The 144,179-nt window shown below is 36.0% G+C and overlaps 1 pseudogene; it reads right to left on the bottom strand.

The window, feature by feature from the left end:
- Positions 1-60,709: 60,709 nt before the first annotated feature.
- LOC112310361 (Golgi-associated plant pathogenesis-related protein 1 pseudogene) lies at positions 60,710-123,731 on the bottom strand (annotated as a pseudogene).
- Between the last annotated feature and the right edge of the window lie 20,448 nt (positions 123,732-144,179).

The following is a 144,179-nucleotide window of genomic DNA, read 5'->3' as shown; positions in this document are numbered from 1 at the left end:
CCTACCACCATTTCGTCTTTAGCATCTTCTTTTTTTTTTAATGAAAATCAGCGTAGGTATGCATCAAATGTTTTTTATCAGAAGTGATAAACACTTTTAAGTTAAGGGAGAAATATTTTCAATTTTGTAGCCAAACAGATCATAAAATGAAAGACTTCTGGCTTGTGATTTAATAGCTCTTAAATAAAAATCACTAATAATGTGTGTTTGAGTTTAAAATCTTCTTTTGAAAGCTGTTATGTTGTATATTTAAAAGCTCACATGATTCAATAAATGCAAAATAAATTGCCAAATAGTTGAGACCTAATGTATGATTTTATAAATATTTCTATTAAGTATATAAAACCAGTGAAAATAAAAGATGCAGCATGTCTTAATATAGGGGGTCATTTTAATTTTGTTCTTTTTAAAATGGGATTTAAATAAGCTTTCATTGAAGATGTTATCATTTTTATTAATCCTTCCATATGAAACATAGGCATTCTTTATTTCTCCAATAGCTATATAAAGTATTTATATTTATTTCTCCTCCATTCTTTTTTTATATTGCCAAGTAAAAAATTAATTCATTTTATTTTGACTTTTCTTTTTTTACTATAAATATCTTTAAGGCTGTACATTTATATCAAGCCCCACTTTACCTTCAAAACACAATATTGTAAATTTCATTAAGAATACAATTTTTGATCAATTTTATAAATTCCCTTAAGAATATATCTTTTCACAAAGGTGATATTTAGATAGATTTGTTTTTTTCTCTTTCCTCTTTTAAAAAAAATTTTATTGAACTTATGGGAGTGAAATTGGTTAATGAAATTGTATATGTTTCAGGTGTGCATTTCTCTGACACATCATCTGTGTAATGTAGTGTGTGTTCACAACCTAAAGCTGTCTCCTTCCATCCCCATCCATCTACCCTTTACCCTCTTCTACTTCCCCTCTTCCTTCTCTTTGGTTATCACCATGATATTGTCTGTGTCTATGAGTTTTTAAATTGAATTTATCGAGGTAACACTGGTTAACAAAATTATACAGGTTTCAGGTGCAAAAGTCTACAACACGTCATCTGTACACTGTATTGTATGTTCACTGTATGTGGGATATGAGCTGAAATTCATAGACACAGACGACAATATGGTGGTTATCAGAGGGAACAGAGGTACGGGGAGGTAGTAAAGGGGCAAGCGGGTCAAATATTTGGTGATGGAAGATTTGACAATGCAGTATACAGACATATATCATAGAAATGTACCATTGAAAACTGTGTAGTCACCCTGGCTGGTGTGGCTCAGTGGACTAGGCACCAGCCTGTGAACCAAAGGGTTGCAGGTTCGATTCCTGGTCAGGGCACATGCCTGGCTTGTGGGCCAGGTTCCCAGTTTGAAGTGCATGAAAGGCAACCACACATTGATGTTTCTCTCCCTTTCTCTAAAAATAAACACATAAAATATTTTTTTAAAAAGACAACTACATAATCTAGTTAACTAATGCTGCCCAAACAAATACAATTTTTTTTAAAAAAATCTAAGTATTTAATCCACTTGGAGTTTACCATGAATATAATGTAATGCTTTTCAAATATATTGCAAAAACAAAACAAAACAAAACAACACACACACAAATTTCAAGATTTCATGATCACAGTTTCTGGGGAACAGTTGTAGATTCTGCACTTTACCAAACCTCAGAAAATAAAGATTATTTAGGTGCCGATATCTACAGACAGCACTTTAAAGACATGTGAATCACGAATTTATTTTGTATAAATTCCAATATACCAGCATTTGAATCATTTCAATAATGCGGAATACACTAACTCCTCCGTGAGACCAGCAAAAGAGCAGAAGAGTAAGACTGGGTAATACACACACACACACACACACACACACACTACTTAATTGTAGAACCAGATTACTTCATTATTTGAATTTCTAGAACTGTATCATCCTGGCTTCGTCAATGAACAAAATTACTAACTATATAAACTAAGGGGTTTGTAGTAAGGATTTAGCTTTATGCAACTATGACAGCTGGTTAAACTGCTGTCTTGTGCTAGGCTGTAGAATTAGAACAGGAATTTGATAGAAAGGGTGGGATAATTTGCATGTGAAGTATAAAGTGTGGAGGTATTTAAGCAAACTGGAACTTGAGAGGGAAAGCTGGAACCTGTGCTGCTCTCTGACTCTGTGAACCTTGAAAATAACAACCCGCAATATAATCTGGTTACTTTTTTTTTGACCTGGACTATGAGATGAAGTTGAAGGGACTATGGGCCCAACAGCTCTTCATGGTTGGAAAATGCTGGCTCAAGACTCAGAAATATGAGATGGAGATACCACCTCACACCGGTCAGAATGGCCATCATAACCAAATCAACAAACACGTGCTGGCAGGTTGCGGAGAAAAGGGAACCCTAGTGCACTGTTGGTGGGAATGCAGACTGGTGCAGCCACTGTGGAATTTCCTCAGAAAACTAAAAAGGAACTGTCTTTTGACCCAGCAATTCCACTGCTGAGATTATGCCCTAAGAATCCTGAAGCACCAATTCAAAAGAACCTGTGCACTCCAAAGTTCAGAGCAGCACAATTTACAGTAGCCAAGTGTTGGAAGCAACCTAAGTTCCCATCATTAAATGAGTGGATCAAAAAACTATGGTACATTTATACAATGGAATACTATGCAGCAGAAAGAAAGAAGAAGCTCCTACCCTTTGCACCAACATGGATGGAACTGGAGAGCATTATTCTGAGTGAAACAAACCAGGTGGTTAAGAGACAAATACATACAAGTGGAACTTATAAGTGGAACCTAATCAACAAAACAAACAAGGAAGCAAAATATAACCAACAACATTGAAATAAAGAACAAACTGAAAGTAACCAGAGGGGAGATGTGAGGGGATAATGGGGGGAAAAGGGGAAGGGTTGTTAAGGAACATGTATGAAGGACACGTGGGCAAAGACAAAGGGGGGTAGGATCAAGGGTGGGAGGTGGGTATTGTGGCAGGGGGCCAGTAGTGAGGGAAGGGAGAAAACTGGGCCCAAACAAAACGAAAAAGAAAAGAGGGAAAAAAGAAATGTGACTTGGAGTTGCTGAGAACTGATGAGGCCACAGGTCAGTGACAGCATGAATGAACTTTAAGAGCAGATGGTGTTTCTCGCTCAGCTTCTGAGCCTAAAAAGGACATGGCTTCTGCCTTTTAAATGCAAAATGTGTGTAAAATATGTCTTGTGGCTGAAACTGACCTGCAACTCTTTGTCCTTTTAAAATTGGCAGACCACAATCCAGTAAGTTGTACCAGCTGCCAATTTGGCATCAATATGTACCACTCACCCTGTTTAAATTCAAATTAAGGCAATACCAAAATGTTGCTGACAGCTTTTAGTCCCTTTGTAGGTTGGGTATGACAAAGTAACCATGATTTCTAAGATAGCTTGCAAAAACGCATCAACTTTAAAGGCCACTAATTGATACTGAGCTTGGCTATCTCACAGCCGAGCAGTTTGAGGAGTGGGTGAAGCCTAAGAACACGCTGGGTCCAAAGTGACTTAAATACGTTTATAATAAAATAATTATAAAATTAAAAAATTGAAACAGAGATTTCTATTTCTTAAACAAAAAAATGGATAAATGTGAAAGGAAGGCTCCTGACTATCGAACTGGACTGTATGGAGCAGAGCGGTTTTGTCAGTATATCAAATCCCAGGACGTGCTAGGTCCAAAATGAATTTTAAAAGTGTAAAATAAAATAATTAAATTGTAAAAAAAGAAAACATAACGCAAAATTTCTTGCTTAATTGTATACACACGAGTTGTGCCCTGAAAAGGAGATACACCATTTATCTATCTTTGTAGAAGTTCATTCATCTTACTGACTCACATTCCCCTTTCTCCTTTAATATTCCCAGTACTCACTGAGATATACAATTAACAGCTATTAATATATATTATGTCAGATGGCATGGGATTGAGAGAGGAGAAAAAAACTGCAAGATATATTTTCAAATATATTCATATACAATAAGAAATACCTTCCTTTTAACCATTAAAGTCCTTATTTCTGCAACTAGTATGACCAGAGCTGGTATTTATGACTACTTTCTGCTACTGCCCATTTCGTATTATCTTTGGTATTAAAAACAAAGCAAAACAAATTTCTCAGATCCTCATGGTTCTTTGCCAGGTAGAGTGACTCAGGTTTGGGATGTGCAAATGTTTCAACTGCAAGTATGTTAAAGACTTTTTATTTTGAGAGTATCTGATTCATGAATTTTCTCCAACATATTCCAAAACCAGGGAGTGCAATCCTCCTGAGAGATCCCAGCAAATTATCAAAACGACAACAAAAAAGTGTGCATATATATCTATCTATATCTATATCTATATATCTATGTATATAGACATATATATCAAATATTATTTTCACATTAATAACTATACTATTGCCTAATTTATATATATAATCCTATATAATCTCATATATGTAATTATCTCAAATGTTATTTTCATGTAAAATAATTAAACTATTACCTAATTCAAATAATATGTTTATCTGTATGTGCTGTGACATGGAGAAAGGATAGCACAATCTTGGCACTTGTTTTATATCCCTGCTGATGTGGGAATTAAATTCCCATGTGAATTGTCATCTACCATTAGAACATAAGCAAGGGCAAAGCAAGAATGGTCAAGTCGTCCCTGGCTGGTGTGGCTCAGTGGGTTGAGTGCTGGCCTGCTAATCAAAGGGTTGCCAGTTTGATTCCCAGTGCAGGGCACATGCCTGGGTTGCAGGCCCAATCCCCAGTGGGGGGTGCGTGAGAGACAACCACACACTGATGTTTCTCTCCCTCTTTTTCTCCCTCCCTTCCCCTCTCCAGAAATAAATAAATAAAATCTTAAAAGATAAAATAAAATAAAATAAATCTGTTAAAAAGAAGAATGGCTAGGTCATACTGATAGACCAATGCCACTAGATATCTTAAAGTTTCACTTCTGAATACCATTCTCCTTTCGACAGTCAGATTTATGCCTCCCCAAATTATAAATACAATGTCATGGTTGTTTACAAATAGTTGAAACTGAATTTTGCATACAGTACTCACCAAAGAAACCAATGAATCTTAAGTGCTACATGCTAAAGAGGTTAAAGGAGGAAGAAAGTCACGTCAGCTGTCAGGACGGGCATTTTCCACCAAGAAATACCTGGTGCAGCTTTTATTCCTGGCATGTGCTCTTAGTATAAAGAAGACTGCTCACTGTCAAAAACTGTTATTAGTAATCTGTTTTTTTTTTCTGTTCTGGTAATTCTAAGATTTTCTCTTTATCCTGATGTGTCATAGTTATTATCATGTGCTTCGTATAAATATATTTTTATTTATTGTTCTTGGTATTTGGGCTGTGCTCTTTTAGCTCAGGAGCCCTTGGGAAATCTAAGTAATTTCACCCTCTCTCAGGTGAAATCACCTTAGGTGAAGAAGTGACTTCTTTAACTTCACCAGCATTTCTATTCTTTTCTTTCAAACGTATTAATTTATATTGGGATCTCTCAATCTAATCTAAATGTCAGTGCACAGAGTTATTATTTTTATTCTTTTTTTAAAAAAAGTATTGATTTGAGAGACAGAGAGAGAGATCAATTTTTGTTGTTCCACTTATTTATGGATTCATTGGCTGATTCTTGCATGTGCCCTGACCCAGGGATCAAACCCACTACCTTGGTGTATAGGGACAGTGCTCTCATTAGAGAGCACTGAGCATCCTGGTCAGGGCCTTTTTCATCCTCTTTTGTTCTTGGGACTTGTCCATTGAGGTGGAACATTTTTAGTGCCCTGTAACTTGTCAGCCTCAAAAGCCAAAGCAACAATAATCTGCTGGCCTTTCTCTAAGTATTATATTATTTTTAGTTTCTTTTTAATTTGCTTCCCAAAGCAGATAATTACAGATAATCTATGACTGCTTCTTTGTACTGTGATGTACTCTTTATCATTGTTATGTGTTGGGAATAAAGAAAATGCACCAGATTGTGATGTTACTCTACCATTTAAGCCAGAAGCCCTTTAAATTATCTTTTAACCCTTTATTTATTAGCTTTTTTCTTTTAAAACACATTTCACATATATTAAGTTTTTCTCACTTTCCATTTTTCTTTCTATAAAAATCTCTCATTACAGTATACAATTTCAATGGCATATTTCGAATTTACATTTATAAGCATATTTCCCATTTTGATGCATTTCCTGTAAATTCATACACTACATCTCTATACGTTTAATTGTTGGGATTAATATATATTATGTTTGATGAAAGTTGCTCAGCTACGTATGTGTAGAATATAAGTGAGGCTGGAGAATCCTGGGGATAAACACCGAAGTTGGAAATGTTTAGAGTAGGCAGCATACTCCATGAGAGGAAGCAGAGAGAATGGTGTAAATTGTCAATATTAAAAATAGCACAGCATCCCGTGGTCACACATTAACCATAGCTTTTCTGAGGGGTCAAACCCAAAATAAAAAATAAATAAAATAAAAAATCATCATCTTTTTGAACATCTGCTACCTAATGACAAAATTATATAAACACAAAATTTAAAAGAATCAAAAATAGATTGAACAAGTGGAGCAAACAAACAAAATCTTTGAAAAATTAATTCCCAGGACTAGAATGTTCAAACATGATAAGAGTATTAGCAGGCAAAGAGAAAAGTGTGTCATCCTGGACAAGAAAAGAAATATGCAAATGTAATCTTCACTCAAGAGTTTGCATGTTAACAAGCACAACCTAGCAACTAATCAGTCTCCCACATCCCAATGCATTGTCCCTGCTGTAGTAGCAATGACCTACATTGAGATGTTTTACTGAGATATAAATATCTAAAAACATTTCAGGGAATTGAATTAGGACACTGGATTTTTTAAAAGGTAGAAAAGCAGTAACAAATGACTAAGAAGGAGACTGTGTTTTAATATTTTTTGTTTGCTCTTAGAAATTAACAATTCCACTTTTTATCTTTCTTTTCTATACATAAACAATAAAAAATACAAGGCTGAAAAGTTTTTTTTTTTTTACCTCTCTGGAAAAAGAAGTAAAAACAAACAAACAAGAGTATGTGTAACCGTAGATCATACCAGCCCAGATGGAAGATAGAAATTACCACTTTTTCCCATATAAAGTAGTAAAAATATTAGTCAACATTTTCATAGAAATAAAATAAATGAAGTGAAAAGGAAGTTACCTAAGTTAAAAATATGTATTGAAAACCCAATTTGTGCCAGATATTTGGGATAAATGAACATACAAAACAAACTTAGATGATGCTTTTCAAGGATTTCACATTTTGGTAGAAGACAACGATTTATCAATAAGCAAAATTACTATATGTTAAGTACATAGTATGTGTTAGTTAAGGGCTATGAGAAAACAGAGAAGTAGACCAGGGGAGGCAGGTAGGCTTTGCTAAGGAGGTAGCACTTGACCAAAGATTCGAAAAAGATGAATTTGATGTGTGGGTATCTGAGTGACCAGGGTTCCTTTATGTAATTTTATTTATATTAATTTTTGTATTTTAACTTTTCATATTAAATAAGTTTATTATTAAAAGTAGTATTTCTTTTAAACCTAACAGTAACTGTTGAGTAAACCGGATATATGTAGAAAATCTGCCTGACAAACATCCTAATGGAAACTGAAAATCCTCTATAGAATCCTCAACAAAAGCTCTTTAACCAAACATTTCCATTTACTGGGCTTGACTCCTTGTGAAGTCTACATTACTTGCTTTCTCTTTCTAGTAAAGCTTTCTCTCTCAAATGCCAACTTTATTATTCAAATATTGAGACACAATATTTCAAGGCAAATTTCATATGGTTCTGCTCCCCCAGAGGTTCTCAAAGCCTTGTATGTGCTGAAGCATGTCGGGAAACACTAAGTAAGGTAAATAAATCATACATTTTCTCACACCATTTTGAAAATGGATATATTTTTTCTTTTTAATATATGTGTGATACCTAAATATGAATGTCTAATAGTCTAAGGAATACACTTTGAGAAAGACTACTTTAATACTCCAAACAAACCCATTATAACTTCTATCTTAGGAATTATGTTTATTTTTTGTGCACAATTTTTAAAATTTATTTTTATGATAGTTTTTTGTTACCATTTATCCCCCTTATACCCTCTTCTGCCTCACTCCACAATTACCACGCTGTTGTTTATGTCTATGAGACCGTTTTCTTTTTTGCTGGATCTCTCCCTCCCCTAACCTTCCCACCTCCAGAGCTGTCAGCCATTTAGCTCATCACGTCTTCTTATTTGTCCTTTGAGGAAAAAATGCTCTGCTTGAATTCTTCATTCTTTTCTTCTGAGGACTTAACTTGTGCTCTTCCTTATTTAATCATGTTTTCCTAAATCAGTCTCCTGCCTACTGGACCCTTAAATATGGGAATTTCATAAAATTCCGTTTTTGGCACATTTAAAAAATGCTCTACAGTGTGTACATTTTCCACCTCACCACCATAATTAGCTGCTCTACATGCATGGCTGCTGAGTCTACGGCTTTATTCTGACCCCCTAATCAATTGACTTGAAGGAATTGTGACCTGTTTGTGTAATATCCCATCTTTATAAGCAAATTGCAATGTCTCAAGTTGTATTTTTTCCGCCTCTTCTCCAAATGTTTCATTCTGCTGTCTCTACTAGCATCAAAATAATTTCGGTCTATCATTCTGAAACTGGCATGATGCCAAGTTCTCTGCATCACCCACTGTTATGGGTTGCGATGTGCACATGCTTTTCTCTAAACCTTGCTTGTTAAGAACGATCTAATAATTTCAAAAGCACCACTTCCCGTCATGAATTCCTTTTTATCTTTCCACTCAAAATACATCACTCTCTTTTCCAGCTATCCAAAGTAGTCTGCATTTCTACTGATATGCTCATCATTCTACTCATTTTAGGAAAAATAGTTGTCCCTATTTCTGCTTGTCCTTTAGATTGTAAGCAACGTGGTGCTATGTAAAATGGCACTTGGATTTGGGATAACACACACACTCTGTGTTTGACTGTGTCAATAACATAACCACAAACACGAGCCTTCGTTTCTTTATTTTTAAAGTGATAAATGTTCCCCTGAATTTAGATAACATAGCATGCATGAGAACTAATAGCACAGTACTTGTAAATTCAACTAAATTTAAACTCCAGAAACATCTTGTTTCCTTCGTATGTACGCCTCAGAATCCTTATAAATACCAGCCACATACTAAAGACTTAGTAAGTACCATTGAACAAAAGACTGCCGTTGTTTTCTTCCTGTTCTTTTTCAATGATAATGAAAACCAATATTCATTCCATGTGATTTTTTTTTAGTAAATATCCTATGAAGAATGGACACATTGTCTGTTGGGTCATAAATAAAGCATTTTCATAACAAAGCTAACAAATTCAGTTTACTTTTCCAATCATTCTATAATAACTTTAATTTTAAAATAATTTTTAAGAGTTTTGTTCATAGCTGTAAGGCCAGATAACAATCATTAGCATTTATTGACCTTTTGCAGTAGTAAATTAATCTTATGGGGGAACAAAGTTGATTAATCACAGCTTGACATATTGAAATTTAGCATAATTCTTTCCTAAAAGTGCTTATAGGGCAGCAAGTTCTAGGGCATTCAGTGCAATAACTAAGGCGCATATTAAAAATAAAATGTGCTCAGAAAAGTCTTGCAGAAATTTAAGGTTTGATCTTTGTACTACTGTTTTATAAAATATAAACTATGAGCAGCAGTATCACTCACTTGAAAGAAGGAATCACAAGTGGTGATTTAAGATTTAACAACAGATCTTAGGTTAACACCTTAACTGCGTACTGTAAACTTTTCTCTTATTCTTCCATCCAAAAAGAGACTTGGCCATTTACCAGTGTAAATATTCATTCAAGGCATAAACGTTTCCAGTTATTTGATGGATTTACTGAAGTATTAGTAATCCCTTGTGATCCAGAATTTGTTTAGTAGTGGTTTTCTCATCAAAACGGTTTTTGGAACTGACCCCACATCATTGTGAGTTTTTCCGTATTCGTTAATCCAACGTATGAGTAACTTCCATGATTCTGAATATATTAAAACCGACATAGTCAGAAGTTAACAGATATCCCACACTGGTTTCCTTACTTTTTAATAAGAGTAATTATTATACCATAGGATAAGTGTAACTTCTTAAGCCGAACTTCCTTGACAATATAGCTAAGACATAGGAGTACTACATTATACTACATTACTAAGTGAACTGCATTAATAAGTGCTACTATTAACTACTTGAAAGGTGTAGATAGTGTATCTACATTTAACTCATCTGATTGGTTAGTATAGGAGACAGATAGGTCTTTAAAAATGATAGTGGAGAAAATTATTGCATTCCCTGTTATGGAAACTATTCGCCTGCTAAAGTCTGTTCTCCATTCTCTAAGATCCAATGTGACTCAATATATCAGAAAATAGCAGTATACCCTCATTTTCCTGTTTGTGTTAAAGGCTCTAATTAACACACAGGGGCCTTCTTCATTTTACTACCCTGTAACAGCATATCTATCTTTGACATTTATAGTGCCAAGACCTGGTGGGAAGAAGGAAGCAGATTCTCTGAATGAGTTGGTAAGATGTATTCATTCTGGAGGCCTAGAGATCAGCCTCATGAAAATTCGAGAGTCTTCCTCCTGAGTGAAGTTTCCAGGATTCATGGCATGTGAGGGGGAGTGATGTCAGGATATTTCTTACAGAGTGAAATGCAGATTGCAGCTCCATTCATTCACCACCACTAAAAGAGAAGCACAGTGTTGTTTGGATTTTGTTCAACTTTGGAAAGAATGTACTCTAGATAAGTGTACTATTCTGAGCTGTTCTACTGAGTAAATTGAAAGTCTACCCGTTTTCATAAGAATGCAAAGCAAGAAGATGTTTTTTTAGTTTGTTCAGGGTGCACGTCAATGAGCACAGTCAGTCACTACCAGGCCTCAGGCCCCAGTGGACAAAGTTAGAAGACAGGCAGTAAAATCACAAGTATTGGTTAGGCTGCAAGGCAAACACACAGAAGTCAATGCAACTCAAAATACAATTGTATTTATTTATTTGTTTATTTATTTATTTATTGCTCAAGTACAATTGTCTCCATTTAAATACTCTCATTTTGTTTTAGGAAATAGTTGAAAATGAGTTGTAATATTAGAAATGTGTATATAGGAAATAAAATCAAAAAGTGACACAGTGTATCAATATAAAGTTCATGGATTTAAAATTAATAAATATTGGTAATGATTGAAAAATAAAAGGTATTAGATAAAGGAGGGATATAGAATATCAAAAATACTGTAGAGACTATCCACACAATTTTAAAACCCTTGTATGGAGATTAAAACTTATTCCTACTGTGGATTGATTTGGAATGCTGATTGGCGCTTGTATTTGTCAACATCATTTTGAAGTTTTACTTGCTAAAAGAGATTTCTCCTTCTCACTTCTGTGTTTTGCTCAGTCCAATTCCATGTGCAGAATATTCTCACAATTGTGCTGATGGGGGAGCAGAAGGTTTTCTCTGTTGTCCTGGAGAGACAATTCAAAGGCAGATTTTCATATTATAAGAAGATAGTGATAGACCACAAATTATGTCATACTAGACAATTTCACATGAAGGTGGGAAATTTACTAATACAGTTCTTATGTAGAGGTGATATATATATTTATATATGTATATATTTATATAGACATTTAAATATCTACATAAATATTTATATGTTTAACTCAGGCAAAGTCTGGCCATTTGTCTCTGTGGACTCTGAGCCACCACGACTCTTGTGCCCTGAATCTTGACCTTTGACATGGATTCTCCCACAGTCAAATTACTCAACATATCTTTTGAAGAGGGCTTATTGTAGATCATTCTCTCATCTTGGGGTTTTATCATAATTCAATCACACCCATTCTTATCCTGCCACATAAATATTTTTTTAGAGATTTTATTTATTTTTACACAGAGGGGAAGGGAGGGAGAAAGAGAGGGAGAGAAACATCAATGTGTGGTTGCCTCTCACGTGTCCCCTACTGGGGACCTGGCCCACAACCCAGCCGTGTGCCCTGACTAGGAATTGAACCAGTGACCCTTTGATTCTCAGGCTGGCACTCAATCCCCTGACCCACACCAGCCAGGGCATAATTTTAAAAAATTTTATTTACAATAATCTGTGATCCAAACGTAGTTCAAAAGGAGTGAATAGCTCAGTTTAACTAGAAGCCATATCAATAAGAAAAGACACTTCTGCCTTACCCAAAAGTAAGAAAGTTTTATTCTTCTTAAAGAAAATTATCCAGGCAACAAATCTTAGAGATAAAGTAAGGGAGATATTTCCTGCACCCAGGGAATTCAGTTCTTTCTGTGAGAAACACCCAATATATCCCTTCCAAAGTACCAAAGCAAAGATAAAAATCACTTCCTTCGCAAAATAATTTAAACATTCACATTCTGCTACAAAGTTTAGATATTTTGTTTTTTGCTTAATAGATATTTTAGAAAATCTGGGTGAAATTTTCCTAATCTTTTTTTCTTTTTATTAAATGTATTAGAGTGACATTGGTTAATAAGATTACATAGGTTTTAAGTATACATGAAAGCCACATGCAAAATAATGACATTAGACTATAGTTTGTCCCCATATAAAAATATAACTAAAAATTAATCAAATATCTAAATATAAGATCTGGAACAGTAAATTACATAGAAAAAACATAGGTATAAACTTATGAAACTTGGTCTTAGAGAAGATTTTATGAATTGACCCCAAAGGCAAGGGAAGTAAAATAAAATTAAATGAATGGAACTATTTGAAACTAAAAGGCACAGCAAAAGAAATTACCAACAAAACAAAAGGCAACCAACCAAATGGGAAAAGCTATTTGCCAACAAAAGATTCAACAAAGGATTAATATTCAAAATACATAAAGAACTCATACAGCTCAACACCAAACAAACAAAAGCAATCCAATTCAAAAATGAGCAGAAGATTATTTGTAATCTTAAGGAACATCTTTCTTGCTCTGGCTGGTATCGCTCAGTGGATTGAGTGTGGGCTGCAAACCAAAAGAAACATCTTTCTTTAGTAATGAAAATAATATAGATTTTTCATATACCTGTAGAATTTGAAAATCGAATTTTGATTATTAAAAATGAATTTTTACATAAATAATACATTATTTACATGACCTAAAGTCTTGTTTTAAGCCAGGGCATACATGAGTGTTATAAGAATTGTGTTGGATTTTTTCTCAGATAAATTTAAGTGGAAAAAGAGCAAAAGTTTCTTTAGAGAGTTCCTGTGAGAGTCACTAAGTGGTTTTATTAATAAACAAAGTCCAAGTGGTTATGGTTATGTATGAGTGCAGTATAAGACAATTTGAAACACTAGTACTTAACACTCAACGCACTGTTGGAATAGACTATTATAAGAAAATTGATTATAAATCACAAATAGTATTGTTAAAATTCAAAATTGTGGGAAAAATGAGCATGTTAATGAGGTAAAACTTATTTTATAATAAATACATAAGCACATAGTTCACATTTTAAAACAGAAGCATGAAAACTGAAATATGCTTTTAAATTTTTGATATAAAACAAGACAAAACTAAGCAAAAAAACCATGAAGGAATCATACTTTGAGTCAGCTAAACACCTCAACTGATCAAAAAAGTATGTACACATACGTATGAACAGATACACGTATATATTTATACACAGATATACACACACATGTCGTGCTCTGGCCAGAAAGTATACAGCCATGTACTATTAAAAAATAGAGATATTTATTGAAGAATATAAAAGAAACATTGTACATGGGACAATGACTCCTTGGTTCCTTCAAAGTAAGCACCTTAGGAACTCACACAGTTCTCCAAATTGCTATCAGCTGTCCCATTGTCTTTTCCTGAATCTCATCAACAGTCTGAAAACTCTTCCCTTTCAAAGGTGATTTTAGTTTCAGGAAAAGCCAGAAGTCTTAAAGCATCAATTCTGGGCTGTAGCAGGGCTGAGTCACCTGGGTGATTTGGTTTCACCAAAAACTCTGCACGAGACAGGATGCATGAACAGGCGTGCTGTCCTTATGAAGCTGCCAGTCACCAGTTGCCCATAGCTGTGGCCTTCTGAATCATTTGAAGAGTTTCCATGGAGAAATGTTCAAGGTTAACAGAAAATTTGTTGCAGATTCATTGCCGTACTCGTTCAGTCATTTTGAATGCAACATCCACACAGTTCACATGCTCACTCAACGGCGTCTACTGCACCCCCTGATTAGTGCAGCAAAGGTGTCATTGTTCATGTATGCACATTTCAATCCACTCTCCTTGGCTGCCAGGTTACATCTATGTTTCACAAAATGTTCTCATTATATTAACAAGGGCTGGACTTATTCCAGACAGACCTTGCATATATAGATTGAACAGACAGGCACACACATGTACCCAGTCAATTGTTTTATTTTAATGTATTGACTGATGTGGGTGCTTACACATTACAATTGTGTTAAATCAATTGATCATGCAGTTTCCTTGGCATGGTTTCTAGGTATTATTTTGAGGCAAATTTTTATTTTACCATGAGAACAATCATTGTATCTTGATTTTAAATAACATTAACTTGTGTGGTTGTATTTCAAGTAATGCAGTAATCAAATCCTGTTGGAGGCCAGGTGCTAATTAGTCATTGACTTTGAATAAAGCATGTATGAAATACCCATGAAGAGATAATTAACAGATCTTGAGACATATAATTTGTGCAGTACTATGCAGATTTGCTGATATTTTTATTTTCTTTTTGATTATTGTGAAACCCCTTTACAATTTCTTAACTTTAGCCGTTTCTAATTTGCTTTTAATATTTTTCTGAATACCTCCTTCTTGACATTTGTATTTAAACACGAATTAAAAGTATTTCTTTTGTTATTTTATGTGTTTAATGAAGTATATATATAATTTTATTTTACGCATATTTATCAGTTCTTTTTTATCAGTTCTCTTTTTTATCATCATATACTATTTTGTCATCATGTGATACAATGAAACTTCGTTTTGATTATTTTTGCCAGGAATTCAGTTTTCTGAATGTTAAAAATGTGGAATAATATTATTTCAGTACTTGAAATATTTGTTGTGTGTGTGTCTATGTTATTGGTTGTAGTGGTAGCTCTATTGCCATCATCTATGATAACATAAAGCAGAGTATCAAGTAACACTGTATATTCTAAAGACTCACCACACCTTTCCATTACTTGCTCTTAATTATAGTTGCAAATGCTTACTCCATCATTTCCATCCAGGGAAACCTTGTTTTAAACAAATGAATACTTTTTAATGAAGTGTTAATTTATACTAACATGAAAGTGAAAATAAGCTGTTAGAGAAATTCATTAAGACTACTTCCAGGGGTGGATTAAGAAACTGAAGAAACTAGCATGGTTATATTTTACATTTAAAATGCATTCAATTTAGAAAGAGTTTAGAAAATTACTTTCAATAGCAAGTTTCCCAAAATAAAGTGTTCCAATTTACAATTTTCTTTTGTTATGATAGCAACTATGGAAAAGTGCCATGGTAATAAAATGCATGAGCTTCAGATAAAGATCGCTGTTTTGCCATTTAACCTTTTCTTCCATCTCCAAGGTGATGTACAATGGCTTGTTTTACTTAGGAAATTGTAGGTAAAGATATCTTTTTGGCATGGAAATTATATGATTATTATGATTTTTACTCCTTTGGCCTGAAAAGAATTTAAGTATCATGTTACATGTGTTTTTATTTCCAAAATAAATTATCCACCTTTTTGAAGTGTCTTCCAAAATAGGAAGTGAGTGCAGAGCTAGGTACATGTTTAACAGTGACTTAGACGAGATAATTTGTTATTCAGAAGAAAACATCAGGAGTTCTGTCAATTTTCTTGAATCTTTATCATATGAAAATATTCTGAAAGCATTCTACTTTATCATATGGAGAATTAAAAGAAAAATGTATGTAAATTTTTGTAAAAAGTATGTAAAATCCTCTATTTTTTACTTGAAGAACACGATATTACATATAATCATCTATGAAAACTTCCTATTGTTCACTTACTTAAAAATGAATATAGTTTATTTGAATTTAAGTAAATGTTAGCTCCAAGAAGGAAATTCCTCAGGACAAGAGACAGGAATAATTCTGTAATGCAACAATCAATTTGAATGTGGAAACTTGGGAGAAGCTGTAGGGGACACCGGGGTGTGTCACTGGATTGTGCAGTCACCAAACTCTAGACCAGTACTTTACACAACAGACAGTTCAACAGTAACACGCATTTGCATCTTTCAACATCATTCCTAGTCTACATTTTATGATTTCTATCTTGTTTACTCCTCAAGCAATGAAAGGAAAAGCATAATATCCTCACATTTTACTTTATTGAAATTTTAATAACCATTTCTGCCATCAAATGAAATAATCCATTAATTTAAAAAATGTTATTATCATATATAAACAATAAATTTATTTAACACAATTACATTATAAAACATTATTATGTTACTATAACCATAGAATATTTCAATCCTACAAGCATATATAAATAAAAAATGTTAAGCATTTATAGGCAAAATTATCTCAGTTAATATTTTTATAAAGTTATAATTGTTCAAGAATTGCTTATTAAGTAAAGATAATATTCATACAGAATTACAATTAGAGAAACAATATATTTGTTAGTAATTCTTTAGCTTAGTAATATATGATATAACCTTAAAAGACCCAAGATATTAAATGAAATATTATTGTAAATGAAATAAATACTTTATCAATTTGGAAGGCTATTTGTCATATTTATGAGTTCAAAGATGATATGTGCTCAACATTTCTAAAATAGAAAATAAAAGATCTTAAATCAGAGATTGTAAAGCTTCAAGTAGTTCTATAATCCATAATGAACAAACTAAACATAAAACAATAAAAACAAAGTTTTAGTATTGCTTTTTAAATCATTATATGATTACTTGTGGAAATGTTGGGTAGATAAAAGTGATCATTACACAAATTATAAAATAAATATTATGTGAAAATTATTTGATATTTGTTTCATTATATAATATAGAAAGCACTATACTATCATTCTAAAACTAAGGAATTGGACAAAAAAGAACAAAATATGTCTTAATTTTAGTAAACATACAGGCAAAAATCAAAGTCATATATCTAGAAATATAGTAAAAATGTGAAATCTTATTCATGTATGTAATAGTAAACAACCAATACATATTTGACTCAGTGGATAGAATACCTTACAAGTGCTTCAGGAGGTCAGAAGACTGTATGCTGAAATGAGCTGCATGGAACATAAGTCCTGAGCTTATGAGTTGCTGGGAATTGTGCAAGTTTCTCTGCTTATTGTCTCAAAGAACAAACACATTGAATGAATGGGGAGTCAATATCAATTGATATGTGTGTTGACAACAGGTTTAAATGGAACATCGGAACTGAACAGTACAACTGGAAAACTTTGCTAGGGCTGACTCTAGAGGGCTCTGGGTATTCGAAGAGATATATCTACAATAGCAATACGTTTTTAAGTAATTACTATATGTTTTAGCATTTATTTCTACAAAAACTGTATAGAGTAATCACTAGTATTTTCCCCAGATTGTGCACAATAAAATTAATATTTAATTAAACTAATTAAATTGCTCCAGGTCACACAGACACTAATTGTTGTAAATAAAATTTCTGCTCAAGGAAGTTGATGACAGAGCTTCTTTTTCTTTGCTTTAGATTTTATTTATTTATTTTTAGAGAGGAGGGGAGGGAGAAAGAGAGGGATAGAGACAATGATGTGTGAGAGAAACATCAATAGGTTGCCTCTCCCATGCCCTCAGCTGAGGTCCTGGCCCACAACCCAGGTATGTGACCTAACTGGGAATCAAACCAGTGAGCTTTCGGTTGGCAGGCCAGTTTTCAATCCGCTGGACCACACCGGCCAGTGTAAGCTTCTATTCTTAATCACACAGTATATGGACATTGCAATGAATTAATGTATCTTAACTCTTGTTTTATTATTAATTTTAGGTAGAATTGTTAACTAACAACATTGGGGTTTGGCTATCTGCTGCTGAACACAGGCATATTTCCAAAACAAAGGCTGGCGGAGAAGGAAAGAGGTCTTCATTAAAATATCCCACAGTTTGGGGGAATGGAGCACTCCCCGACTCCAGGCCAATCAATCTCTTCCACAAGACACAGGTAAAACCCATCGTTCCCAAAAAGAATGAAACCCAAAACCATGCCCCAATATCCAGCTCCATCCTTATCTGTCTCTTGGAGTGCCAGGCTGCTAGGGGGAGGGCTCTCTGGCTTCAGGTTCCTGGGAGTGTGTTGGGAGGGGCCAGTGCCACCATCACCACTGCTTCTCACTAATCCACTGCCACAGATCCCAGAGGAAAAGAGGAGGCAAGTCACTGCCTTCCCACCATTTAAATCGCTGGCACAAACTTCCTTGTTTGTGGAGGGATCCAGCTCCCGTAGCCAATCCTATCCTTTTCCCAGGCTGGACTGGCAGGTCTGCACCTCCTCCCGTTGCCATGTTACCTTTACAGTGCATCTGCCACTGTGACCTCTGGTTTCCCCTTCACCCTGGGACTGAAACGGAGTGGGAGGGCTTTTCCCTTTGTGCATCACTCCTGCTGGCCTCATGCAGACTTCATGCAAGGCTTCCTCCTGCCAGGCCTCTGCCCAGGGTCTGGGAAATTGTCATCATGTGCTGTGCCTGGCTTTTTTACCACTGCCTTGGGCAGCCTTCTCTTATGGCCCCTCCCTTCTTCCCAGTAACCTGAACAGACTTACTTGTATCAGATTGTATCTAGCTACTCTATAAGCCAAGCATCCTGGATATTGAATTTAAATACATATCATCTATAGTTTTTTAAAATGTATCTATTTTCAGATCACGGTATGGTTCACAAGTAATATTAAAATTATAATAATAGTCTAGTTACATTTTTTCAAATTAGTCAAGTTCCATTAATTTTCTCATAAAATGTATATAATAATCTGTTTCATTTAAGTAACATTTATTACATAAATGGTATTTATTATTTTAAAAAATCAAACAATTCACACATATTTTGCAATATTCAGTTTTCATATAGAAGTTAGTCAAATTAAACCATACTGTATTCATGCATATTCTCATTTTTCGTTTATTTATGGATTAGTGATATATTCTAGTTGTAAAAATTCCAGTCATTATAGAAATACTAGAGTGAAAGCAAAATGTTTATTCTTAACATAACCCAGTAACCAAAGAGCTAGTTATCCTTCCCAGACACAATTTGGTCACCAGTTTTGGTATGTGTCATTCTAGAAATATTTGTGTGCATCTATATGTATTTATGCATGTATGTAATAGACATGAGGAGGTTTCTTTTTGTGTAGAGGGGGGATATTCTATATATTGCTTTTTATTTCTATTTCTTTCAATTTAATTTTATCATCATTAGATTTATGTCAAGATGTACAGTTAAACAGAAATTTTATAAAGAATGAATTGTATTTCATGTTGTACATGTAAATTTTTTAATTCTAAAAATATCAACTTTATTGGAAATAATTTATTCATCTTATAGTTCATTCTTATACAGTGTACAATTCAGTGTTTTTAAAATAGACTCAGAATTGTGCAACCATTGTCCCTATATAATTTTAGAATATTTTCTTTCTTCTTTTTATTGTTCAAGTACAGTTGTCTCCATTTTCACCATGCCATGCCCCCCCACCCCCCCATCCCCACCTCCCACCCTTGAACCTACTCCCTTTGGCTTTGTTCATGTGTGATTTATACATGCTCCTTGATGGCCCTTCCCCTTTTATCCCCTGTTATCCCCCTCCCTCCTCCTCTCTGGTTACTGTAAGTTTGTTCTTTATTTCAATGTCTCTGGTTGTATTTTGCTTACTTTTTTGTTTTTGATTAGGCTCCATTTATAGGTGAGATCGTATGGTATTTGTCTTTTACCACCTGGCTTATTTCACTTAGCATAATGCTCTCCAGTTCCATCCATGCTGTTGCGAAGGGTAGGAGCTCCTTCTGTCTTTCTGCTGTGCAGTATTCCATTGTGTAAATGTACCACAGGTTTTTGATCCACTCATTTTAATTAATTTATCTATAGATGATTTATATTACAAGCATATGTATAATGTAAATGCATATGTAACAAAAATACAAAAGTTTTTGGGAAATATATACATACAATTTAACTTCTAATAGCTACTGTAGTCAGACATTTTCCTGATGTTGGATGTATACGCTCCCATGAATCAGCTTGTCATTGATATGGTGTATTCTCTTATCGTTTGACACTTTGATAATCAGCCTTACAGATAAAAAAAAGTACTGATTAAAACACACAAGAAATAGTCTACAAATTCTGCAAGAATTCCAAGGAAAATATAAAAATGGGCTATTACAAGTTTTAGTGTTATCTTGATTATCCTTTAAATAAATGATTCAGGAGAATAAAAATTGGGATGCATACATGTTTCAGAAGAATTTTAACCAATGATTTCATAATTACAGCTAAGAATAAAGTGTGACTACACAATGTGTCAGTCAGAAGATGTAAAGAGATTTGAATAGTGACACCAATAAAAATACACCTCAGAAAATTATGAACAATTTTTGTTGAATCACCTTAAAAGTATTTCTCAGTTATGTTTTTGTTGGAAATAAAAATGTTTATCCTATTGTATAATCTACTTAATAAGTGGTGAATATGAAAATTAATTTATTTTAATATTAACTTTATAAATTTTAATGATATCTAATGATTTTTCAACTGATAACTTTGAAAATTCAGTTACATAATACCAGATAAAAATGATTTTTGCCTCCTTGCCAAGTTTAGCCTGTTAACCATTTTTTCACATTAATTTCTCATATCATCGTTAAATTACTACAAACATAGGCCTAGGGTGGTTATATTTATACAGTATTGCATTTTTAAGCTCAATTATGATTTTTATTTGACATATTTTATATCTATAATTTATATATATATATGTATCCATGTATTTATTTATCTACCAACTATCTAACAAAAGACATTCTGTCATCTGTGAAGATTTTATTTTTCTATTGGTATTAATAGAAAAACAGACTCTTTGAAAAACAGACTTTTTGTGATTGAAGCATGAAATAAAGCCCTACTTGCCATGCTTCATGATCCTCTGAAATTTCTTCTGCCTTCTACTCTGTAATATTTTATTTAAGATATTTTCTCCAGTATTCACAAGTGAGATTGTTCTGCACTTTTAGATTTTTGCATCAATATCATATTGACTCTGTTAAAGGAGTTTCAAAGCTCATTTTTTTTCTTTCTGGACTCTGAAAAATTTTAAATAATGTTTGGCATGATCTATTTCTTGAAGTTTTCAAAAAATTGTCTCTGGAGTCCAACACTTTTTTCGGAAAAGTAATTTTTTGACAACATTCTCACTTGTCTCCAAAGTAGTTGGTCTGTCTGGATTTTCCATCTCTTTTACTGCTTCTCAATACTAATCATTGGAATTAATTAATTCAGTAATTTGTACTTATTCTCTAATACCCTACTGATATAAAAAGCTTTTCTGAGAACAAGCATTAACTATTTAGAAAAAAGAAATAATAATTCCAATTTACAAACAAAAATAAATCATATGTAGGAATAACCATAAGAAGAACTGTGTGTATAGTATCAATACCGATATTGAAAACTGCAGACTGACAGCTGTTGGAGGGGAGAAATGGGGGACTGGATGGAAGAAGGAGGAGATTAGTCAAAGAACATGTATGGATGACCCATGGACAATGATATGGGGATCGCCTGAGTGGGGGGGGGGTGTTGAGGGGTTGAGGGCTGGGTGGATGTGGGCAAAGTGAGAAAAAGCTGAGACTACTGTAATAGCATAAACAATAAAATACAATAAAAAATTAAAGACTATATAATATTAACACGAAACAGTGAAATATATACATAAGTGGGAAGACATAGTGTTTATTTTTGGGTAGGAAATACTAAAAGCTGTTAATTATTCCAAAAATAATGTCGGAATCAGATTCAACTGTAAAGGAATTTAAAATATCACAAGATTTTGTTAAAGTGTATCAGAAAGATAACATGTGCAGGGATAGCCCATACAGTATGAAAAAAAGGTGAAAAAACAATAAAAATCTTGTTCTATAGAGTATAAAAAACATCATATGGCAATATGAATTAAAAATACTGTGAACTTAGAAGTGATACCGAAACCAGAAAAGTTGGCATTCATGCTGCCTGTCACTACGAGAACCAGTAAGTAGAGACAAAGATTTAAACTTTATGTGCACTTATTCAGATGCCAGCAATCTGAGAAGACAGCGGGTTATGTACCCTCAAAAAATATCTTAACATACCATCTCAAGGCAACATTTTTATAAGGAGAAGAAGGGTAGGTGAGGGTTGGAGAAAATGGTAGTTGGATAAGACTTGCAGTCCAGTGGCCATCTTCCTAGTACTTCTTTCTCTGTTGGTCAACAATTCTTCATCTGCCTCACTGAAATTCCTCCCTGGGGCACCAGGGCTCAGAAAAACCATCATCACCCCTCGCAGACACCCCTGGGCACAAAGGTTGAACCTCTTGGAGTAAGTAAACTAGGTAATGTATTCCAGTTCCTGGGATAACAGCTTTCCACATGCATTAATCACTTAAGCCTATCAACTGTGCCTGAAGCTAAACTCTGAAACTCTTGAGTTCCCCTGTCAAAATCATCTCATAGGGCAGTGACACACAATGCTTTTTAGAAACAGTTATATTTTATGATTAAGGTAATATTTTTAACCAGGGATACTGGATATTTTGCTTATTAAATAATATCTATTAATCCAGGTGGTAAAAGACAAATACCATACAATCTCTACTCTAAGTGGAACCTAATCGACAAAACAAACAAGCAAGCAAAATACAACTGGAGACATTGATATAAAGAACAAACAGGCAGTGACCAGAGGGGAGGGGAGAGAAGTATAACAGGGGATAACAGGGGAAGGGCCATCAAGGAACATGTATAAAGGACACATGGACAAAGCCAAAGGGGGCAGGTTCCAGAGTGGGAGGCAGGGATGGGTGGGTGGAGGGCATGGTGAGGTGAAAATGGAGACAACTGTACTTGAACAACAATAAAAATTTTTTAAAAGAATATTTAAAATACGAACACAGATATCTCTGACTTACAACGGTTCAATTTACAATTTTTTGACTTTATGACTGTGCAAAACCATACTGTAAAATTTGAAGTTTGATCTCTTCCCGAGTTAGGGAGATGCTGGAAGATGCTTGTTCATGATGCAGGAGCAAGCTGCAGCTCCCAGTCAGCCCTGTGATCCCGAGGGTAAACAATGGGTACTCTCCAGTGTATTTATGGTGTTACAGGATTTCGCCAACTGTAGGCTCATGTAAGTAGTTTAAACATGTTTAAGGTAGGCTAAGCTAAGCTATGACATTCAGGAGGTTAGGTGTATTAAATGCATTGTTGACCTACAGTACTTTTAACTTATGATGGGTTTGTTGGAACGTAGCTCCATCTTAAGTAGAGGTGCATCTATATATTAGAAAACTAGATGAATAACAATATTGTAAAACAAAGGGTGAAAATAATCACATAAATGTAACACATTATTAAAAATTAATTAGTTCTTACTCTAAAATAGGCACCAGGCACCAAGCTCTGACATGTGCCAGTCAGACAGAGGAACAGAGAATTAGATGCAGCCACACCACTACAGAAAACACACAGTCAGTTAGTAACCATTCTGGTTTCTGTGTTGTTCACTGGCTAAATGCAGGCCCCACCTCTGATCGCCGCGAGCTGGTGTGATGGTTTACATTTCCTGGACTATCTGGATTCCATTTTGTGTCAGACTTACTGCTGCATAACAATGAATTGAGCCTTTTAAATTGTGTTCTGGAGTTTGGAAAGGTTTGAATAACAAGAAATTCTATTCCATGGTTTAGTAAAACTCACCTATAAACTATGCAATTTGTTTTTATAATGTACCCAGTATTTCTTACATCTATGTGAGTGAATCTTTCAATTTATTTCCCAGTGAAATACCTATTTCATTTAGTTTTGCAATAAATAGTTATGGTTTTGTTCAGGTCAGGGTGGTCAAATTTACAGGAGATTTTCATTTCTGTATTAACATTGTGAAAACATTAGCTAAGCTACAAAATAATAGCTTCTCAGAAATATGAATTCTTTTGGTGATAGGCCTCTCCCTATTTTTTAATTTCAATAACATATGTAAACTAAAACAAAGTTTCTTCACAGTACAATGTTCATGTATTTCTGAAAATATTTATATTAATTAAATAGAATATGCCACAAGATAGAATTCTAATTTCTAATCATTTTCCTTAAGGCAAATTATTATACCTTTTTTTCTTAAGACATTCTCTATTTTAATTAAAAATCTGAACCTACTTAGAAATTTCCTTTTTTTTTGCATGACCATTTCTTTTTCTGTGGAATAATTAAACTTTTTATTATTATTCATATTTTGAAATTATATTTTAATATGTATAGAGCAGGTTTTTACTTATTTTTCATTTGGAACTTTATACATAAATAAGAACATTCCTATTTTTTATTCTTAATTTACTTTCAAATTTTTATGTTCCTCCATTAAAAAAAATGAAACTTTCAGTGCTTTGACATTGACATTTTTCCTTTTGTTTTGCTTTCAAAAGTCGCACAGAATATGATTCATTATTTTTTTATTCTTCTTTATATAACTAGCTCTTCCCACTCAGCAATTCATTACTTATCTGCATCCATGGCATTATTTATCATACCTATTTCTTTCTTCATTTTATGTAATACTTTCCACAATTGGTATTTTCTCTACGTGTACTGTTGATTATTTTTGTACTCTTATTTGAAGACATTTATTATTTTGGTCTGGAGTGCATATTCTAGAGGAGCATTAGCTGTTCTTTTGCTGAAGGGTTTTGGAGAAGGGCAGACAGGCAGGCCCCACTCCGATTCACTTCAAGTGATTTTCAAGAGAGTGAAGGGATGAGCCTGTGGGAAGAGAGACCGAGTATCAAACACCCACAGAATCTTGTTTATTCCTACATCAAAGCTAACTATGTTTCTCCAAGTTTACCTTTTATTTCTTTAGGAGAAGCAGAATTTGAAAAAGATATTGCTCTTGGTGGTCAACAATCTTCCCCGGACATTTTGACAGATAAATATCAAAGGACTGAAATCTAAAGCTAACCTTGCTGACTGTTTCGTATTTTCACTGGTCCTCAACACTAGCTAGGTTTTCCGTGACCCTAACGTTACCTTTGAAGTTTGGCGTGTTGCACGCCAACATGTGGGAGAAAGGCACGGAAAAGGATGAAACGTTTTACACCAAAAATTCTTTTATTGTTCTATCCCCAAAACATCTCCTTTAAAACCCAAATCAATCACCGACCCCCAGGGTAATGACATCATGGTGATCAGAACAGAATTTAAATGGCCCGTGCAGTTTTTCACGTGCGGTGTTGTTTTCATGTTACTGTCATTTCCTTATTGTTGTGGTTAAGCCTAGCTCTTACCAATTTTAATCAAAACTCATTCTGTTCATGGTTTTTTTTAAAGATATATATTTCCTCTTCATCTCGTAAACTGTACCCAAATTTTTTTTCCTATTTTAATATGTGGACCTAGAAATAAAAGCCAGATGGAAAATGACAATGCTGGAGAAAATAGGTTAAATAATAATAGAACCCAATTCCCAATTTCAGATTTCCATCATCATCTGACAATCCCTTAATAATTTAAGACACTGATAACTTTATCACTTCCTTTGTAAGTAGACTCTTGTGTTATTTCATGAAATTAAGCCTCAGTGGTACATGATTACTGACTCACAGAATTTACACTTGCGAATTAAATGAAAAATGAATTAATTTCTAACTGCATTTCTAAGTGTATTTTGTAATTCCTAGTGTAAATACAATAGTTGCCAAATGCGAAATCATCCATTAAGTCACAGTTAAATTGGTCACGCTGAGAAGGGAAGAAAATACCATACCATTCATATAAAAGTACTCATAATGTATAAGACAAGTAAGTATACTGTATATATAGTTATGGAGTGTAAATAATATATTGCACAATATGTAACATCAGCTAGGTAAAGTTTTCTGGGTTGACAGCTATTTCACCTTAGGCTTTGACATTGTCACCCCCTGCTACAGGCTGGAAACCACTTGTCAGTCTTATTTTCTATTATTTCATGGAAAAGTCAGCTTTATGATTTCTCCCATGAATAGATATGTTTTTATTTTACCTTATTAACACTTAGCATTTTAACTATCCCTTTTTGGTCTTGTTTGACATTATTTTTTAATCTGAAAGCTTCTTCACTTCTAGAATATTCCTCACCATTTTCTTTTAAAATAATAAATCTCATATTTCCTATTTATTTCTTTCACAGCAGCTAGGGACCATATGGATTATTTTATGTTCTGTCTCTATATCCGAGTGACAGTTTTCTTCCAAGAGTATTCCTCTTGATCATTGGATTATGGCCGATTCTCTAAAAGCGTGTTACCTGTGCCACTGGTAATTTCTGTTAGTTTATAGGTCCTGGAACAACTGCCTTTTGCTAGAGCATAACTGCATTTTTTTCATTCCCTCATCAATGAGAAAACATTAATGAGGCTATAGGGGACCAGATAAGATAAGATAATAGCTTCTTTAAAGCTTATATATGTCATAAATTTAAATTTATTTTGAAATTCAGTTCCTAGGGGATTTTTTTTTTCTTTTCTTTCTTCTTCTTCTCCTTCTCCTTATTCTTCTTCTTTAAAGATTTTATGTATTTATTTTCAGAGAGGGGAAGGGAGGGAGAAAGAGAGGGGGAGATATCAGTGTGTGGTTACATCTCGAGTGCCCTCTGCTGGGGACCTGGCCTGCAACCCAAGCATATGTTCTGACTGGGAATTGAACTGGTGATCTTTTGGCTCACAGTCAGTGCTTAATTCACTGAGCCACACCATTCAGGGCTCTTTTCTTTTTTCTTTTCTCTTTTCTTTTCTTCCCTTTCCTTTCCTTTTCTCCTTCTTTTCTTTGAAATGGAGAAATTAAAAATATATAATGTATACAATCATCATCAGTAATTTTTGCCTTATTCATTACTAAATTTATTCTAAGGCCATTATGAGGGAACTATATATGCATATCTAAGTTACAATAAATATTAAAATTTTCTATATTCTTTTAGAAGCTAAATAAAAGCATTCAGGTCAAAAAAGTATTCTCTTAATTGTTTTAACATTATCCTCAAGGCATATTTTAGAAAAAATAAAGAGTTGTATATAACTTAAAAGGAAATTTCCAAAGCATAATTACTATTCATTGGTCTAGATGGAAAAATGCTAGCAAGTAAAATATACATGTCTTTTATATTAAACCTAAATTGATAGGGATACTATGGAGCCTTACATCAAGATTTTCAGATTGAATTGTTTTCATGACAGTAGGATAGAAATTTCTAATGTCTTATTCTCCTAATCAACAAGCCCTTTATTTACTTAATAATATAAAAGACATAAAATCTAATAAACTGGTTTTAGTTTAGTTGGAATGAATTAATAATGTATCATAAAAATAAATATCTACAAGAATATTTGTATCCCACTATTCAGTATCTTCTTTATTTTCCCCAAATAATTTTCTATTAAAAATATTAACAGAGAAAACAGCAACACACATCCCTACCTGTGTTAGAGAATTTCTGGAAAGCAGGAGAGGAGGAAGAGGGGTGAAGTTAAAGAAACAAGAAAGAATGTCTATGATTTATTATCAAATTTGAGTTGTCTTGAAAATTTTAGAACTGTATGGGTGTGCTTACCATTAAAATTGTTGATATTTTTCACTTCTGTTTAGAAGATCTAAATAGTAACCTTTAAAAATGTTTGAGTGCAATTATAAACACATAGTGTACTCAGTAAAGGAAACTTTTTCTGGTTATCACAGCTCTGGAGAGAAAGGTGACAGGCAGAAGCAGCAGGCGGGCAGCCGGAAAGCCATCTGCTTTACTGACAGCTATTTATAATTCTTCGTGATTGTTGATTAAACATGTTGATTAACTTTTTTTTAGAATGATCTTCTGAGATCATAAATTCAGTTAACAGGTCATTCGTCATTAAGAAAAGGATACCACAATTTTGATTACACCTTTCCTCCCATGTTATATTGCTGTCGATGGCACTCTCCAGTATTCCTGGATTCATAGACTGTGCTGTCTTATTTTCATATAAACTATGCAATCAGTTATGGACAATCCACACCATAGTTTCATTCATCTTAGAGATGTAATTTGTGTAATGCTATTAAACCTATAAAATAATCATATAAATACCTGAAGTTATCAATAATTTACCTTAGTTAACTTCTGTTTCCTTTCTGATTATATCATCACTTCATGGAGTAGAGAAGTGATGAAAAAATAGTTAAAGTCACACTCATCAACTTGGACAAAAGCAGATTAAAGCTCTAACTAAAATATTTGTGAAGGTTTTTCCTAAAGTTCTTCCTCATTACCAGTAAAAATGACATAATTTAGCCCTTTACTACCCACCCTTTAAAAACTATTTAAATTTGATCATTAATAAAAATGGAGTAAAGAATGGCATGAGTAATCAAAACATAATTTCAAACTGAATGTAGCCAAAGGATTCATTTTCTTCTCCCAAATATATTTTACAAAAGTAACAAGCAAGTATCTTGACTAGAATTTGATCAATTCTTCTTCTACTCATTTCAGTTCTCTTTATTTTGCTCAAAGCAGAGGTAATTAATTAAGATAAAAATAATAGGAAAAGTAATTAAATTGGTATTAATTTTTCTTAATTAAGTCTCTCTACTTGGCAATTTATCATTTTACTACTTTTTTCAGATATAACTGAACCAATTGTCAATATTCTAGGGAAAATGGCATATCTAATATATTTATGTATACACTATGACAATGAACCTTTCGATAGTACAGAATAGCGTTATTTCTTTTAAAAACAGTTACTAATTTAACTAATTATAAAAAAATAAGTGCAAACCAAATCCTTTTATTTTTCACAAAGAGAACAAATGTGAACCCAGTTTTGCGTGGAGTGTTAAAAGCTCTAATGTGTGTGACTATTTGCATCCTCATCCGAACAGATGGCATACTTGAATTCTCCAAGTTCTGTTATGTCTTTGACTTTCCCTGTTTTCTGTCAAAGCAAACACTAGCTCTTCTTAGGGGAAAAATACACACTCAATAGTACAAAGTAAATGGTAAATTTAACTTATTAGGTTTGTGTCAAAAACATTCTTCAGCAAATGAAACTATTAAAGCATTCAGTTAACTATTTTATCAAACTAACCTATTTAACAACCTAAGCCATTAAAGACACAGTAAGTCAGTAACATGAAAATAATAGGTTAACTGAAATAAGCCAAAGGTTTGATCAGTTTTTTGTTTCTCATATCATTTTGGAAAATATTAGTTGGACATATTTTATTATGACAGTTCTTAAACTGAGTTGGGTCTTGAATCTTATGACACTTCGATGAAAACGAGGACAGAAACACCACGATGTCAGTTTATGCGCACGGGAGTCTCTGATGTGCGCTCTCCTGTTTCTTCCTTCCTTTCCTCCCTTCCTCCCTCAGTCTCCTTGTCCGTCTCTAGGCTTCTCCCTCACTCCCATCTCATAGCCTCTCTCTCTCTCTCTCGCTCTCGCTCTCGCTCTTGCTCTCGCTCTTGCTCTCTCTTTCTCTCTCTCCCTCTTCCTCTCTTACAAAAGTTACTGTTAGTAAAATTTAGTCCTTAGAGTGTGTTCTCATTTGATATTACATGTGGCAGATAACTTGGTTGCTTAATATGCAGAGAGTGTTGCATTTTTGTTAGAGTTCTATATAGGTTAAATTATTCAAAGAAGTGTTATTGTATAATTTACAGGGTTTAACTTATTTAATCTTCAGAAAAATTACAAAAATATTTCTATGGGACACATTTTTCCTCAATACTAAGAATCATGAATGTTAAGTCATAAGATTTTAAATAAAGTTTTATATACTGCTTTTGTATACTGCTTTTAAAAAAAATAAAGCTTTATATACTGCTTTTTTACATACTGCTTTTGTATGTACTGAAATTGTTTTTAACATAAAGAAACATATTATGTAGAAAATTTAACCTGAATTAAAAATAAGACAACTGATTTTGTCTTATGGGGGTTGCTTAAAATATTTAGATACAGTCCTTGAAGTTACAACACGGCACATTTTGGAGGTCAAAAATTAAAACTGCGTCTCCTCAGATGCCATTCATGGCAAGTATGAAATGTCACCGTCTAATAATCTGCCTTTCTGAACTAACAGAGAGCGATCCGTACACTAAAAACTATTTTCATAAATGCGAATAAGAGTATTTTTATTTAAAACTTGTAAAACAGTGTGGGTGTCTGATTTAATATAAAATAAGAAGAATTTCATAATTATATCTAAGAGAAATATTTGATACTGATGTGACCAAGCAAAAACTGAAAAGAACCAAAAACAATTATTATACCTACTCTACCACCACCACCACCACCAGCACCTCCACCACGATTATTAATAATCAAAATACCAATAACAAATCACACTTACTGGACAATTTCTGTGCGCCAGAAATTGTTCTGTCTCATTCAACCCTAACTGTAAACATATAAGCTAAAATATTTTACACCTGTTTTTTTGATGAGGAAACCTAGTTTGGAGAAATAAAGTAAGTCAATGCCATAAGTTAGGGTGCTAAAATGCCAATACAGGAATTCCGGTATAGCAAGTGCATGTCAGTCTACAAAAATAAATATCTCACTTAACACGAATACATTAATGTAATTCTCAAAATACAATTATTAATTTTGGTAACTTTTGCTTTTATTGGTATATGTGTTTTAAATTTTTAGGACTTTCCAGGTGCCCAGCCTTGGGCTAGAAGCCCTCCAGGACGCCGTTCGCACGGTTCACACCGGCGCACCACGAGTCTGCAGGCGCGGCTGCTCTGGGGACTGACTGTCTGGTAAAGAAAGCCACGCGGCAGTAAGGTGTTCTCTCTCGTACTCTTGTTAGAATACGTTTGGGTCCCTTATTTTGTATAGAAGATACATTGGTGTTTGCCTGGGCAAGAGGAAGGAATCTACGCTTAAACAGGTAGACAAATACACCTTTCTGGATTTGTGGGTTAATGGTCATAAGTCACCCCAGGAAGGCACAAAATCTCCATTAAAACCTGGCTACGAATTTGTACTGACAAGCTTATTTATTCTGCTTCTCTTCATTATATGATTATTGTTTTTACTTTTTCAGTCTTCCCTGTCATATATTGTAGATGATTTTGTTATGCTAAATGGGAAGACAAATTAAAAAACATGAAAAATATTATTTTAGAGGAAGGGTGTTTTATGAATGACTTAAGCCAGAAAAGGGGGGCAGGCTTAGGCACTACCAATATTCTGTAAGCATATTCACTGTATGAGGATAAAATGTAGGTTGGTTATGGTGCTATTTTTAAGTTCTTGCGGTCACCAATCAACTTAAAAAAATGCAACAAAGTGTTGTCAAATGTTGCAGTTGTATAATTGACTATCTTAAATTATAAGTTTTATCCAGGTAATCCATAAGAAATATAAATATAAAATTATACATTGAAGGTCAGTATTGCCTAACATTACATGGATATAATGCATTAATTTAAGGTTGTGGTATTTGCTATAAAAAATTAACACCTGCATTTCTGTGGCTTAATACGAAGAGTCTTATTCTAAAGATTGTAATAAACCAGTGATGTTTTCCTCCCAAGGGCTGAGAAAGTTTGGTTTAGTAAGCCATTAATGCACCACAGCTGCCCTGGGAAGAGCCATGTAACCATCAGAAGGTGACATTTCGTAGAAGAGAGATTTTGAGTCCAGTCCGCAAAGCAAGATAGGGGTGGTACCCTGCATCTCTCTCTCTCCTTTTAAATCCTCATCTGAGGATATGTTTGATTTGAGAGAGAGAGAAAGAGAGAGAGAAACATCGACATGAGAGGGAAATATTGACGGAGGATGGAACCTGCAACTTTTTGGTGCCTAGGACAACACTCCAAACAACTGAGTCTCCCGGCCAGGACACCCTGCCCTCTCCTTACATGCTGTCGGCTATGAAGCTATTTCAGGGCCACAGCCAAACACAGCCTTGGAGGAGAGACAAGTGAGTTCAGGCAGAAAAAACTTCACATTTTGTTAAGCAGCCAGCATCTTCCCCCCAAATTTCCAGTTACATATATTTTATTTATTCCTATTTGTATGTAGTGAGTTGGAAAAAATATTTTTATGATTCAAACTTTTTTTTTTGTTAAAAATGAGAGTAATCAATATACCACTGCCTGTTTATGGGGCTAAAGGGCCCTAGACACATACTCATTTAATATATTGCCAACATATTGGCACAAAAACTGTATCTTTTCAGAAATCATTTATATTTATCAAAGATTATTATATTTATTATGTTGATTTTTATTTTGTTTTTGTTTATGAGGTGTGATTTGAGAAGACTTGCCTCTGAATCACTAATTTTAATTATTCAAGTTTTAACAAAATTGGGATATATCATGAATGCAATACACTACTCTATGTGTTATAATGAGAAAAACAAATCCAAGAACATTATGATTAATATGTGATAAATTCTAAATTTAATAAAAAGATAAAGGGAGATTTCATATGCAAGGACTCCAGAGAAGAATTTGGTTAACAGGATAGTGAGTAACAAAGCTTCTCACAACTCGGTTAAACAGGTGAAACTCTTTTCTGAAACTGTAGCAGAAATAGGAATTTGGATAATCTTCATGCATGTGCCAGAACAGGAGAAGAAGAATCAAAGAGAAGGAATACATTTTTGAAGCCTCTAAGATATTTCAACTTTTCTTAGGAACAGAATTGGACTAGAAAAGAAAAGATTTCTTACGTTGGGGACTGCTCTTTGTGGTTTCCGAGACTGTAGCCCTGCAAGAGCAAGCTCTGAACGGGGTTAGTAAGTCTCCCTGGAAAACCAGGTAAAAACGCAAGTGGCAGACAGGACCGACTCTAACACCAAGGGTTCCCATGGGAATCGGGCCTGATAAATACATTGTATCCTTTAAAGCTTGCTCTGCTTTGTTTCCTACAGCTCTGATGATATCAACCCAATGTTTAAGTTCCAGGCAGAAGGATTGAACTTCTTATCTCATGAAACAGGTCTTAAAGACCCTCTGGCGTCAGCATGACTAACAGACCCTGACCTATGATAGATCTCTGCATTCCTTCAATTGTTATCTATACATAATACCTGTTTTTGTGTGACTATAGCCTTTTGACATTGACTGATGAGCTATGCTGTATACACCTACACAAACCATTCCCTATGAAAGCCATTTGGGAGAAGAGCTCAGGGTGTTCCCCACTAGAGGCAATCACCACCCCCTTTCCCACCTGAACAAGAAGATTGTGTCGGGGATGATTTATTTCTCATCCGCGGAGGCCGGGAGGAGCATGCTGCTGGACGGAGTTCCTCCCATATTCTTAGACTGTTGTCTTGTTAAAATTCAAGTTAGAATTTGTCCAGAAATTATGACAACATAGCTACATGGAGCTAAGAAACCTTAAAGAATAGTTATTTCCTAATAGGGTCATATATTAAATCAATATAACAAGAAGTTCTACCCCAAGGGGAATATAAATGAGCTGATAATCAGAACAATGTCATTATCCCCTTTAAATAAGTATTATTAACTATGTCAAGTGTTATATACCTAATTTTACTCTAGGGAGGTATTCATTTTTCAAGCAATTTGCATCAATGTGCTTCTTAATTGATTTTAGCATATGTGTGGAACATCAATTTAAGTAAAACAAGAGCAAAAAAAAGATAGAGTACTATCAAACTTAGTAATAAAATACACATATGATAATTTAAAATAATAATTGTAAATTCTCAAGCAAATGACACCATTACCACCTCTAGGGGAGGAGTCCCATTACAAGGAGTAGAGCAAAGAGCATCCCAATGTCTGCCACGAGGGGGCAGTAGTCCCAGGATGACAAACTACTGCATAGTTAGCAGGCCTCAGACCAAGAAAGAGACAACAGACGCAGGGACTGGATGGAACTAGGCTTCGCTCGCAGAAAGAAGAGGCAGAGTGAGACCGGATTCAACAGTGAGCATTGGTTCCCCATGTCCCGAGGTCTCCCTCAGCAAAGCTGCTGCTGAGAGACTGGTATGCACGCAGCCCTGCTCAGACAGAGGATCCATTTCTTCTCCTTGCTGGAAGGAGCACACAGAACAAATACAGAGCATCACATACGGAACAGGAGGGGATTATCAAATAAGGCAATATGCTCAGCACAGGCTCCTCATCTTCATGTGAGGGAGGGTTCCAGACCCGAGACATGCTTTCTTGCAACCGAAAAGCTTCTTTTGCGAGGTTCAACCGTCTGCACACGGTACCAGTAATCCTGCCCCTCTGTCCCTTCTTCTGCCCCTGAAAATGTAAGTGCGTAGAACTTTTTCTTTAATATGACTGTTTTTCCCCTTCTTTCTCTTCGATTAAAACTAGTTTCATCCAGCACCCTGACTCACCTTACACAACTGCTTCCTTAACCAGTCCCTTAATGAATGATTAATTAAGCCCTCAGGACAATGAGGTTCCCATCAGCATCAGATAATCTTAGGAACAAAGCCTCGGGTCTGTGGACCCCAGAGACAGAGCTTCAGTCAAACCAGAGATAAAATCTAGTTGTAGTTTAGCTCCAGGCCCATCAGATTTGCAAAACCAGGTGAAGTGACACCCTGGCTGACCTCAAGATGGCAGGTGCTGATCAACTCCCTCCTACCCTAGATCAATCTATAGGGACTGATACAGAGAGATCTTATCAGATCACTGAGAAGGGAGGGGGCGTAGGAGGAGTTTGCCTGATGCTACATTAAACAGTGTAGGATGGGATTGGCTGAGAACCTGAATGCCTCCAGACTGCATGGAATTATGGGCCAGAATATTTAAAATAAAAGGAGGGAGGACTGGCTCTTGGGCCCTTGTTCATTGAGGACGTCTGGATGATCGTGCTGCAGCAGCCTGCATTTCCCAAAGGACAGTATTTTGGATGGATTTTGGATGGGAGAAGAAACCCCAGATGCAGCAGGACTGGGCTGGCCTGGCAGAGGGTGGCAGGGCTATTCTTTGGGTGTTCTAGGGGGGACAAGCTCTGAGGCAGAAGCCTGCCATTCTTTCACAATTGTGTAGCTTTTGTATTTTATGTTGTTTTAGTTTGTAAACTAATCCTATAAAAGATAATTAAAACCTAATAGGGGTAAATGATAGAACACAGGTGTTGAAGAGTTTAGCCTAAATTGGTAGGAATAAGTGACTAAAGAGGTAAGTTAAATAGTTAAAGAATTTAGCCTTAATTGAAAGGCTCAAGTGATGATAGCTGTAACTAAAGAGTTAAATAGTTTAGCCTTAAATGATAAGCTCAAGTGACTATTGCACTGGAAAGCTGTTATTCCAAAACTGTGTAGCTTTTGAATAAGGGCTCCTTCCCTTTATCACCAAAACTTTGCATCCAGAGTTTTCCCTAGGGGGTGTAGTGGGTAGCTGGACCCTTATTGCTGTTCAGTATCAGGATCATGACCCTGACCAGACCCTAACCCCCTCGGTCACCCTGGTTAATGATTTCCCATCCCCCGAGTAACCCATTCTGAAAGCCACAGGGAGCCAGGTCTTGGAGCACTAGTCACCTGTGTCTGGGCCCGGGCCACTTCCTGAAAATAAACTGTTACTTTCGTTCTGCAAACTCCTGTTTGTGTTACACTGGGATTTGATGCACACGGGCAAGTAAACCCTTTTAGTCTGGTAACAGAAATAGTAGATAAAGCACATCAAATCTGGCAAGAGTGATACATATGCTGGGTAGCTTTGATTAAAAGTGTTGTTTTACATTGAACCCATGAATTATTTTTTTGCACATTATTTCTATTAAATTGGAAAATACTAACTTAGGTTGGTAAAACTGGCAACACATATTTGGCAGTGTGCTCAAGTAATGCTCTATATTTTAAAGTATGTTGTGATTTTTCTTTAAATACCATTTTTGTCTCTCCACCAGTCAATGTATAATACACAAAAGCTGTAATTTTAAGAAATAGAAGAAAATGGACTCAAAACCAAATACCAAAGATAGCATGTAGTGTGCTAAAGTATTTCTTCAATTCCTGTTATACCACTTGTGTATGATTTTGTGATATTGTGGTTTATAATAAGCATAATATACAGTTGACACTGGAAACACGTGGGTACGAACTGCAAAGGTTTACTTATTCATGGATTTTTTTCAATAAATGTTGCAAGTGTATTTTGACTTCCTTATGAATTTCTTAATAACATTTTCTCTTTTCTAGCCTACTTTATAGAATACAGTGTATAGTACACACATTATGCAAAATATGGGTTAATTGACTATTTATTTTATTGGCGAGGCTCCAGCCAACAGTAGGCTATTAGCGATTAAGTTCTGGGGAGTCAAAAGTTATGGGGAAATTTTTGACTACACAGGGTTCAGGGGCTGTAACCCCTACTTTGTTCAAGAGTATTTGGTTTTTGTCTCATTTCTGGCACAGTAATCCTAAAACCCTTGGAATGTCCTAAATGATGGAAAAGTAAAGGTGTCTTTTGTTAGGTTAATGAAACCCCACTGACAGATCAGAGCTGGTTGTCAGAACACCCAAACACGATTAGAGGGTTAGAATTTTCAGTCTTACACCCTAGCCCTGATCTCTAGGAAGGGGAGGGCTAGTAGAGAATGAATAAATCACTCCTATGTAATGAAACCTCCATGAAAACCCAGAAGGACAGGGCTCAGGGAATGTCCAGGTTGGAGAGTGTGTGGAGGTTTAGGTAGAGTGGTGTGTTTAGATAGGACAGGAGCTCCACACCCTTTTCCCATACCTTGCCGTAAACAAAATTAATCTTAGACTGTAGAGAATAAAAAGGATGTATTTGAGTGAAAGATGCTGAAGACTGGGATACACAGATTCAGGGAGCAGCTTAAATTGTGTTCCACTGAGAGAAAGGGAAGGCCATCCTTTATAAAAAAAATAGTTCTTGCCAAAATTTCCAGTTTCATGCAAATGTGTTTTCAAAATTGTGCAGTCCCAACCACGCAGCTCTGATTGTTCAGTATAAATACAAATGAAGATACAATTAATGCAGTTCTGATTGGCTGGAGCAGGTCTCAGTTCATTGGTGGAAAGATGAAATCAGGGTTTCCCTGCAGGGGTTGACTCAGATGCCATAAACAAGCGGGGCATGGTGCAGGAAGCTGAGACTTTAGTCTGAGGTTCTTCCCGGGACACGGAGAGCATGAGGAGCCCCTGTCAGGAAATGACCAAGTGGCTTTTATTACTTTTAAAATGTGGGCCCTCGTTTGACCAAAGAGAGTCCACATCAGGGGATAAATTCCTTCTCAGGGTCCACATCAAGTGAATCTTTCTTCCTGGGGTCCACATTGCCCTGTGAATGTCTGTTATCTGGCTGTTCCTGAGTGCTATTCTTGTGTAATAACCAGTAATCTAGTAAGTAAAACGTTTCTCTGAGTTCTGTTAGCCACTCTAAAAATATATATAAAATCCTAGCAAGGGATTGTTGGAACCTGTAATCTACAGCATTTCGGTTAGAGGCACAGGTGACAAAACAGACTTGCGACTGGCTGTCTGAAGTAAGGGCGGGTCCAGTCTTGTGTGACCGAGCCCTGACCCTGTGGGATCTGATGCTACTTCCAGGTAGACAGTGTCAGAATTGAGCTGAATGGTAGAACACTCAATTGGTGTCCCCAGAATTGCTTATTGGTATGGGAAAAAACCCTTCACACATTGGAATTGATGAGCATAATCATAGTTTGTGATCAGACTTGAGATTGGTACCAAATTAGATTTTTAAATATAACTATTAAAAAGTGATGGTTACCATATGCAGCAGGTGAAAAAAACCCAAAACACTGCCATAGGCTGAATGTTTGTGTCCTTCTAAAATTCATGTTGAAAACCTAATGCCCGATGTAATGGTATTAGGACGTGAGGCCTCTAGGGGGCGATCAGGTCATGAGGGTGAAGCCCTCATGAATGGGATTGGTGCCCTTCTAAAAGAGGCCCCAGATTTATCCCTCACCCCTTTCACACTTGAGGACACAGCAAGAGGTAGGCAGTCTGACACAAGAGACAAGACATTATTTTTTATCTATAGTCATCCCTCCGTATCAGCATGGGTCTAGTTCTAGGACCCACACGCCTTGGATACCGAAGTCCATGAATGTTGAAGTCTCTTATATAAAATGGCCTCAGTATTTACATGTAATCCAGCCACCTCCTCTTATATGCTTTACATCACCTCTGGATTACCTAAAATACTGAATACAATGTAAAAGGTATGTAAATAGTTGTTGTACTGTACTGTATTGTTCAGGAAATAATGACAAGAAAACATCTGTGCGTGTTGAGTACGGACACAACCAGCATAGGTCTAACTCCCTCACACATGTCAGCAACAGGGTAACACTTTTTCCTACAGTGTAGGGTCCGATGAAGCTATGAATGCAGAGCCTTCCAGTGTGCCCCCAATGCTTCATATCCGGGGGAGGATGTTCTGAATGATCACTGATTTCATTCATAGAACAAAATGATTGTAATGGGGACACCATTTTAATACTACCTTAAGGATGGTGTGCGAGAGGGGGAAATTCCTCTTTACTCTTGTTGGTTCCTATGACTGGTCAAAAAATTAAAATGGCATGAAGCAGAGGAACAGGAGAAAATCAAGCTTAATATGTACTTATGGTGAATTCACACAAGCATGAAAAGATCCAAAGACAGTAATGCAAAATGAGGTATATGAGGTCTGTCCGGAAAAAGTCCAGCCATTGTTAATATGATAAGAATGGTTTGGACAACATCGATGTAACTGGCAGCCAAGGAGAGGGGACTGGAATGTGCATGAATGAACAATGATGACTTCACTGTACTAGTCAGTGGGGGCAGGAGATGCCAGTGAGTGAGCATGTGTACTGTGTGGCTGTCACATTCAAAATGACTGAGTGAAGAGAACAACAAATCTGCATCAAATTTTGCATTAAGCTCGAGCATTCCTCTGTGGAAAATATTCAGATGATTCAGAAGGCCACAGGTATGGGTGATCGGCAGCTTCATCGTGACATCGCTCCTGCTCATGGGTCACGTCCCATGCAGAGTTTTTAGGTGAAACATCAAATTACCCAGATGACTCAGCCCCACTACAGCCCAGATTTGGTGCCCCGTGGCTTCTGGCTTTTCCCAAAACTAAAATTGCCTTTGAAAGGGAAGAGATTTCAGACCATTGATGACATTCAGGGAAATAAGACGGAATAGCTGATGGCTATTGGGAGAACCATGTGAGGTCCCATGGTGCCTGTGTTGAAGGGGACTGAGGTGTCATTATCCTATGTACAATGTTTCTTGTATCTTGTATCTTCTTCAATAAATGTCTCTCTTTTTCATATGACATGGCTGGATACCTTCTGAACAGACCTCATATGTCTTTCCAGACTAAGGGAAAAGAAGTAAGGGACTGGAACTTCAAAGAAAAGTAAGACAGCAAGAAGATGAAAAGTTAATGTTTAGTAAACAATATTTGCTGGGCCGTCTAGGGACATAGGGTCCTAGTAGCTTCCTCCTTGTCCACTGTGCTTAGCTCAGATTATATTGTGGTTGGTAGCTCTTTCAGGAACAGGTCTTTATCTCAAATTATTTAAGAAAGTTTGGGAACAGTAACAAGAAAAACTTCCTGAATTATCTGTTTTTCTTTAAAATAATTAGCCTAGATTAATCCTCATGCCAGAGACACATTTTGTGGTAACGAATTTTACTTCCGTATAGTCGCAAACTCTGAAATTACACCAGGGACTTTCCAGGTAAGAGGTGGTCCATTTCAAGTCCCAGTTACAGGCAAATTCTCAATATTATCTCATGTATTTTGTTATGCCACTTGAGCAACTTACTTTGAATTATATAAATGGTCTTTACTGACTTTAATTGACTTGAATATTTTAAAATTTTTATTCTACATTTTATAGATACATGTGTATTTTCCCTATACATCCACTATATTGTGGAGAAAGTATATGTGATACAGTTTTGTAATTGAAAATGGCAAAGACTACAATTGATAATATGTGCTGTTTGCACTATATTTTACTATTTACTACTTCATTGCTTGAAATCACAGAAGAGAGGAGCCCAAGAAAGCTATAGCAGCACCTTGAAATCTTGCCAATCCACAGCTCTCACCTCTTCAAGGACCGTAAGAAATCAGATGTTCAGAAATCCATCACAGCGTGCCTGCTCCAAGATGGGACTCGCATTACCCTGTGATTCTGACACAACCGAACACCCCACAGAAACCATCACACCATGCACGCGGGTTACCACATTCCATACACTAATGATTAGGAGAAGCCAGGAACCACTAGCTAGCAAAGTCTTAGGACACAAGGAGCATGAGACTTCCACAAGAAAGAATGTTGTGTGAAAAGTTAGACCTTCTTCTGCTAAATAGTGTTACTTAAGCAGGAATTGCTTTCCTCTAAAAAGACTTTCAGGAGTAATTTCACAAACTTTACACATCTGTCCACCACACTCAACAACAGAACTGCCAGAGCCTGTTTCATACACTGTGGATTGATTTTCTCATACTGTGTTTTATATCTCCATATATAACAAAATACTCACTTTTTTCATTCATCTATGTTCTTCCACTGTGCACTTTAATATTGCTCTTTACTTTCCTACACTTATTAGATTCTGGCTTTCCTCTGAGATTACAACCTGTCTAGCATAGCAATCTCTCCCTTGCAATCTCTTCTGAAGGGAAGCCTGCTTTTGATCACCTGGTGGGATTACACTTCCTGCCTTTTCAAGAAGGGGATGGCTTTGAGTGGAGATGGTGCACCTGGAAAAATGGCTTTTAATTCAACATCCCAATCAACACTCAGGAAGCTAAGCATTTTGTTTGTTTGTTTTCATTTCTTATTTTTGTTTTGTTTTCTGATTACTTGCAACACAGTGGACAAGGAGACAAGAAGACAAGAAGTTTCAGTAAAGTATATTAAAACACGTTGAAAATGTAAAACAAAGGTCCCTAGAGGACAGAACAGGTTTCTCATCCCTATCGAGTGGTAACAAGTACTGGAGTCCAGTTTTGGGGACTTGAGGGAACTTGCTACTATAACCAGAAAAATTATATCTTAAAATCTTATAATGGTCTCTTCACAGTTAATTTCTTATATAATTTAGTTAATTTAAAAAAATATGTAACTTTTACATGTGTAAATCTCAGTGTCTGAAAGTAAAGTCTGTGATAAAGAGGTAGATTATTTGGAAGTGGCCCAAGGAAGCAGAAGTGGTGGGAATAAGGAGCACCAGACAGTGAATGTGGAACAGCCACAGAAAGATGTTTTGCTTATGAAGTTACTGCTGCAAGCTACTGGGACTGAACTCACCTGAGTCCTCTAAGCCAATATACAGCCCTGCCTGAAGGACCAGAGGCTCTGCCATTTGTTTCCCTAGCCCTTGCGTAGCACCTTCCGTCGTCCATTAGTTGAAGGCTATTGCTGCAAGCATTAATTGCCCCAAACATCAGGGAAAGTCCTAAGAAAGAAAATCAGACAGATTAGAGTCATGAAGGATATCTGAGGTTAGATTCTGGTTTCCTGCACAAAACAGTCCATCATAGTTATTGTTGGTGTCAGAGGGGAATTGAGGGAAGATGGCAGAGGGAACAAAAAATGACTGTCCACTACGTACTTGTCTGTTAATCATTGTCATCCCTTTGCACCTGCACACATGCCATGCATACTGAAAAGCATGGAGGTGTGTGATTTTTAGTCATTTACAGTTCTTTTTTAATGCTCGCCCGAGGACATTTTCTTCATTGCTTTTAGAGAGAAAGAGAAGCATGGATGCTAGAGGGAAGTATCATTGGTTGCCTCCCGTATGTGCGAGGACCAGGGATCATACGCTCCCAGACTGGGGACTGAACTCACAACCTAGGTTTGTGCCCTGACCAGAATCAAACCCACGACGTTCTGGTAATGGATGATGTGTCAACCAACTGAGCTTCACTGGCAAGAGCTATACTGCTTTTACTTTCAAAAAACAAAATCTATTTTAGTTCTTGCTAATAAATTATATCATTTACTCTCTCCCTTTATATTTAATATCTACCCAAGTCCAGAATACTATTTCCTATTCACAGATGAATTTAGTATGTAGCTCATCATCCTCTTTTATGTCTCGATTTTGGTCACTATTGTTACTGTTGTAATAGTTTTCCCTCTTCCGCAGATACTCATTTCCATGGCATACACTTTGTTTAGCCCCGATTCCAACATATTGCATTCAGAAATCCTCGCTCAGGTGCTACCACTTACATCACCAGTGCACATATTGTGATTTTATTCATTTCAATCATTCTTTGAGATATTGATTAATCCAATACATTAACCCTATAATTATTGCATCATACCTGTATATATTAAAAAATTTTAATGGTCTGTTTTTGATTTGCTCACTTCATTTCATTTTTAAATATCCCTATATTCACTTCTTATATACTCACCCAGTGATAACACATCCAGGTTAAACTAAAAACATCCACATCTTGTCTGAAACTAAGGAATTAAATGCTGATGTTGGGGGATAACACAGTGCTCCTGACACTTCTCTTTTTATAATCCTGATACTGAACCTTAACATATAGTTTTTCACTTTTATTTAGCTTTACCATTTTCTTGATGAACTATTTTATCTTTTTTCCTTTCACTGAAATTAAAAAAAAACCCTCTAACAGACTCTCCTCTTGACCATGACCTCAGCTGATATTTTTACCTTTTAATTTAGAGAAAATATGAAATCAATTAAATGGGCAATTGGCTTCTGAAGGTTGAGGTATAAACTGCCCTGTTTCTGTACTCCTATTTTCTAATTTATTTTTTATGAATGGGAGATATAGTTCTTCCCCTTTCAAATGAAAATGAATTGATTAGCATCTAGAATTCCAACTGCTCTTGTTTTATTTTTCCTGCATTATCAATTTTTCTCTCCCACATGAATCAATTCCAGCAACATTCAACATGCTCTACTATGCCCCATCTTAAAGAAAAATTATTAAATCCAATAGTTATCCCTGAAGCTATACCCAGTTGTAGCTCTTGTTTTCTTCTTTGCTATCATTGACAGAATTATAATTGAACATTTTTCTTTGCTTATTGACTCCTTTATTTAACCTCTATTGATTTTAACACTCAACAGGTATGCTTTTCTTCTTCAGTCAAACAGCTTCTTTCAAGATAACAAAAACTTAAATCTTGTAGATTCATTGGCTGAAACATTATTCACGAATTACAGTAAATATGATATAATATTTAAAGTTCAATTTGCATTTTTAAGAGCAATGTTGCTAGGACAGATGTTTATTTTGAGAAACAATTATATAAGTATTAAAATATATAAATGTATGTTTATAAAATATTACATCAAATGCATTTTAATATAAAATCATATTGAATTACTCCACTGACTCACCATGCAGTCGTGGGTAATTTATACTTTTAAAAATTCTGGTTTGATTATTAACAGGACATCACAATGTAAGTTATCAAAAGCAGTAATTTTAACTGTTATCTGAACATTAAAATGACAGCCACTTCTTGTTTGCTTTGTTTCGTTTTTAGTTTTTTACTTGCCATGTACTCTGCAAACACTAAACACACTCCTCAGTTATTTTGGAAATCTATCATAAATTAAAAAAAATCCTGTGTATCTCCTAAAGTGAGATATTAATGATGCATTTATATTATCCTTAAGATTTTAATTTGTTCTTCAATAGCTGCAAAAGCACTCACATTTTTCTGCTTCAGGTGAACTGATGTTAAGCTCTATATTACAAAGTGTTGTTTTACAAAGTCCATTGTTCTATATTCACATAGAGTGAAAATCTTAAAAATCCAATACAGTGTACTTTTCAAAAAGTATTATATAAGAAATTAGAAACACACAATATTAACACCGTAATGTCATTTATCATATATTTTTCTTAAGAGATTTAAATGTTTTCCTTTTAAAAAAGATATGGTAAAAATTGCTCAGAAATGGGATATTAGTAGAGAGATTTTTCTTCATGTTTGTAAAAATTATTAGACATGTATAATATACAAGGGTTACTAATGTATACCTGTCTTTGGAGCACCAAATATAAATTAACTTAATTGCTTCAAATATACATCATTACCAAATGAAATAGAAATCACAAAGATAATGTTACACACCTTTATAACCTGAACAGAGACTGTTCAATGTTGCATTTTAGAAAATTGGTTGTGGGGTGGTGAAGGGACATGTATTGGAGCTGTTTGTAAAGCCCCATATTTTAAAATTATCTTTACAGAATGCTCAGATATTTTGAATTTCATATGTTGATAATACTGACACAAACAATGTTTTTATACCTTTTGGCTGAGAGTGTTCGAATAACATGAATTTCAAATAATCTTTGACACAAGGATACGATGTTAAATGATGTAGCTGTCCTCAGAATGAGAAAAGAAGCAAACTCGTGAGCATGCTGATAGCGACTGTCCCGCATCTGATCCTTTTCAGACGAGCCAGTTCTTTTCCAGACTGATTACTCTGTCATTCACTGGAGCCTATCTTGTCTGGCGCTGTCACAGTTGGTCTTTGACATTAACAATAAGATTAGGGCCAACACTGGCTGTCACAACAGCAGCCAGAGCCTAGAAAAGATAGTAGGGAGCTTGCTCTGATACAATTACATTTAAAGGGAGACCAGTAAATCCATACATCCAATCATTCTCCGGCTATACCCGAGTGTGTGTGTGGAGGAGATAGTTAAATTTATACATATTGTAAATTCACAGTGTAAAATACATAAACAATGTAGCCGGATAATCATTAGATTGTTGATAGTTAATGCATGTTTATTTTGGTGATGAAAATCTTCCTTTTGTACTTGGCAACGCCTAATTTCTGAGCCTGAAGGGTGTACATTTTTATTCCTCTTCTTTGTTCTCTCCTCCAGTTGACTAGCGTCTACATCAGAGAGGCAATCACTTTCATAAAAGCAACAATATGAAAGACCTTCTGCTTTTAAGCAAATATATTTATCTCCATGGTCCTTAATGTTGAGATGTTCTGACAAAAGATAATGAATTGTAGCAGACGTGGCATGAAGGTAATGAGAGAATAGTGAGCATAGAAAACAAGCTGTGACATCATGTGGTATTTGTCTCTCGCAAAAAAAAAAGCTACATCTCTGGAAGAATAATATTACTAAAAATAATATTAGTTTTCTCATCTCTTTAACAAATTACTACATACCCATAGGCTTAAACCAGTCCATATTGATTATCCATCAGTAACTTTAAGTCAGAAGTCTAGGCACACAGCTCAGTGTGGTCTTCTGCTCAGGACTTCACCAAGCTTCTACCAAGATATTGGCTGGGCTGTGTTTCTATCTAGAGGCCTGAATGGCACAAATCTGCTTCTGATATTATTCAAGTAGTTGGGAGAATTTATCCTTGTGCAGCCATAGCAGGATTTTCTTGCTGGTTATAGGCCTGCACTTAACTCCTAGAGATGACTGTGGCTCCTTGTCATCTAGTCCTCTCGTAGGCCCTTTTGCAGTACAGCAGTATACTAGTACTTCAGAGCCAGCAAGGGAGTCTCCAGTCGGCAAATGCCGAGCCTTATCTAATGTAAACTGATCAAGGAAATAACATCCTATTCTATTCATTAGATGCAATTCATAGGGCTCATCCTAATTCATAGATGTGACCCACTGAGAATCACTTATGATTACGAAAAAGTTTTGTTTTGTTGAAAGTGACTATGCCTTTTAAATAGTAAGAAAGATAAACAAACAGGCTGATATGACAGTTCAATTATACTCAGGATCTGAATGAGTTTTTGACAAAAGAATGTCTAGTTCAGGGAATTTCAGAGGGTGAGATTCAGCCCTATTTTGTAGTTGGTGTGTTTAAAAAAGTTTGTGTGTTAAAAAGTGTTTTAAAAGTAAAACCTGCAATCCTTAAGGATAGCAAGTGTGATTTATTCCGTTTGCTCTTCTGATTGACTCTCTACCATATCCTGTGTCTCATTATGATGAAGCTGAACATCATAAGTTGCATCATTGGACTCGTTTATCATCTAGCTTCCTCTTGGATTTGGTCAAAGGGGGTATATGAGAAAGATCCGGGTGAAGAGAGGGAAGTACCATAGAAAGATTCATTGACTTTTTAAAATCCTGTCCTCCTTGTTAGCCTCTATTCTTCCTCTTTTGCAATGACCACTTCCTCTTTCTGCCTCTACAAACCAAGGGTGAGTTTCCTGTGGCTGCTAACCCTATCCTAAGTCCTTAATAATTTTCCACATCTTTAGGAATAGTCCTGACAGAAAACGTGAAATCTCTGAATTAGACTGTTTATTACTCACATATATTAGATTCAGTTTCCCATCCCCCAATTTACATCGATGACATAGTAAGACCCAAATACACACCTGTTCATGCAGTGGGATTATACCACAGGAAAGACACCCTGAACTTACGAGACTCAGATATTCCTTTGGTGGTGGGGATATCAGCCCGATCTCCCCACAGGAGAGAAACCTTCTCTGTGGAGTAAAGACAACAATCTGAGGGAGCAGTGAACGCCTCCCTATCATGGGCAGGAGGTTCCGTGGGAGATAAATATTTAAATACCTATGGAACAACACATAATCTCGAATTTCCCAGACATGTTTGCCATTTAATCATTCTTAACAGTATTTTTTAGTGCTCTTATAAAAAAAGAGTATTCATGAAGATATTTCTTCTAAGCCCCTTTTTTTCAATTTTTAGCATTTATCCCTTTTTTATTTCCTTCTGGGGCCTTGGGTCTGATATAGCTAGTAAGCAGTTGAATTGCTGCTTTGACCCATACATCCCGTCCCAAAGACTGAGTTATTAATCACTATGGTTTATATCCTGAATCCATGAGCATTATTCTGTCACCTGCAACAAATGAACTATTCACTTAAAAATCTCCTAGCAGCTACACTAGCAGGTTCTGTAATTGAATTATCATTTTCAACATCTTCCTAAAAAATAGTCCAAAAATATTGGGATAAAATGAGAGATATAAATAAATTAGAATCAGCATTATAGTTCTTAATTTAAAATGGTATTCAGTGAATTCAGCATTCCTTTATGGTTCCAAAAAATTGCATGTGAACCAGGCACAAACACATTTTGTTTTCTTGAATCCCCTACTGTGTTTGCTATGGGTGATTTTCTTTAGTTCCCTCTCCTGCTTTCACTTACTTAGACTGGCACAATAACATAGAAATTATTTTCAAATGAAATAACTTAGAATTTATCTGTTCACAAGTATTAGATGAAAGTTTAAATGAATGGTAATAAGAATATCAATAGCATTACTAAATTTTTTGCCCTTTGGACAATCCTGGCTAGATTACTTATCTCATTTCTTCTTTTTAGCACATGGAATACATATTTTCCTAGCCTCATGTGCATTTACTCTGGGGCCTAGTGACTAGGTTCTGTACATGCAATGTGGTTGTAATTGATGCACCCCACCTCCAGATTTGGTCCATAAGAACAATCTTCAAGTGTATCTTCGGCCAGCTCTCTGTTAGGGAAGTCTCAAAAGTTGGATGGGGAATGAATCCCTAAGTCAAAACTCGGAAGATATCTGCCAAACTGAATTTCTCAATAACACTGAAATATGACATGGGTAAGAAAAATATTATACTGTGAAGCCAATGAGATTTGGGAGTTGTTTATTACAGCAACACATACAATAAATTACTCCAGTTAAACACTTAACTTTGTTCCACTACCTTCCACTTAATAAAACAAATGTATTAGTAACAGCTGTGAATTAGTGGTAGCGAATGATAAATTAGATCAGGTATTCTTTCTATTTTAAAACACCCCTGAATCTGCTTCATTATCATCATCACCAACAACAACCTACTCAACCTCCCAGAGAGCCAAATGCTCCACCTAATGATATATATGCTCTCAGTCAACTGAAAAAACTGGAAGATCCTGAGGTACACCTTGTATCATTCTAGAAAATTTTATTGAGATCTCTTCAAAGAGACAAACAAACAACTCTAACCTTTTGTGACAGCATGGATGGGCCTGGAGACTATTATGCTAAGTGAAATGAGCCAGTCAGAGAAAGACAAATACCATACGATCTCACTTATATGTGGAATCTAATGAACAAAATAAACTAAAGAACAAAATAGAAATAGAGGCATAGGTACATGGAACAGAATGACGGCTGTTGTAGGGTTTGGGGAAGGAGGGACTAGATGAAAGAAGGTGAAGGAATTGGCCAAAAAACATATATTTATGACCCATGGACATGGTTAATGGGATGGGGATTGCTTGAGGGAGTGTGTGCGCTGGGGGGAGGTGGGCAAAGAGGGAAAAAGGAGAGACAACTGTAATAGCATAAACAATAAAATATAATTGAAAAAATGAATAGTCTAAGCTGAATATAAATGTTTCCACCTCAGCCACAGTTAAACAGGCATTTTCGAAATGAGCTACATTTAATTCTTCCTCACCAGCTGATTTCTTTCTCTTGACATTCCTTCACAAGTGTTTTTCATTTAAGGTTTCTCTTATTTCATAAGGGTAAAATTGAACCATCAGAAACATAGTCACAATAAATTCAAATTCCTTTTTTTTCATTTTAAGAAAAATAAAATATAAATCACTAATTCAAGCACTCTGAATTTTTCTAAACAAATGAAATAATTATATTTTTCTCTGAGGTGGTTAAATATTTGCCAATCCTCAAATATGTTAAACAGTAACATTTCAATCAGTAGCTATTATATATGAATGAAAGTATTTATTAAGAAAAATATGGTGTTGTATATGCATGTATTTGTATTTGTTCTTGCTTGTATACACAGGAAATTGGCCTCTGGGGACAAGAAAGTCCTAATTGCAAACAGCCAATTACAACAATTCAGTGAACTGCATGTTCTACTTTTAGGAAAAGGTGGTGGATGTGAAATTTTTAGCAGATATGCAAAACATCATCAAAATTAAAATACTGAGTGATTATTAATGGAAACAAAATCTGTTGACTGCATTAATGAGAAAGAATTACACATAAACTAGTGAAAACAGAGTGAAGGAAAATTTAAGAGGTCCTATTGGAAAACTATTCTATACCAGGATGCTTTATTAGGTGATGAAAGGGGTTTCCAAAAGATATGCAGAACCATCATTTAAATCCTTTGAAGATAAACAAGAAAAACACTTTCAAATAATTCTCTCTATATACAGCCCTGTTCAATTGCTTATTGACAACAGTATTATTCTGAGTAATGCTCTGAAAAAATGCCCTGAATATCTTTTTTCCCTTTCTTTAGTTAGTTATATTATTGGCATTTAACTCACTTTATAGACATAATCAATTATCCCTCCAAAATAAATGAAGTCAAGCATCATTTTGTTTTAATGAGGACTTCAAGTTTCTTTCCCAATGATTGTGGGAGGTTTGGGGAAAAGTTCTGAGGAAAATAAAATAACAGTCATTGAGGTTAACTAATAAGCTTGATAAAATCTTTTTGAAATTTATATGCAATTTTAAACTATATATCTTTTTGTCCAAAGATTGTGAAGCTCAGTCTATCATGCTACACTTGAAAATATTTTAGATATTGTTTATTATTTTTGATGAAGTAAAGTATCTATAAGCAGGTATCTGAGCGAGGGTATGTTCCAGGTAGATTTCTGGGGCAGGGGTATTCCATGAGAAGAAACAGCAATTTAAGGTCTCAGTGATAATTGAGGTAGGCACCTGATTGACTTTTCCTAGTAACTGTAAAAAAAAAAGTGGGCGAGTGGGTGAGTGAGTCAGAAGATAAAGTAGGCTTAGATCAGGTGTCAATATTTGAATCATGGCAAAGATACTACATCTTATTATTAAATGGCAATATTGGAAAGATTTGAGTAAATACACACTTAAAAGATTCCTCTGGCTTCTATATGAATGGGAGAGACTAGAAAGGCAAGACCGGATACAAGAAAGGCAGATAAAATTACATTATTCAAAAGGGAGTTGATCATTTTGGGAACTAAGGTGGATGTGGTGAAGATGGAATGAGAAATGGTCAGAATGTGGATATTATCAAAAGACGAGGCAATAGAATTCCCTAATGGATTAATGATGGGTGTGAAAGTAAAAGAATAATTTTATGGTTTGGGGCCTGAGAGGAGGATGAATACAATTGGAAATAATTGAGATGGAGCAATTGGAGAATAGGTTGGGAAAAGCAGATACGGGGAAAAACACAGAAGTTGTCTTTGAACATGTTGATTGTATCAGACATCCCAGGGGAAATGTTTAGTAGGCAGTTAGACATATGTATCTGGAAGTTCGGAAAATGGTCAAAGCTGCAGATATGAATTTTGTAGTCATCATGATACAGATGCTATTTAAAGATTTCAGTATACATAACATCAACTGGAAAGTAGGTATGGATAGATGAGAGACAAAATCTGAGGACTAATCCCACACTCAAGATGTCAAGATGAAAAAAAAACCAAAACGCAGTTGTTTGGGAGTACCTACAAGAGCAGTTATCTTCTGATTGCTTCTATTTCTTCAGGAAATTGAGAAACAAGCAACAACTGAAAGTGTGTACTAGAGAAGGTTTAGTAGAATGTGAGCTGGAGTGTAGGAGAGTGTAAAGACTAAGGAAATATAAAAGGATTGGCTATCAGCATCACACAAACTTAGATCATGTAATGAATTTACAGGGTTCTGTATTTTTCACTAGCATTATCTAACTATTTGGCAGTAGATAAAGAAAAAGTGGGAATTTGAATTTGAATTATTGTTGCTGTTTTGCCCAATAAGTTTGACAGAGAGCAAAGGATAAGATAGTTGCTTATCTACTTACATGAGTAATTAGAATGGTGATTGTAGAGGGAGAAAAGAAAAGGAGAGGGGTGCAGGGTGTGGAGGTGGAGAGTGGGGGGTGGTGGAGAGAAGGGAAGGACAGCAATTGTAAGGACAATGAATTTAAGTTTCTGGTAGAATTTAAAATTCTTAAATTGGGATCCTATAGTGAGTGAATTGGAAAGTTAATATGTGGTACTGGTAGGAGAGCTCAAGAGTTAAAGATTTTAGCTGTACTGACAGTCGATAGACTTAAGTGATTAATGCATGTGGAAAGCTGTTATTCCAAGACGTGGAATACATGACTCCAGGAGGTCGACAAGCCATTCAACCTTTGTGTCCCAGGGGGGTCTGCAAACTATGGCTTTAGATGCCATCTGAGGCATTGTCTTTCAGGGAAGGAATGCCCTGTGATGCAGATAAAGAACTGTTTATCAGCAGATAAATAAATACTAGAAAAATGGATGCCAGACTGCAACCCTTACCTAATTAACCCATTTTCCAAACCCCTTACTTACCTTTTCATTTTCCTTATAAAAAAGACAGACTTGAGATGAGATGCTAAGATGGATTTGAGGATACCTAACCCACCATCTCATCAGGTCACTGGCATCTGAATAAAGTGCACGCAAAGATTCAGTCCTTGTCTGTACCTGTTGGTTCTAGTAGTGACAGGCAGGATGAACACCAGCTTTTCTGGTTTCAGTACTCTCAATGTCAAACGCTTGAAACCGAAATTTTAAGACCTTGCAGATATCAAGGTCTTCTGGTGTTGGACCACAGGAGTGGATCACTGGATGGACTGAAAGTGAAGACGTTGATGAGAGAGGACATCTCAGACATAAAAAATCAGGATAGTAAAGGAAAACATCTATAGCAATTGATATTTTAATAATAAAGCAGGATAAATGGTTGGGAAGGAAGTGTGATCCTAGTCTTTGGTATTTGGCTGAAATAATAGGGGCTAGTGGGTAGAATAGACTGGGATTATCTACTTCAAAGTGCATAAAATGAGAAGGTGAGAAATCAGGAGAAACCAATATTGATATGTCAATAAGGAGTAAGGGGAATTTTTATTCTATCTCCATGCTCTATTATATGTACGCTATGGGAGAAAAAAAAAAAACACAGAACAGACCACTTATGGAGGTTGCACTGGACATGCTAATGTTAAGTGACTACCAGTTTTGGGTAGAGAAATAAAGTGACAAGAACATAAGAAAATGTGTAGAGGATATTTTAACAAATTGCTGCTGACAGAGATTAGAGGGTTATTGAATGACTTTTAAATTAATTAATTTTAAAAAATTGGGGTGACATTGGTTAATAAGATTATATAGATCTCAAGCATAAAATTCTGTGATACATTATCTGTGTACTGCACTGTGTAACTGAATGCCACACTGGGCCAAATTTAGAGGTGCACGAAAATGTGTAGAGATGAGAGTAGGTTAAATCTTGAATTTTATATGGGAACCGAGGTAAATGGAGATAAGGCTTGGCTGCTTTAACCTTGATGGTCTCTAGGAGGTATGTGAATAATGAGTTAACATTATCTCTTCTGTCTTCTTTGTTGGCACTAATCCCTTTTGCCAAAAAACGAAAGTAAATTGGGTTCTTTAACCTACCTTTGTTCAATTCTTTTCATCCCAGTTACAATTAATTTACATATGTTATTTTTATCTTTTCTAAACAGTAGCCAAATAACACTGAATAAATCAATGTAAGTGCCCTTTATTAATTTACAGTTCCATTTCTAATTTATTCTCTTTGCTAAATCATTTTTCTGCACAAAATATTAATGTTCAAATATTTTCTCAACTAACTCAAAGTTCTAAATTCATTCATCTGAGACGAAGAGAGCAGTGAGTCCTTGCCTTTAACAGTTATAGTATTTTCTCTGTAAAGAGCTAGTAAATATTAAAAACCAAGTGGAAGATAGTCTGTAGAGTATGGGGAAAAATGATACGCTACTGAAAACTTCATGCCTATAGTATGCATTTTAACAAGCTTTAGTCATGGAAATGGAAATTCTTTTCAATACTTCATAAGTAAGAAAAATGAATTAACCAGTTTTAATATGAAATTTGGAAATAAATAAGAAAATGGCACCAATCAAGTGTAACCAAAGATGCAATGGGGAAAAAAAAAAAAAGCCTGAAGAAATTTTGACTGTGTATGGAAGATTTTGGATTTCATTTTAATTTAATTTCCTTATTTTTGGATAATTTACAGTTTTTATTTTCTCCTGCTCTAATATTTCCACTTTAACTTTTTCATAAATATTCCATTTGTATTACTTTTCCAAAATCTTTTGGCATATGACTGTGAATATTTTATTTTAAAAAATATTGAATGTACTTCTAGTTGTTTTTTGCTTTTTTTTTAAGAAAGATTTTATTTATTTATTTGTAGAGATAGGGGAAGGGAAAGAGAAATAGAGGGAGAGAAACATCAAAGTGTGGTTGCCTCTTGCACATCCTCCTACTGAGGACCCAACCCACAACACAGGCTTGTGCCCTGCCTGGGAATCTAACCTGCGACCCTTTGATTTCATAGTCTGGCACTCAATCCATTGAGCCACACCAGCCAGGGCTGCTTTTTCCTTTTTATATATTTTCTTTTAAAATATTTTTTCTTAAGGATGTCAGAGGAATGACAGCATGAGAGATCCACTTGGCCTCTTCCCTGGAAGTTTCAATAATTTGAACAGTTCTAACTCAACAAACAATTCCTTCATCATCACAGCAACACACCTGAGAAATCCACACATTGAAACAGCTAAAGATGCACATGTGGGAGAGAGCCAGAGAGACAAAAAGGAAAAGATGCTGGGCCAAGTCAGGAATACAGCCCTGTAGCTGGAAGGAAGCTCACAGTGAGGCTCAAACTGGAGAGGAGAATAATCAGGTTGTGGCTGGCACTCCCTTCAGCCAGGAGGAGCAAAGAGATTTGTTAGGCATTCCTGCAGGACTTGGCAGGGTGAGCTGTGGCTGAGCCCAGAGACTTGGCAAGGACACTCCACAGGGGTGTGGCCAAAGTGTTGTGCAGTTAGCGTTTCAGACAGAGAAACACAGCCATTGAATCCTGCTGCCTGTAGCTTCCAAGACCGTGCCTGCCTTGCCCTTGGTGTCAGGTCGCACAGCACGTTATCTGCAAACCTGAGAACTGATACTACAGATATTACTTTTCTCCCAGAGAAAATGGCGTATTCTGTAACTGGTCTCAGAGTTGGGGCACAAGGGAGACACCATGGAGGTCCAAAATAGCCATAACTGGGAGGGCCAAACAATAAAGAATGGAAAGAAACCTACAAATATGTGGAGTTTTACAACACGCTGCGAAAAAATGACTGGATCAGAGAAAAAATAAAAGAGGAGATCAAAACATACAAAAAAGACAAATGAGAATGACAATATGACGTACAAAAGCTTTCTGGGATCCAGCAAAAGCAGTGATAAGAGGGAAATTTATATCATTACTATCTCAAGAAACAAGAGAAATCCCAAGTAACAACCTAACATTATATCTTAAAGAACTACAAAGAGAACAAAAGCAACCCAAAATCTGCAGAAGAAGGGAAATAATCAAAATTAGAGCAGAACTGAACGAAATAGAGAAAAAAATGACTACGGAAATTAATACAACAAAGATCTGGTTCGTTGTAGTGATTAGGAAAATCGACAAACCCCTGGCTACACACACTGAAGAAAAGGGAGGGAAGAGTCATGTTAACAACACCAGAAATGAAGGAGAAGTTGTCACAAGCATCACAGGTATATGAAAGATCACACTAGAATACTATGAAAAGTTATATGCCACAAAATTCAATCATCTAGAAGAAACGGATAAATTCCTATAAATATATAACTTCCTTGACTAAATCATGAAGAACTGGGAAATCTAAAAAGACCAATTAACAGTGAGGAAATCGAAGCAACCATCAAAACCCTCTCCAAAAACAAAAGTTAGAACCGGGTGACTTCACTAGTGAATTCTACCAAATATTCAAAAAAAGATTTGATACCTATCCTTCTCAAACAATTCTAAACAGCTGAAGTAGAGGCACGACTCCCTAACACATTTTATGAGGGCAACATATCCCTGATACCAAAACCTGGCAAGAATAACACAGAAAAAGAAAACTACAGACCAATATATCTGATAAATACAGATGCAAAAATTCTAAACAAAACACTAGCAAATCAAATACAACAACTTAATAAAAAAATACATCAAGATCAAGTGGGGTTTATTCCAGGAGCACAAGGTTGGTTCAACATAGACAAATCAATGTAATATACCACATTAACAAAAACAAATGATACAAATGATATGATATTGTCAGTAGATGCAAAAAAGTATTTGATAAGATACAACATCCACTTACGATTAAAACACAAAAGTAGGTGTCAGAGGAAATCAACATGATAAAGGCCATATATGATAATCCCTCAGCCAATATCATACTCAGTGGTGAAAAACTGAAAGCTTCGCCTGTGAAATCAGAAACAAAATAAGGACGCCCATTCTCACTGTTAACATAGTTTTGGAAATCTTAGCTAGAGCAATTAGAAATTAAATAAATAAATAAATAAATAAATAAATAAATAAATAAATGGCAGGCAAATTTGGAAAGAAGTAAAAGAGTCCCTCTTTTCAGATGTCATTATTCTTTATTCAGAAAACCCTGAAGACTCCACCAAAAACTGTTAGAAACAATAAGCAAATAGAGTAGATTTGCAGTATACAAAATCAATGTACCAACATGTACTGCTTTCTTACATACAAACAAAGAACTTTAGAAAAGAAAAAGACAAAAGTCATTTCTTTTGCAATTACAACAAAAAATAATATGCCTAAGAATAAATGTAGAAAGGATGTAAAGGACCTACATATTGAAAACCACAAAGCATTACTAAAAGAACTTGAAAAATACAAAAAGAAATGGAAATATATCCCATGGTCACGGACTGGAATAATCAAGATAGTTAAAATGTCCTTATTACTCAGAGCAATATACAGATTTAATGCAATTCCCATCAAATCTCAATGTCATTTTTTAAAAGAAATAGACCAAAAATCATCAGGTTTATATGAACCACAAGTGACCTCAAACACATAAAACAATTCTGAGAAAAAGGAACAAAGACAGAGGTATTACATTCCCTGACTTCAAATAACACCACACAGCTACTATAAACGGCATGGTCTTGGCAGGAAAGCAGACACACAGGCCAATGGAAAACAACGGAGATCCCAGAAATAAAATCACATGTATATGGACAAGTTATGTTTGACAAAAAAGCCAAGAACACAGAATAAAGAAGAAAAAAGGTTATTCAATACATTGGAAAGCCACACGCAGAAGAATGAAACTAGATTACAGTGTGTTCCCATGTACAAAAATTAATTCAAAGTCGATCAAAAACCTAAATACAACATCTTCAACAATAAAATACATAGAAAAAAACATAGGTACTAAACTTACGGACTTTGGTTTTAGAGAACATTTTATGAATTTGACCCCAAAGTCAAGGGAAGTACAGAATAAAAGTAAATGAATGAAACCATATCAAACTAAAAAGCTTCTGCACAGCAAAAGGAGTCACCAACAAAACAAAACGGCAACCAACCAAATGGGAGATGATATTTGCAAACAATAGCTTTGACAAGAGGTTAATATCCAAAATATAAAAAGAACACCTGCAACTCAAAACCAAAGCAAAACAATGCAATTAAAAAATGAGCAAAGAACCTGGACACCTCTCCCAAGGAGACATACAAATGGCCAACAGATATATGAAAAGATGTTCAACTTCACTAGCTATTAGGGAAATGAATGCTAAAAGTACAAAACGATACTACCTCACATCTATTAGAATGGCTATTATGAACAAGACAAGTGTTGGAGAGGTTGTGGAGAAAAAAGGATTCTTCACTCACTGCTGGTGGGAATATAAACTGATACAGCCACTATGAAAAACAGTGTGAAGCTTCCTCAAAAAATTAAGAATAGAGTCACCATATGACCCAGCAATTCTTCTTCAGGGTGTCTACTGGAAAAACTTAAAAGCATTTATTTGCAAATATATATACACTCCAATGTTCATTGCAGCATTATTCTTGGTGGCCAAGACATGGAGACAACGCAAGTGTCCATTGATAGAAGATTGTATAAATCATAAATGGAACACTACTCGTCCATAAGAAATGTTGAAATACTGCCATTTGGGACAACATGGATGGACCTTGAGAATATTATGCTAAGTGATATTAGTAAGTCAGTAAAAGCTCACAAACATTATTTCACTCGTATGTGAGGTATAAAACTAAAACTCGTAGACAGAGACAACAGTATGGTGGTTACCAGAGAGAACGAGGCTGGGGAGGGAGTAAAGGATAAAGGTAGGCAAATACGGTGATGGAAGATGATTTGACTTTGGGTGGTGGGCACACATTCCAATATGCAAATCATGTATGACAGAAATGTACACTGTATCTCTGTATGATCTTATTAACCAATGTCATCCCAATACATTTAATTAAACACTTTTTCTTGTTTCATGTCCCAGAAGTTGTTTATTTATTAGTCATTTTTCAAGATTTATATTTTTGTTTTAGTTTGCTACATTTCCCTGTTCCTCTCTTTGAATTACTTTTGTTGTTAGTTTTATCATATACTTTCATCTCCTTATCTGGCTGTATTTTATTGCTTAAGCTTCTAGAGTTGAACACATAGCCAATTTTTAAAAATTTCTCTTAATTTCCATAAACATATCTAAAGTATTAAAGGAGAGACATTGTATTACACAATGTTTTTGTACTATTTTAATTACTCTTACATTTTAATTATTTTGTAACTTCTCTATGCTTTTTTTATTTAGCTCAAATGCTAAAAATATTTTTATATTATACTTTTAAGATGTATATTTTAAAATAATTTTGGAGGTGGGGGAGGGAGGTGGGTTCAGCTGGGGTGGGGTGGAGGGATGGGGAGAAAAGGCATACAACTGTAATTGAATAACAATAAAAATTAAAAATAATAATAATTTAATATACTCAGATTTGATGTCAAAGTATATATTCTATAGATATTTTTGAGGCTTTCCTCAAAACCTAATACATTTTACTCTTTAAAATATTAATTTTTATCCAAATATCATATATGTATGTGCATACATAAATATATGCACATGTATACACATATACATGGATACATATACACATATATATATGTACATCATATATAACTATGTTTGTTTGAGTTTGATACTACAACATGGATACATCTTACAAAACATTGTGAAGGGAATAAAAAGCATTATGATAATTTAGAAAAATATTTCTATAAATATGAACACATATTCACCAAACTCCAGTGGTAAATATTTTGGATACATATGCACACTTATGTGTAAATATTTTGGAGATATGTACATATCTCTAGGATTTACACCATAGACGTGTCCACAAACAGGACAAGGTTCTACATGCAAGAGTTTCTGGTGACACAGAAAAATTTAAAGAGAAGAGTGTCTCCACATCTCTCTCATTTTTTCTCTCTTTTCTCTTCATAACACACACACACAGAAGAATATTATGGATATAAAAATTAGATTAGCAAAAAGATAAAAATAATCACATAACTATAGGAAGGGGGCATTGGATGGATTATCAGGAATTGTTAACAGCTTCACCTGTATTATTTACTAATTACAGATTGAAAACTTGGAAGTGTAAAACCGAATTCAAGACTGCCTAGACAATATGTATTCAAAGTAGGATTCCAGTGCCTCTACATTTTATTTTATAATATTCTTCAGGGAATGCCCTAATATTTTAATAATATTCTATTCTACATGCTGGTTATTATTTGATCTAGTTGGTACTGTATAAATTTGCATGTGCATTTGTGTAAATCACTACTTAGAAAATTTTACATAGCTATTCCCCAAAGGGCATTCACTTACTTTCCCGCTGACAACTTGTTTGAGCATTGTACCACTAAGAAACATACCTTCTTAGAGATTGTGAGCTCTGACCAGAAGAACCAAAGTGACAACAGCAGTCAGGAACCATTTTTACCAAATGTGCGATGACCTTGGCCTAAGCTCTTCAGAGTAATGCCAAAACATAGAAAAGAATGTCATACATCAGGACCTTGGGAAGGCTGAGTCTAGGCAAAAGTTTAATTTTTTATTACTGATTATTTCCCTTGAAAATAGTAGAACTAGTTATTGCTCACATAAATTTATTGCTAACAAGCATTTAAGAACTGGACTGTATTTCAGAGTGTGCCCAGCAAGCCCGAAATTATTCGGAGGAAGAATTTGAGGTCTAGTAAATGTAAGTAAATTCCCCAATATTTCAAAACTAGTTAGTGACAAGACAATTAAAATAATGTTTTTATGGAACCAACGCTAGTGTCCAGAACTTATTTATGGTAATTTAAGCCATAAAAGTACGAATTATATTTGCAAATGTTAGGACTCTTCCTAACACAAGTTCACACACTACATCTAAAGACAGCATTCTATTGCCATGTGAATTTATGGCAAAGTTTTTAATATTCATTGGCTTTCCACTTTTGTATTTGGAGTCAGAAAATACTGAAATATGTTATTCCATTTATTCTTCCCTTCTAACTGTTATGTTTGGAATGTGAAATTTAAAAGAAAATTTTGAAAATGTGAAAATGAGTTTCTACACAGATTCAAGACTCTAAAAACTTTTGACAGAATTTTGTTAAAGGTTAACCACTTTATTAACTAAAGATATTTTATTTATCAAAAATCTCACCACTTAAGCAATTACATTTTACTCAATATTAGATCTTAATGTGACAGCCTACCTCATTAATTTTAAAATACTTAATTTGATTTTATCTTTGTAAATTCTTTCTCCATTTGTTCTTTGGCAGTTCCGTTAGAGAATTCCAGGAGGCATACCGAAGACATCATGTGTTGCAACTGAGAAATCTCAACAGGTCTGTGAACCCTGGCCTGTACCGTGGTTCTCGTGGAAGCTGATTTATGTTTCTGAGTTTAAATCTGTGTTTTACATCATACTTAAATGAAAGTTTAACATTCTGCAATATCCAGCACAAGTAGATTGCAATGCATGAAGATTGCAGGAAATGAACCTCGCTTCTCAGCATCCCAAACATCTGGAATATAAAAGTCCAGGGATGGATATTATAAGTAAGATGCGTGAAAAAGAAGTTTGCTTTAAAATGACAAAGAAAGTTTAAACATTAGTTTTTTTCCCCAAAGTACAAAAAAGTGTGGTCTAATCATCAGAGGAAAAGCTTCTTTGGCTCTTTTCTTTGATAAGAATGAGTTCATGCAAAACTGTACATCCAAGTGTGTGTACAAGAGACAGGCACATGCATCTCACACACGAACACATACGCTCGTGAAGGCAGACACACAACTTAGTTTTTTGTTGTTCTAAGTACTTCATATCCACATTCTTAAGTCTGCCACCTGCTCATTGCATTTGGCAAGTTACTTCTTTGGAGGCAGGACATTTTCTTCAAAGAGCCCCAAGGGGGCAGGTTGGTTGATGACCCTCCCTGCTGGGATATACCTAGCGGCCAGGAAGGAGGAGCTCCAAATTGCAGAAGCCTTTCCCACTCCCATCTTTGTATTCTTCCATACCATAGCTGTGACGTGGCTGTCCCAGAGTTGAAACCAGGCTGCTGGAAGCTGTAGTTCTTGATTTCACTGTGCCATCTGCCAGGCACTTCCTTTCCTTTCTGATCACAGGATACCCAGGCCAGGTCCTTTCAGCACTGGCTGTGATGGACTCCAGGTTATACTTGTGGATCCCCATGCTAGCCAGGACCTGTGAATACTGCTTGGCATCCTGATTGAGTTTCTTGCAGGACTTCAGTAGGGGAATGCTGTGCTGCTCTTGGTATCATTGTGGGCCCTCAGGACCTCATTATTAAACTGTTTGGAAGTTGACTTGTACGTGCTGGCTTAGTATGCTCATGGGCTCCCGCTGCCTCCAAAGTTAATTTTACACAGAATAATTTTATGTGTAAAAATTTGTATATTAATGTAACAAAAAAACTACTAGTTGAGCACAATTATAGAAAAGTTTAACACTATAACATACTCAAATAAGGCAAAAGTAGGTTTACATAATTTGTATGGAAAATAATACAATAATTAGTGAATAATAACACAAGAATAAAATCTCAGGATCCAAGATGGTGGCAAATTAGGTAAAAGTTACACTAATGTCCTCCTGGGGCCAAACTGGAATTGCAACTAAATTATAAAATATTTCTGAATAACCAACTGAAGATTTGCTGGAGAGAAGCCTTATATCAAATGACTTACAAAAAAAGACACATCGAGACTGGTAGGAAGTGCAAACTAACTAGGGCTAACTGGGCTCCGGTGCGTGGCATCTGAAGTTCTGTAGGCATATTTCAGCTATGGGAGTGTTCCCTCTGGAAAGCGTGGGTTCTAAACCCCAAGCCGGGCCCCACAGCCTATTGCACCAGAACCAGGGAAGGTGCCCACGTAACACTGGACTGTGAAAAGCAGTGAAGTCTGCCAGGCAGAGATGGATGGAGAGTTAGCAACCTTTGTAAAGGGCCAATGAATACGATTTTGTTTGAAACCACTTACCCTGGGCTCAAGGGGAGGATGGGTAGAGCATAGTAGAGCTGTGTGAGGAAAGTCTGGGGTTGGTAGCACCCAGGGAGAGAGTTGAAGAGTCAGCTTCTAGGATCCCTGTGCTCAGTCATCCTTCCAATACTGCAGAAGCCATCTTTCCCCACCATAACACTCCTCTTCAAGGGGCATTAACCTGGGTTAAAGCAATAACCCCACCCACAGTAAACTCTCTTTCCACACCCTGCAGAGCTTAAGCCCTCTGAGAAGAACAGCTGGAGGCTCCTTAAGTGAATAAGCATAACGGGTAACCTGTAGGCAGAGACAGAACTCTGGGTGCTGTGAAATTTTGCTTACCTACTCTTCAGACCACGGCTGGTCTGTTTCCACTTGTACCCACGTCCAGCAGAGGGAATCAGAAGCTGTGGATCACAAATCCATAGAGGTTGCCCAGGTCCAGTCACAAGCAGCATCTGACAGAGGTCTACGTCTGAGTCTTTGCAGATCTACCTAATATGTAAAAACAAAGACAAAAAGAGGAAGCCAAAATAGGAAGACAAAGACACAGTACCCAAATGAAAGAACAAGAGAATTCTCCAGAAGAAGAGCTAAATAAAATGAAGGCAAGCAATTTATCAGATATACAGTTCAACGTAATGATTATAAGGATGCTCAACAGCATGAAAAAAGCAAATAGAAACATATAAAAGGACCAATCATAAATAAAGAACGCAATACCTTGCCGTGGCTGGTGTGGCTCGGTGGACTGAGTATTGGCCTGCTAACCAAAGGGTTGATGGTTTGATTCCCAGTCAGGGCACATGCCTGGGTAGTGGTCCAGGTCCCCAGTAGGGGCGCGTGAGAGGCAACCACACATTAATGTTTCTCTCCTCTTTCTCCCATCCCCTCCCTCTAAAAGTAAATAAATAAAATATTTAAAAAAGAAGAATATAATACCTGAAATAAATAATACACTGGAAAGAATAAACAGTAGGTTAGATGAAGTACAGGATTGAATCAATGATTTGGAAGACAAGGTAGAAAAAAAAACACCCGAGCAGAGCAGCAAAAAAAATAAATAAATAAATAAGAATTTTTAAAAATGAGGATGGTTTAAGGAAAGGCTGGGAAAACATAAGCATAACAAAATCCATATTGTAGGGATAACAGAAAGAGAAAAGAGAGAAAAAGGAATCGATAACATATTAGAAGAAATAATGACCAAAATTTCCTTAACCTTGTGAAGAAATAAGAAACACAAGTACAGTAAGCATATAATATCCCAAATAAGATGGACCCAAGGAGGCCCACACCGTGACATATCATAACTGAAAAGTTAAAGCTTAAAAACAAGGAGAGAATATTAAAACCCACAAGAAAAAGGCAGTTTCCTACAAGGGAGCTCCCATAAGACTGTCAACAGATTTGTAAACTGAAACATTTCAGACCAGAAGGGACTGGCATTGCATATTTAAGGTGATGAAAAGCAAGAACCTATAACCAAGGTCACTTTACCCAGTGAGACTATTTTTTAAAATTGAAGGAGAAATAAAGAGCTTCCCAGACAAGAAAAATATAAAGGTGTATTTTACCACTAAACCAGCATTAAAACAAATATTAAGGGGTTTGCTTTAAGAAGAAAAATAAGAAAACACAAAGACATAGTTAAAAAATAAGATGGCAATAAATACATATCTATCAATAATCTAAAGTGATTAGTGTAAATAGCTTCAATGATCCAATCAAAAGACTTCAGGTAGCTGAATGGATCAGAAAACAAGACCCATATATATGCTTTCTGCAAGAAACCACCTCAGATCAAAAGACACACACAAACTAAAATTAAATGGAAGAAGATATTTCATGCAAATGGAAAGGGAAAAAATGCTAGAGTAGCAATACTTATATCTGAAAAAAATGGACTTTAAAACCAAGGCTATAGTAAGAGACAAAGAAAGACACTATATACTGATAAAGAAACAATCCAACAAGAGGATACAACCCTGGTAAACATTTACACACCCAACATAGGAACACCTAAATATGTAAAGCAAATCTTGATGGACATAAAGGGAATAACAGAAATACAGTCATAATAAGGGATTTTAACTCTCATTGATATCAATGGATAGATCTTCCAGATAGAAATCAAGGAGATGACTACCTTAAATGAAACACTGGACCATTAAAATGGATTTAAATTTTATATCTTCAGAGCATTTCACCCCAAAGCAGCAGCATCTGCATTCTTTCCAAGGGCACATGGGACATATTTTAGAATAGACCACATGTAGGACACAAAATATCTCAATATATTTAAGATGATTGAAATCACATCAAGAATCTTCTCTGACCATAGTGCTATAATACCAGAAATCAATCACAGGAACAAAATTGAAAGCACAGAAGGACATGGAAGCTAAATAATATGTTACCAAACAACAAATGGGTTAACAATGAGATCAAGGAAGAAATCAAACAATGTCTTCAAAGAAATGAATATCCCAAAACTACCCCAAATGTGTGGGACATGGAGAAAGTAGTCCTAAGGGAGAAATTCATAGCATGACAGGCCTATCTCAAGAAACAAGAAAAAGCTCAAATACACAGTCTAACTGTGTACTTAAAAGAACTTCAAAAGAACAACAAACGAAGCCCAAAGTAAGTAAAAGTAAGGAAATAATAGTGATCACAGCAAACCTTTAACCAGATTCAATAGGGAAAAAAAAGAGAGAGAGAACACAAATAAATAAAATCAGAAGTGAAAGAGGAGAAATAACAACTGACACCAAAAATATACAAAGAATTGTAAGAAAATATTATGAACAACTATATGCCAACAAATTGGACAACCTGATTGAAATGGATACATACCTAGAAATATGCAATCTTTCAGAACTAAATCAGGAAAAATCAGAGAATCTGCATAGACAGATTATGCCTAGTGAAATTTAAATAGTAATTAAAAAATCTTCCAAAAAACAAAATTCTTAGACTGGATGGTTTCATATGTGCATTTTACCAGACATTTAGAGAAGGTCTGGTACCTCTCCTTTTCAGACTATTCTAAAAATTTAAGAGAAGGGAAGATTCCTAAGCTCATTTTATGAGGCCAGTATTATCTTAATTCCAAAACCAGATAAAACACTACAAGGAAAACTATATATCAATATCCCTAATGAACATAGATGCTAAAATCCTCCACAAAATATTAGCAAACTAAATACAGCAAAATATTAAAAGCAGAAAAATATCATATACCATTATCAATCGAGAATTATTCTGGGAATGCAAGATTGGTACAATATCTGCAAATCATTAAACATAATATACCACATAAACAAAATGAAGGATAAAAAACATATGATTATATCAATAGGTGCAGAAAAGGCATTTGATAAATACCAGCACACATTTGCGATAAAAACACTCAGCAAAGTGCACATAGAAAGACGTGCCTCAATATTAAAGGTCATATATGATAAATCCACAGCCAACTGAAATGTTAGACTTAAAACCATAAAAATCATAGAAGAAAACATAGGCAGTAAAATCTCAGGCATCTCCATAGCAATATTTTTTCTGAAGTATTTCTTTGGCCAAGGGGAACAACAACAACAACAGTTGTGACTACATAAGACTAAAATGTTTTCATACAGCAAAGGAAATAATCAACAAAATGGGAGAACATACTCATCAATACATCTGACAAGGGGTTAATATCCAAAATGTATAAATAACTTTTAAACCTCAACACCAAAAGTACTGAACAGTCAAATTTAAAAAACGGACAAAGAAACTGAATAGACACTTCTCAAAGAGGATTATAAATGGTCAATAGACACTTGGAAAGATGCTAAATGTCGCTACTCATCAGAGAAACACAAATGAAAACCACAATGAGATATCACCTCACACTTCTCAGAATGACTATTGCCAATAAATCAACAAACAACAGATGTTGGTGAGGATGTGGAGAAAGGGAAACGCTCGTGCACTGTTGGTGGGAAGCTGATTGGTGCAGGCACTGCGTAAAACAGTATGGACTTACCTCAAAAAATTTGAAACGGAACTGCTTTATAACCCAGTGATTTCACTTCTGAGAATTTATTTCAGGAAACCCAGAACACTAATTCAAAAAAAATTATATACACCACTATGTTCATTGCAGTGTTATTTCCAATAGTTAGAGTTTGGAAGCAGCTCAAGTGTCCTTCAGTAGATGAGTGAATAAAACAGTTATGGTACATTTACACAATGGAAGAGTACTCAGCTGTAAAAAAGAAGACAATTTTACCCTTTGCAACAACATCGAGAGACATGAAGAACATTATGGTAAGTCAAATAAGCCAGTTAGATAAAGACAATTGCCATATGATTTTACTCATATGTGGAATCTAATGAGCAAACTGAGCTAATAAGCAAAATAGAAACAGACTCACAGATAGAGAGCAGGCTGACAGCTCTGCAGGGGTTAGGGGTGGAGTGATAAAGCAAAAAAAATAAGAAAAGGAAGAACTGACGGATAGGGCCAACAGTGTGGTGATTATGGTGGGGGGCTGATAGATGGTGGTGGAAGAGGGCATAAGGGGATAATTGATAATGAAAAAATACAATAAAAATATTTAAAAAAAAACCTTGTGTACTCACAAGTTTAAACCTACTTTTGACCAATCCTGTATATTAGTTAAAATATAAGATTATGTATACTAATATAGGTAACTAGTATTTGTATTTCTTTAAAGGATATGTATCTTTTATTCTAAATTGATAAATATTTTAAAAAACAAAAACTTTTAGATTTTATTCTAGTATTATGTCATCCAATATTTGGACTCATAAATTATGAAGTATGTATTATAGCTTATTGCAGAAAATATTCAAACTGTCTTGAGATTTGTTTTTGAGCATTATAAATTTTATTATGGTACCTAAAATTATTAAGAAAAATTATAATTATCTTTTTGATTAATTAGTTGTAGATTATATAAATTTATTCCAATGATTTTCTTCTTTTTTTAACATTTTTTATTGTTGTTCAAGTACAGTTTTCTGCTTTCCCCCCTACCCTTCTGCACCACCCCAGCCCTCCCCACCTCCCTCCCCTGTTTCCACCCCCCCCTTGTTATTGTCCATGTGTCCTTTATAATTGTTCCTGCAAACCCTTCATTCTTTTCCCCTATAATCCCCTCCCCTCTCCCCTCTGGTCACTGTCAGACTATTCTCAATTTCAATATCTTTGGTTATATTTTGCTTGCTTGTTCATTTTGTTGATTATGTTCCAGTTAAAGGTGAGATCACATGGTATTTGTCTTTCACCACCTGGCTTATTTCACTTAGCATAATGCTCTCCAGCTCCATCCATGCTGTTGCAAAGGGTATAAGCTCCTTCTTTCTCTCTGCTGTGTAGTATTCCATTGTGTAAATGTATCATAGTTTTTTGATCCATTCATTTACTGCTGGGCACTTAGGTTGCTTCCAGCACTTGGTTATTGTAAACTGTGCTGCTATGAACATTGGGGTGCATAGGTTCTTTTGAATTGGTGTTTCAGGGTTCTTAGGATATAATCCTAGCAGTGGAATTGCCAGGTCAAAAGGCAGTTCCATTTTTAGTTTTCTGAGGAAGTTCCATACTGTTTTCCACAGTGGCTGCACCAGTCTGCAATCCCACCAATAGTGCTCTAGGGTTCCCTTTTCTCTACATCCTCACCAATACTTGTTGTTTGTTGCTTTGTTTATGATGGCCATTCTCACCATGTGCACTGTTTTCGGAAATTAAAGTAGAAAAGAGAAAATATTTTGTAAATGTCATTTGCAACTACTTTCCATGTATAAGCAACAATTTTCACAGCTATTTAGAACTCCAACTCTTTAATTTATAATTTAATATTTTTTAATGTCAAAGCATTATTTATGCTGGTCTTAATACTTTATGTAGAGAGTTGCTCTTGGAATCATCATTCAGCATATTATATGGTTTGCTATGCCATATAGCTTAACCTTAAAAATAATCTCATCAGATACCCCCAGATTATTGCTGAACTATTTCAGTGCAAACAGTCTGAAATTATGTGTTCTGGTGGACAATGTAGACAATTTTCTACCTAGAGAAATATTACTACCTGCATTTGATAAATTCAATGTTATTCAATGGCTAGAAAGTGTTCTCAAAAAGTGCCATTTCCATATCAATAATACATAAACATAAATGGTAATGTTTTATTTGCATGTATATGTGGCTAAAAATATGAATGATTAGTCATCTTTATCTCCAGATACATTTGTGTTGAATATGATGAGATGTATATGTTTTTTTGTTTTTTTTTTTTTTGTCAAAATATCTGAAAGGAAATATAAAGAGTGCTAACATTTTAAGGCAGTCTTACCATAAATTACCCTCCAGGGGTTCCCTTTAATCATTATGGGCAAGGAGACTTTCCCTCTGTTTATTTCTGCTGGGTTATCTTATTTCATCTGAGCGGACAAATACTTCTTTACTCACTTTTAAATAGCCAGAAGCTTTGTTAAAATTATCAACCTGGCACCAGCCCTAATTTAATAGGATTTTGGAGGGGGAGGCTTTTCCGCCACTTCAGGAACCACAAACTTTGAAACATGGAATATGAGGTTTAAAGTGGGCGAAAGCCCTGCTGTCTTTTGGGTCAGAGAAGTGTGAAGTGTCGTGACTATAAATGGTGAGATATGGAGATCGGAGTAAAGAAAACAAGAAAATCCTGTCTCCCTTTCTCAACATCAGTGATATCGAAAGAGCTTATTTATTTATTTTTGCGTGGGTGGGGGTGGTGGCAGGGACAGGTTCTAGTACAAGATCCTCCTGATATCTCCATCATTAAGCTCCCATTTTCTGATATGAACAACTGAATTTTTCACACTTCAAGTAAAATTTAATGCAAAAGCAGCTTCCAAACAGGTCCCGTTGCTGTTCCCTCTTCTCATTTACGCTTTCAAAATATTTGCAAAGTTTAAACTTATCTTCTGTAGAAATTTGCATCTGAAAAGCAGGCTTTAGGTTTCCTTGAGGTAAATTTGAAGCCACACAATCTGCTGCCTGGCCTTTCAGTTTAACACATTGATGTTTATATATTCTAAGTAAGTAAATTTTATTTTTGCCCTCTTACAGCTAGCCTTCCACTTAAACATTTTTATGGTCTGAGTTGCCTTACATGCAACTGCACTCATCTGCTTCTTCCCAGGAGAGCGTAAACACCACGGGCAGACAACTAACTGGACACTGGACCAGACAAATCATCAAGGCGCAGACTACCAAATCTACCAAAGTATGGAGTTCCCATAAAATCCAATAACTGTCATATGAAAGAATATGCTCTTCAGCACATTTTGTTTCCTGGCTCGACAGAACAAAACGAGTTGTGAGTTGTGCGTGCACATGCGCGCATGTGTGGGTGCTGTGTTTGTGTAAAGAGAGACAGGAAAAGCAAGTCAGAACTGACGTTTTCTACTTCAGATTTAAGATGGTGCTGTAAATTATCTATGCATCCAAAATATATTGCTTTACCGGTAAAAGAAATTTGTGGAAGCAGAAACATTTGCTCCCTCTGCCCAGAAGTAGTCCTGCTCTAGCACCATCAGATCCAGATACTAAGCCTGAATGACTAGTGCATATACCATCCTCGATGAAAAGGATCCCTTCTGGACCTCATTTTCTTTCACTCCAGCTGATGCTCTATCACGTTTAGAATTCAAAGAAGTTAGGAGATTGTTTTCATTCCACAAGGAGGCTTCTTGGCTTCTGTGCAAAGGTTTGGACAACTGTTAATCAAGAGCTAAGGAGATGATTGGTCTTTGACAATAATAACAAATGGAAAATATTTTTTAAAATGCATAAAATGAAAGGACATACTCAAATTCTTTCAAACTGTTGTTGACAGCTAGTTAGGTTATTTGTTTCCCAGACACTGTGCTAATGAATGTATATTAATTATAGCATTTAATATGCACAACAGAACTTCAGTTAGAAACTGGTTTTATTCATAATTTACTTTGGCTCACAGAATAAAATTACAGGACTATGTTATTTAATAAGAGAGAAGTAAATTTTTCACCAAGTCAGCTTCCTCTCGAGGCCATGTTCTGAAGCAACCACTCATCTTCAATACTAGAAAAAGGAGTGGTCAGCAACATTCAAATGAAACTTCTCTTTTTGGAAACACACATGAAAATCCACTTCGCCAAACATTTTCCTACACCATATCTTTTTATAAAAAAACCTTATTTGTATGTGGTTCAGAAGCAATTTACAAGATTATTATTCCATTATTCGATCTCATCACAAGTGTTAATTGATACAGTTCTAAATCTTTGTATTGCCCTTCAAACCAATGACGTTTTCACAAACATTGTCGTGAACCGATGGAAAGAGAACACACCCCAATTAGATCACCCTCTTTTAGGCACGTGTGATTTAATTAATAACAAATTTTATAGAGTTATTATCTAACAAATGTTTGGCGGTGAAATAGCAAAATGCCCATCCGTCTTTCTAATTATCTCTTTTCACAACAATCAACTTGTTTGCACTGGATTGTGGAAATTATGGAGAGTATCGTGTTCAAGTTTTACAATCATATCAGGCCTTGCTTAGAGAAGCTGTGCTTAAAAATTGCTTCAGAATTCTCAATGCCTCTAATTTAAAACACACATACAGTTATTTAAGTTATTAATTGCTGGTAACACGTCACTCCAAAATCTGAGACGTAAGACAGCAATCATTTTATCACACTCATGGTCTGTGGACAGGGATTCAGGCAGAGTTCAAGTAGTCGATTTTTCTGCTTCGTGTGTTCCATGTGCTTAATAAGGCGCTTGATGGAATTCACTTGGCAACTGGGTTGGGCTACACAGTCCAAAGAAGCTTTACTTGCGTGTTTGGCATATTGGTGTGGATGACTAGAAGTTCAGGAAATGTTCTATGAGAGGAAGTTGAAGATTCCCCTGCCCCTAAGGTCCAAGCCTGGAAATTACAAAGGTAATACCTCTGCCACACAGTTTTGCAAAAGCAGTCTCAGTGTCTTTCCAGATTCACAGGGAGGTGAAAGACCTTTCTTTTGATGTATGTTATATTAACAAATGTATATCCATCTTTAATGCACCAAATCAACAATAAGCTGGGTAGCACATTTGAAGTAATGTGTTTAAATGACAATCTTATATTTTAATTGGATATATTTCTGTCTTCTTTTAATCAAATGAATCTGAGCATATGGATATATATATAATTATATAACAAATTATATGCTTTTCTTATTTATACTAAATATCCTCATTATATAGACAATGTAAGAAATGACATTTTAAATTTGTTGCTGTAGGTTAGAATAATTTCATTGCTACATCATTTTTAAAAGCATAGACTTTATTTAAACTTAATCTTATACATTATTTCAAAAATATATTTATCCACCCATCAAATTATTCATTTTAAAGAAATATCATCTTATTTAAAGTAAGTTCCTCTACAAATGTACACAACGTAATTTTTTCCCCCAGTAACTATACCTATTCTTGCATTACTTTGAATACCTTCCTAAGATCTTTAGCAAAATCATTGTTAATAGCTTCAGGAATAAACCTCTATCCTTCTTCCTCTAATTTTGTGAAGGAAGGAAATTATGTGGTTATCAACCAAAAGCAATGAAGCTTCTCTAAATCACTTCAATTTAAAGGCATCTTTTGACATTTTAAGCCAAAATATCTGCTGACAGCCGACTAGAACTGTATTCCGGATAGTAATATTAACATGCAGACCAATGAATGGAATCTTTAGTTAAAATTCATTAATATGTTCTTAAGCAATTTTTTAGAACTATCCATGTACAAGAAAGTCACCATCAGCTCCTGACAGCTGTCCGCTATGTGCTTTTTGTAAAAAGAAATGAAGCGACATCCCAGTCGTTCTCTCTGGAAAGACAGCTTTCAGAGCTTTATGCAAATAACATGACCCTCTAGCTGTGGCACATTCTTCAAAAAGACACCTACCTTCAAAAGTGACAGCAAGTAATAATGTGACAAATGAGCATGCAGCCTGCACATGTGCCACATATTTCACCTAGAATCCTTGGATGTGATGAAATTAGCGTGACCTTTATTGTCAAGGACATTGTAATCAATGGAACAGAGCCATAGCAGGAGCAGAGTGGAGGGGGGTGATGTATTTGTTTAGTAAGTTTTTAGTTAAAGCATTAAAATCAATTTTCCTTTGTATTTTTTTTTTTTTTTGGCCTGAGATACACTCATTTAGATAATTTCTGTTGTCCTCATTACAAGAAGAAGGAACTGTATTTGCTGATCATCAGGAAGAAAAAGAGAGGTCACATATGATGTACGCTCGTAATTACACTGTAGGTAGGTGATATAAATCTTTAATGAATATTGATATTAGGATTAAAGATCTTGGCTGACTGTTAGCATAGCCTGCTATGCCATCTGCTTTGTTTTACAATTGATTTTTTTCCTTTTAAAGAGAGAAGACAAATGTGATACCTTTTGTTTTTTTATTGATGAGAGAATTATGCAAAGAAATATAATAAAATATTTCCAACTGATTTTGCAAAACTGATCATGTACAAATGAACTGCTTTTAATGTATCCCCACACATGGATGCAGTAAGCACACCATGAAAGCTTTATTGTATCTTAACTATAACAGTCAAATTTTATAAAATGGGACAGTCAACCTTAACAGACATGGCAAAAATTAAAAAGTACTAAACTAAAACAATCTTTGTGACATCAAGCTGAGATATAGGCCACCAATTGGTATGGATATCAAAATGCAGGGTAAATAGATTTAGACATTTGCTTTATAATTATTTTGAAGCTACTAAACAGAGTCATATCTTTACAAAATTTTATTCAGAGCTTAGAGATCCTGAAGATATGTGGAAACTGAATAAGACCTAACAGATCTTATGATTTCATTTCCACTAATATGACTGTGACATAAATTAAATTGTTTATTATTAATTAAATATACATTCAAAACACACAAAATATTATTTATCTAGGTTCAAAACAGTACTAGCAACTCATTTCTAATATATGTTGACTACATATGTAATAATTAACAGTACGAAGCTTGGGTTTTAAATATTATTTGAATATGATATCAGAGGGTGAAAAAGGTTATCTATATGTTCCAAGGAAACAAAAACAAGTTATTTCATTAGAAATTAATTTTTAGTACTACTTCAAAGGGCCAAAAGGCCTTTGAAATTACAAATTTGACAAAAAGCATGGTGAAACTGTCCTCTATTTTAGTAGGTAGCCCATCCATTCAAGTATTTTTAATTACGTATGAAAAGGAGTGGACAGATAAAGAGGTGTGCTCACTTTATAAAAGTATTATAAAAGCATGCTTATAAAATATGAGATATTTCAAGTGTTCAGAAGAGTAAAAAATTGTTTTCTCACTATTAGCTTTGAAAGATATTGAATCTGATATTATAACTTTTACTTTTATATTTTATTTTTACTGTTGACACTATTACAGATGTCACCAATCCACCCCTCTTTGCCCACCTCCACTCAGCCCCTGCTCCCCATCCCTCGGGCCATCACCACACTGTTGTCTATGTCTGTGGGTTGTGCATATACATTCTTTGGCTAATCTTTTCAGGAGGTACTTATCGTTCAGTGATACTTCTGATAAGGGGTTAATTTCCAGAATATATAAAGAACTTATACAACTCAAAACCAGGAAGACAAACAATCCAATTAAAAAATAGGCAAAAAATCTGAATAGACACTACTCCAAAGAGGACATATAGATGGCCCATGGAAAAATGCTCAACGTCACTAATCTTCAGAGGGATGCAAATTAAAACGACAATGAACTATTGCCTCACACTGTTAGAATGGCCACCATTAACAAATCAACAAAAAACAAGTGCTGGTGAGGATATGGAGTAAAGGGAACCTCAGCACACTGTTGGTGGGAACGTAAATTAGTGCAGCCACTGCGGAAAACAGTATGGAGTTTCCTCAAATAATTAAAAATGGAACTGCCTTTGATTTTGAGAGCCTACTTCAGGAATATATTCTAAGAATCCCAAAACACTGGTTCAAAAGCATATATGCATCCCTAAGTTCATCGCAGCATTATTCACAAAAGCCAAGATCTGTAAACAACCCAAGCGCCATCAGCAGATGAGTGGATAAAAAAGTGGAGCATTTACTCAATGGTTTACTGTGCAGCAGTAACAAGGAAAGACATCTTACTTTTTGTGTCAGCATAGAGATTGTTATGCTAAGTATTAAAAGACAGTCAGAGAAAGAGCAACACCATATAATCTCACTTATATGAATTAGATAGCTTTAGTTACTTATTATTATCTTTATTTTAATCAAAATTATACATGCAAGCTCTTTAAGGACAAATGCTTCCTCTCAGCTATGTCTTCTGCAACACAGAGGCAAGCACCTGTGATTATTTTAACTGTTTAATTTGATATTGACCTTCATGTCTCTAAATAATATGTTTATTTCTTTATCTTTCAGTTTTAGGCAATTTTCAAAACTTTGCATTTAGAGAAAAGGTTTTAGATCTATAACTCATATCAACCCTGAAATGTGCGTATAGATCTACTCCATCTTTCCAATAAAATTGCACTATAAATTTTATGGAATCAATATTTAGCTTTTACATTATAATAGCTAGATAGACACTTCACAAGTAATTCACTATAATTCATTATGTGCACACTATTCTACAGTTTATTTCCCAATGTAACATATACTTATATATTACATTAACATAATTTTATTTTAACACTTTCTAGCATTTTATGTACCCATTTTTTAATGTGGTAGCCATTTTTAAAGTCACAGAATTTATTCTTTTCACAAGAATTCTCATTAATTTTATTCATTTGGACTGTCTCACTTTATATTTTCTCATCAAATGCAGTTGTTCACGCATTAAAGAGAGACTTTCTGACTTCAGTTGGTTTTATTTATCCTTATGTTTTGATCTCTTTCATTATATAAACAATATTATTTTTTCCCTTAATGTTTAAGTTTATGGATTGTATGTGTGAAAGCAGTTTTTTTAAAAGTTCCCATAATGGTCATTTTTTGGACCGTATGGTTCTGAGGTTACTGCATACATTAAGGAGCAGCTTGCACCTTCATGCATCTAACATTTCATCTGATTCTTAACTATTAGGTAAGGTGGGTACAGATAATTATGTTTTATTAAAAATTACTGACAAAGATTTAAGCAAATTTATTGAGATATAAATCTCAAATTATAAAATTCATTTATTTAAACATGTGTGATGAAATGTTTTCAGTATATTTATAAATCTGTGTGGCCACTGCCGTGGTCTAAGTTGAGGACAATTTTATATCTCCAAAGAGAAATTCTATTCCCACTGGCAGGCACTCCCATTTCCTTCCCCTCCAGCTTCTAAAAGTCACTAATCTACCATCTGTCTCTATAGGTTTGCAGATTATGGACTTTTTAAAAATAAATACCACATACTAAATACCTTTGGTGACTGACATTTCAATTAGCACAATCATTTCAAATTGCATCCATGTGGAAAAATATATCAATACTCATTTTTATATTGTTGAATAATATTCCATTTAATTGGTATACTATGTTTTGATTATCCATTAGTAGATAGGCAATTAGATTACTTCTATGCTATGGTTATAATGGATGATACTACTGTGACATTTCAGGACAAGTTCTGGTACAGATGTAAGTTTACAGTTCTCTGGGATATATACTCAGCAGCAAAATTACTGGACTATATAATAACTATTTCTAATATTTTTGAGGAACTGGGAGAGGGAGGTGGGTTCAGCTGGGGTGGGGTGGGGGATGGGGAGAAATGGCATATAACTGTAATTGAATAACAATAAAAATAAAAAAATATTTTTGAGGAACTGTCAAATTATTTTTAAAAATTTGGTTATACCATTTCACATTTTCACCTTCAGTGCATGAGGATTTAAATTTCTTTCTATCCTCACCAACATTTGTTATTTTCTGTCATTTTTCTTTTTGCCATTTTAATGTTTGTGAAGTGATATTTCAGTACAGTTTTTTAATCCTCACTTGAGGACACCCCTCAGTGGCGCTTAGAGAAAAAGAAAAAGACATTGATGTGAGAGAGAACGTCGATCGATCACCCTCTTGAATGTGTCCCAACCAGGGATGCTAAGTGAACATTGTGCTTAATGAAATAAGCCAGTCAGAGCAAAGACAAATACCATATGATTTCACTCATATGTGGAACCTGATGAACAAACTGGACTATCAAGGAAAATTGGGACAGACTCATAGATGGAGAGCAGATGACAGCTAGTCAGGGTCCAGGGAAGGTTAGTAGGTGGTGGGATTGAGCACAAAGGGAAAAGGACTCATGGACATGGACAACAGTGTGGTGATTGCAGGGGGAAGGGGAGTAGAAAGGGACTACAAGGCAATGGAAAAAATACAGTAACAATTAATAAAATGCAAAAAAAAAAAAGAGTTTTTGTGAGCTTGAATAAGGATTAAATAAAATACAAAAAAGAGTCTTTGTGAGCTTCAAATGGGGGAATACACACAAACACATACACAATCTCCTTGTTTTTACAAACATAGGATCCTTTAAGGATATTAAAAAATCTGGAAATATTTAGTTTCCTCCAGTGAGATAAACAGGGGCAGGGGTGGAATACTTTCATTGTGTATTTTTTGAATTTTGAACCATGCTCATGTATAACCTACATTACAAAATTAAAATTAAAATATCTCTAAACTGCTTACCAGGAATTTGTGAATATCAAGTGTCACCTTTGTGGTGGCTCTTTTATTCAACGCAGATCACTGATGAGCAAGTGCTTCATATACTGACCTTGTTCAATCCTTACAACTGGTGTGTGAAGAAAGTGCTCTTGAGGAAAATAAATACACAAATAAATAAATAAATAAATATTTTTCCAACATCATACCTCATAATTATTTTTATTATGTTATATATTGATTCAGGTTTTGAAATGCACTAGATATGTCTGTATTTCTTTTAGTCAAGTGGCACTACCAATATTATAACTTTTCCATTAAAATGTCACTAAGATTTATGCAAATCATTTTATCATTCCTCTTAAGTCTTTTTATTTTTCTCATTTAAGTATGTACCAAACTATAGTTTACTTATCCTTATTATTGGATAATTAGGATGTAACAATTATTTTATTAATGTAAATGATGCTCTGAAAAAATTCATTTATATATGACTCACACAATACATAAATGTTGTGTGTTATAATTCTGTAATTTCTGCCCCAAATTTCAAATTTGTTAAAACATATAATACATAGTCTATAGTTCATGATGTTCTGGTACGTTTAACCTATTTGTATTTAGAACACAATTTCTTATTAATATATTTTTCCTAAGTAAATAAACTTTTCAGATATTTGTCAGTTGTGCATGTTTTAAAAACAACTATTCTAAGTTTCCAATACTTTATTTTGTTTTATTGTATGTATCTTTGATTTCTATATTGATTTTTAATTTTCTGTTTAAATTTATTGGGATGACATTGCTAAACAAAATTATATAGGTGTCAAGAGTACAATTCTGTGATATATCATCTATATATTGCAAATACACTTGATTCTAATGTGTAATTTTTCTTTCATACACCTAATTAATATTTTCAGAGTGAAACAGACTAATGAAATTTAGAAGTAATTAAGTTATTCCTTTTTGAACATTTGAAATATGTCAATCAGATGACTTGCCATTTTATGTTGTGTTTTAAAAAATAATACAGAAGTACTGATTCTTATACCTATACAATTCAATGTTATTAGTAATTAAGGTAATTCTAACAGTAATTAATAATTGCATTAACTTTTACTATGTTATTTAGACATCAGGATAAGTAATTGGAAGATTAGAATATATGTCAGAAGTTAACTAAATGGTTATCATATTTAAATTATATTTATATACTATTATATTAAAATGTAATTTAGAGCTCTGTAAAATTTTGATGCATTTTTATTTATTCTAATTTTAAATATGATATAAGTTTTTGTAATTGTTTAGCATGTATCCAAAAATGAAGGTTCAGTTTTTTAAAAATGTCATTTTGAGACTGACTGAAGATGGTGGAGGAGTAAGGAGAAGCTACACTAATTTCCTTCTGGGTCTAAACTGGAATTAGAAATAAATGAAAGAAAAAACATCTTAAATAACCAACTGAACACTAGCTGGAGAGATGCTTTGCAACCAAGGACAGACAGAAGGAACCGCTTCACCACGATGAGGCTGGTGGGGGGTGTGGAGGCACGAGAGAGCTGGCTGGGCCTCCATGGGCAGCAGCTGACGTTCTGATGAGATGTTCCAGTGGCTGGGAGGTTCTGCTGCAGATGTGGAGTCTAAACTCCATGCTGGGATCCCCAGCACAGAGCACCAGAACCATGAAAGGAATCTAAATAACATCAGGCTATGAAAAGTAGTGGGGACTCAGTCCACCAGGAGAGATGGCTGGAGATGCACAAAGCCTCTTAAAGGACAAACACGTGAAATTTCATTTGCAGTCACTTACCCTGGGCTCAACATCACTAATTATCAGAGAAGTGCAAATTAAAACCACAATGATTCATCACCTCACTCCTGTCAGAATGGCCATCATCAGTAACACAACAAACAACTGCTGGTGAGGATGTAGAGAAAGGAGAACCCTTGTGCACTGTTGGTGGGAGTGCAGACTGGTGCAGCCACTGTGGAAAGCAGTATGTAGATACCTCAAAAAATTAAAAATGGATCTGCATTTTGATCCAGGGATCTTACATCTTGGACTATATCCGAAAAAACCCAAAACACTAATTCAAAAGAACATAAACACCCCTCTGTTCATTGCAGCCTTATTTACAATGGCTAAGGTATGGAAGCAGGCCAAGTGTCTGTCGTTAGAGAGTGGATAAAACAACTATGGGGCATTTACACAATGGAATACTACTACTTGGGCATAAAAAAACAAACAAACCCTTTTTTACAGCATGGATGGACCTGGAGAACATTATGCTAAGTGAAATAAGCCAGTCGAAGAAAGAAAAATACCATGTGATTTTACTCATAAATGGAATCTAATGAACAAACTGAAATAACAAACAAAGTAGAGACAAACTCATAGATAGAGAACAGGATGAAAGCTATGGGGGAGGGGAGGGGGTAGAGGGATTGAGCAAAAAGGAACGAAAGACTCATGGGCATGGACAAGAGTGTGGTGATTTCTGGAGGAAGGGGAATAAAGGGGATAAATGGTAATGGAACAAAATACAATAAAAATAGTATGTGATTTTCAAAAAAATAAAAATGAAAAAATGTCATTTCTACTGATACATTTAAATTAATAGTTTGCTTATTTTTTAAAGAATTCATATTGTATACAAAATATAAAAACTATTATATCTAAGGCAAAAAATTAAATTGCATATGTCATTCCATAAAAAAGTATTGATAACACAAAATGTATAGTTTTTCTAATTCTTTTTGCAAAAACTAATACTCTTCTCCTGTTAAACACACACAGACTCTCTCTCTCTCTCTTTCAAGGGGAAGTAAAAGAAAATAAAAGAAAATATTATCAGTATCCATTAGGTACACAATTTCTGACCTCAGAGAAAACATTCTAATAGGTATTTAATATATCCTTCTGAATTTCCCGGAGATCATCTGGCAGTTTTATAGGACTGTTGTGTGGAGGGAAGAATGAATAGTTGTGAAGCTGGTAATGTGCTAAATACTACACTACACTTTCCTTCCTTTACTTAGCTGCTATGTCTTTTAGTTGGTTATGATTCATTGACAAAGCCTCCATTCTGTAGAACTGTAGGTCACTATAGCTGTATATGAAGCAGTTTAATGTATGTAGTTAGTCTTACATATAACTTTACATGGGGCAATTTAACATAGCTAAGTAGTCTTAGTGTACCTTTTTCAAATATTTTTTTCAAATATTGATCTGATAACCTTTAAAATATATTTTGTAATATTTGCAAGTTTATACATAAAATAAAATTTTACACTGCATAAGTAATTTTTTTCAGTAGATATTATAAAATTTTTGTCCAAATATACTTAATACTTTTAATTGCTAAGAATTAAAATAATACTTTTAATACTAAGAATTTATGGTAATGTTTATGTTTTTATGTATCAAAATATAATGCTTATATTTTTACAAAGTCATCTTAAACTTTTTACACTTTTTCTTTGCCAAATAAGTAAGATCTAGGTTTTCATGATTTTAATTTGAATTTTAAAATTATGAATGATTTTGTGAATCTTTTCAAATGAGTAACAAAGTCATTTAATTTATTTTGTACCTATTTATACTTATATAAAGTTATATATAGTGTCATTTACATATTAATATATTAATATAAATTTAAATATGCATAAAATAGAAAAATATTATTTTTATAATTAAATCATTTAAAGATTTTTGAATAGATCAATTTGTTATAATGACTTGCCAGTTGATTTTATGAACACTGATTCATGTTTTATCCACAAATTTGGCACCTCTTTTTAAGACCTATTCTTTGAAGTATGTTTGAATCACTTGAACTTTTATATCATTCAAGAATGTACAATAATTTATTTGTACCATATATTATTAAATCCAGAGTATTTATGTAACTGGTGATGAGTTTTATTTAATGATAATTTCTGAATTCATAATTTAATTTTCTTCAGTCACTGATTGGCTGTACTGGGCTATTAACACTTTGTCTTACTCCTTTTTTATATCTATCAAGTAGGTTTATCTGGGTTTTGGAGTTAAAGAGTATATATGACCCTCAGGGGGTACTTTTCCTGTGTGTTAATTTACCTGTGTGATGATGTGAGGGAGACAATGCCATAGGAGCCTGCGAATAACCAGTGCAGCTAATCACGTCTGTGTGATATATAACTGGAAAAGTTGAAGTGTTGGCTCCTTTGGGAGGTTTTGTTACATGTTTGTTATTGTATTGCATAGGAGTGCACTTAAAAATTAAGTTGTGAGTGTAGATTTTACTCAATTAGAACTAATCTTCATGACAGCTTTATCCTAGTACAGCTTGCAACAAAATGAATATGACACCGTTATTAAAACTCAGATTCTCAGAAATTTTACTACTGGCCCATTTAGTGTTCCATGGAGGTGAGCATTTTCACTGCAGGAAAGCTGGCAGCTGCAGTTCACAAAAGCGTGCTGTCAAAATTGACAGTAGTAACTTTATTTCAAGAAGGCATTTTAGCAGATTTTTCCCATTTGCAAATTGGACACTAAAACTCCAGAAAATAATATAGCCACACGTAACAGAGGATGAAATTGCTATTATAATGCACATGGCAAGAATAACGTTATCCCTCAAATTTTAATAATACGATTTGATAGAATGATTGCAATAGAGGCGTAAACGTGAAAACACATCATACTGTGGTTACTGTCAACAAGAATTTGGTTGTAAATAGCATTGTGTTTTATGTTATTTTTCTCTACCAAATTCACTATTGTTTTCTGTCACTTATTAGTTAAAAAAACAAACAAAAAAACATAAATAGAGCTTTAAAAAATGGCTAATGGCACAATCTGGAACAACTGGAATTCTCATAAATTGATGATAAAAATTTTGGGAAATTATGCCATTTCTTTATAAAGTAAACATATTCTTACCCTGTGATCCACTAATTCCACCATTATATTTTTATCCAAAAGAAGAAAATATACATGTACACCAAAGATGAAAAAAATAGTTATGGTACTTTGTTTATAAAAGTTAAAATCTAGAAACGACCTAGCTAACCATCGGTGTTGTTTAGAATGCTTGCACGAACTGTAACATGTGTTTACCATACAATGCTGCTCAGCCACGAAAGACAACTTTCAAACACACAACAGCATGGATAAAAATAGAAAATAAATAAATAACACTCTATTGTAACGTTGCTCCCACCAGCCTTTTGGCATTACATAACATTTAATTTCAAGACATTCTTTTACTTTCATATCTAAAAATTAATCCTTCAATCATTTTCCATTTACACACAATGTCTTTATATTTAAAATACCATTGCTACAGATGATATTAGTGTATTTATTTATTTAAAATTTTTATTTATCTTAGAATCTATTTATAACTGTAATACAATTCTTCACATGTATAATTATACATAACTAAGCAGTGAAATCTTTAAATGCATACTATAGCTACCACACACACATATAGTGAATGGAAGGTATAATCTTCCAATATATTTATGTCTAATTTTTATTAATTTTATGATTTTATATTGTTAAAGGTTTTATTTATTTTTTAGAGACAGAAGAAGGGTAAGAGAAAGAGAGGGAAAGAAACACTGATATGTGAAAGAACACGGATTGATCAATTGGTTGCAGACGTCACCAGCTGGTGACTCGGTCCACAACACAGGCACGTGCCCTGAGCCGGAATTGCACTGATGACATTTTGGTTCGCAGGCCCAACTCACTCAGCCACACCAGCCAGGGCTAAGTTTTATGATTTTAGCATTACATAAATGGAATACAATATTCTGGCCATGTTGGTCAACTAAATTAATAGGGGAAAACAGAAACAAAAATATTGCCAAGCTTCCACTTAATTTTGTGATTTATTGCACGTTAATCTCAATTTATGAATTATATATTCAATTTTATTTTACTATGACTAATTAATGCTTAGTTTTAGGGTTGATATAAGTTCACTTATTCATTTTTTAACAAATACTTCCTGAGAATCAGTATTTTCTAAATAGTTTATATGTGCATGCTTGTGTTTAGTTTTTGTTTTGATTTATGTACTCTAAAATTTATCCCTTATTCAGTTATAAGCAGTATGTACAATACTCCTGAGCAATTCATAAGAACATAGAAAACCCACATATGTTTTTTTTTAATTTTAGGATTAATTCACAAAATAAAATATAGCAGATTTTGTGTGGTGCAGTAATGGGTGATGCAATTTGCTCTTTATCAGAAAGCTTTATTTTTAGAGTCACTAAATGACAAAAAATGATGTTACCATATAATAGTGATGTATATTTTAAAATAGATTTAAAATAAACAATCTAACTTTACAACTCAAGGAAATTTAAAAAGATTAAAGTAAGCCCAAAATTACTAACAAAGAAATTCTGTTATTTCCAAAAAACAGGGATGGACAATGAGAGCATTTTGCCAAGTGAAATTATTTTTTAAAAAGATTGTATTTATTTGTTTTTAGAGAGAGTAAGGGAGGAAGAAAGAGAGGGAGAGAAACAGGGATGTGCAGGAGAAACATCCCTCAGTTGCCTCTCGCAGAGGGGACTGGGTGGGCCTGCAACCCAGACCTGTGCCCTGACTGGGAATTGAACTTGCAGGCCACCTGTCCGGTCACAGGCCAGCAGTCAAACCACTGAGCCACAACAGCCAGGGCAACCAAGTGAAATAACTTATAGAAAAAAATACAAAAGCTGTTTCATATTACTTACGTGTAAAGATTAAAAGAAAACAAACCCATAGGAACAGAAAACAGATTGATGGGCTGCAAGAGTAGGGGAGTGTGGGGTGGGGGAAATGGGTGAAGGTAGTCAGAAAGCACAGGCTCCCAGTTACAGAAAAGAAACTCTGAGGATGAAACGTTCAGCACGGTGACTGTCGTAAACGATGCCGTGTTGTGTATTTGAAAGTTGTGAAGAGAGTAGCTTTTAAAATCTCAGACAAGGAAAATGTTTTTAAGTGTGTGAGGTGATGAATGTTAGCTAAACGTATTGTGGTAATCATTTCAAAATATATACATATATTAATCATTACATGTACACCTTAAACTAATATAATATCATAGGTCAATTATATCTTTGTAAAACTGGGAAAATATTGTTGTTGACATTATAAATGTAAATACTATTAATGCTTTCTGTCTAATAAATTGAATATATTTACATACATATAACTAGATTTATAAAGATCATTAATGGATTTGAGGAAGGACATCGTACTTTTTATTGATATGTTGTATATAATTTTTAAAAAACAAGCTATAAAAATGAAACAGTAGAATTAAAATAATTAGAAATAAGAAATTAGGTAATACACTATTTACTAAATATCACTTAATTTTAATTTAAAAGACAGGAATATTCCTTTATAATATATCAATGATACTACTATTGATAAAATGATTTTTAGGGTATTTTATCAATTAGGGGAAATGTCTATAGTTCTTTTTTGAATTGTTTATTAAAACAGAATATTTTATCATTTAAATATCATTGTTATTTAAGTGAAATATCTTAAAATTTTTCAAACACATCGGTATTTTAATGTTAAATACTTTAGATTAAAGTTTATATTATAATAAAAGTTATATTTATTGCAGTTAAGTCTGAGAAATAATTAGAAATAAAGAATTTCAAATTATGCATCTTCTTACACCCTTATGCTTGATTACAGTTTAATATATGACAGGATTCTTTAGCAACTCTTGGTTCCTCATTAGCGATTCAAATGTTCTAATTCCTATTTAAAGCAATTTATTTAGTATTAGATTGTAATTTTTTAAATCTAAGTTCATTAAGTTTGAACATTATGGTACACAAAAGTATAACTTTTGAGTCTTTAATAATATATCAACTACTAAAAAGAGTATGTTTTTTAATAAAATATTGTTATCAAAAATAAATTATTGCTAACATCTTTGTGATTTCCCTCTCTTGGACTCTCCCTACATAGAAGACAACATTGTGTATGTCTGCATGTTTAATACTATGACAACAAAATACACAGTAAGCAAAACCCTATCTTTATGAGCATAAACAAAGTAAATCCGCTGAAAGATATAAGCCTTTCTTCTTTTTTTAAATGTGAGTAATAACAAAAATCCCAGAGCTACACTAGGTGTTTAGGGAATGCTATTCTGAGAATATTTTGCTGAAATAAGATTGGAGTATGTGAAACTATATATTTTGCTGGTATTGTTGGTTTTGAAGTAACTTCAGTAATTTGCAAGTAAAAATGAGTGGACAGTTGTAAATATGTTTTTAGAACTCAAAGAAATCTCACTTATGATAGAAATTTCAGTTATTGCTGGTTATGTGAAAATTAAAGATCTATGTATAACTGAGAAAAGTGTCTCATGGAGAATATAAAAATAGAGAAGATAAAATAATAATATTTATGTATCGATAATAAACATATTTCAAAAAGGACAGAGTTTGAGCTGCCAGATATGTTTTTTAAAAAAGTTAAGATATGTACCATCGTGGAAGTTAAAGAAAATGATGTTGAGAAGTGACTAGTTAACAGTGGTAAAGGTTCATGTATTAAATCATATGTTTTTCAGTAACTCATCTCTTTTCTTTGCCATGCTCTGCTCTTCTATGCCTGGGAGATAAGAGTGGGTAAAACCAAGGCCCTGCCCTCACAGAAGTCATATTCTTGTTAAGAACTAAAAACAATAAAGACGTTGGCTAACCCATACTATCTAGGAATTCAGTAAGCACTGTGGAAACACTGTAGAGGAAGTGGGTAATGTGTTCTAGGGGAGCTTGCTGTTCTGGATAGGGTGCAGAGAGAAGGCTTTTCTTCCCAAGTATATTTTGGGAGTAACCTAAAGGGCATAAGAGAGCTAATTACTTCATAACTGAAGGAAGAATTTTTAAGATAATATGATTAGCATTTGCAAAGTCTCTGAGGCAGGAGAGGGGCTTCTGAAACTTCAAAGAAGCCACTAAATACATAGTTAAGCAAATTAGAGATATTTCAAGATTAAGGTTACAAAAGTAATGAATGGTAGATCCTATAGGACTTTGAAAGCCTTTCTAAGGGTTATATACTTTATTATGAGTAAATTTGAACACCAAAAATGATTTAGGCGGAGAAGACCAAAATTTGACGGATTAAAACAAATATATTTGGTTGCTGGGTTGAGAGTAGACTGTAGTAAGCTGGTGAAGGAGGTAAATATACCATTTATGCAGGTTTCCTCTCTATCAGACACGGTTTGCATTAGACCTTAGCTACGGAGATGGCAGGAAGTGCTTGGACTCTAACTATAATTTAAGGTAGTATTACAGGATTTGCTGAAGGATTGTATATAAATAGATTTATTCATAGTGGATTATAAAACTAGTCTCTAAGATATTGACTAAAGTTGATTTAAAACAATTTCAGTTTCAAAACAGTATTCATTTAAAGATACATTTTACTGTTTTTTAATCTTGTGGAATGAAGACTTTTAACATTTTTAAAGATTCTGTTTATTTATCTTTAGAGAAGGGGGGAGGGGGGAGAAAGAGAGGGAGAGAAACATTGATGTGAGAGAGAAACGACCTTCAGTTGCCTTTTATACCCACGCCAGCCGGGGACAGAACCTGCAACCCAGGCATTGTCCTGACCTTGAACTGAACTGGTGCCTTCCACTTCTCGTGACAATGATTAATCTACTGAGCCACACTGGGCAGGACCTAGTTTTTTTATTTATCAGAATTCACATTCATAAATATTTTCTTAATTATATAAATCACAGATTAATGTAGACTTTTCATTATAATCCATACAGTTAATGAGAGCTTTCTTTAAACTGAAATAATGCAAACCCATTGAATTGATAAAATTTTAAATATTTATAAGATTTTACTATGTTTAGACTCCTCAACATTAAATTAATTTCACTAACCGTTGAAGAATAAAACTAAGGTGTATCACATACTATCTGGTTGACCCTAAGGATTTCTGGAAGCTCAGATTGAACCACAACAAAACCTAAATGACAAACTACTAAAGCGTCAGGATGAACTTGTAAAATGATTTCAACGAGAATGAAAATTCAAGTGAAAATTGGAAAAGAAAAATGTAATAGAAATGTAACAGAAGTTTTTAAAAGAGCAACTTTTTTAACAAAAACTAAAGTTCCTCATTAAACATGTGAACAAAGCTTTGAAAAAATTATGTAAAAGTAAATTCACACTCTGTTAGTTAAGCACACTGGCAGTGTGCTCTGTGTTAGGCCTCTCAATAAACTATCCCTCTCAGCCTGCGTTGTTCGGAACCACCATTTCCCAACTGCAAGAAATACTACCTTGTGTTCTGTGCTGATGATTGTTTCAGGAACATCACATTCACCATTCGATTCATTCACTCAGGCATTCATCTTCTTTGTATTTACTGAGTCTGTGTCAAGTAGCATCCTCTCTTCCAGGGATATAGTGTGTGTGTGTGTGTGTGTGTGTGGTCTCTGCATATCCATACATGCATACATGCATATATACATACACATATTCTCATCCAGCTCAAACCTACACTCTCATAGTTCAGTCAGCTCTTGAAAAATATAAAAGAGGGCACAACTTTGACAATCATAAATGCATGTATCTGCAAGTTGTTCTTTCAGGTTGATCTCTGTTATTTAAAGGCTGTTGTAACTAATAAAACTTAATATTTCAGTAATCCTGTAAGGTGGGAGTGTGGATTCAGGCTAACAGAAATTCTGTCATCTTCAAGTTAGTGCTGCCCACACCGCCCTTGCCATTACTAGCTCGCAATTGGAAAGAAAGGTTTTTAGCAGTCATCCCTGAAGTTCCTGGACAAATCTTGGCTCCAGTCATCAGCTGTGGCTCTGTTATATCACCACCTTTAACTGCAAGGGAGACTGAGAAATGGAGCCTAGCTCTGAGTTCAGAAGGAAAGTGGTATGGATTTTGTCAGTACCTAACTCTTTTTTGGGGTTACACTTCCACATGCATGACTTTAATAGATGTTAATAACTTGACTCTCTTTGCATGTATTTAAATTTTCTTTAAAAGGAAGGAATTTTGATAATAAACTATTTATGAAATTATAAAAAAATTAGAGTCTCTAAGTGATGCAAAAGAATACAACCTACTGTTTGTGTATGACTGAATTATCTCTTTTAGAATATTCTGAAATTCATGAATATTTTCCTAAGAGAAAAACAAGTTTATATTTGCATTTATTCTGAAATTTATTCTTATTTTTATGGAATAAAATTTTACAGGTTTAAAAATTCTGTCCTAGAAATTGTATCACACAACCTACTTACTTATGTTATAGGTAAGAAAGTGATCATTTTTTAAGTGAAGTCTAATTGATAAGCCAACTACAAATTAGCAGAGAAAAGCAAACACTATATCTATAGCCCTCCAATTTTGTTCTTTCTACTACTTCACATTATCTCATGATATGCACATTATCCTACTTTGGAACGATAATAGTTAATGCCAAAAAGAGACATACCAGGTTGTACATTTTAACAGATAAAATGTAGCAGGTAAAATGTAAAAGACCAGTGAGTGTTAAATCTATTTTGCAACATAAATGCTTTTACAGTTATTTTTAATTGCTCGTTTAAAAATAGTGGTGCCAGAAACTGAATATAACAGGTACTGTCTACTACCCACAGCCTAACTGAATACTCTCACAGACTGTACTCACATATTCAACTCTTTGTAATCACTCATGCTCATTGTTTGTGTGAACGAAATGTCAAAGCAGTAAGTGAACTTCCTCTAGTACAATCAGCTGCTATATTTAGTTTGTACCAAAATTACTGAACTTGAATGGTACTTAATCTCATTATTTTTCTTCCTTAACCTTAACTTAAAAAATATAATTGTCTTCTCAGTATTCGATTTAAGGAGATCCATAAATTATAGTGATTTAAAGGACTAAACCTGCTAAATCATCCTAAAGTGCAATAAGTGGACGTTGTGGTAGCCAGGAGAGATGGCTGATCTCTAGTTTCTTACATCTGAGGTATTTTTGAGATTGAAAGATAATGTCAAAAGACTGTATAGTTAGTACCTATTAACAGACTTACAGATTTTTAATAATTCAATGTACAGTCCTTAACCGTTTTATACCTACATGACAGGTCCTGGGGATACAAAGGTTAAAAAGAGTGCTACTTAGCCTACCGAGAGCTCAGAGCTCAGAAGACAAATACAACTCTGATTTCAAGCGAGCAGCGTTAGACTGGAGGCACGCGTGTCATGCTGTGGACCGAGAGAGCAGTGAGAAACTGCCTGATGAACTGAGGTTTTCACAGGACGTGACACTTAAAAAAGGCCTGACAGTAAGAACAGAAGTTCAGCATAAGAAGAAAGCGGAGATGACACTCAGTGCAAAAGGAATTGCATGAAAAAGGCATCACAAAGACAGAAAATTGAATGTTCTTTGCTCAAAAACAGATCGACTATTAGATGGTAATGTCAGATTACAGAAAAGCAAGGAAGATATGTGCCCAGGTGTTGAAGCCCAGAACCATACAACGCACGAACCACTTTGGCTCCTATTCCTTTGTCGAGAAGGTGGTCACAGCTGGCCACGCTTCACCACGGCTGGTTTTACGATCCGATGACCTGTACACTTGCCGAGAAACCCTTTGTTAGAAGAATCCTGGGTTTAATTCTGTCCCCTCACCATCTTGACGTTTTTTATAATTTTGACCAAAGACCTCACAATTTAATTACTCTGTGGGCCCTGAAAATCATGTAGCTGGTTATGCATCTAAAGGATGAGAAGAAAGATGAGCAACATAGTCTAGCTATGTGCCCTTCAGAAAGGTATACTCGCTTTCAGGGGGTATCCAGCAGTCCTTGCGGAAGCAAGAACAACAAAGCAGTTGCATAACCCCGGTTAATGTGTGTGGTTGTGTGACATGCTTTTCAACATGACCTTGTTTCTATGACCCTGAGCCCACTGATTTCTTTTCCTTTTTAAAACTGAATTTCTATAACTTTTCCATAGACATATACATGGGACTTGAAATACTGACATGGAAAAGTTATGCCTTTTTTGTTTACCTTTTTTATATGATTTCCCTTTCCCTGAGAAAACTGTACAGAAGTGATACCCTAAACAAAAATTAAAAGAAATGTAATCATCTAGAAATTGTCATTGCTTGAGTCACCTTGTCAGACAGTTTTACCAAGTGTGAAATAAGCTGAAATTCAACTTCTCTTTGAAGAGTTAACTAACTCAATCACATAATAAGAAATAAGAACATAGAACTTGTCTTAAGAAATAAATTAGAAAAGAGAACCATTACTCTGTGTTTACATGAGAGGATATTGGAAAGAGATTATCCCTAATCAGCACGATGAGCTAATCAGGAGGTTTAACTGAAAGCCAAATCCTCAAGTAAACACTGACAACAACGACAACAAAAAGTAAAAGAAGAATAAAAATGTGATTAAGAAGCCCAAACAGAAACAGAAACAGGAGGCACTGACTACCTTTGGTTGTTGCTGAATGCTGGAGCTGTTACATTTTAAAGTAACCAATGTAGGGCTTCATCCATATGTGAGGGGATTCAAGGATATAGTTACAAATTGGAATAAAAGGCCATAAAACAAAAAGAAGGAAGACAGAAAAAGAAGATATTGTAGGAGAAAGAAGAATAAAAGGAAATACCTCTAGATATCTTTGCTTTGTGACAATTTTCATTAAGATGCCATGTCTAGTTAAAAATCTCTTTCTTCTATGGAATCATTTTTGTGGTCATCTCATACTAAACATGTACCTATCTGCCATCTAAACAGAATAATACACACATATATGGACACAGATACATAGTACATATAGATGTGATATAACACGTGGATAGAACCCTTGGCCTAGTGGAAGATCATTTACTTTGCTTACTGATGGATTACTGAAAGGAAGTGAGAGCTACAAAAAAGAAAGCCCTCAAAATTTGTTACCTGTTTCTTTAAAATTTGCAGTCTTACTTGATAAGTCTGTGCATTAGAGATTTAAAAAAAAAAACTATAGAAATGATCCCTGAAAGTATATTATTTACAGTAGCCAAGACGTGGAAACAACCAAAAAGTCCTTCAATAGATGATTGGGTGAAGAAGATGGGGGTACACACATACAATGGATTATTATTCAGCCATAAAAAAGATTAAATGGTGCCATTTGCGACCACATGGGTGGCTCTTGAGAACATCATGCTAAGCAAAATAAGTCAGACAGAAAAAGTTAAGAACCATATGATTTTACTCATATGTGGGATATAAAACTGAGAGCCACAAATAAATAAGAAAAACAAGCGAACAAAAGCTCAGAAACACTGACAACATTATGTGGCTACCAGAGGCCAGGGGCCTGGGAAAGGGTAAAGGAATTCACATCTACAGTGACAGAAGATGATTTGACTTTGGGTGTTATGTGCACAATGCAATATATGGATGATGTATCTGAACTGTTCATTTGAAACCTATATAATCTTATTAACCAGGGTTACCCCAATTAATTCAATAATGCTCATTCATTATAGATCTTAGAAATGACTTCATAAAAACTCCATTCTATAAAACACACACCTGCCCAAGTTTTTAAAATTGAAAAACATACTCAAGTTTACACAATTAACTAGAGAACTGAGCTAAGACTTGAGCTAAGGAGTTCTGATTCCCTTCTCTGAATTCAGGTCACTGTCCTGGAATGGAAGGAACGAGTGTAAAATGGATGCAGATGAGGTCAGTTAGGCAGACAGGTTTTAGGCTACGCATGGTCAGGATAGAATAGAGTTCAAATTTGTTCTAGGCATATAGTGAACAAAATGAAAGTGTTCCATATAACAGTGTTTTTATGTTTCTCCGTCAAAACCATCCCTGGCTTCTTAGCGTGAGAGAATATAAGAGGAGGGTTGGAGGCTATTCGATAATCCAGGTGGCAAATGATTGTGGTTAAGCCTAGCTGCAGAGTTCTTGAGGTGTAAGTGGGCCAGAGCTACATTTGGAGAACAGAGCCAAGAGGGTTCGTATAGAGATTGGGTTCCAAATATAAGAAAAGAGAGAAGTCAGGCGGGGATCCTAGGCTTTGAACTGAAAACTGACTAATGGTTCCATTTACTCAATGAGAATGATAAGATGGATCAGAAAAGAGAAAACAACAAGAGCTCGTTTTGCAATGTGTATTATACTTTTATTTCAACCTTCCTATATGTATGAAGATGTTCGTAATAAATACATGGGAAAAAGTCTTCCATTTTCAAAATAGAATACCCTCATAGTGTTATAAATGAGTCCAAGATTTCCTCCACATAAAATAGAGGATACGTGCAATATATCTGGCTTAACCCTGACTGCCGATGAAGGTGGAATTCAATGGCATTGAATCTGTATTCACTTTTTAATGGGGCGGGTAATTGAAAATTGACATTCTGCAGTGGTTTAAGGCACACATGGGGCATCTAAGTCAAATTGTGGAGTAAAGAGGTGAATATATAAGTCTGAAGTGCTGAAATGAGGGGAGAAGTCAAAATCTGGTAATAGCAATGCAGGAGCTACAGAGACTGAAATAGAGATGGAGAGAGAGAGAGGCAGGAGGAAAGAGCACATAGTGAGAAACACAGAGAGGGATTGCCATGCTGTTCCTTTTGTCATGGCTTCGACATAAACATATTGGTGACGAGAACTGGCATCAGGGGACAGTGCTGTGTGAATGTCTTCTGTAAGCTGAAGGTGAAGGTAGGAGAAGCTGCTAGTGGAATAGGTTGCCTGATTTCAATAAGAATAATGTGATTCCAGGCTCATAGGCCAAGTCTTTGCTTTTAGCTTCTGAAGGAAGGATTGACATAGTAATCGAATAGGCAGAAAAACTGGAATGGTGATAAAAACAGCCTAATCTACAGAAATCTTTGGTGATAGCAGATCTATAATCATTCACTAACAACCAAATAGATGGCAATCCTGATAAGTAAGTTCTTATCTGACCTATATAATCATAAAAATAATATATCTGGCAAACCAATGATTGATTTGGCTCACTGCAATAAAACATCTGGAGCTTTTACTGAATTCTCAATTGATTACCCTAAGCCCTTGGAATTAAAGAATGTTGGTGCACTTGAGCAAAGACTCCACAATAACAACACACATCTGTATAGTATCTTCTTTCTAGCATTTGGAAAAGAGAAAAGAGTAACTGTGAACTTGGAAACAGAAACTATTTAGCATATTAGGAATTGTTAAACACTGACTCTAAACCAATCCCTGGGAAGTCAGAATGTAACTGTGATTTCCCTTTTAGGGTGAAGGCTTATGGAATTTAGGTGGAAAGTGGCATTTTTACCTGATTCTGCAACACAATGCATACAGTGGGATAACAAATTCATAATCATGCCATTTCCTGAATTCTTGAGCTACAATTAAGATCTACATGTTTATTTATCTTATTGTTATATTGACTCCCTGAAGCAAAGTATAGGGTTATCAGGAGAGAAATAGGAAATTTTTATATTTCCCACAGTCCATCAAATGCTTAAACCCAAACCAAAAAATATATCTGTGTAGAGCCTAAGATACTAGAAATGTGATGAATTTCCAAAAGATGCAGGAGTAGAAGGAAGCTGATGAATTTCATCAAGGGTACTGCTGGGGTGGGGTGCTCTGCTCCACACACGTGACTTGCTTTGCAAATGCTATGTTAGCAAACGGGAGGCAGGCTGAGGCTGGAGAAGCAGTTGAACAACAGGGCTTGCTCTTTAGCCCATTTTGCTCTTCGAATTGGCCATCAAAGCACGCCCTAGAGCCTGCAGGGAGATAAAATGTGTGGAGGAGCACTAGTGGAATGCTGAATTATTCCCCCCTGAGACCATCCAATAACACCCTGTTCTCTTATCACAAATGTGTGAATGAAGTTAGCAGACAGCAATCAGGTCAGCAAAACCACCCAATGGAACTTAGATTCACAAGAAAGAAAAGAGTTGTTGTTTTAAGCCAGTCAAATACTCCATATCTTGATATGCAGTGTTATTGGATCAACAGCTAACTGTCACAGGTGTCTACCATCCCATTTTGTGTTTTCATGTATTAATCTATAACTCAAGAGAGACTCATTATGTAATATTAAAATGCATTAAGGTTAGGCAGGAAGTAACTTTAATTTCAGCTATTCATCCAAATATTTTCTCCTCACCTGAGGAAATTAAACACAAGTCAAATTCCAAGCACTTTAAAAAAAAAAAAAGATTTTATTTATTTATTTTTAGAGAGAGGGGGAAGGAGTGAGAAAGAGGGAGAGAAACATCAATGTGTGGTTGCCTCTCACATGCCCCCTACTGGGGACCTGGCCCACAACCCAGGCATGTGCTCTGACTGGGAATTAAACCTGTGACCTTTTGGTTTGTACACCGGCACTCAATCCACTGAGCCTCACTGACCAGGGCTCAAGCATTTGTTTTATAACTAGTTGTACAACTAGTTTTTTAAAAAATTGATCTGGAAATTCAACCTCTTTCTTTCTGTCTCCTCATCTTCCCTCTTCTAAATAATCAGAAGTAGTTTGCTTCCACATGGCAGGAGAGCAATACACCTCCACTGTGCTTGTAAATTTAGAACAAAGTTTAATTTTCAGAGTTATTGATCTTTGTATTGTCCCAGGGGACATCACACTTGTCCACCAAATAATGAACTTATTCTGATAAGAAACCCAGAAAGCATCTCAATCCATGAAATTCTGTATTTCTATAAAAATAAATGGTTTCTTTACTGAGTGAATATTTTCGGAAGTCCACTGATTTGGATACATTGAGATATACCCTCAAAAATAAAAATAAGTTGTTATACCTTCTATCTTCTATTCAGAGATAAGAAAAGGTCAATGTAAACAAAGCCGCTTTTTCATTTTAGAACCAACAGTTCACATTTGGATGGATTGTGCTGGCCATTCTCCAAGTTACTGAGATGCTTTTAGTTTTACCCCAGAGAGGCTTGTCAGAGATCCAAAGTGGATAATAGGCAGCTCTGTCACCCAGCCTTCAGAGGCAATAGATTCCATGGTGATTAAAATGTTCGTGGTGACTCAGGATACTTCAAGGACACTTTGCTACTCCCGTAGAGAGAACAAACAGGAAGCTTCTTAGTTTTTGATACCAAAGACATAACAAAAAATATTCCACTTTTGACAAACATCTTTTTAACACGCAATAGGTCTAGATAGAAACTAAATGTCTAATCCCAGAACTCCAAGTGACAATGTGTCCCAATGCTCTTAATTATCTGGTTCCCTATTCCACAGAACAAACCATTGTCCCCCCCAAAAGTACTGTATTCAGAACACTTTATGAAGGGAGAAGTAAGCTGCACGAGCAGAGAGCTCATCCTGGAACTCAAGTGATTTAGTCATGTAACACAAAGTGTTTTAATGGTGACAACACTCGTTAATTAATGACATCAATGTGATGGTTTGTATCCCCCAGGAATGAAGTTTCAGGCTACACTAAGAGGTAGCAAACTTATATCAGTATTGGCATAGAATGCTGAATGGATATGCAGGAGGGAACTCAGAAACGCCGAATGTGTCTTGCGACCATTTGGAAAAATTAGTGCTGAACTATCTCCACTGTTAATTTTCCTTCATATATCTTAAGAGAAAAATTTGCGTAAATATTATATGTAAACATATGAATAATATAATTATTTTTTAAGAAGCTTTTCCATACAAACTTCCATTTGGTGTCTTTGGGATAGCAACTTTAAATTAGCCCACAGTTAAATAAAGACCATAACAATTGGAAACAGGAACAATTCAGGAGGAGGCATGGACACAACCCAGAGAGGGTGGATGCAGATTTACATACAGTAACTGACACTATTTTAAAATGCCCACCCCTACATTTTTGAAGTTTGTTAAGAATCAACTAACTACATTTGTGTGGGTAAATTTAACTCTCTTCTGTTGAAATTCTAGTCTGAATTCTATTCTCTTCCATTGGTCAATGTGCCTATTCTTTTTGCCAATACCACACGAACTTAATTACAAGGATGATTACTTGGAACTTTAAAATAGCTGAGATATTTTTAAGAAGGTTCATAAAACATCCAAGTTGTTAAACATGTTAATAGAAATGCAGTGCTAGATGATTGGATGATGAAGTACAGATTCATAAAGAAAATAAGAGAAAACAGGTGCTCAGTAATGTTATTTTCAACCACATAATTAATTTTAAGGAATACGCTGCATAGTTCATTTTCCTACATATGAACATATTGATTAAAATGACAATTTTTATCTGTTAATCACTGATTTCAGAATTTGCTCTGTCATTAGGTCTCGGGTTCTAGGATCTGTATTTCAGAGTTTAGGTTTATAGATCCTGGAAAAAAGTTCTATACATGTGAACATTCCAGTGTTTGACATAACAGAGAAACCCACATTCAGAAAAATCTCTTTTTCGTGACATGATAGCAAAAACATAAGACAGCATGTCATGCAGGCTGATTTAAGTTCCTGTTTGTTTAACACCTATTAATGTGTTCACCTGTCAATTGAGCCAAGGACAAAGTTTAAGAAGTATATTCTTCCTATGGAAGTAAGTTAAAGGGAGTAATGATTTTTGAATAATATTCAACCTATCATAATCTGCCTACTTAAGTTTCCATGACATGCAAAATAGGAGATCCCCAAATGTTTTGTCAAAAATCATAGAATCAGGTTTGAAGTCCAGGTTCTTGAAATCTCCATGAAATCTTGAGGAAGTTCTTTTTCATCTAGAGTCTTCTGAACCAAAAAGCTAAGTTCTTACCTTCCTCATTCTCACCATTAATGTGTGGAACAGCGAGTTCTTAGCCTCCTGGTCATGTAAAAGTCCCCAGTCCTAACAACTATAGACCAGTATTACTAGGTATCCCTACTCTGAAGGAAAGGAACAGTTATCTTCATTAGGCCCAGACTTTGCTACCGCTGCTCTTGGCTCTGGCCTCTGGAAATTCTTTCATTTTGTATCATGCTCCATAGCCAGGTCTGAAAAAATTGATTAAAAATGAAAGAATTAGAGAATATGCCCTTTGGGTATTTGGAGAAGCTCTCCCAACCTGATTCTTATCTTTGGATATTAGGGACTAAAAAACATTTTTTTAACTTGAATAATTTCATTTTCTTGTGACCTGGGTGGCAATACATTTGAAAATATGGTTTTTGCAAACTTTTAGTTTTAAAAGTCTTAAATTTCAATCACTTCCACATAGCAAGAGTCACTCTCTCAAATGTTGTCGGGACATTATTCCTCCATCTGGACTAAATTATAGGTCCTTTGAACAAATCAGGTCTGTGTGAGACCACATTTTTTTTCCTTGAATCCTTTCATCCAGCTTAAAGGATCTATTTGACAAGAACTAGTTTCTTTCGGTAACAGTAACTAAAGGTACCGAAGCAACACACCGAATTTGGGTTGCTCTCTTATTATGTACAACAATAGTTATGTTTTATTTGATAAAAGCAGTTTTGTTTTTGAACCCTATACGGTATGATTTTTATATATTTGCTCAGAACTACGTTTGCAAATTGGCAAATACTTTTGTGACCTTATCTCTATGATAGTAAATTATGAAATACAGCTAGGAGCAACTAGCTCACTATTTCAACATTTTGCCTCAAGGTTCTCCAGCCCTATGTTGAAAATACATCAGGAACATTTTCTGCCTTTCAGAATGTTATAAGCAAAATTTCACCAATACTTTGGCACTAAAGAAAATAAGTTGCCAGTTTTTCTACCTCTGGTATCAGTTTCTTCACTTTAAACACTGGGTCCGAAATCTACAGCCATATATTCTAGGTTGCTTTCCAAACACCAGTCCTATTTCCACTGCCGATTTTTATATCAGCTCTTATTACATAAGAAAAGACAAGAGAAAATAAGTAAATAAATAAATGTTGTAGCTTACAGCAATAGATATTTATTTTTTCATTCCTGTGCAGTTTAGCTTAGAAGTCTCTGCTCCCAAGTGCTCCTCCTGGGGCCAAGGCTGGCAGGCAAGAGCTCCTCGTCACAGCTCTTCTAGAGATGGCAGATGTGCAAAATGACACACACGAGCACACAAACACATTAAACACGCAGTTAATGTCACATCTGCTAACATCCCATTGGCCAAAGCAGTAACGTGGATGAACCCAAGTTCAACTAGGAGTAAATGCATTCCTGCCCTGGGGTTCAGGAAGACCCAGTTACCATTTTTCACTACTAATGGGCCTTACTTAGTCTGTTGAGGCTGCTAAAACAGAAAACCATAAACTAGGTGGTTTATAAACAAAATAAATCTATTTCTTACTGTTTTGGAGGCTGTGAAGTCTAGATCAAAGTACTAGCAGATTTGGTGTCTAGTGAGAACTGGGTTTCTGACAGCTTTTTGCTGTATCCTCACATGGTGGATAGGATGAGGGAGCTTTTCCAGGTTTCTTTAATAAAGGCACTGATCTTTTTCAAGTGGGTTATGCACTCATGACTTAATCACCTACCAAAGGCTCCACCTCCTGATACCATCACACTGGGGATAAGGATTTGAACATAAAAATTTGGGAGGGCACAGACATTCTGTCTATAGCAATATGAAATCTAACATAGTCTTACTAAAATAAAGTTGAATGAAATAATGTCTTCAATAACATTTTTCAAGAGTTAAAGAACAACATAAAATAAACACAAAACAAGCTAATAAATTGTAAGGGATTCTTCTTAGCTAGAATTGTAAGAGACAAATACTGTTCATAGGTAAGTCATCAAGGAGCTTCTGATTGGTTTCATTTATAGTATTTTCTCTTTAGCCCTACTTGCAGCAACATGAAAGTATTTTATAATATTTGAATATAACATTATTAAACTTTTAAAATATATTGCTTTTTATTGATTATTCTTGTCAGGGAGGTACTGGGACTTCTTCTAACAAGGTAAGATAAAACAAGAAAGAGATCTGGTGGACTGGGTGGTTTAAAACAGAAGGCAAAATATATGCTTAGAATCATGGAAAAGGAAAACTCCAAATTACACTTATGCAGTCAACTTGGCGAATAAATCCTGATAACAGGAGGCAAACAGATTGCTCTGAAGGAATATCTCTAAGAAAAAAAAAGTGGGATAGAGTATTTAATATGATAATTTTGAGAGGAGTTATTGGTTTTGTTAACTATTTCATACTCTCTAAGCAATGCATTCTTTATATCTAGAAATCTTGCATAATTTTCAATTTATTCATGGATTAGAGGAATTTAAACAAGTGATATGTAAATATTACTTTTTTTGTATTAACCTTGATGTAATATACCCTTCTACTTCAAAGACTCAGTTCTGTCTTAAGGAACAGGTAAATAATCTTTAGACAGATTTTTTTCTGTCTCATTGTGTTCTGTTTTCTCCTGTTAGAATGCCTACTATCCTCCTTGTTAGATACTTAGGTCTACCTGCCACACAGCTTATTTTTTGGACAATAATTCTCTTCAGTTTACAAGTTCATATTGGACACCAAAATAAAATAAACACGATATTTGAAAGTTATTTGCCAAATAACCATATGCTGATTTTTAAATAATATTGACTACAAACTTTTTCTTTGATCTTGAACACCCTCGTATACTTTGAGAATACAAAAGTTTTGAGAGAATGAGTAATGTCATTTTGTGAAGATGATATTTTAGCAGAAACTTTGCTGTGCTTTTTCTACCTTCCACCATGGAACCCTAGAAATAGTCACTTCACTCAGTCTTAGTGAAGAGCTGGGCTTCCATGGGGTCCTTTAAAAGCTGAATAGGTCACAAACACTGGTTGTGTTTATGGTGGTCTAGAATCTGACTTCACCCTGAAAAAAATTGAGGAGAAGAGTTTCTCTGACATCTTTGGTGCCAGAGCAGGGAAGCCTCATTACTATGGGATTTGCCAATGCTCTCATAGCTTATTGGGCAGGGGTGAGCTATGCATTTTCAGAAGCTGAGATGTCCCCATGAGAAAGAGAAGCAGCAGGGCTTACAGACCACACAGATGGCTATAAGGAACCCAGTGATAAGAAAGTGGAAGCAAGCTGAGACTGAGGAGAAGAACCAACTGACCCTGAGAATACAGAAGAATCTGCAACAGCAAAGTTCTCTTAGACCAGCCTGGCAGAAAAATGTTCAAATACCCTAAAAATTGTGTCTAAGGACACAGAGTCAGTCATCTTTCAACTACTGTGAGGCCCATAGAGAATGAAGCTTAGGACAGTACTAATGAAAGCACAAACTGTGATACTCCCAGGTCTTTCCTGCCATGGGGATTGTAGGGCAAGAGACAGCAGTAAGAAGAGAAGCAGCCAGTAGGAACTATAAGAGCCCACGGTGCTCTTTCCCACTGTAGGTGCCCAGCTTGAAGCTGCTTTAGTTTCTGTTTGCCACTCAACCACCTCAGAATTTTGATTAGTATCTTGATCTGACATTTTAATGATCAAATTTGTGTTTAAAACTGTTATCAACAGAATGTCTGCTGCATAAGTTTGAGCAAACAACCTATAGAATTGCTAGAATTTTTATGTGGATAAGACTGTTTTTTTGTTGTTGATGCAGGAACACTGAATTTATTTTATTCAATAAACTAAAAGGATGGTGGAAAGTCAATACAGTGTGGTTCAAATGCATTATGAATACAGTTTCTTCAATATATTTTTTCATCTGTGTTACAATTTATTCAGGGTGATGTAATATTTCTTTCATTTTATCAATCAGCCTATCTATCTATCTATCTATCTATCTATCTATCTATCTATCTATCACCTATCTATCTATTCATCTAGCCATCAAAAAAATTGCCATGGTTAAATAAAATTTACAGAATTATGGCATAGAAAATTAAAATTGAAAAGATCTGTGGTTCTACTCAATCATTCATCTTCATTTTTTATATGCCTTCTCCATTTTCCTGAACTGATAACTTCCCCGACTTTAAATATTTATAGTGAGAGAGCAGACTACTACTCTTGAAGGTAGTTGAGCCAACAGTAAGATTCTTAGTATGTTCTTCTTTATATTCAACATAATTGGTTTCTTTGCATATTTCACCTTTTAACTTTTGACCAAGTACTTTAGGTTTTTCCTCTGGAAAAGTATATAAAACTTATTGAGCATGAAAAAACTTTCATCAGCTGAAATCATGTCTTCGTACTATTTCTTTGCAATCTCTTAATCCTGATTTTCCCAAAGTCATGATTTCACACACTGAAGGCATATTATCTCTGTCCATCTTAAATTATAACAACTGTAAATGGTCCAATACTTCAGAGAGAATTTTGGATAATCTCTTTCAACACATACATCATTTAAGGTTAACTAATTTTACTTTTATTCTATCAATGGAAATCAGTGAGAATCAGATCTCACATTGACTTTACCAATCTCTAGAATATCAGGTATTTTTCAAATACCTGATATATTTCAAATACCTGATAATCTATTAATCCTAGTTCAAGCCAGGTTATACCATAGAAATGATTGTAGTGATTTCAAATTTTCATTTAAAAATGCTGTCAATTCAGCTTGCTAGATTTAGACCACCATTCTAATATTATAAAGCAGTTTTAAATCCCAATAATGTAATTTAAGTCTTTAGACATCCTTTCAACTTTCCTGTAACCAGAGTTTTGATACAATATCTCACACTTTAATTTGATTAATTTATAAATGACATGGAGCTATCCATAAAAATGAAACCCTAGAGACCTCACTTAACTTCCATCTTAATGAATTCAGAACATTTTTATATAAATGATTGTAGTCTATTATAGTTCACATTTTGAACAGTTTCACAAGAATATCAAAGAGTTTTAGTAGTTTGCTAATGACAAAAACTCTGTCCTATTTAATGCCAAATTCAATGAACGTTTGCATCTATTATCTTTCTTCATAGCAGAATTGGATGCTATTCAATTAGTTACCACTTTTCATTGCAATAGACAAAAAACAACTTACAGGAGTGTAGGACAAAGAAGGAATGTATTGAATTTTAAACTTCTTTTTAAAATTTTAGTCTTTTTTTCATATTTCTAGTCTGAACCACTGTCATTTATTGGCTTGAATATAAAACAGCTTTCTCTCTGTGGCCAGATGGAGGCATAGGTAGACATGCTTTCCCTCCTTGTGTGACCACAAGCAGAATCACAACTAACCTCAAAACAAACAAACCAACAAAAAGCCAGAAGTGCCAGAAAAAATACACAGTATGAAGTTCGACAACCAAGGATTTACAGGAGTCGCTTTCACCCAGAAGGGTAGGAGGAGCAGAGATGCGGGGCCAGGGCGTAGAGGACGCTGCCCAGCCCCACATTCGTGTGTGGTGGGTGAAAACCAGAAGGGGCACCTCGAGAGTGAGCAATACCAGTCCAAGGCCAGACCACACACCCTCGCAACTTTTGGTTGTAGAAACCACTGGTGGTTGGGGTGGCCGAAGAAGCTGCTGGTTTCTCAGAAGAGTCTATTTAAAGGGTCCACATGGTCCTAGAATGTTCACAAACCCACCCACTCTGGGATCCACTACCAGGGCAGGGATTAGAAAGGTGCTAGTTCTGGAAGTGGGTGAAGTGACTGGAAATGAGGCAGGTGCCAGGCAAGCCTCCAGAACCCAGGCAGCAGTACTGTCCTTTATTTGTTACCCCCTCCACTCACACAGTGCCACAAAGAGGTGAAGCATGATGCCCCATCCTAGCCAATACCTATGGCTCCTCCCCTTACAACTTAACAGGTATACTAAGAGAGGGGGTCAGAGCAGCACTACCTGATATACAGAAACAAACCAGGAGGCTGCCAAGTTGGGGAGACAAAGAAATATGGCCCAAATGAAAGAACAGAACAGAATGGTAGAAAAAGAACTAAGTGAAACAGAGCTAGCCAACTTACCAGATGCAGAGGTCAAAACACTGGTGGTCAGGATGCTCAGATGACTTACTGAGTATGGCAAAAACATAAGGAAAAAATAAAGGTTACACTAAGTGAAATAAAGAAAAATCCACAGGGAACCAACAGTGAAGGAAAGGAAGCTGGGATTCAAACCAATGATTTGGAACATAAGGAAGAAATAAACAGTCAACTAGAACAGAATAAAGAAACAAGAATTTAAAAAAAAAGGAGAGTTTAAGAAGACTCTGGGATATCTCCAAAAGTGCCAACATCTGTATCATAGGGATGTCAGAAGGAGAAGAGGAAGAGAAAGAAATTGAAAGGTTATTTGAAAAAATAATGAAGGAAAACTACCCTAATTTGGTGAAGGTAATAGACATACAAGTCCAGGAAGCACAGGGAGTCCCAAACAAGTTGGACTCAAAGAGGACCACACTAAGACATATCATAATTAAAATGCCAAAGGTTAAAGATAAAAAGAGTATCTTAAAAGAAAGAAGAGAAAAGCAGAGAGTTACCTACAAAGGAGTGCCCATAAGACTATCAGCTGATTTCTCAAAAGAAACTCTGCAGGCAAGAAGGGACTGGCAAGAAGTATGCAAACTGATGAACAGCAAGGACCTACAACCAAAATTGCTCTATCCAGAAAAGCTTGATAGAGTAATAAAAGGGCAGATAAAGTGCTTCCCAGACAAGGTAACGTTAAAGGAGTTCATCATCACCAAGCCATTATTGTATGAAATGTTAAAGGGATGTAAGAAAAAAGATCAAAACTATGAACATTAAAATGACAACAAACTCACAACTCTCAACAACTGAATCTAAAAAACCAAAAATGAACTAAGCAAACAACTAAAACAGGAATAGAATTATAGATGTGGAAATCAGTTGGAGGATTATCAACTGGGAAGGGAAAGGGGGAGAATGGGGGAAAACATAAAGGGATTAAGAAGCATAACTGCTAGGTACAAAATAGACGAGTGGATGTTAAGGATAGTATAGGAAATGGAGAAGCTAAAGAACTTACATGCATGACCTTTGGACATGAACTAAGGGGGTTATTGCTGGAGAGAAGGGGATACTTGGCAGAGGAGAGCAAAGGGGGAAAATTAGGACAATTGTAATAGCATAATCAATAAAATATATTTGAAAATAGCTTTCTAACTTGTTTTTTCCCTCACATTCCTTTCAGTGACTACTGAAATCTTTGTAAAGGAAAAGCAGATCATTCTCCTTTCCTAAGATCATAACATAAGGTGAGAGATGATTCCAAAAATGGTGAACTCCTTGAACAGACATATCCTACTTTTATCACCCTACCTTTCCACACCAACAACCCAATAACTACTCTGATCACAAATATGTCCTTTTCAGTACAGGTCTTGTAAATATGATGTTATTTAGTATTGCTACCACCCAGGTTAGTTTCTAGAAACAAAACCAAGGAAATTGTTTTTAACTAGAGTCCTTCCACAAAATCCATGTTCCTCATTTTAGGATTGACTCAAAGATCTCCTCAGATAAATATTAAATTATTCTATTACAGCTCTCTGACCTGCAAGGGGTGCTTGCTACTCCTTCACTGTATTTAATAATAGAACGCAAACATGTTGGCATAATTGTATACTGTAATTGTTATCTATAAGTCTCTGTACTGTGCAACAACATAGATAATAAGATGCTCTAGAGCACAGCCAATACTTATTCACATTTGAAAATTGCTCAGTTTTTAGTAGGTATTCAATAAAGAGCTACCATATGCTGACTGCTTACTAAGCTCCAGAAATTCTGATAAATATTTTACATGAATTCTTTCATTACTTATCTAAAGAATACTACAAAGGTATTTGTATTCCAGTTTTGAAGATGCTATGTTGAAAGTAAAAGAATTTACATTTTTCCTGCAGGAATGTCTTGCAGCTGAAAAGTGTTGGTGCACTCTGGGCAAATCATGGTGAAAATTTGATAAAATATTCCTGCTCTATTGGTGCTTAGAGTCTAGTGAGGGACTCATGCATCAATCAAAGTGTTTTAACTGTGAATGCATAATTACATATTAGGATACATGACCTGAATCAAAAAATGCATTATCTATTGTTATATTGGGTTTTCATGTTTGAATTCACCACATAGATTACATTTATTTGTTGCTCAATGACATCAGCCATACATTTGTACCCTTGTTTTATACTACTGTGTGGATAACAAATACTATTCATTATAAATTAATTTTATTTAAGTCTTGGATGCAGATTATCTCCAATTTCTGGAAATTACCCCAATATGTTAGTTTCATTGATAAATTCTGTGTTCTTAGATTTGATATCTGTCAACATTTACTAAAACTCATTGTGTTTCTCTCCCTGCCTTAGTCTTGTAATTCCTAAACCATGTCATACATATATTCCAACATTTTATTAAAATAATTACTTAAAATGAGAGTTTCTTTTTGATATCCCTTTAGGAAGGGTACACTCAGTTTCTTAGGAGAAATGCTCTTGTAGACTTGTCCCTACTATTATTAAGGAGAGTTTCAGCCTCACTCCTTAAACTTCACACTTCTCTACCTTTGTTCTTTAACTGAACCAAATGCATAGGGGAAGCGGTTGAATACATTTTAGCTACTATCAATGTGTCTGATTATTGTGGTGGTCCCTTAATCCTATTGATCTTAATCCTATTGAACTTAGCCTGGAATCATACTGGTATAAATCAATATTAATTGATTAAAATGGTCACCAGTGAAAGTAGAAGGTTTTGCTGCTCAGAGTTAATTTTCTGAATGGATCTATATTTCTGGTAGATCTATTGTTTTTATTATTTTACCAATGTTTGCAATAGTAATTACATAACCACATAGGGTAGTCTAAAAGTCAAGCAGCTCTATGTTAAAAAGGAAGTTCATAGTCAGGGAGGTAAATATTTTTTTAAGTAATAGTTCTCCCCCAAAAGGGTGAAAAACATTTTATGAAAAAAGATTATTGAGAAAGGACAGTTTTGTGTAAGGTTTTTAAAAATCCAGTTATTCTGTCATTGCAACCCAAAAGTAAAAAGTTGCCAAATGAATATGAACATACATTAGTGCAACATACTGACCACCTAGAAATGAAGGCAATACACTCAGGAACCTAATATATTACAAGGTTAGCTTTAGAAGTCTCTGAGTATGGGATGGTTATTTTGTAAATGGAATTGGCATGTGTAACTTTCTATTGGAAGAAAGGCAAATTTACATCTATACTTCATATAATATGCCAAATTAATCCCTAAAAATGACATGCATTGAAAATATAGTAAATGTGGAAATGTTAATAGATAATGAAGAGAATACTTGAATATTTGTAAAATCTTACAATGGGGGAGTTATTTCTATGTAAAACTTTCATTTATGACCTCTGCCCCAAAAATATTCAAAAGCAAATAGATAGTAGCAGCTCTTAAATTATCCATGCTCTGAAACTCATTTTTAAAATAAGCTTAGTAGGTTTTAGGGAAGTTTCATTTTATGGCTGTAAACACTTATTTTGATTTACTATATTTTTTATAAGAAATCACCAATAAACAACTTACAGTGACTTATGAATAACAACTGATTTTTTTAATTTTTAAAATATATTTTATTGATAATGCTATTACAGTTGTCCCAGTTTCTCCCCTTTATTTCCCTCCACCCCCTCCCACCAGCATTCCTCCCCTTTAGTTCATGTCCATGGGTCATACATAAAAGTTCTTTGGCTTCTACACCTCCTATACTATTCTTACCCTCTCCCTGTCTATTTTCTATCGACGATTTATGCTACTTATTCTCTGTACCTTTCCCCCTACTCTCCCCTTCCCACTCCCCTGCTGATAACCCTCTATGTGATCTCCATTTCTCTGATTCTGTTCCTGTTCTAGTTGTTTGCTTAGTTTGTTTTAGTTTTAGGTGGGGTTGTTAATAACTGCGAGTTTGTTGTCATTTTACTGTTCATATTTTTATCTTTTCTTAAATAAGTCCTTTTAACATTTCATATAATAAGGGCTGGGTGATAATGAACTCCTTTAACTTGACCTTACCTGGGAAGCACTGTATCTGCCCTTCCATTCTAAATAATAGCTTTGCTGGATAGAGTAATCTTGGATGTAGGTCCTTGCCTTTCATGACTTTGAATTCTTCTTTCCAGCCCCTTCTTGCCTGCAAGGTTTCTTTTGAGAAATCAGCTGACAGTCTTATGGGAACTCCTTTGTAGGTAACTCTCTGCTTTTCTCTTGCTGTTTTTAAGATTCTCTCCTTATGTCTAATTTTGGCTAATGTAATTATGATGTGCCTTGGTGTGTTCCTCCTTGGGTCCAACTTCTCTGGGACTCTCTGGAATTCTTGTAAGTCTATCTCTTTTGCCAGATTGGGGAAGTTCTCTTTCATTATTTTTTCAAATGAGTTTTCAATTTCCTGTTCTTCCTCTTCTCCCTCTGGTACCCCAATGATTCAGATGTTAGAATGTTTAAAGTTGTCCTGGAGGTTCATAAGATTCTAATCTTTTTTTAGAATTCTTCTTTGTTCATTCTGTTCTGGTTGAATGTTTCTCTCTTCCTTCTGGTCCACACCATTGATTTGAGTCCCAGTTTCTTGTTGGTTCCCTGTACATTTTCCTTTATTTCACTTAGCATAGCCTTCATTTTTTTCTTCTAATTTGCAACCATATTCAATCAATTCTGTGAGCATCCTGATTACCAGTGTTTTGAACTGTGCATCTGATAGATTGGCTATCTCTTCATCACTTAGTTGTATTTTTTCTGGAGCTTTGATCTGTTCTTTCATTTGGGCCATTTTTTTGTTTTTGTTTTTGTTTTGGCTCACCTGTTTTGTAGTAAGGGGCAGAGCCTTAGGTATTCATCTAAGAGGTGGGCAACCCACGTGGCTGTGTTGTGACACTGTTTGTGGGGGAGGGGTCCAAGAGGGAACAATGCTGCTTGCTCCACTCTCTGCCAGGTTTCAGTCGCTTCCCCCACTACCCACAAACAAACTGGGCCCCTCTGGTGCTGATTCCTGAGTGGGTTGGCTTGTGCACGCTCTAGGACCCTGTGAGTCTCTCCGCGAACTCTCCTATGAGGCTGGGAGTTTCTCTTGCTGCTGCCTCAACTCCCACCGGTGTTTTCAGTCAGAGGTTTGAAGCTTTATTTCCCTGCACTGAAACTCTGGGTTGCATGCCTGTCTCGCTCCCCAGTTGTTCCTCCCAGTTTATCTGCACACGAACGTGGGACTGCCCAGTCCGCAATCCATTGCCTGGCCCACCAGCTGCAGCCTTGCCTGCCTCCATCCCCCAGTCGCCACCTTGCTGCCAGTCCTCTCCGCCCCGGCTGTCCATCTCCATCCCTCCTACCTGTCTGGGTGAATGTTTCTTTTTTCATCTCCTTGGTTGTCAGACTTCCATACAGTTCGATATTCTAGCAGTTCTCATTGGTTTTTGTTTTTAAATTTGTTGTCCTTCTTCTTGTTGTTCGAGGAGGTACATTGTGTCCACTTACGCCTCCATCTTGGCCGGAAGTCCCACAACTGAAATTTTAAAATGAGTTTAAGTAGTTGGATTTGAAGCATTGAATGAAATATTATGTCTGAGATCTAATCAATGTTTCTGTTCTCTGAATATTCAATACTATATTAATGTCTTGTACTGGTAATTTTCTAAAAGGAGGAAAGAACAATACCTTTAGTTCATTACTTATACCTCAATATGTCTTAGAATCCATAATAGAAAAGATGGATATGCTGATGTATGTGAATTTAAAAATTTATATTTCAAAATATAGTATTTTAAAAAACCCTAAAAATGCTAGATGAAGGAAGAAAAAAATATGTATTTTATGGTCTTTATTATAAATAATGAGCATTTATAAGAAAAAGTGATAGAAAAGATTAGGTACTGGCAATTATCAGAAAATAAAATTAAAATAAGCAATAAAAAAAGGTCAGTATTTCATTAGACACTGAGTCTTGGAATCTCCTGGTAAATGGAAACATAAAACTTTACAAAATTTACACCCTGAGGCTAATTTTATGACTGGCAGTTTCTACCTAATGTCCTTCACTTTTTCCACCTATCCTCCCTTTCTTTGGCAACTATCACTTTGTTCTCTATATCTATGAGTCTGTTGCTGTTTTGTTTGCTCATTTATTTTGTTCTTTTAGATTCCACATATAAGTGAAATCATATGGTATTTGTTTTTCTCTCACTTATTTCACTTAGCATAAATACCCTCTAGGTCCACCCATATTGTAGAAAATGACTAGATTTGATTCTTTTTTATAGTTTAGTAATATTTTATTATACATAAGTACTATATTCTTTTAGTCCTTTTGCCTATTGCTGAAAACCTAGGTTGCTCCCATATCTTGACTATTATAAATAATGCTGCAGTGAACATAGAGGTGAATCTATCTTTTTGTATTAGTGTTTTTGATTTTTTTAGGTAACAACCTAAAAGTGGGATTTTGGGGTCATATGGTAGTTGTATTTTTTTAACTTCTTTTTATGTATGTATGTATGTATGTATGTATTTATAGAGAGAGGGGAAAGGAGGAAGAAAGAAAGGGAAAGAAACGTCAATGTGTGGTTGCCTCTTATGCACCCCTACAGGGGACCTGGCCTGCAACTCAGGCATGTACCTTGACTGGGAATCGAACTGGTGACACTTTGCTTCGCAGCCTGGTGCTCAGTCCACTGAGACATACCAGCCAGAGCTCTATTTTTAATTTTTTGATGATCTTTAACTGTTTTCCTTAGTAGCTCTACCAGTTTACAATCCCACCAATTGTTCATGAGAGTGTGTTTTTCTCCACATCTTCACCAACATTTATTCTTTGTTTGTTTGTTTGTTTGTTTTTTGATAGTAGCCATAATGACAGGTGTGAGGTGATATCTCATTGTGGGTTTTTTTTCTTTTTTTGCATTTTCCTGATGATTAGTGATGTCAGGCATCTTAACTATCTATATGTCCTTTTTGGAGAAATGTCTATTCAGGTCCTCTGATAATTTTTAAGTCAGACTCTTTGTGTGTGTGTGTGTGTGTGTTTTACTAATGTATGAATTCTTTATATATTTTGGATATTAACCTCTTAACAACTTTTTTTTCGACAAAGCAGATATTCTTGTAATAGAATTTCTATTTTAATGCTTCAAGAAGATAGTTTAATTGCTTTTACATAACTACTTCATCATAATACATTTCTTATTGAATACTAATAATGTTATTGGTCTGTACCTATACAAAGCATCACACATTTACATTTCTTCTAGATTTACAATTATATTTTTCACACACCATCTCTCTCACATATTGACAAACTAAAGATATACCACTTCATATAAGATGATTGTTATTTGGTTTAATTCTAAAATATGTATGGCAATATATTCTACACTGTCATTAGAGAGTGGTTTAAAACAAAATAATATAAACCTTAGGTTTACCTTAATAAAGAAAAAAAGTGCTTGTTCATAAACAATGAAGTATTGTTTAGAGATATTCATTTCATATCACCTTCCCATAGCTTTGATCTGAAGGGGCAGAAACAACTTTTATACTAGTCTACTCTAGTTTTGTTATGGGTTATTTTTTAAAAGAAGCACAGTGAGATTGAACACTGAATGGAATGCATAATGTATGGGGACATGAACAGTGAATAATAAATTTTTAACTTAAACAAGAACCTATTTCTCTTCAGGCTCAATAGTTTGATCAAAACACTGTGTTTTAAAATGCAGCTTATAACCTACCACACTGAAATAAGTAGCAGAATGTTTCAGATAAGATGTGAATTAAGAAATCTCATCCTTCGGTTACACATCTCAGGGAGTTGGAGTTTTCCCTTTAATGAATATTTCAATCTAAAGGAGACGCCTCAGTAAAATGAAAACAAACGACAGTGCTATCTCCAAAGAGACAGTGTATTATTTTAAATTGGATGAAATGGCCCCTGCTCTGCCCTATGACAGTTAGTTGCTCAAAAATGAGACAGCCAAAAATAGAGTTAACTCATTCTAGTGGACATGAAATCGAGTCTCCATTTTTTGTTCTAATTTGAGGTGAAGAAGAGAGTGAAAAGGGGCGCCAAGCTTAAATAATATTCTTACAGTGTATATGAAACAATAATGAGGGACATAGCATGATCTTAAATAAGGTCCTTGCAACTTTGAACTAACCTTATTGATTAACACCTTAATTTTCTTTTTTAAATTTTATTTTTATGGTTGACACTGTGACAGATGGTCCCATCTTTCTCCCCTTTGCCCGCCTCCACTCAGCCCCCACCCCGTTTCCTCCATCCATCACACTGTACTTTTTCACAGGTATTCAAAATATGAAAAATTCATATTAAGTAGTTATAATAGATAACTAACTTTTACACATGGACTCTTGTTATCTGGGTCTTCATATTGGAATGCAAAATTTTTATTGGAGGATGAACTGGGAATTGAGTGTGAAGCAAACACGATCATGCAGCTTCGTATATGCTCCTGATTCCATGCCACTTTATTGTTTTACATGTATCAAGTTGGATCCTCACATTTATTCTGTCCTGAGGAAATTCAGAAACTTTGTAAAATCTCAGGACAACACGACCCTCAATTTTTCCATTAACCACCATATAGTAGAAGCGATTTTGTGGGGGAATGCATCAATGTATAGAAATATTTGGTGATAGGATTTTTCCCTCTTTTTCATTCTAATTTGTTCTTGCTGGGGAAGAGTACTTTTAAGCATTCAAATGCAGCCAAGTTAGGCTACAAGAAGTGATTCCTATTAGCAAGATAAAGTTTGTTTATCTTTCAGATGTTTGTTTTTGAGAAATAAGAACTTTGGGTAAAACAAATTTTATCCTTGTCCCTAGGGAATTTATTGTCTGGTGGAGTTAACACAGAAGCGAGAACAAAATTACAACACTGTGAGATTGATTTCTTTTGGGGAACATATATAAGGCTATGAATGTATTTAACATAGAAAATCAACCCAGACTCTGGAATCCCTGGAGTCTTTCTGGATGAGTATTACTGATTCAAGCAATGGGAGACAGAGAACTAAAGTTGTCCCGGCAAAAGAAACAGCAGAAAAGACCTGTAAGGAAAAAGAAGCAGGCAAAAGAAACAGCAGAAAAGACCTGTAAGGAAAAAGAAGCACTGCTCTTTGAGGGAGCGTAGCTCAATTAGTCTGGGAGAGGTGCCCCACATTTAGGGTATGAGGAACTTTCACTGCCTTTGAGGGGATTTTTTTCCTAAGGCCAATGAACAGTCTTTGAAAATTTCACTGACTGGTAAGCCAGTCAGTGGGAACCAGAGACAGGAGTGAGTTAATGGAGATGGGGAGAGGCAGGGAGTCACATTATGTGATGTTGCAGTAATTTCATCTTCTTATAACAATCATTTTTCTTTATACCAGTGGTCTTTGAGTTTGATCCTTGGATCCCTGGGAGTATGCGATGTAAGTTCATAAGGTCTACACGATAAATACTATATTGGTGGTAATGCTGAGAAAATAGGTTTTGTCTTCATTGTGCTGACATTTGCACAATGCAATCTCAGGGGTTCATTTAGTTTTATTTAAGAAAGTCATTGGTAGAGGAATAAAATAATTTAAAGGCATTAAATCTCTCCCCTTTGGTCATATCTTTTTTTGCATTTTCTATCACAGAAGGGGAAGTTTATGTAAAACTCAGCTGCATACAAAAGAGGTCTGAGCAATATCACTCACACAACTGTTTTTTGAGTTGTGAGCTGAATTAGCAGCTTTTGTTTTCATGGAACATTATATTTACTTAAAAGAATGACTGAAGACAAAGTATGATTTTACAACCTTATTTATTTCTAGATGTTTTCTCAAAAATCAACAAAGGAAGCCTGGCACTTCAAAGAATACCATTGATAGTACTTGTGGATCTAGAATAAAATGGGCTCAAAGCAGTTTTTATTTCCCTACTGCCAGCTCTGCTCAGGATGGGAGTGTTTAAGTAATTTACCCCCCGATTTACACTGCTAGCACATTTTGTTAAAATGTTAATCTCTATTATTTTTATTCAAGAGAAAATTGATAGAGTGTTGCTTTTATAAATTTTAGAATTACACAGGCATCAGCATTCATCTCTCAGATAGAACAACAATGGAATAACTAGATCGCATTTTTTCCTAGGAAAAATATTTGGGCCCCACACTAAAATATTCTGCATAAAAGTATTTATCATTGTGACTTCTTTTTTTAATGCCCTAGGTGATGGCCATGTTTCTTCAAGTTTGAAAATTATTGGCCTAGATTTTGGTTTTCCGGCAAGTTAATTAAGCTATATAAGGTAGCAATAATAAAACCTTTGACAAATGTGATTGCATCTACAGGTACCTTAGATTCCTGTACACTGCACGTGTTTTTTTCTTAATTTTTCATTGAAAGGATTTAATGTCCTTGCAAATACCTTTTATGCAGTGATAAATTAATTTTTAATCCATGATTCGATTCCCTTTGAAAATAGTGAATTTCCTAAGAAGTACGAATGCTAGACTACTTCCAAAGGAAGACTAGATGTAATGAAAAATATGATTTCATGCCAGTAGTCCCAATACTATAACTTACTGACTTTTGAATATTTTCTGCAAGCTGTACATTGCAGCCAAACACTCCTTTTAGATTGACTGGATTATCTAAGATTTGTGGTCACCATAGCAAAAGCAAATTTGTGGCTTAGAATAGAATCTTCATTTTTTTTTTCTTAGCAAAGATACTAACCAAATTATTTGTCTACTGACAAAAAGGAATGAAGTGAAATATTTCAAGTTTGATTGGCTATTTAACTCTTGGAACTGCATCAATGCTATTGATGTTCTGCACAAATCTAACATTAAATGCGTACAGCTCTCATGACAGAATATACATAATGCATATTCATGAATTAGCTGCACAACACTTAAATACATCAATAGTAACAGTTTTATGTTATGAAACATACTTTCATTTACCGACAGTTTGTTGATCCATTTGCAATTCTTCTGCTGTTTACTTTTTCCTAATTTTCATATTCTTCCTGATATGTAAACATGCTACCCTATTAATTCAACTTCAGGATTCCAGTTCACTAGACAGCTTAATGCCCTTGTTACACAATTGCTTTTCTTTGTTGTACTGTAACTGCACTTTTATGAAATGTTTCAGTAAGTCTGAATACAAATGTACTAATGAAGTAAATCTGTTAATATATGAATGCGTTTAACTCCTCAGAGTGCATGCTTAATGGAACATCCAGACACCTAATATACTAGAAAACCTTTGATAAAGAGATTAACTAGCTGCACGTGATTTAAGCTTTTACTTGAGAAATGTGCATTTCTATTAAACGGGCTGCACCTATTTTAAAAAGAAGTACACAAATTTAAATTTCAAAAACTAGGAATTTTAGAGACACAGATTTTACCCATATTAAATTAAAAGGAAGCACTTCTGACATTCAATTTATCTTAGTTTGCAAGAGTGAACGTTTGAGGCAGTTGCTTACTGAGTATAGAATGTCTGTGACAGAATTCGTGGGTGAGTTTTGTCCTGGTGATTAAATAGCAAGCATGAAAAATAACTACCCACATACAAAAATTCATTGAATATCTCCTAAAAGAAAAATTTTACTTAGAAATCACAGGTGCAAGTTAAACAAGTTCAAGTTCTCATCAGGAGTTATATGTAATAATTTGTAGTCATGTGTCAATTTAACTTTTGGGGCAAAACTATTACTGAAATTTTATTTATCTACTTATAAATCCATGAGAACATAATGTCCAACTTAACTTGTACACACATTTGTAGACTAAGATATATATATATATATATATATGTATATATATACATATATATATATTATTTTCTGCTGTGTTCAAGTATAAAATATAACTAAATAATGCTTAAAACATTTGGCTGAGTATCTATAATATTAGCTGCACTTAAAGATGAGTAAAGTGATCTCCTCAGAAGAAAATAACTTCCCCAACATCATGTTGACTAAATCAAGACAGGAATATATTTACTTCCAGTGTCCCTGGCTGGTGTAGGATGCACTGTAACAAATCAACTAGGGGAGTATCTTTCAGAGTAATAATGGCAATGTATCAACTGTAGGATGTACTTTTAGCTTTACCATAGATTATAGGTATTTATTATGGTTTTGTTTTACTTTTCCATATTTAGTGGTCAGTGATCAGATAAGTTTACTGAACAATTTTGTATGAAGAACCTATTCCATATTGCAGAAACACAACAAATATATAATTTATTCCCATTTCAAACTCTTTAGTGATTCCCATTTCAAACTCTTTACCTGATAACTAGATTCACCATTTCAATACACTTTGAAAAGTGCAGATGTCAAATAATTGATGTTGTTTTATCTATGGCCTCATATACAAAAATGTCAGGTGACCCAGTGAGCAATTTGAAGTTACAAAAAATAACTTTGATTAGCTTACTTGATTAATTTATTTGATAAATTGATTAGGTAACTCAGGTAGTAGAGAAAGTGGCTATGGTGAATATGGTATTGAATTGGGTACTTGTAGAATAGAAATAAAATACATACTTTTAGATTCCGGGGTAGTGAACTTGAATGAAAAAATCTAGTGGTTGAAAACATAGCGGGGTTTGTGAAGAAGAATGGGATATGGACCTAGTAATTTACAATTCCTCTTTGTGCATTAATTCAGTTCTGCAATGACCACTAAGTAAGGAGGAGTCTCTCTGTGAGAGGACAAATATGTCATCCATCGGTTATTAGGTCATAGCTTTAGGAGTGTCTAATGAAATATTGGATGAAGTAAGGTGGGCCAAAATTAGTATTTTGGTCCATTCTCTGATAAAAAAAATTTTCATTGAAGCTATCAGGAAGCGTTCTTAGAAACTTCTATTAAAATTTTTCTTAAGCACTTACCTACAGCACGCATACATAACTTACCACAACATCCTGGTATATGGAGCACATGAAATAATTGTAATTTTTGCTTCAACCATCTTGTATGACTTAAGACACCCATAAAAAGGAAGATAGTCTATTATATTCATCCCTATCATTTACCCATTCCATTGTTCCTTAGTTCTCAGCGTGCAGTCCTCTGCTGTTAGTTTCTTTGTTTGTAGTGTTCTTTAGCCATTCTTTAAAGGTTGCAAATTCTATTCCTTGTCCTTCTTCTGAGAAACTCTTTATTTCCTCTTAATTCTTGAAATGTAATTTCCTCCGGGAAAGTATTTCCAGGTAGAATTATTTTCCCTCAGCATTGAAAAATAAGCTATTTCCTCTGGCATTCACGATTTCAAAGGAGAAACTTCTGTCATTCAAACTGGTGTTCTTTTATAAGTAATGCATCGATTTTTTTCCTCCCAGTTTTTAAGATTTTTTATCTTTAATTTTTAGAACTTTAATTATGATGGTGGGTGAGACAGTGTAGATAATTTAGGTTTACATTATATGTGGCTGACTCAGCCTCTTGGGTATGCATTTTATGTATTTCATCAAATTTGGAAAGGTTTCAGCCATTATATTTACAAATACTTTGTAACCACATTCTTTCTGAGACTGACTATAGAAAGATATGAATGTGAATACTTTGTTATTTTCTCACAAATCCATGAGGCTCTTTATGTTTTGTTTTCAGTCCATTTTCTCTGCTCAGATGGAATTAATTTTATTGTTCTGTTTTCAAGTCTCTGATGCTATCTTCTGTCATTTCCATACTACTGTTAATTTCATTCAACCAGTCATTTCATTTCAGTTACTGCATTTTTCAGTTACGTAATTTCCATTTGGTTCCTTTTTGTAACTTCCATTTTTTGCTGATTTTGATTTGTCTTAAGCAAAGGTATTTTTATTGAAGTATTCTTTTGGTGGTCAGGTGATTCCACATTAGATTCATTTTGGTGTTGACATCAGTTGGCTGCCTTTTCTCATCAAGTTGTGTGTGTGTGTGTGTGTGTGTTATGTTGTCCTGGTTCTTGGTGTGACTAGTGATTTTTTCTTAATTGTATGCTAGACATTCACGATATTATGGTAAGAGACTCCTGATCTTATTTAATCTTCTGTCTCAATAGGCGGTCACCCTGTTAAGGATAACGTGTGCTGCCCAGCCTGGACCAGCAGATTGGCTCCCAGATGCTGCCAGGTGCGGGGGCGGAGAATGAGTCCACACACAGGCACCTGGTAGTCAGGGTATGACCGAGACCCTGATGACACGAATGCTGCTGTGGATGGGGCCACTTCTGCCTCATGTTTGATGTGGGACCCTGGTAATGTTCACACAGCTGTGATCAATCCCAACCGACCCCACAAGCAAGGCACTCTTCTGCCCACCGCTGTTCAAGGTGTGGGGCAGGGCCTGACTGAGATCCCCAGCCAGTCCACCTTCTTCTTTCCAATTTCCAATGTCCTTTTATGACTATGGGTTGAATTAGTTCAGTGAACTTAATTGAATTTAGAAGGAAGAAACAGAGAAAAAGAGGCTATACGATCATTTTCCAGACTGGTAAATTTAATTTTTTAGTGTATAATAGTAGCATCTAACACATGGAATTATTAGGGTTCTTATATGAACACATAATTCCACGTGTGATAATGCATAGTACTTTAAAGACATTATATAGAACTTGGTAACTAAGAAATATAGAGTAATAATTGCTGTTGTTGTCATTATTATTATAATTCACCTGTATGTCACTATTCAGCTAATAATTCTTAGCCACTCAACACTTTGCTTCTCTTGCTTCCCAATCTGGTGTTTCTCTGATGTTCTCATTATCTCTTTTGTTTATATTCATGCAGAAGTAGGCTTGATAATTTTAAATGGTTTCATCCTACTTTAATATGTGAAGTGCTAGAATGCAAAGATGCATTTCTCCTGTGTCATACAAATAAATGCTATTTTAGTAGGAAACATGAATAAGAATTATCAAATAATTGCTGAAGTAAAAATCCCATAATTAGTATGGTAAATCATCCATCGTGAAGTCCCCAATTTCCTCTGCAGAATGGAAACTGATTCAAGAATTGCAGTCAGTTGGAAGAAGCATTTAACTTCTACCAGAATATATTCACCTTAGTTGACATGGCACATTCTCTCTCCATGTATGCATAAGTAAAATAAAATATATAGATATACACATATATATTTCCTGTATTTATTCCCTTGATAACTAAGATTGAAAAATAAAATATGTGAGTGAACAATTGTTATAAAGATTATTCCATACAAAATAAAAATGGTAAGTGTTCTAATATATCTTGATACAGTTATTAAATTTTAGAAAAATTACTGAAGTAAACATAGAATGAATGAATGAAGTTGCAATAAAAAAAGTAAAGAGATGCATTTCTTCCTAGGTCCCTACCAGAAGCAGGATGCTTAAAGGAGAATGTAATCTCAAGACCCTTCCAGTGTTATATGTGATTCAATTCAGAGTGGCCAAAAATAATGTCTAGAAGGAAGAAAAGCACTATTTTTTACAAGTAGCTAAGAAAATTCAAAGCTAAATAAAATGAGCAGTTGGAATGGATCTAATTTTAAGAGAAGGCAAAAGAAAAGTCTTTCAATATCTGGCATTTCTTAGTCAATGTTTTATCATCGGTGAGCTTTTAATATACAGACATATTTTTTTCTGAACCACCTTTGCATTTAGAAGGAAGCAGATGTCACTGAGATCAGAAAACATAAAAAAATGCCTTGCACTATTACCTTTATCAGTCTTCCTAAGGCAGCTGCAATGTGAAAATGATAGTTTTCTTTTTAAAAAGTGATAGTAGTTCTATCTAAGTAGAACATTGTGAATTTAAAAATCATGCATATTGAGGACAGGAATTTGCTTCTATAAGAAACTGTACTTCTCTGCTAGAACATTTTCCTAGGGGTCTTGTTTATTTTTAAATAAAAGCAAAAATGAAGTTTGTGCTAAAGAGGGGCATGGATCAAAATGTAAATGTTAATCAGTAACTAATTCATTATTTAGTTACTTTGTTTTCTTAATTATTTTTAGGTAGTATCAAACACCTTTCACATACAAATATATCCTTCATATCATAAATTACCTATCATGTTCAAATTTCCCTGATGGCCTGGTTTTTAAATAATTAACTTGAACTATAATATAGATCGGGATCCCCACATTGCATTTGGTTATATGTCTCAGTCTATGTTGCTCTTTTTTTCTTCCTTGCAGTTTTTAAAAATAATTCTTTATTTTTAATTGCAGCTGACATACAATATTCTACTGTGTTGGCCAAAAAGGCCACTTGGTTTTTTCCATAAGATGGCTCTAGTAGCACTTAGTTGTCTTTAATTCATTCAAAATAACTTTGTTAGATTGTACTGACAGGTCATATCAGTATGCATTTTTAAAAAACAATCAAAATTAGTCAATTTTTTGTAGCCATTTCAATATTGAAGATGGAAGAAAATGTGCAACAATTTCATTAAATTATGCTTTATTATTTTAAGAAAGGTAAAAACACAACAGAAACACAAAAAAAGACCTGTGCAGTGTGATCTTTTTTTGGAGAAGGTGTCTGATGGAACGTGTCAAAAGTGGTTTGCAAAGTTTCGGGCTGGAGATTTCTCGCTGAACGATGCTCCATGGTTGGGTAGACCAGTTGAAGTTGACAGCGATCAAATAGAGGCATTAACTGAGAATAATCATTATTACACTGAGTGGGAGATAGCTGACATACTCAAAATATCCAAATCATAAAGTTAATGGTGAAAATGAAAAATGTCTTTTATTTTAAGGAAAAACCTAAGTGGACTTTTTGACCAATCCAACATTAGTCTCAGGCATACAGCATAGTGATAGACGTTTATGAACATACAAAGTGATCTTCCCCACGAGTCTAGTACCCGTCTGACCCCATGCTCAATTGTTACAGTATTACTGACTCTACTCCACATATGTACTTTACAGCTTGTATAATTTTATAACTGGCACTTTCTTTTTCTTCTTTAAAGATTTTATTTCTTTATTTTTAGAGAGAGGGGAAGGGAGAGAGAAAGAGAGGGAGAGAAACATCAATGCATGATTGCCTCTAATGTGCCCCCAACTGGGGGCCTGGCCTGCAACTTAGCTATGTGCCCTGAACTGGGAATCAAACCAGCAACCCTTTGGTTTCCAGGCTGGTACTCAATCCACTGAGCCACACTGGCCAAGGCTGGCACTTTCTTAACCTACTTCTTAATCCCTTTAACTTTTGAATCCATCTCCCTGACCCCCCCTTTCATCTGGTAATTGTCACTTAGCTTCGTATCTATGAGTTTGTTTCTGTTTTGTTTGCTCATCTATGTTGTGTTTTAGATTCTAAATATAAGTAAATTATATGGTACTTGTTTTTCTCTGTCTGACTTATATCACTTAGCATAATATCTTCTCTCAGGTCCATCCATCCATGTGCTGGTAAATGGCAAGATTTCCTTCCTTTTTATGACAAATAATCCATTGTAAACATGTACCATCTTTTCTTTATCCATTTGTGTATCAGTGGAAACAAGTTTTTTGATTAGAACATTTAAACCTTCAAAGTAATTATTTATAGGTGTGCAAGCTGGGTGGCTTCTGCCCACTCTTCTGTCTGGGAGAAAGCTGACCCTCCACCCCTTCTTCTGAAGCCAGACCATGCAGGTCCTCCCTGTATGTCCCTGGCACTTTTTAAGCAACTGGCACAGTGCTGGAGATGAGAGCAAGGGAGTGTGTCAGTGAGTTAATTCGTGCACCATCCCCCAAAAAGGAACCCCTGGGACTCCAGCAAACAGTCCTCTCTTCCATTCACTTGTAATCCCTGCCAGTTTTTCACAGAAGTTATGGGGATTTCTCTTCCTGGAACTGGGTCCCTGGGATGAGGAGCATCAAGTAGAGCTGGGACCCCTCAGTCCTTGAGAGGGGACCTCTGCAGCCCAGAAATGCCCCCACCGCTGAATTTTAACTGCCACACTGGAAGTGTAAGCCCTGCCCCTTCTGCATCTTAGATCCTCCTACCAGTTAGTGTCAATGTGGCTTCTTCTGAATATCCTTAATTCTGTAGGACTTCTCTTTAGTTAGTCTTCAGGTGGCTCTCAAGGAAGTTTGTTCTGTAGTTTAGTTGTAATTTTGATGTACTGCTGGGGTGGGGGAGGTGAGTACAGTGTTTGACTACTCTGCCTACACCTACTCTGAAAGTTCTTCCTTGCAATTTATTTGTAAAAAAAAAAAAAAATCACTTGTCCTTTCACTTTGTTTTGAAATTTGTTGATCGCACCTCATGGTTTTACTTCCCGTGCTTCCCTGTCCCTTCTATTTCCCATAAACTGGTAGCTATGGGAAGATTTTAAAGTGCACATCCAGACCCCACCTCAAAAATGTACTCAGTGGTGGTGTGAAAGTGGGCGCTGGGCATCTCCAGTTTTCCTAAGGTCTCTGAGTCTGGGTCTGTTTGCTCGTGCTTGGCGATCACCAACCCATCTGACTCTGCTGGTAACCAGGAGTCAGCCTCAGTCCCAGCGAGTGTCAGAGACAGACACTCAGTTTCCAATCTCCAGTGGTGGACGGTGGGGGATGGTCGATGCAGGAAGAGGCATTAGCTGTTTTTTGAGGGTTAACTGAGACTCACAGTGGAAACTTCCTGGGAGCCCCAGGGCGTGTGCCTCCTTCCTGTAATCTAGGTTGCAAAACTTCTTAGGTGCCCAGGACCTTCCCTGGCCTGGAGGGTGTGTGTGTGTTGGGGGAGGATCCACGGTCTAGCTGCTGTGACCCCTGAAGGCAAGTGTGCTGTCCTCAGGCTGGGTGATTTCAGCCTGGCCCGAGGGCCACAAGCTGCTGAGGCAGGTGGGCTGGGACACAGGCCCACAGCCTGGGCTCTTTCGTGCCTGCTGTTGCTGATTCCCCTCCCCCGCTTCCTTGGACCAACTGTCCCCTTAACTGCTGAGAAGTCAACTGGCAGCAGCCAGCACCTCAGCACTGTGACACACAGCAGTCAGAGGGATGGATCTTCCTCTCGTCTACATCAGGTCACTCCACTGCCCTGGTCTCAGCCCACCCAGGACCCCCATCGCACTTAAGAAAGACCCTCACTCCTCACCATGGCTGACAAGACTGGGCCGTGCCTACTTCTCCCATCGCGTCTTCTTTCTTTTCTCTTTCCTCCCCTTTCTGCTGGTCCTGGAACAGGCTGGCCTCCTTCCTTCCTCAGGGTCTTTGCATGTGCCATATTATCTTATGGGAATACTCTTCCTCCAGCTCCTCACATGACCCATGACTCACAACTCCTGAAAATCTCCTCCTCACAGCCGTCTTCCCTGATCTCCTTGTGTAACCCAGCACCCCTCTTCACTCTGTCCTCCTCTCCTATTGTACTTTCATTTATAACAGTTAGTGTCATTTGAAATTATATTGACTTGTCTCTTCCTCTCGTTTGTGGATGCTTTGGTGGGGGCGGCTGCATTCACCTCAGTCACCAAAATATCCCGAGCTACAACAATAAATATGTGTTGAGTAAATTGATAGTTGGAGGGGTGGATTCAGAGATGAGAACAGCACTTTCTCAGTCCTACCTCTGCACACACATACAAACACACACACATACACACACACACACATGCCCCACAGGGAAGTGTTCTTTGTTTTCAGCCCAAGTTCTGCCCCAATTTGCTCCGGGGTCATTGCAGGAGCCACACTGACACTGCACCCAAGGGTCCTTTTCAGGGGCAGAAGGTCTCACTGTACCAGGTTCCCCACATGAGAAGGTGCTTCAAGGGACCAGGGAGGTTTGGGGTCCCCACATTAGACAGCTGTATTTCAAGTCAAACACCGGCTTTAACAGAAAATTGTATTTACTGATCAGGAAGGGGCCCCATCGAGGACAGAGGCCTGGAATAAGAAAGCAGGTGAGCCCTGGGGGCAAAGGGGGTTGCTGCTCAACAACACTTTCCAGGGAGCAGGACATCCTAAGTCTCCCTATTCTGCTTTTAGACCCCAGATTAAAGGCTGCCTGGGTACCACAGACTGCTTCTTTCAGTTTCAAAAACCCTCCTAGTTTATGTTGGTGCCGCTGGCAATGACTCAGGGCAGGGGCCCGTCTGGAAGACTGGGTGGGCCTCTGCTAAGGCCACGCTGCACCCTCTCATTGCTGCTGGATCCTACTTGGCTCACAGAGTTCAGACTTTTCTCTTTTCTGCCCAAGAAGGGACTCTAGAGGACCCTCAGGTTTTCTGCCAGGCCTGCTTAATCCTGGGATGTTCAGAGCAGCCTCCCATTGGAAAGTTCAGGTTCTGAGGCTCCTTGACCACGGCTGTTTGGTGTGGAAGGAGGCTCCTGGCTGAGGAAGGCTCAGACAGAATGTCTTAAATTGTAATTGCTCCTGGTGGCCAGGTGGGGGCAGTGAAGGAAGAGGCCTTAGCTGTCTTAGGCCATTAAGCCTTTGTCCTCTCTGCAGAGTGCCTCTGCCAGCAAGCTTCTAAGGGGTCATCCTCTTCCCACCAACTCCAATTGTTGAATTTGGGGCTGGGGCAGCTGAGGTCTCTGTCATAATTTTCCCCAGGGCACTGGCTTCTCTGCTTCTACCTTTGCTGCGGTGAGCTTCCCTGATGTCAGCCTCACTCCGCCATGCTCCAATCACCCAACGTTGGATTTGGAGCAGCCTTCATGCTCCGATGCCACGAGCGAACGTGCTGCAATATAGTCTTTCCTTGAAGTCAGCCTTCTGTCCCCGCTCTGGGCATCTGACCTGAGTGAGCCTCAGGAACCAAAAGCGCCAAGCTGCCTATGTGACCACCAGCCCGACAGGTGACCTTGGCACTGAGGAATAACCGTGAGTCAAAAGAGGTGACTATGCCATTCACTCAGATTTTATCACTGAATATTCAATCCAAATCTATACTATCCTAATAATAATAATAATCACTCAGAAGCAATCAGCAACAGCATCACACCATAAAATTTGGGGATAAGGAACCTGAGTCCCAGGGCTTTATTTAGAGGGGCAACCGAGTCCTGTAAGGCAGAGTCAGAGGGGCGGAGCCACAGCGCAGTTCTTTCTGTCCCGAGGTGTGTCACAAAGCTACCCGCTCTCTGGATGCCTCATCCTGGGTCTGAAGCCGTCCGCCTTTGTGCTGCTTTTGATTTCTGTCGCTCTGCTGGGCGTGCTCTGAGACGGTGATGTTATCTTCCGATGCGCACACGCGGTCTGCCAGGCTGCGGGGCTGCGCCATCTCTGAGTCACTGCTGCACCGCACGGGCTCTGACGCTGCAGAGCAGGACGCTGCAGAGCTTGATGTTGCAGAACGTGGCTTCAGATGTTCTCCACACTGTCATCCCCAGATCAAAATTTCCCCCAGAATGATGGTCTTTTGAGTATGCGTCTACGGACTCTTGGGGTGACCTTCTTGGGCGTCAACCTGTTGACTTTAAGGTCCAGTCGTGGGACTTTGGCGTTGGGACAGCCCAGATCTTCATCACAGTTTTCTTCCGGATGGTGTCTCTTGTCTCCTCGTCTCAGGATGGGCTCCTCCGCTCCCGCATCCGCTGGGGTGAGCATGTTGTCAAAAAGCTCTAGCCGTGGGATTTTGGCGCTGGGACTGCCCAGGTCTTCCTCGCAGTTTTCTTCAGGATGGTGTCTTTTGGTTCCTTGTCCCACGACTGGCTTCTCCGCCCCAGCCGCTGTTGGGGGGAGCGGCTGTGGTGTCAGCCTGTTTTCACAGTGTTCCAGCCGAGGAATTTTTGGGCTGGAACAGTCATCTGGCTTCCATCGGCGAAGTCTGACAGATTGCTCCTCTGGATGGTGTCTTTTACCTGCCCATCTGGGGACAGGCTTCCATGATTTAGCCTTAGCTGGGGTGGGGAAAGCAGCACCCCAATAGGCCTGGTTGCCACCAACCAGGTAGTAGGGGACCTGGTAGCCACCAGGTGTGGAGGGATAGATCGGAGTCACAGCTGCTGCAAAGAAAACCGGAACTGATCAGTCACTTGTGCTGCACATAGTCCGGCCAGGACGTTTCCTCTCTCATGTCTGTCCCAGGTTCTTGCCGAAGCCTTCTAATCTGCCTGGCAGCCAACACACAGCCTCAACCCATCCCTTCTCTCGTGAGCCCCCGAGAGAAGGGGAGTGGGCTGCAAAAGCAATTCTGTGAGCCCCAGGGCAGCAGCAGGAGACCAGAGCATCATACCCATTCCCTGAGAAAACAGAACTAGAAATACTTGTAATCAGGACTCTCCCCACCTCTCTCCCACAATAGAGACAAGATTCCTTACAGCCTGTCACTTCTGAGGCTTTAAGGAAATAACCTTCCAAGTTTTGAAAAAAGAAATAAATTTTAATATAAATTGGCTTCAGAACCCCTCTACCTCGGCAACTCCTTCCAACCCTGATTCATGACACTTTATTTAATCACACTGAACTCTAGTGCCCTGGTACCTTTTTCTAGATCAGAAAAAGGCCAGATGCTGAGGCAGAGTGACCAGGAGGTTCGGAACCCCATTCTGGGTACCAGTTCTAGGCTTCTATCAGCCCAAGCCCCTGGGATGCGATTTCCTCAGCCCTCCAGTGTCAGAATCACTTCATCACTCCCTCTGGCTCCTTTGTGCTTCCCGAGCACTGAGCCCACCTTCCCCCAGGACTCAGCAGCTCAGTCTGGGTGTGTGTGAGGGGACCCCTACATGACAGAACAGCTACATGACAGCACAGTGCTGTGACAGGATTTGAAGGACAGCTTCATGAGCTGAGCTCAACAATTCTTCGCCACATTTCTCCATTTATTGTTTGCCAACAGAAATGCACTTGACATTTCCTAGGAGAAAAACCAGTAAAGCGTCTAAATGGAAGTACCTTATAGCCCAAAAGGAAGGTTACATTGATAAAGATGGGAACTTCCTAATCGCTTGCCCAGGAATGACATTGCACTTGTCCTCAGAAGTGAGCAGAAAGGACACTATGGGTCCATGAGTAGTCCCAGGACACTGGTATTACGTATGGCTAGAGTAGTTCTCAGGGGTGATGGCCAAACCCAAGAGGATCATGTGGCAGCCAGGTGAGGCTGTGTGTACCCCAATGCCTCCTGTGCAGATGCCCAGCCCAGGCCTACCTGCTCTGCTGCTCTCCGAAGGGATAGTGGACAAATTACAATAGGATTTAAAGTACCAATTGCTCATCATCTTTCTCAACCAAGCCGACCAGTGTCTGGAAGAGAAGTGATAGGAAGGTACTCTGGACGCCACATTTATGCAGTTACCCTGCCATGGAAACTGAGGTCAACAATACTCAGTGAGATCACAATGGAATCTGTGACTTGATGCTCTCCAGATTTTGTGGAGAGCAGCATGGATGCAGGGAGGCACCTTGCCTGTGCCCCCATACCTGGCCATCCCCACCCATACCCTAGTCAAGTAGCTACTCCCTCTGGAGCACACCTGTGGGCTGGCACAACCCTGGGGACCACAGGAAACCAAGAGAAACCCTCTTCTTAGATTAGTGTAGGAAGCAAGATTTGCCTAAAACAGCTTAGGTATATGGCACTGACCCCGAGTATCCAACAGTTGGATGGGAAGTGATTTGTGTGGACTGGGGAATCAGGAAAGACTCCTTCATGGTGGGCAAGTGAGTTTTGGACTCATGGAGAGAATAGGGAAGACATTCCAGTTGGGAAGAGTAAAAGCAAAACAAGCTCTTCTTGACCTTCTTCTACCTCAAATGTCGACTCATAGAACCCTCAGTTTTTAGAACTGAGGATGCAAAGAACCAACAGGCTCAGTGGCCAACCCCAGGTTGCACAGGTAGCAGAGAGGTATTTGTTCTGCCCAGTGTAGAGCTTCATCCTGAGGCTATGGATTTATAGCTGACAGGAATGTAAGAACAAGCTCTCACATTTCAAAGTGACACTGGCAGAGATGTTCAAGGCACTCTGTGGCAGAGTGAGGGTCCCGAGTGACTTCACAGAGTGGGACTGGTGGGCCCATTTTAACACGTCATTGAAGACAAACCCATGACTCAATGACATAATGCAAAATGACACCCAATCACCACCCTCGTCTCCCCCTCCAAAGAAAAATAATGACAATGCCACCACCATGAGAGGGCAAGATGTGGGTGTGGAAGCAGCCCAGGTGAAAGTCATGGTCAACACTGTGAAGAGGTGATGGTAAAAGATGGTTTGGTTCTCCTCAGAGGAGGAAACAGCCACCTCTGCCCTCAGCATGATCAGGCCCATAGAAAAAAGTCATATTGGGGGCCCCCTATGGTGTGGCCAAGATCTTGCCAGCAATGAGAGATAACCTTCCTCAGGAGGGGGATCCCTGTTGCTGACCTGTCATAAGCACAGATGGGACGTTTGCTGGGGCTGTTGCAGAGGAGAGGTGCCCAAGAGGTGGATTGTCTAGGTTGCCATTAGAAAAGGTAGGTAACCCTGGTCGAGAACCACAGCACCTTCGTACACTCCTGAGTGGCTTGAATTAGCATGGTGAATGTTAGGACAAAGTCGGGAGTAATTGGAGATAACTATTTTGGGGGAGTGAGAGGAGGTAAACTGGGAAGGGAAGGGGTTCTGGAGGAGGTTTGTCCTGGCAGGTGCCTAGTATGAGACCACTCATGGTCTCCAAGACTTCAGTGAGATTACTTGTCTGGGAGCATCCCTCTCATCTAGTCGGGGCACTGACACCTTCTCAGGTTTGGGCCTCTGAGGAAGGCAGAACACCATAGATAAATGATTGATTACCTTAAGAGGGCTTGAGACAATTTAAAAATACATGTAAGGGAATTCTTGGGCCAGCCCTCAGAAATATCCTTGCCTGGAGTGGGGCCCAGGTATCTGCACTTTTAACAAGCTTCCTGGGCAGCTGTGACACAGTGTCCAAGGATCGTGACCAAACTATTGTCTAAACTGGGTGGGTTTTTAGTGTCGATGTTGGCAATATTAAAAACTGAGCCAGGTATAGATGTGAACAAGGACTCTTCCAGAAACACAGAGAGAAGTGTGCAGTAATCTATGCATGAATCGCGTTTGGGAAAAGCTAGCACAGTGGTGAAGAACACAACCCTGGGCAGAGACAGACCAGATTCTGCCCTACTTACTGTGTGGTCCTGAGCAAGTTCCCTTACCCCTCTGAGCCTCAGTTTCTTCGCATGGAAAAGGGAGTTTCCCTCAATATTCTTTTGGCAAAGGTTTCCCTGGCCCATGTCTGCTGTCTACAGCCTGATCCTTTTCAGTGTGCACGGAGTTTGACATTGTTGTGTGGAGTGTTCTCTTTGACTCTGAACTCTTCCTTACTGCAGCCAAAGCTTAGGCAATGTTGCAGAGACTAAAACCTAGGATATAATGAGAGGATGCTATATGCTTATTTTGCTGTTTTGGTAAAACAGTGTAATCTAATCCTCTTTTCTCTTTCGCCATCACCAAGAGCTGGGGGAACAGGCCCAGACTGGGGATGCACACCAAGCAGCGCTTCCCTGTCAGTCTGCCCTTCATCTCTCACCAGGACTTCCCATGCTGATCTCATCAGCCGTGCGCAAGCTCTCCATGGGCAGCACTGGGGAAGACAATTTCTCTCTACTGCTAGTTACATCCCCCTTCCCTTCTCACGGGGCCTTGGAGGATGCTTTGGGGGCAGGAGATAATATGTAAGTGTTTACGAACTACAACATCAATGGAAAGAGACTTTGTTCTTGGTGTGATGCTTTGGAGTGTGAGTTTTCTCATTCTAATCAATGCTGTGAATCAAAACCACAATGTGGTATCACCTCAGCTCTTAAGACGTTAAATATTTCCCCACACCTATTATCAAAAACCCCCCACAACAACACAAATAACAAGTGTTGGCAAGGATGTGAACTCTTTTGCACTGCTGGTAAAAGCAGTGTGGAGGTTCCTCAAAATATTAAAACTGAAACTACTACATGATTTAGCTATTTCACTTCTAGGTATTTATCTAAAGTAAACAAAACACTAACTAAAAAAGATATATATGCCCTATTCTCCCATTCAATGAAGCATTATTTACAATAGTCAACATATGGAAAAACCGATCTACCCACAGATGGGTGAATGGATAGAGTCTGTAGTACAGCCCTGGCCAGCCGAGTGGCTCAGCTGGTTGGAGCCACGTCCTGTGCACCAAAAGGTTGTGGGTTCCACTCCCTATCAGGGCACACACCGAGGCTGAGGTTTCGATTCCCGTTGAAGTGAATATGGTCGGCAACTGAAGTTTCTCTCTCACATCGATGTTCCTCTTTCTCTCTCTCCAATCAACAAATCCTAAAATTATATCCTTGGTGAGGATAAATAAATAAATTAATAAATAAAGACAATCCTAATTGGGATATAATAAAATAACCTAAAAAATGAATTCCCACTTAATAGGGTGCTTGGTTTTGCATTTTTCTTTTCTTTTAAAGGCACATTTTATACATTTCTTCTTTTAAACATGACTATTCAGATATAAGGAGTAAAATCATAAAAGAAAATCTAGATGATGCGGGTTCTTCCCTATATTCTGTAAACTATTGGAAGAGCATTGTTTCTATGAAAAATAATATTAATATAAAACCTTTCCTTCTGAAGTAAAAAAATAGAAATAAGCACATAATCTGTCTGTAACATTTCATATATAATACAACTATAAAACTACATTCAATAGTTTATAAAAATACACTTTTGTCCCAATGTCATCTGTAACAAAAAATGCAAATAGTTTTGATTGTTCAGTATGAGTTTTGGCATTGCTTTTTTGTAATTTTGCCTTTGTTAAGCTTTTATTTAATATAATATTAATTTATAAAATTCAAATTAGTATTGCTTTCAACATCTATATATTTATTTACACTGTATTTACTTAAAATTTCTAAAGCATAGATTACTTTTTAACAAAATTATATTATTTTGACATCTACATATTTCTAATTATAGTTAAAATTGCAAATTGATACACTTTTACTTAATCACTTGAAATATATTTTTGTTCATGTTTGATTGTTGCTTTCTTATTTATATTTGCATGTTTTAATTTTTAATTTTTTTCTTAGGTTGCATTTTTAAAATTTGTTAAATTAATCATTTTTAACCTTTCACGTGGTATTAATTTAGAGTACACACTTCCTGTTTTTTTACTAGCATTTATTTTCATTTTCACTTTATGAAACTAAACACCACCTTTTCTAATTAAAAATGGAATAGGATTTACTCAGAGCCTTACCCACACTATAAAGTAATAATAATAACATTTGTTGAGTGTTTACTACGCACCACAGTCTGTTTGTTGTAGTATTAATTCAACTAATCTTGACAGAAACCCTATGAAAGGATTATTATTATATCTTCGTGCTAACTACCACAGATTTTTTAAAAAAATACTATTTTAATGTTGGATAATTTAAAAATCTAGGAAAAATGATAAAAAATCCCATAGATAAGCATAAATTACATGCTTAAATAACAAGATAGATAAGCTTAAATTACAAGCATAAATAAAATGGATTCTACAAGAATGTAGAATCCATTATGAAAATTTAAAAGAAGTAAAGTATCCCACAATTTTTCAATACATCAAAGTAAAAAAAACAAACAAAAATTTTTTGAAGAATAAGATAAGCTCCTTGCAGAAGAATTTTGTTTTAAAGATTTTTTTATTTATTTTTAGAAAGAGGGGAAGGGAAGGAGAAAAAGAGGTAGAGAAACGTCAATGTGTGGGTTGCGTTTCGCACGCCTCCTACTGGGGACCTGGCCTGCAACCCAGGCATGTGCCCTGACTAGGAATTAAACTGGTGACCCTTTGGTTCACAGGCCTGTGCTCAGTCCACTGAGCTACACCAGCCAGGGCAGAAGAGGTTATTTTGATGGGCCCTTTAAGTGTAAAGAAATTTAATTTATATGGGCACTTATATAGGAGGAAATGCTGTTTTGAAAATGATCTGGAATGTAATGCATAAGAATAAAGTGTGTCAAATGATAAATAAATCATGTAATTGTTTGGAGTGCTATGTGTAAAAGATGAGAGCAAAATGTAGGATGGGACTATATTGTAGAAAATCATTGTTTCTAAGGCTAGAAATGTTGACTAAAAGAACTGGTGAGGGTGATGCATTAAATGCATTGTAGATCAAGGCAGCATGCTTGGAACTGTTTCAAGGTAATGAATCTCACCATGTGGTAAGTGCAGATGGAGATGAGGGAAGAAGGAAGAACAGCAGGTTCTATAACAGGAAGATATAGTGAGCCCTGGCTGACTATATAACACCCCAACAAATTTTAAGACACAAATAAGAGTTTGAAATGTGGATACATCTCTAAAGATATGTGGAATTTAGACAGAATCACAAAATCACTGAGCAATTTTAATTTATTTCATTTGCCTTGAACTCACTTTTCTGATCTGTAAATGACAGACCACAGAATGGTGACTACCAAGGTGAAAGGAAGATGGCAGGAGGTGAAGGGGGTTAAATGGTGATGGAAGAAGACTTGGGGCGGTGAACACACAACACAATATTAAGATGATGTATTATAGAATTGTACACCTGAAACTTAAGTAGTTTTATTAACCAACATCACCCCAATATTTTCAATAAGAAGTAAAAATCAATAAAATGACTGGATTACACCAAACCATCTCTATACCTCATTCTAGATTCTAGTAAACTACATTAAACTTCAGTAAAATTCTAGAACTTACTTGTTTTATAGGGGTATTCAATGTTGAGAGGTGGGGAATACAGCAGGAGTGGCTATTTGAAAGGTTTTGTAATTCATTTACAAGTAACAATGTCCACAGTTGCCAAATTGGAAGAAAAATTGTTAAGAAATTTTCAGTGATATAATTCTACAATATATAATTCACATGTATATATTTTTTAATTTTCAAGAATACATAGTGATTTTTCTTTGTATTGCCTACCAAATCAAGAAAAATATTTTGTTTAATTAATATAAATAATTACTTGAATACCTAAACCTCTCAAACTCAATACTTCCATTCTTTACCTTACATCTTAGCTTTTTTCTCTATGAAGTTAAATTACTTGTTCCTACTATGGCTTGCTTTCTCTCTAATCTATACAAGTATCTATCCTAAATACCTTTCTTGAAAATCACATTTTTAGCATTCTTCACTAATATTTATAAACCTATAGATTAACAAATATTCACTTATGGATACTATTCATTTTCAGCACAATAATCATTTCCAAATGATGACTTATGGGCATTTTATAATTAGAAATTATTGTCATAAACTTAGTTTTAAAATTAAATACATTTTATATATTCTAAATTTTTGAGAATCATTAAGTCCTATTATACTTTAATTATATACCCACTAATTTAAAAGGTATAGTATTTTTTCTGATCCAGTTGTAACCCTGGTAAATTTTACTGTAATTTCTACTTATCTACTAAAGTTTTTGTTATTATAGTTTGTTACATACATAATTCAATTGCTATTTTCCTTATTAAAATTTTTCTCTTCACCTAATGACATAGTATATTCAATAAAATCAGAGAAGTTAATTTTTTTTGCTTAATTTTTTCACCTTTTATGTGATATTCTTAACACACTGGATATAATGTTTATTATTTGCCAAATTACTTGAAAGCCACAAAATACTAATTGTCATGTAATATTTGACCTTAATATTTAGAAATTACAGTTTGTGGCTTTTTTTTTCTAAGAAAAGTTATCCTGTTTTTAATCACCAAATTCAATATTACGTCAATTATCCCTTCCTAAAGTACAACACCTTTAATTAGCAAGTAGCTTCACAAGTTAAAGCTGCTACAATCTCTCTCATTTCCCTACTCTTTCTGATGTAGCTTCTTAGCTAGAATCTTCCTTATCTCGCCTCCGCCAAGGCAATGTTCTAACAGATTCTGGCAGAAATTCAATAATTGCTGTGAGGTGCTTGACTCCCCCGATCTGATTGTCTCTGAAAACAATTGAACATCATCTTTTTGAACATGTGAGTGCTTCAAACTAGCCCTTTACTTTTGACAACACTCAGTTCCAAACCAGTGACTTTTCAATTATTCTTATTCCTTCCCTTTTTAATACTTTTCTGCTTGAGAGGATTGCTGTTGATGTCTCAATTGGCACTTAGCATTTCTATAATGTAGGTGAGCTTATTTTGAAGAGTATTTTAGAGAAAACTCCTTGACTGTGTCACTGGCTTCACTGCTGTTCTAAATTTGTATGCTTAATTTCAAAAAAGAGCTTGCACATTCTTTCTGTAAGAGATTGAATGACAAATACTGGCTGTAGTCACTTAAAAATACACAATACAGAGTCACATATTCGAAGGAGAGAAATATAAATCTGTTTAACAAAACATTTCACAGATTGATTGACTGAATGATGTATTGCCAGCCATTAACTATTATCATCCAGTGGAATTGAGTGGCTGTTAAAAACACTAGGGAAATTGGGATTTGAAACTTTTTTGGACGGGCTGTCTCACTTAAGGCAAAATTCATAATGTCCTAAATACTTTCAAGAACTATGACTTCATCTGTTGGTGGGTTAGGCTATCAAATTATGCAAGAAGACATAACCATGAAGTGCTAAGAACAAATCTGAGGAAGACTATGAAGCAGTAGGAAACAAACCAAAGGCCTCTTTTTAAGAAAGAAGGTGCTACAACACAAACAACTGAGCGCCACTAGTCAGATGGGAAAAGTAAAGTGGGTGAGCAGAAGGGCTGCACACAGAAGATTAAAGTTTTAATGTGAAACAGGACGTAATGACGTAATTACAAATGAAAATTTAAGTCTCTCTATGTGAAAGAAAATATGTAGTGTGAAATGCAAACAAGTATCATTGTATTATCCACAGATGTTTTCTGATGAAACCTAAATGAGCAAGAAATAGGTCATGATGTGGGAAAGACAAAAGCATATTAGAAAATATCATATGTTAGAACTAGGAGCAAATAAAGGCTAGGCATCTTCTAGACTTAAGTAAATTATACATCTCAAAATAAATAAAATCTTATGGGGAATTGTAGAGGGAAATGCTAGCATAGGTTACTATCTATTAAAGAGACTGGATACTTACAATTGTGCTTATTAAGAGACAAAGTGTTGTGTTATATTTTCTTTTAGATGAAAAACACAATCACCAAATTATCCGAGCAACCTTAGCTAACTCTTCATCTTAAAAATCATTTCAATGAGAATTTTTGAAAAAATTATTGCTGTTCAATTATAGTTGTCCCATTTCCCTCCCACTACTCTCCTCTGCCCTACCCACCCCCATCTCTCACATTCAATCCTCCCCACTTGTCTTTGTCCATGGGTCCTTTATACATGTTCTTTGATGACCCTTCCCCTACTTTCCCCATCATCCTCTTTCCCCCTCACATCTGATCACTGTCAACTTGTTCTTTATTTCCATGTCTCTGGTTGTATTTTGTTTGCTTGTTTGTTTTGTTGATTAGGTTTCACTTATAAGTGAGATCATATGGTATTTGCCTTTCACTGCCTGGTTTACTCCACTTAGCATAGGGCTCTCCAGTTCCATCCATGCTGTCCTGAAGCATGAGAGCTCCTTCTTTCTTTCTGCTACATAGAATCCCATTGTGTAAATTTATCACAGGTTTTTGATCCACTCATTTACTGTTGAGCACTTAGGTTGCTTCTAAAACTTAGCTACTGTAAATTGTTCTGCTCTGAACTTTGGGGTGCATAGATTCTTTTGAATTGGTGTTTCAGGATCCTTAGGGTATAATCCCAGCTGTGGAATTGCTGGGTTACAAGGCAGTTCCATTTTTAGTTTTCTGAGGAAATTTCATACTGTTTTCCACAGTGGTTGCACCAGTCTGCATTCCCACCAACAGTGCACTAGGGTTCCCTTTCTCCACAACTTTGCCAGCATGCATTGTTTGTTGATTTGTTAATGATGGCCATATTTGTCAATGATGCCTCAGGCAAGGGTTTGATCTCCAAAACATATAAAGAACTCACACTACTCCACACCAGGAAGACAAACAATCCAATTAAAAAATAGGCAAAGGAACTGAACAGACAATTCTCCAAGGATGACATACAAAGGGCCCAGACACAAATGCAAAGATGTTTAGCATCACTAGCCATCAGGGGGATGCAAATTAAAACCACAATGAGATACCACTGCAATGAGACTTTTAAAAAATATTATTATTACCATCCAGTTTATTGGCTTTGCCCTGGATGGTAGGGAATATACAAATAAACAGTCATAATAAAACAACTAATAATACCAAAAATTATTTCCTTCTTAACTTAGATATTTAATTTTCCATCCTACTACACATATATGTTGGTATCAAAGTAGTTATTACTCTTATAAAAGAAAATCTCAGAATATAACGATCCCTAATATTCTTTAGAGCAGGGAAAACTATAGAAAAACACAGAAACAGACTCAGTTGAAAAGTGATGCAGAAGAGTCAAAGTCAGAAAGTAAAGAAGTTGATTTTGCTTTCTGTTTTTATGTGTACACCGAAGAAACTCTGGGTCAAATATATACATCAAAATTCTATGTCTAAGATCTATGTTTTTGAAAGTACTAAAGGAGCTCATTTTAAAGCAACATATAAGTATTCTATACGTTAAAAACATTTTGTTATAATGTTTCAGATTTTTTCGTCTTTGATAAAATACAAAGTAATTATGCATTTTAAATTAATTAATATCCTAGTTTGAATAAAATAGACTATACATTGAATTGAATTCAACTTCAATTGAATTAAATCCAAATCAAGCACATTCTTGAGCTTTCCTCCAGTTTTATAGCAATTTCTTTGGATGATGCACATTGGAGAAAAGGTTTATGAGTAAAAAACATTTGTGAAATAAAATTCTTTATTTCATTTAATTTAAAATTAATATGGTTCTAAGGCATGAATTTTTATTTCGAATCATTTAAGTTTAATTTGCTTCTAAGATGTGGATTTTTAGAGAAGAATAGCAATGATTTTATACTAACCTAGAAAGTATAAGAAATAGGAATATAAGAAATAAGCTCCAAAAGTTACTATTTATTGAATAAGGAATTCTTTCAAAAAATAACTGTACATATTTTACTTATCTAAATTAAAAACTAAAGATAGAAAAGCCACAAATTTTGGGTTAAGTATTCTTCGCTTTTTAAATAAATTTCAGATCTGAAAAATCCCACTGTACGTATGAAATAATAAAACAATATAAAAATTTATTTCAATAAAATTTAGAATAATTAATAAATACAACCACAGGGTACTTCTGTGCTTCTAATAATTAAGAATATAGGTTTTATTTTCATCTTTATACTCTTTATTTTTTATACATTTCTTGAATTTTGAATGGACTTTTATGTTTCTACTTCTTGCTTAACTAAATAATCCATGTCCATTTTAGGAATAATATTTAAAATGCATAATAAATATTGAAGGGGACTGCTCAGCAAACATCCACTATCAATTACATCACTAAATATCATTGCAATAAGGGGCACAACTAACCTTCTGGGGATGACTTTAGGGACAAAACAATATATTTAATTGCTTTCCATCCCTGCACTGATGAGGTTGTTTAAACCTTTCTTAAACTTTAATGTGATTTTAATTTTTAAAGGAACAATGCCAAGGTTTAATTATACTTCTTTACCCTTATGGGCACTTTTTGTCCGTGAATACAGCAGTATCTACAATGTGTCGTTTCTTCTTTATAGCAAGAAGGAAATTAAGCCTAGAGTAGTGCTAAGTGACTAGCTAGAGGTCATAGAACTCATCAGTGGAATGGCTGTACAAGTAATGGGACAACAGATGTCTCTCCTAATCCTACCTACCAGCTCAGGAAAGCCTCCATTCTTATATTGCCGTTTTCCTATGACAACGTGAGCAGGCACTGAAGAATTCCATGGGCTGTAGAGAAAATATATGAATTTGGACATTTTATCTTAATAATTTTATTTTTTATTAAGCTAAGAACTTATGAAAAATATATTCTAAAATTCCATTCTGATAAATTTAGAATTCTGTCAATTCAGAGTAGCATAATACCTGGACACTCAGTATTGATTCTTTTTAGACTGAATTGTACTGACATGGCCCTGCCATATGTCCTTGAATCAGTATTGCAGAAATCCAATTGCCCTACCCTTAACCTCCTTCACGAAGGCTGATTTTAGTTATTGTGTGTATGAGGCCTGTAAAATAGCAATGTCCCCTCGGGAATCACGATAATGGAAATTAAACAAACACAGGTACCGAAGCAAGCTTAACAACTCAATGTCACAGGCAGGAAAATGTATGCAGTTCTAAATTTTATCCCAGTTAACTCCTCATGTCAGTTGGTTTTACACTTCAACTTTCAGTGTGAAAATTGTAATTATCTGTTTACCTTCAAAAATTGTTAATGATATGTTATCTACTTGCCATGAAAACTATATAATATTGATTGGAGTCCCTTGACAGAGAAAGCATGTAAGCTTAAATGTCAGCAAAGCATCCCAAAAGCAGCTGATGCTTTTTCTATTGATTTCGTAACCTTGGAAAAAGACAATGAGTCCCCAAACCTGCCCTGAGAAATGCTCCTTAGAGAGAAGACTGTATCTGTGTGTGCATTGTTTCAAAAACAATGTTATCGTGCTTTTGAGTACTATTATAACACGGAGTTCATTTCAAACCCGGCATAGAGGAAGATGTTAGCAGTTTTCAGAGAGAAACTTACATAGATTTGTGCGTACATCTCAATACCTTAGAACATGCTTCAGGCCTTATGCAAAACAGGGAATCCCTTGCCTTTTCCCATCCCATTATGTAGTCTGTCTGCTGTTTATCTTTTTCAAAATTTGAAATTGTACTTCAATTTGTCTCCTACAATTTTTAAATTTTGCTCCAGGTATGATGGAGTTGCTTGTAAGAGTTAAGACCAGAAAAAAGTAGGAAAAAGATATCTGTATGACTTTGAGCCAACATTGAGGAGCAAGGTCCTAGAGAAAGAAGGATTTTAACAAAGGTGAGCCTTGCTCTTCCCCAATCATCTGTTCTTCTTTTCTTCTCAAAGCATTTGTTGAAAATGCAGGCAGTGGGATGCGGCTAAGGGTCAGAAAAGCTGGTGGAATCTTAGGCTTCCTCACAGATCTGAAGATACCAAAAAAATGAAGTTTAAGAGTAACAGAAAGATTGGATTCAATATCATTTTAAAAAATAAGGAAATGCATAGAAGTGAGGCGGAAACTCAACATCAGTTTGTTTCTCGTGTCGTCTGTCTAAGCCAAGAGGTAAAGTGCCAAGTTGAAAGAGACTGAAAAGCAGAGCAGAGTTTTTGGAAGTCTCAGTACTAAAGAGCCTAAAGTTGGAGTTCGAGAAGGAACAAGGAAGACAGAAGAAACCTGGCCCCTGGAGTTCAGCTGGGATGACTCCAGGGCTACGTCCTATGAGGGTGGCTTTCAAGATGTACTAAGGCTTGAAATATTGAACACCAGCCTCAGTCTCTGACTGGATTGAAGGAATTTACTTCAGCCCTAACTCTCACACAGGATAATGTGCTTCTTCTCTGGAGGGAAATAGCATCGCTGTAGCAGGTGCTGGATGTCAGTTCCCACAGTCTCCCTGGACCTTTACTGCTTTACTTTAAGCTAGTTTATGTTCAAATGCCAGAACCTACATCCCTTTGCATAAGAACTTTCTCTGGCTGCCAGAGTCCACTGGTCTAGCATTAATGTGGCTAGCCAGCAATGGTAGGGAATTAATTGCTCTCCACTCACCAGAAGCTGAATTTACACTGTGAGCAGTACTTCAGCTATCTTGATGCTGGTGAGAGTCGTCCCTGAGGTGCACACTCTGGATTATTTTCCAGACTTCCTCAGTAGGTGTAAGCTCCATTTTTCATGAGTGGCGACTAGTTGCTAACGCCTGTTTCATTGGCTTTTTTCCTTTCCCTTCTCTGACTTCCTCACTCCCCTACTGGCATTTCCTGGACCTCTTAGATAAACAGCTTGCACTCAAATTCTTGTCCCAGGGTTTGCTAATAGAGCAATCCCAACGAATACAATCACCAATACATCTATACTTTGTATAATAGCTGATTTCCAATCAAAACTATTTAGGAACCAGAAAAAAAAGGAGGCAAATAAAAACAGAAGATGCTGAATGACAATAGATGCTAATTTCAAAACACAGTCTTTAAAATAATTGATACTTAATTATCTTCAGTAATTCCTTAACACATGTATTCTCAAGTGAAGGAAAGAAGAATGTCACCTCAAAATGTGTCTCTTCAAAATAGCAATTGCTTTGAGGTAAAAAAGTTCAAACAGCATATGTTAAATGGGGTGAAGGCCAAAGTGGGAGGGCTGGGGCTTTGCGGACGTGGGCAAATGAGGGGCATGGTGGACATCTGTAATAGTGTGAGCAGTAGAAAAAAAGAAGAGTACTCTCATTCTCCCTCTTTCCTTTTCGATAGCAGGAAATAAAATCTCATGTAGAAGATGTCTTCCCTGTACCAGAAGGACAGGAACATGCTTATCTTCAGTGAAGGAAAGCTGAGACCAAGGGAATTCTATCCACACAAGCCTAAAAATTAAAATAGTTTTAAAATTAAAATATTATTAAAATATTATCTTAATATTTAAAAATATTAAAATAATTGTTTTTCAGTATATTTTATTGATTTTGCTATTGAAGTTATCCCACTTTTTCCCCCTCTGCCTCCCTCCACCTGGTAACACCCTTCCTTCCAGCAATCCCCCCCATAGTCCATGGGTCATGTATATACGTTCTTTGCTTCTCCATTTCCTATACTATTCTTAACCTCCCCCAGTCTATCTTGTTCCCAGCAATCATGCTTTTTACTCACTGCACCAATTCCTCCATTTTCCCCCCTCCCCCACCCAGCTGATAACCCTTCAAATGATATCTACACCTATGATTCTGTTCCGGTTCTAGTTTGCTTAGTCTGTTTGTTTGTTTGTTTGTTTTAGAAATAGTTGTTGATGGTCGTGAATTTGTTGCCTTTTTAATGTTCATACTTTTGCTCTTTTTCTTCAATAAATCTCTTTAATATCATGTAATGATGGCTTAGTGACAAACTCCTTTAGCTTTACCTTGTCTGGGAAGCACTTCTGTCCTTCCATTCTAAATGATAGCTTTGCTGGACAGAGTAATTTTGGTTGTAGGTCCTTGCTGTTCATCACTTTGGATACTTTCTTGCCAGCCCCTTCTTGCCTGCAAAGTTTCTTTTGAGAAATCAGCTGGTAGTTTTATGGGAACTCCTTTGTAGGTAACTGTTTCCTTTTCTCTTGCTGCTTTTAAGATTCTCTCTTGAAGAACCAAGATGGCGGCGTAGGTAGACACACTGCGCCTCCTCGCACAACCAGAACTGACAGAGAATCGAACAGCAAGGGGGACCAACACCAAGAAAATAGAAAATAACCATTCATCCAGACTGGTAGGAGGGGCGGAGACGGGCACCGGGGTGGAGAGGACTCGCGTGGCTGTGGCGGGACTGAGACTGGCGGAGTGTGGGACAAATGGCGCAGGCAGTCCGAGCACTAGCAGACCCTGCGGCCCCACATCTGCGCAGATAAACCGAGAGGGCCGGACTCAGAGTGGCGGAGAACGGGGCAGGCAGAGTGGCAGGTAGCACCCCGCGGCACCAAATTCGCCCACAGATAAACCTGACAAACGGCGGGCAAACGAAGCAGACCATGCAACCCAGGGCTCCAGCTCCGGGAAATAAAGCCTCAAACCTCTGATTGAAAGCGCCCCTGGGTTGGGGCGGCAGCAGAAGAGACTCCCAGCCTCACGGAAGAGGTTGTTGGAGAGACCCACAGGGGCCTAGAGTGTGCACAGGCCCACTTACTCGGGAACCAGCACCAGAGTGGCCCAGTTTGATTGTGGGTATCGGAGTGAAGGATTGAAATCCGGAGGAGAGTGAGGCGGGCGCCATTGCTCCTTCTCAGCCCCTCCCCCACATACAGCGTCACAGCATAGCGACCAGCGTTACCCCGCCCCGGTGAACACCTAAGGCTCCGCCCCTTAAAGTAACAGACGCGCCAAGACAAAAAAAAAAAAAAAAAATGGCCCAAATGACAGAACACTTCAAAGCTCCAGAAAAAATACAACTAAGCAACGAAGAGATAGCCAACCTATCGGATGCACAGTTCAAAGCACTGGTTATCAATATGCTCACAGACTTGGTTGAATCTATTCGAAAAACAGATGAAAAAATGAAGCCTATGCTAAGAGAAACAAAGGAAAATGTACAGGGAACCAATAGTGATGAGAAGGAAACTGGGACTCAGATCAATGGTGTGGACCAGAAGGAAGAAACAAACATCCAAACAGAAAAGAATGAAGAAACAAGAACTTGGAAAAATGAGGAGAGGCTTAGGAACCTCCCGGACGCCTTGAAACCTTCCCACATCCGAATTATAGGGGTGCCAGAAGGAGAAGAGGAAGAACAAAAAATTGAAAACTTATTTGAACAAATAATGAAGCAGAACTTCCCTAATCTGGCAAAGGAAATAGACTTCCGGGAAGTCCAGGAAGCTCAGAGAGTCCCAAAGAAGCTGGACCCAAGGAGGAGCACACCAAGGCACATCATAATTACATTACCCAAGATTAAACGCAAGGACCTACATCCAAGATTACTGTATCCAGCAAAGCTATCACTTAGAATGGAAGGGAAGATAAAGTGCTTCTCAGATAAAGTCAAGTTAAAGAAGCTCATCGTCACCAAGCCCTTATTATATGAAATGTTAAAGGGAGTTACCTAAGAAAAAGAAGATCAAAAATAGGAACAGTAAAAATGACAGCAAACTCACAGTTATTAACGGCCACACATAAAACAAAAACGAGAGCAAACTAGGCAAACAACTAGAACATGAGGGTTGTCATTAAGGGAGTGGGAGGGGGAGAGAGGGGGAAAGGTACAGAGAATAAGTAGCATAGATGATAGGTGGAAAATAGACAGGGGGAGGGTAAAAATAGTGTAGGAAATGTAGAAGCCAAAGAACTTATAAGTATGACCTATGGACATGAACTATAGGGGGGAAATGTGGGAGGGAGGGGGGTGGGCAGGATGGAGTGGAGTGGGGGGGGAAATGGGACAACTGTAATAGCATAATCAATAAATATATATAAAAAAAAAGATTCTCTCTTTATCTTTAACCTTTGTCATTTTAATTATGATGTGTCTTGGTGTGGTCCTTTTTGGGTCCACTTGTTTGGGACTCTCTGTGCTTCCTGGACTTATACGTCTAATTTCTTCACCAAATTAAGGCAGTTTTCTTTCATTATTTTTTCAGTTAAGTTTTCATTTTCTTGCTCTTCCTCTTCTTCTGGCATCCTTATGATTCGGATGTTGGCACATTTGGAGATGTCCCAGAGTCTTTGTATACTCTCCTCATTTTTTAAAAAATTCGTGTTTCTTCTCTCTGTTCTGGTTGACTGTTTATTTCTTCCTTATGTTCCAAATAGTTGATTTGAATCCTGGCTTACTTCCCTTCATTGTTGGTTCCCTGTAGATTTTTCTTTATTTCACTTAGTGTAAACTTAATTTCTTCTTTTATGTTGTTGCTGTACTCAATGAGTTCTTTGAGCATCCCAATCACCAGTGTTTTGAAGTCCGCATCTGATAGGTTGGCTATCTCCATTTTGTTTATTTCTTTTTCTAGGGTTTTGTTCTGTTCTTTCATTTGGGCCATATTTCTTTGTCTCCTCAATTTGGCAGCCTTCTGATGTTTGTTCGTGTTTATTAGGTAAAGCTGCTTTGACTCCCTGTAAAAGGTCCCTGTAAACTGTGAGGTTTGGAGCCCTAGATAATCACCGAGGGGGTGGGGCAACCCACTTCACCACTTTGTGGCTCTGTGCAGGGAGAGGGCTGGGAGAGGAGACAGTGCCACTGCCTGGCTTCTGGAGCTTTGCCCCACTGTTGAACCATTTTCAGTCACTTCATCCATTCCCTGTATGTGACTGCCATTCTTCCAGCTGTTGTCCTGCTATTGAACTGCAGAGTGGGTGGGTTTACATACCTTTTAAGACTATGAAGGCCCTTTAAGCAAAGTTTTCTGAAAATCTGGCAGTTTCTTCCACTGCCCCAACCCCCACTGGTTTTTACAGCCAGAAGTTATGGGAATTCGTGATCACTGGAACCCTGGGCTGTGTGGTCGGGCCTGGGGCTGGGATCGTTTGCCCCCAAAGTATTTCTCCCAATTTTTATCCACCACACATGAATGTGGGGCTATCTGTGCCCATTCCTCTGTGCCACTGCCTCTCTGCCCCATCTCTGTCTCTGCCCCTCCTACTTGTCTAGATGAATGTGGCTTCTTTAAGTCCTTTGTTGTCAGACTTCCATACAGCTCAATTTTCTGACAGTGCTGGGTGGGTGCTATTTGTTTTGACATTTAGTTGTAATTCCTTTTTGTGGTTGTGTGGGAGGCAAAGCATGTCTACCTATGCCTCCATCTTGGTCAGAAACCATATTAAAATAATTCTTATATTCCTTTAGCATCCTACATAGTTTAGTTACTTGTCCACAATTGCTTTTCTTTGTTCAACCTAATATGAAAACATTTAGGTTTTGTCACTTATTTAAGTCTTCATTGGTTAGTATGTAATATTCATATGATATGATAAATATAGTATGTGACATACATAGTAGGTGATGTACATAATATGTGATATGTTTTCAGCAGTGTCATGTAAAACTTGTACCAAATAAATGTGTGTGCTTTTCTCCTGTTAATCTGTTTTATGCCAATTTAATCTTAAATTTAGCAAAAAACCCTAAGAATATAGGGTAAAGTTTTGCCTGTCCTACAAAAGTAAATAGTCAGTAGTATTCAATTATATATTCTATAATTTTCTAGTTGTTGATGAAAAGGTTTATAATGATAGAGACATAAATGTTCCTATTTCACACTTGTAGGTTCTCATGCCTGAACCCACCAGTTCTTGGCCTTGAGTTTGACTAATTTTTGATTGGCTTGCTGTCACATCCATATTTACATTTTTATTAAATGTTTCTAAAATTAACAAGCACCATGTGTGATCTGCCCAGTTATTTTTTCCAAGTCGAAAATTTGGCCCTGGCTGGTGTGGCTCAGTGGATTGAGCCCTGGACTGCAAATCAAAGGGTCGCTGGTTTCATTCCCAGTCAGGGCACATGCCTGGTTTGCAGGCCAGGTTCCTCAGTGCAGGGCGTGTGAGAGGCAACCACACATTGATGTTTCTTGCCCTCTCTTTCTCCCTCCCTTCCCCTCTGTCTAAAAATAAATAACTAAAATCTTTTAAAAAAAGAAATTTGTTTTGAACTTTATCTTCTTCCTACCCTTTTCTCAATAAGATCTTTTCTCTATTTTCCAAAGACATTGTAAAGCAATCATGCCTGCAACTGAAGCCTGTCCAATTCATATTTAGTGGATATTTTTAAATTTTTGAATTCCTTATTTTGAGAAATGTCCAGTTCCCTAAACTCGTCTTCCTGTCCCGAGTACTCTGTAAGCCTTTAATAAAATTTTGTATTGCATCACTTCAGAACCTCTCTTTGGTAGAAAACTATGAGCATTTGCTCTGTGTGTTGATTCTTGCTATATTTGTCTTTCGTAAAATAAATAAATATTTGATCAAATGCACGCTTTCAAAGGGGTAGATTATGAAGGTATAAAAGAAAGACTCTCCCATTCAAAAGACAGGCTAGTTTACGCAATTTCAGTGCTGA

This window comes from Desmodus rotundus, chromosome 13 (genome assembly GCF_022682495.2).
Source record: "Desmodus rotundus isolate HL8 chromosome 13, HLdesRot8A.1, whole genome shotgun sequence".
NCBI classification, from domain to species: domain Eukaryota; kingdom Metazoa; phylum Chordata; class Mammalia; order Chiroptera; family Phyllostomidae; genus Desmodus; species Desmodus rotundus.
Note: the sequence above shows the minus strand (reverse complement) of the source record. Positions and strands in the feature narration are given on the sequence as shown.